General features: G+C 42.0%; 1 protein-coding gene across 3 annotated transcripts; it reads right to left on the bottom strand.

Annotated features, from left to right (window-relative positions):
- Positions 1 to 20,672: 20,672 nt before the first annotated feature.
- Positions 20,673 to 108,450, bottom strand: zhx2a (zinc fingers and homeoboxes 2a). Of its 3 annotated transcripts, XM_068032552.1 has the most exons (5): positions 108,171 to 108,450; positions 44,467 to 44,555; positions 40,935 to 41,008; positions 28,705 to 31,525; positions 20,673 to 21,413 (listed from the first exon to the last, which is right to left on the bottom strand). In XM_068032552.1, exon 4 carries the CDS (start codon positions 31,344 to 31,346, stop codon positions 28,710 to 28,712), a length of 2,637 nt encoding a protein of 878 aa, XP_067888653.1. In that variant the 5' UTR covers positions 31,347 to 31,525; positions 40,935 to 41,008; positions 44,467 to 44,555; positions 108,171 to 108,450; the 3' UTR covers positions 20,673 to 21,413; positions 28,705 to 28,709. The 3 variants fall into 3 exon arrangements, with proteins under 3 accessions (XP_067888653.1, XP_067888654.1, XP_067888655.1); XM_068032553.1 differs by lacking the exon at positions 40,935 to 41,008; XM_068032554.1 differs by lacking the exons at positions 40,935 to 41,008; positions 44,467 to 44,555.
- Between the last annotated feature and the right edge of the window lie 35,729 nt (positions 108,451 to 144,179).

Consider the following 144,179-nt stretch of genomic DNA (forward strand, 5'->3'; position numbering starts at 1 on the left):
CTGGGAAAGAGCAAGTTTAATAGAAGGGTCCAGAAGCTAGGCAAATTGGTGGATGTTTTCGTTAACGACTTGTACAGACTGTTGGAAGGATGTGAGTATGTACCGCATTGTTGTGGGCATTGCTGAAGTGTCTTTGTCAGATCTTTTACAGTCAAAAGACGACCTCACCCTGGAGAAGACGATACAGCTTGTCAGACAAGCAGAGGTCCATAAGCAGAACAGAGCAATCCTAAGAGGGGAAGAGAAACCTTGGATCAGGAAAACTCCGATGACTGTACAGTTCCTGAAGCCCAGGATGGAAAACAATTTCCAGACAAGAAGGTAGACTCGGGAGGGAAGGTGCAAGACGCCATGAAACCCTGTCAGTGCTGCAGCACCAAAAAGACCCACAGGCGTGAACAGCGTCCTGCAAATAAAGCAGAATGCTTTAACTGTAAGAAGGTGGGCTATTACGGAAAAATGTGTCAAAGCAAAACCTCTACTTTCAAATATTCCAAGCAAAAGGTCTTTGTGCAGACAGCTGTCAATGAGGTGGAACAAGCTCCATTGAAAGATAAATCAGGAAATATCCTTGGGGAGATCAATGACCCAAATCAAACATTCTGGAAAGCAGATATTTATGTCAACGGACATATTACTAATTTAAAATTAGACACTGGGGCAAGTGCCACAGTTTTATCAGAGAACAGACCGTGGTTACCAACACATTGCTTGCAACCAACAGACAGTCAGTTGCTCGGTCCAGGAGGGTTTGAACTGAAAGTCAAGGGAAAGCTATAGGGAACACTCCAGTACAAGGGAGAGCAGACATTGGAAATACTGTACGTTCTGCAGAGTCAAGAATATTCTCTTTTGAGCAGAAGAGTGTGTTTCGATCTCCATCTTATCAAAAAAGTAGATAAAACCAAGCAACAAGAATCCAACAGACACTTTCAAGCAAACTTTCCAAAATTATTTTTGGCTCTAGGAAGACTTAAGACCGAATACAGCATTACATTGAGAGAAGATGCTAAACCGGATGTATCTTTACACCAAGGAAGATATCACACCCGTTGATGAAGCAAGTCCAAATTCAGCTGGAAGAGATGACCAGGATGGGAGTCATTTCTCCTGTCACAAAACCAACAGAGTGGTGTTCGAGAATAGTGCCAGATCCGAAACCAAACGGAACTCTTCACAACTTTGTAGACCTAACTCAGTTTAATAAGGCAGTCACAAGGGAATTTCATCCAATGCCCTCAGTAGACAAAAGTTTGGCGAAATTATCCAAAAGTGTTATGTTCATGAAACTCGATGTGAACACTGGCTTTTGGTAAGTTCAATTGGACAAGATGTCAAGATTACTGACAACATTCATCACTTCATTTGTTTTAATCATTTACCATTCGGTATAACATCTGCACATGAAATATTCCAAAGGACTATATCAAACTTCCAAAGGACTATGTCAAACTTCCAAAGGACTATGTCAAACCTTTTACAAGACCTTAAAGAAGTAATATGCCATACGGACGACATCATAGTCCATGGTGAATCCGTTGAAGAACATGACCTGAGGGTTAGAGCAATTTTAAATCGTCTACAAGAAGGCGGCCTGACATTTGATAAGAAGAGTGAATTCTCAAAAATGTCAATTCGGTTCTTAGGTCACATTGTTAGTATCAAGGACATAATGGCAGACCTACAAAAGACAAGAGCCATTAATAAATTCCCAACTCCTACTTCTGGCCAACATCTTCAACGATTCTTGGAATGGTTAATCAGTCAGCAAAATGTTTACCCAATCTAGCGCATGTTACTGATCCACTAAGACAACTCTTAAGAAAAGGTCAAGCATGGTGTTGGAATGCACATCACAACCAAGCATTTCAAAAGATCAAGGAAATGCTGATTTCGCTAGAGATCTTAGCGCATTATAACCCTTCACTACCAACCACAATTGCAACAGACGCCCCATCTCCAGGACTAGAGGCAATCCTTTTTTAAGAACAGCCAGATGGATGTAGAAGACTATTATACATCACAAGCACTGTCTGAGACTGAGACAAGGTACACTGTCATAGAGAGAGAAGCTCTCACAGTTACGTGGGCTTGCGAAATGTTCTCGGATTATATTATTGGCTTAAATGTTGCCATAGAGACAGACCACAAACTCTTAGTTTCCTGACTGGATGAAAATGAACTCGCTAGAATGCCTCTGAGAATTCAGCAATTCCGGTTGATGCTGATGAGATTCACGTATGAGACGGTGTATGTACAAGGCAAGATGCAAACTTCTGCAGATGCTTTATCCAGAGCTACTGTTGACCATCCTACACAACAAGATGTTAACTTTGTTGATGAGGCTCAGTCGTTCTCACACTGCACTACATCGTAATGGCCGGAAAGTTCGCAAAAACTCTTAAGAAATTCATCATGCTCAGAAGTGAGATGAGGAATGCCTCCGAATACACTGATACATGGTTGGCCACAGCAGGGTCCCAGTGGTACAGTGATGAAAATCATCTTCGAACACAGAAAGCACGTCACTATTGTGGATGATTTACTGGTGTATAACAACAGGCTGGTGATTCCGGTCTCACTCCGGACAGATATCTTGGAAAATCATCAGGGCCACATGGGTATCGTGACATGTAGAGCTCGGGCTCAGTCGTCTGTCTGGTGGTCAGGGATATCCAGAGATATAGAACAAATGATCATTCATTGCCAGGTATACATAGTGCACAGACCAGACCAGAGGGAACCCCTTAAATTGACACTATTTCCAACTAGACTGTGGGAACGTCTAGGAATGGATCTGTTTGTGTTTCAGGGGAAATCCTACATGATGATGATTGACTATTTTTCAAGATGGATTGAAGTTAAAAGGTTTTATACAACGACTACCGAATCTGTTATTTGAGTTTTACAGGAGATCTTTGCAATGCATGGCATTCCTGACGAGGTTGTGTCAGATAATGGACCACAATTTACAAACGAATATTCATGCAATTTGTGGGAACATGTGGATTTGTACATCTCACAAGTTCCCCGAGATATCCTCAAACTAATGGTGAAGGTGAAAGAGGAGTCAGAACTATTAAAGCCTTGCTGAAGAAAAACGAAGATGTTCAAACTGCACTCTTAAACTACAGATCTACTCCATTGATCTGTGGATTAGCACCGTCCGAGCTGATGATGGGGAGGAAGCTCAAAACTCAACTTCCTATCTAACCCAAAAATCTACTTGCAGGGCTAGAAGTCCAGGATTATCAGAGATTCAAGACGGAGAGATGGCTTCTAGGAAACAACAAGATCAGAATTACAATTGGAGATATCGTACCAGAAACCTACCCGAGTGATGGAAGGACAAAAGGTATGGATACGAGACCAAGGCAGAGGAGTAAATATCTAGAGAGATGAAAATCATCAGAGATCTTATTTAGTACACACTCCAGAAAAGGTTCTATTAGACAAAATAGGAGAAACCTTATTCCTATTCCTCAAAGATGTCAATCAGTCATATATTTGGATGAACCAGATGTTGATCCTGAAGTTCAGGGAAAACCGGATACTACAAACCTCAGTGAAGGTCGACCAAGTCAACAACCAAGAGTTCAGAGAAAGACTACTGATCTTCCGAGTCTGACAAAAACATGATCTGGGAGAGTGGCGAAGCATCCTGACAGATTGAATCTGTGATGTCAGAGACTTGGGGGGAGATGGTGTAGTAGGTAAAGTAAAAATGAATGTATATATATAAAAAATATATATGGACAATGACTTGGGAGGTGTAGTATGAGGGTCTGAAAGGGTTAATGTTTGGGGCAGTGAAAGTAACACTTCCCACTGTGATGATGATGTAAGAGATCACATGTTCAATAGGCTTGGGAGAAGCAAGAAGCATCACGAGTAGTGAAGCTAGACAGAGTTATGGAAAGTGTATATAGTCCATGTAAATACAATAAATGAGTTACTGTTTAGATTTACGATGACTCTGAGATCTCTGTAAACCAAGCTCAACTGAAATGCTAGCAACAATATACAAGAATGTCCTTGCTCAGTCTAACTGTGGAAGACAATTTGGGAATAAAGCAAACTCACGTTTATATAGGTATGTTGGAGGTGCCATCTCTCAGCTGATGTTAAACTGAGGTCCTGTCTGCTCCCTCAGGTGGACGTAAAAGGTCCCATAGCACTATTTAAAGAAGAGCAGGGGAGTTCTCCCCAGTGTCCTGACCAATATTTATTTCTCAACCAATATCACAAAAACAGATGATCTGGTCATCATCACATTGCTGTTTGTGGAAGCTTGCTGTGTGCAAAATTAAAGGAATGCAGAGATCTCAGAGGGTTGTACATTTGACTAAATTAAAGTTGCTATATAAATACAAGCCGTCATCGTTACTACATTTAAATCCAGTTTTCAAACTAATTGCTGCTTTGGTGCATAGGTTAATCCATGGCTTCACCTGCTTTCTAGAGATACAGATCTGGTCTGTGTAATATGAAAATATAGTTCATACATAATACATTCATTTCAACAAAATCTTTTTGTGATTTTATAGGGCTTGAGGCATGAGCTGATGGGGAATTTGTTTCTGGTAACATTTTTTGCAGATAATTGGAAGTAACAACGAGAGGGAATTTTTTATTTGTTTCATGCGATGTGGGTGTCACTGGCTATGCCAGCATTTATTGCCCATCCCTAATTGCCCTTGAGAAGGTGGTGGTGAGCTGCCTTTTTGAACCACTGCAGTCCATGTGGTGTAGGTATACCCACAGTGCTGTTAGGGAGAGAGTTCCAGGATTTTGACCAGTGGCAGTGAAGGCATGGCGATATAGTTCCAAGTCAGGATGGTGTGGGACTTGGAGGAGAACTTACAGGTAGTGGTGTTCCAATGTACCTGCTGCCCTTGTCCTTCTAGGTGATAAGAGGTCACGGGTTTGGAAGGTGCTGTCGAAGGAACCTTGGTGAGTTGTTGCAGTGCATCTTGTAGATGGTACACACTGCTGTCACTTTGCATTGGTGGTGGAGGGAGTGAATGTTTGTAGATGGGGTGCCAATCAAGCGGGAAGTTTTGTCCTGGATGGTGTCGAGCTTCCTGAGTGTTGTTGGAGCTGCACCCATCCAGGCAAGTGGAGAGTATTCCAGCACACTCCTGCCTTGTAGGTGGTGGACAGGCTTTGGGGAGTCTGACCTGCTCTTGCAGCCACAGTATTCTTGTGCCTGCTGCAGTTTAGTTTCTTGTCAATGGTAACCCCAAGATGTTGATAGTAGGGGATTCAGCGATGATAATGTTATTGAATGTCAAGGGGAGATGGTTAGATTCTCTTTTGTTGGAGATATTCATTGCCAGGCACTTGTATGGTGCGAATGTTACTTGTCACTTATCAGCCCAAGCCTGAATGTTGTCCAGGTCTCGCTGCGTATGGACCTGGACTGTTTTAAGTATCTAAGGAGTTGCAAATGGTACTGAACATCATGTGATCATCAGCAGACATCCCCACTTCCGACCTTACGGTGGAGGGATTCATGAAAGGACTCGAGAACTCCTGTCCATGACTGTCTCAGATTCCAACATGAACTCTCCTTGATAGGACTCAAAATGAACAACAAATGTCATTTGGATCGTACTTAGCCTCCAAATTCATAGAAGTGTATAGAGTTAGATAATGGGCCATAATTTGCTGTCAAAATAACAATATGGCTAATGGCACTCACCATTATTTTTGCACAAATGATAAAGAAAATTCTGGCGAAGGACAAATGTGTGGTTAAAGGTGGAAATCCAAAGTCTGCTGCCCCAGTTGTTCCTCTGCGCCATTTACTTTGCATAAACAGTATCTTGCTGGCTGCCTCACCATTGAAATGCATTGGATAACGTGAAGCTTCTGTATTTGTGCAGTAACTAAACCCGCCACAGGAAATTAAAGCTAGTCTGAAGTGACGTGAGGACCTGTCTCAGAACTATTCGAGGTCCATTCCTACTTAATTAAGCTTGGATTAGCTATCAGAGATTCTTATAACAATGCGCTAAGCGTTAACTACTACCAATGAACATTGCTAACACTGAAAGTTAATTTTTTTGCAAGTGTGGATTCTAATTTGGAGATTTTACAAATGTTAAATTTCATTTTTCCTTTTACTTATCTCTTTTTTTTTCTCTCTCAATCCAATCTTTCTTTCCCTCTCTTTCTGTCCCTGATTTGACATTGAATTCACTCACTAAGTTCCACTTCCTTCTCAGTCCTTACGCTGTTATGCATAGAGGCGCTGAAGAAGGTGCAAAAAAGATTTCCGAGAATGATACCAGAACTGAAAGATTATAACTACCACAAAAGATTGAACAGGCTGGAGCTCTTTTCTCCAGAAAAGAGAAGACTGAGGGGTGGCCGGAGAAAGGCCTTTAAAGTTATGAAGGGGTTTGATAGGGTGGATGTAGAGAAGATGTTTCTACTTGTGGGGAGACCAGAACTAGGGCCCATAAATAGAAGATAGTTACTAATAAATCCAATAAGGAATTCAGGAGAAACCTCTTTACCCAGAGAGTGATGAGAATGTGGAACTCGCTACCACAGGGAGTGGTTGAGGTGAATAACAGATGCATTTAAGGGGAAGTTATGCTGATAAGGTGAGATGAAGAGGGGTGGGAGGAGGCTCGTGTGGATCACGAACACCAGAATGGACTAGTTGGGCCAAATGGCCTGTTTGAGCTGTAAATTCCATACAATGGTATGTCACAAGCCTTCAATCCAATTGGTTGAGATACCCTGTTAGTTCTCCCGTTGACACAGGTCCCAGATGCCCGGTTTCCTTTGCTGCAATGTTGTCAGCTTAGATTTTCACCAACTAGCAGCACAAAGTATTATCATGATTAAACAAGCAAGGTCAAATTTAACTAATGATAGATAGCGTTTGTTGCCCTGCTATAGCAAATTATGGGCCATTGATGTGCCTGGTGGAGCTGTCACAGATTACTGGAGGTAGAGGTGCAGATCCTGATCTGAGGACTTGCATGGTGGATGGATAGCTGCCAACTTTCAATGACCCTACATTGGCTTCCAGTTCAGCAACACCTCGATTATAAAATTCTCTTCCTTGTTTTCAAATCCCTCCATGGCCTCGCCTCTCCCTACCTCTGCAATCTCCTTCAGCCTCACAACCCTCCAAGATCTCTACGCTTCTCCAATTCTGGCCTCTTGCACATTCCCATTTTTCGTCGTTCCACCATTGGCGGTTATGCCTTCAGTTGCCTGGGCCCTAAGCACTGGAACTCCCATCGCTAAACATCTGCGTCTTTCTACTTCTCTCTCTCCTCCTTCAAGATGCTCCTTAAAACCTACCTCATTGCCCAAGCTTTCGGTCACCTGTCCTAATTTCTCCTTATGAGGCTCAACGTTCATGTTTGCTTTATAAAGCTCCTGTGAGGCACATTGGGATATTTTGTTATGTTAAAGGCACTATATAAAAAGTTGTTGTTTTAAAGAAACTTCCTTATTGAGTCCATTAGGTAAAAGCAGAACCCATGTTGTATTTACCTCATACTAACCAGCAGGTTCCGGGTTCAATCCTGTATCAGTTTTGATGCTACAATTTGCTTCAAATGTTTGCGATGGGGCTATCCATTGGGATTTCTGCAGGGGTTTGCATTTGAGCGACCACTGCTGCCCAATGGTTGAGGTGGTTCGGGGCATGGGGAGAACAAAACTGGGGTCAACTGTGATGCTTCCAAAGTTCAACAGCCTGCCCGCATTGCCTAGACTCACACCAAGAATGGCGACTTGGACTCAGTCTAGTGACCGTGGATCAGGGGAGGTGAAAGGGAAAATTAAAAGAAGGAAATCCTGTCTTCCCATCAAAATAGAAATTGTGTTGCTCATCATGACTACATAACTTCATCCAGCTGTAAAGGCTCAGGGAATTTCCAAAGGGGTTCTCCCGCTTGCCTGCTATAAATTTAGCCGAAAATCTGCAGAACCTCAACAAAATGACAGAAACGGAGTGCTCTTGCTGGAGCAGGGCCCCATGAGTAGATTTCTTCCTCTGCCCTCCAGCTCGAATATCATGTTGCTCTGCATCTTGCTGGGAGTGCGAGCTGATAATGAAGTGGTGAGGGCCATGGGATAGGACCAACAGGCTGTCTCCTTAACCAATGAAATTGAGGGAATGAGAAAGACAGAGGAAAGATGGCAAACGAGGGTGAATTAGATTCAAATCAGGCACAGAAAGAGAAACAGAGAGGAAAAGAAAAATTAGATAGAGAAAAAAAAAAGAAATTTTGAAATCGCCCAAGAAAGGCACTATAGAAATGAGAGTCTTTCTCTTTCTACCTGGGACAAACAGAGCAAATCAGCACCAAATAATTTGCTTTGCACAGCTTGGGCTGAATTATGCTTTTGCGCTGACGGGCGAACAAAAAGGTCGCCCGCATACATGGGCTGCACGTTGCCGTTCCGCGGCGATCTTCAGCTCAATCTAACATGCAGGGTGGCCGCCCACCCCATCACGTGGCTGGGGCGGCCTCGGTGATGCAGTCAGCGCACAGGTGCTGGCACAATTTTTAAAGGGCTGTCAGGCCTGCATTGACAGATCAAAGCTGCCCCCCCCCCCCCCCACACAACTGCAATAAAGTTTGCCCCCTCCCCCTCAAATACAACAGAAAAACCCAATTACTCTTTGTCCATTCCAACTGCACTAAGTGCAGAGTTGACCCCTTTTACCCGAACGGTCGGTAAGATTGCTCCGGCTTCCATTTAAATAGCTGATTTGAATATGGAAAGCTGGGTCCCGCCGGAGAATGGCAAATGTGCCGCCACGGAGCTTCCCCACTGCCAGGAAGATCGGGCCCAGCATTCCCGGTGTCAGGCTCCTGCTGTTGCAATCTTCCAGCCCCCGCCGCGGAGCCCAACATCGGGAGCTGAATAAACTCCAGCCCCTTGTGGTGCATTAAAAAAAATGTAACAGTTGCTAAAGAGAAAAAAAAATTGTACTTGCACCTTAATCGGAGCACAATCTACTCAAGCATTGTGCTGGAGGATGAGTGGGTGAAACAGAATCAAATGCAACATCATGTGGAACAAGGGACAAGTCTGACAACACAAGAACACCCTGAGGTGCTGTTAAGCTGACATTTTACATTTAGAACACAGGTTCTGAGACTTTTCTTAGCTGACAGTGAAGCATTAACATATTTAACAGTGTGTTTAACAAAATCAAACAATACACTTAAAAAACGTTTATGTTTTAATTGTCTTAGAAATGTTCAATTGAAGCAACATTTGAGTGTGGACATTTACAGAAAAGCTTGGAATGTGACATGACCATATTTGACCATTTGGATCTGTATGACAGCGGAGAGATGATAGTTTTAAAATGTCCAAAGAACCATTATTTTGGCAGACTATATAGATCAATGCCGATACAGAAACATTTGAAGGAAAAGCATTACTACCAGTGCATCACTATATGCACTAGAACTAAAGGCCATAAGAAAAAAATGGTCAAAAATTGTTCGCGCCATCTTCAAATTGGTTTATAATCATGGAACACTTATTTTCTTGATAAAAAATATATCGAGTGTAACATTGTCCAGGTAAGAAAGGTTTTTTCTGTTTCAACAAAATAGTCTCCCAAATTTTTGATTCGGCTGTTACTTTAAATTGGGCATTTACAAACCAATCATAGTTGCCAAGTGCAAATAGTTTTATAATTGGTGAAAACTATTTTTACAGATTGAACTGAAGATGACCAATAAATTGTACTATTTACACAAGAGTTGAGAGGTGTCTGTGTATATGGGCTTTGGTTTCAGGTGCTGTGAAAATTAGACCCATTATTGAACTGGTCATGACCTATGGTTGACTTCTCTCAAAAAAACATTAACCATTTAGAGTGGATGTTCAGATTAGGGCACAATCAATAAGCCATGTCACTTCTTTGTAACAATTGTAATCAGTAAGGTCGACACTAGCCATTGAGTTAGCAAATAGGATTCAAAAGAAATAATTTGTAGATGCCCTGTAATAGTTTTTATTAGGGGACAATATTTTATTAGACCATTATCACCTGACTTCAGGTAAAGAAATCTATATAGTGCAGAGCAGGAGAATGTCAATGGTGTTCTGGAGCAATTGATATGCTATTACGGTAATAACAATTTTAAAATAAAAGTCCAGATTTGCACCAATCAACAAACATCCAAGGCACAGATTATTAGCCATGAATAAATATATCTTACATCAAGTGACTACAAATAAACACAATGTGCATATGAAAGCGAAATTACTAAGGCTATTGCTGCTTTGGCACATGTCTTAATATAAACATTTAAAGAATGGCTAAGACCTTATCCAGCATTTTCAGAATCAGGGAAATAGGAAACGTTCACAGGTTTCTGCAAGATGTCAACATCAGACCAGTCAGAGAATCAACAAGTTTACACTTGAGTAACAAAAGCATCACTTGCAATATAAACATTGCTTTCAGGTATGTTCCATGGATAGAATTCAATTCAAATATTTACACCAAATCGTCTTAAAAGATCTCTCAGGCAGCTCCCAAACATTTATTCTGCCATTAGCAAAATCTGAGGAAGTGGGGGGGAACCATCGGGAGAGAATGACTAAAATAACAGTTGTGGAAATCACATTTCCATTTTTATTGCAAACAATACTTACAGTAATTTCCAAAAGTTTCCTTCCCCCTCCACCTCATGTTTCATAAATTCATTACAAAAAATTAAAAGCGTTTTCAATAACTTGGCTGTAGTTTCCCTGCACGCACAATGAAGAAGCAAAAGACGACAAAATATTTGGGGGCTCATAAGTGTCATGTACTGTGGCACAAACCTACTGATGGGACGAATTCCCAAATTCTAGTTAATGAGCAGTCAATTGCAATGTTTCATTCAAATTGCAGATTTATTTAGCTGCAACGTGTATTTTAGAATTTCACCTGCAAACTTAAGATACAGAGAATAAGATGCAATGACTTCCTAAAATTCCATGTGAAAGAAAGATGGATTATCACAGGGAATCATGCCAAAGAATTGCTGTAATGAATAACAAGCATCCCATTTTCAGGAAATAGATTTCTGCACTTTGTGAATAATCCTTTTGTGAATGTGAAAAATAAACCCTACTCTTCAACAAGTAGATATCATGAATAGGATCAACCATTTACAAAATACGAATGAAGCATGAAAAAAAAACAGGATTATTAAGGCAGACCAATATAATTTTATTTTATTTACATTTCACATAACTTCAGAATACAGAAGTATTATCTCTTTAGAACATTGATGTGCATTTAGATCCAGTGACAATGAAATGCCACTCAAACTGCACCTTCACCTCAGGAAGGTTTGTGGTTCCCTCACTAGCAGCTAATTATTTGAAAGCTAAGATCTTACATTCAACTCTCAGAGCATTACCACTATAACAAGAGACCTGTCTTCTAATCTATTTCTCCTGGGTTCTGAGAATATCTATTTAAGAGAAAAAACTATTTTTTAATAAAAAGTACGAAGATCTTCAGTTCACATCCCCATGGATGCAAACGCGGGGTCAATTGTAAGATTCTGGCGAGTTTACACTTAACTGTTACAATACCAACATTTTCAGCAGTTGCAGACTAGATGGAATCTTTGAAGCTGCTGAAAAGCATATTCAGAACTAAAATGATGACATTGGCCTGTTTTATATTGCTCACCCAAACTGTCTCTTGACAGATCTCAAGTGAGTTCCCTGGTAGAGTGGTGGATATGATGGCCTCCTCCCCTTAAGGAAAGGGTCAAGGGGAAAATGGGGAAGAAAATGATCCTCTTCCACTTCTCTGCCCACATCACAGAAGCCAAAATGTGGTACATACACGGACCTGAAAAACAGTACCTGGACGTTTGGTCAAGAAATGGTTTATGGTGTGACAAGCTCAAGAACAGATGAAAATTACTTCAAAACTTGGTAATGGAAGGAAAATATTGAATAGGTATATCTGATGTTCATTAGCCAAAATACTCATAACTTTGGGTTAAGATCAAAGAATGGAATACAATAAATGGAAATCTCTCCCCCTACCCTCTCGATCAGAACAAGGACAGACTAGAAAGTTGATGAATTGCTCAAAATTAAATTTCAATCGCTGTGTAGAAGGCAGATGACAAAAGTAGTCCAAATGTTTTGACAGCAGCTGAGGCTTAACATTATTTCATTCACATTTGAAATGGTGATCACAAGGGTAACCTGCAAAAATGACAGAGATGTGCACAAAGTTTCAATCAACTCTATGCCTTCAATATATTTACAATAAAGCATCACATTTACCCAGAACGCTTATACCAGGAAGTATGAAACCGACGTAGAGTAATAAATCCACTGCTATGCTCTTGATTCACGTGTTGCCTGTTTCTCACCAGTGAAAGAAAAAACATTCAGAAAAAGTATTCTGCGATTCAATTTTGAGGCAAAGAATGAGGCACATCTTCCAAGCAGATGTGAAAAACATTTAACCCTTAGTACAAAAATCAACAAATATATTTACAATCTGTTGGAAGAAAACAGAACAAAAAAGTACTGTAATATACGCTTAGTTCAGACTTATTTGTAAATTATTGAATATAATATGACAAAAATAGCAACATGCAGAAAGATTGTAAGCATTTATCATTCACATGCACAAACAATTTTGCTTGGAAATGATGAATGAAATATAAAAGTAAATTTATTTCCTCCTCACAAGCTGGCATATTGAGTAGGATATGTTAAAAAAAAACCTATTCCCAGTAACGATATTTAAGAAAGCTAGACAACAAATCATAACATTCTTGGTCCCAAAATTAATCATTGTAATCATATGAACTCAAAAGGATATTGGATATCAAATTGAGCAAGGAGACTTGTGCAGAATATGTGTGTGCAGCAATAATATGAGGAATTTGTACATTTGAACAACATGCAAATTGTGCACAAGTCACTGCAGCAGTAGTTAGGAAGATCAGAAAAATGACATAGCATGACTAAGCAAAGAAATGTAAGATGCATATGAAAGCAGGCACAAATGAAAAAGTCGAATATACAGCTTACTTAACAAATTGAGTCACTTATTTTCTGCTAAGATCTTACTCAAGTGAGAAATTTCATGTCCCCATAGATCTTCTGTTCTGTTCACATTGTCCATTGAAAACTGGCAAAAATTTAGAAACCAACTCCTTTCTGTTATTTTGAAGTATATAAACTGCAGTTGTTCTTCATTATAATGTCATGAAGTTATCCTGTTTCTTTTGGCTGAGTGTTTGTGCTAAATTAAGATGTGGGAATTAGAATGCTTCCCCCCAACCCCAAAGACCCCCCCCCCCCCACAACACAAAGCCAGCATCAAGTATACAAGATCATGAATAGCACCAGCAACTACAGAATAAAGCACCTACTGCTTTGCAGCAACAATGTGACTGAATATAATGTCATTCATTTAAATAGAGTTCCACCTGAAAAAGTTCCTTCCAAGGTTTAGTATGAACCAAAAAAACAAATAAGGCAGTTAAGTAACTTTTATAGTGATGTGTTCTACTAATGTACGACCCTGAAGATACAACTATTACACTCACGTGAAGTGCAGCGATTGAAAAATACAAGAATCCAAACTGAAGAGTTGCAAGAGAAAGTGCCCTGCTGTGACTTTTCCACTTCAACTTGTGCAGCAGAGGACGGAACATGATCCCCCGTCTCTAGATTAAAGATTCAGGTGCCAGAGAAATCTACAAAACCCAGGCCTGCAACTTTAAAAGAGAACCTGACCTCTGAGAAGATTCAACAGGTTTACCGTAAACCTACCTCATTTCAAACCGCTTACCCTCTTTATCATGTGTGTGTGTGCACATGCGCGCGAATGAATGCATGTGCGGCTGTGACCATTTTGGGAATAAATAGTTAATCTTCTGTTTTAAACCTACAAGAAAACCTGTTGCTGTCTGTTTATTTGACAAATAAAACATAAGGGGTTAAAACCTAGTACCAAAAACACTTGTGGTCCCACCGACACCAATTACCACTTGGCCGAAACAAATTGAAAGCTCGAAGCTGTGATCAGAAACATCAAAGGAGAGAGAGATTTGAAAGCGGGAGGAAGATTGTTTACTTTTCAACAATTTTAGAGGTTAAACAGATTTTATTGTATTCTTCTGTTTTTTCTCTACAGTGCTAGAAAAAAAATGGCCACATTTAATGATAAGGGGTTTGTAGAGCAGGGAGATATATCCCATGATAAGTTAAAGAAATTAAGTATGGAAGATTTAGAAAGCTCAGCTACAGAGGTGGGAATCACTTTCTAACAAAAGGCAAAGAAACCTGAAATGGTGAAGAGTCTAGCTAACCATTTTAAACTTACCCCTGAACCAGAAGAAAGCCAGAGTCTGAAAAGGTAGCTGTAGCTAAAACTCAGTTGAAAAGAGAGGAGATGCAGTTGCAGTTCAAAAAAAGAGGATGTAGTTTCAGAAGGAAAAAGATGAAAGAGAGGCTACGAGCGCAAGTTGAAAATGTCACCAGCCACTCAAACCTTATTCCCAATTCAGAGCAAAACTTTGATGTACTGAGACACTCACAGTTAGTGCCAAAATTTAATGAGGAGGAGGTTGAGTCATATTTTATCTCATTTGAGAAAATAGCTATTAGGCGAAAATGGCGAAAAGAATTTTGAACTCTTCTCTTACAAGGCGAATTCGTGGGTAGGGCGCGTGAGGCTTTTCCTCTGTTAACAGAAGAGAATTCCTGACTATGAACAAACTAAAACAGCAATTCACAACAGCATATGAGTTAGCACCCGAGGCCTATTGACAGCAATTCAGACACTTTAGCAAAAGATTCGCCCAGATTTGCACTGAATTTGAAAGAATTAAGCATATGGCTTTCGATCGCTGGATACAATCCCTCAAACTAAAACTCTCATATGAAAATTTGAGAGAAGTGATGTTGCTTGAAGAGTTTTAAAGTAGCATCCTAGTTGATATAAGAAACCATACTGAAGAGCAACGAGTTATAAGGGTGAGAGAAGCAGCAGAAATGGCCAATGATTATGAGCTAATACACAAAACCCTAACCCAGAATAACCTTAGGTCTAGTAACTCTTACAGGCTAGAGAAAGATAGCAGTGATACAGATGAAGCAGAAATGCGCTCGAGAGAAAAGGAGAGTAGGAAAGTAAAACCAGATCAGTCTCCAACATTTAAAAGGAGCCCAGGTGATAAACCAGTTGGGGCATGCCCAATGTGTTTCCAGTGTGGAAAATCTGGGCATGTCAGGGCAGATTGTCGGTATTCCAAAAACCCCAACAGGGGTTATGCAGTCAAGCCAGTGACCGTAGCTATGAAAGTAGTAAGCGTGTGTTCCAACAGTACTCAAGAAAAGAACACCTACCAGAACATTACAAAGAAAAAAATGACTCCTTTTGTATCCCAGGCACCAGGCAAAGAGATAACCATCCTTAGGTATACTGGTTATTTTCAAACACTACTGGCAGCCAAGTTTACAGAAATGCCACCCAAAAGCAGATTTGTTTTTTCATTATTCATTCGTGGGATACGTGCGTTGTTGACAAGGCCAGCTTTTGTTGCCCATCCCTTGAGGTGGCGGTGGTGAGCTGCCTTCTTGAACCACTGCAGTCCTTGGGGTGTAGGTACACCCACAATGCTGTTAGGAGGGGAGTTCCAGGATTTTGACCCAGCGACAGTGAAGGAATGGTGATATAGTTCCAAGTCAGAATGGTGTGTGGCTTGGAGGTGAACTTGCACTATTGGCAAAACGGCTTACTGGCAAATGCTTTGAAGGTACCCTTAATTAAAGTTTACCTACAGAGTAACTTGCTCACCGGGGTAGTGATGGTTGAGGTCATTCCAAGCTTACCAATGCAGGGAGTTGATCTATTGCTGGGCAATGACGTGGCCGGACACACAGTATTGCATCCAGAGGTCCAGAACAGTCCACAGAGACTGGAGAAACTGAGGGGTACAAACAAAACTCTGTACAGCTGCAGAAGGCTGAGGAAGTCCCAAACATCCCACAGTGGGCGATAGGGCCAGTAAAGATTGAAAAGGCTAAAGAATTTAAAAAGGCCAAAATAGAGCAAGACTTTAAAGGAGCTGAGATAAAAGCAGCAAAGGTTAAAGAAAAGCACCACAGATATGGTTAGCCAAAACTTTCTACAAAGATTTAAATAGGGACTAGAAAAGTTCCCAAACAAGCAAGCCAAGAGTAAGAGAGATGCCTCACCTAGCTAAAGTCCCACAGTGGAGTGTATCGAAAGCTGGACAACCACCTGCGATCAGTAGTGTCCCAGAGGGCATGGGGCAGATTAGGGAAAAACCCATCCCCGAAGGAAAAAGGAAGGTAAAATATCCGAAGGTAAACAACACTTGTGAAAGCCACAAGAAAACTAAAAGTGAGGTCAGTGTGGATGTGCCCACTGAAAAAAATCAAAGGGTCAGGTTCTAAATCTAGAGCTACCCGAACCCAGCCAAACAGATTCAGATATAAAAGCAAAATACTGTGGATGCTGGAAGACCTGCTGAGTATTTCCAGCATTTCTTGTTTTCAAACAGATTTGGAACTTACTAAGGACAAAGTGCAGGAGGGGAACACAGATGCTTCACAGGGACTAACATACAATCACCCATTATCATCCTAGAGATAAGAATTATCAATGTGCCAGAACCTGAACTATTAAACCCATGTGTTGTGGAAACAGCAGTTAAGGGGTTAAAGTCTGTCAACAGTGCAATTTTCAAACAGCCAGGAACAATGCAGTCATGGAAATTTGCATATTACAAGCCTTGGAACAAAAAAAAAGCAGGAAATGGTTGGGGGAAAAAAAAAGCACACCAAACTTGCTAAACAGAAGGTTTCCCTGGGACAAAACTTCAATGCTTAAAAAGGATATTCAATTATAATTGTGCCTCATCCAAAGAAAGTTGTAAAACCCCAACTTGAACAAGAAATGGCTGTTCGAGACAGTACCAGCTGCAGCACTTGCAAAATTGAGGTGTGGATGTCAAGTGTGCAGTGGTGTGACCCCTTATACCTGCTTACTTTCTAAATTAAAAAAAACAAACATAACAATGAAATCCAAGGAATTTCATTTTTTCCCTTTTTGGGGAGGTGTTATGCTTATGTTACATGCAGCGATTGAAAATACAAGAACCCAAACTGAAGAGTTATGAAAATTGACTTTTCCTTTAAAAAGTGTACAATGTACTGAAAGATGGCTGAAGGTCAAACCAGTATAATCAAACTGTCTTGCAAGAACAAAAGGATAAATTACAAGTTAAGAGGTATCAATTACACCCATCCTGAATCCATCAGAAGACATTTTTGAATTAAATAGGATCTTGTGAAACAAAACAAAGTGTGAAGTAGCCACATCCTGGGTTTATTGTAGGTCACCACAGGGATGGAGCTCTTCGTCCCCCCACAGAGGCACCATTTTGACCTTAAAAGGAGAGGGGAGGGGAAAAAAAACCCAGGACAAACATCATGAAAGCCTGTCCAGCCGACAGCTGGGAAAAACCCAGCTTCAAAGGCAAAAGTGCCCTGCTGTGAATTCTACACTTTAACTTGTGCAGCAGAGAACTGAAGGTGATCCCCCATCTCTAGATTGGAGTCCCAGATATCAGAGAAATCTACAAAACCCAGGCCTGCAACTTTAAAAGAGCAACTGACCTCTGAGAAGATTCAACAGGTTTACTGTGAACCCCGAAAATCTAAAATAAAAGCAAAATACTGCGGATGTTGGAAATCTGAAATAAAAACACACTTGCTGCCAGACCTGCTGAGTGGGTCCAGCATTTCTTGTTTTTATTTCAGATTTCCAGCACTCGGAAATCTACCTCACTTCAAATCACTTACCCCTCTTTTCCTCTCTATCTCGTGTGTGTGTGTGTGTGTGTGTGTGTGTGTACGAGCGCGCACGCGCAGTGGTTGTGACCAGTTTAGGAGTGAATATTGCTCAATAAATAATCTTAGGTTTTCTTGTAGGTTTAAAACAGGTCGCTGTCTGTTTACTTGACAAATAAAACACAAAGGGGTTAAAAACTCTAGTAACAAAAATACTTGCTGTTGTCAGTTGGGAGTTGAACAGTGGGAACCACCCACACTCCTTGCCACTTGGCTGTAACACAACACTACAAAGAGCAAACAAACCTATACTCCAGATAACAACTTGCCAAGGCTCCTTCAAAAATACCTCCTGATGCCGCGACCTCGACCACCTAGAAGGACAGGGCAGCAGCTGAATCGGAACATCACCACCTGCAAATTCTCCTCCAAGTCACACACCACCTTGACTTGGAACTATACCACCATCCCTTCATCATCACTGGGCCAAAATCCTGGAACTCCCTCCCTAATGGCGTGGTGGGTGTAGCTACACCACATGAACTGCAGCGGTTCAAGAATGCAGCTCGCCACCACCTTCTCAAGGGCAATGAGGGATGGGAAATAATTGCTGCCGCTGCCAGTGATGCCCACATCCAGTGAATGATTATAAAGAAAAATTAACAGCACTCTCAAGAATCATCGTCTGTGCTTACTTCAACACAGGCTATTTGATGCCAATTATGCTAAATTGCGAGTGGTTTTGTGCTCTGAACATAAACTACAAGGAGCTAGGTTAAGTCTGCTCAAAGAGTTCCACAAAGTGACATGCTTCCAGTTCTGAGGAAGTAGTTAAGTTACTATGGCGTGATTAACAGAAGTGCGTACAAGTGTTTATTCCATCAGTTAATGCTGAGTTTAGTAAACACAAGCTAAACAGAAGTAAAATCAAAGCATTCCAAAGGCAGAGTGGTATTTCAGGACATTAACAAGAAAACATATTTTATTCTTACCTATCACTGAGGTTAATAAAGTGGCATTATTTCTGTAACGACCAACCCATCCCCCAGCTTTCTGCCCCTCCATCCACCCATTTCACCCAATAATTAATTTGTAAATCATTTTTCTGGTTAGCAATTGCCTTGTTAAATGCAATTATTTGATATGAGTCTTAAGTTTAGTTTAAGTTTAGAGATACAGCACTGAAACAGGCCCGTCAGCCCACCGAGTCTGTGCCGATCATCAACCACCCATTTATACTAATCCTACATTAATCCCATATTCCTACCATATCCCCACCTGTCCCTATATTTCCTGACCACCTACCTATACTAGGGGCAATTGCTAATGGCCAATTTACCTACCAACCTGCAAGTCTTTGGTATGTGGGAGGAAACCGGAGCACCCGGAGGAAACCCACGCAGACACAGGGAGAACTTACAAACTCCACACAGGCAGTACCCAGAATTGAACCCGGGTCACTGGAGCTGTGAGGCTGTGGTGCTTTATTTACAATTAAACTTGAATGATTATGAAGTGGATACCATCGAGCTACAGTTTTTGTTTTGGTACAAATTTAACGCAGTAAGTCAGCGCAGTGATTAATCTTCTGCAAAATTCCTTTTTTCGAGCAAAATTATGTTTTAAAACAATGCTTCACAACAGCAAAGTGTCTAGAAAAAGTTCACATACGGTAATTCTGGAAAACAAAATTCGGATGAGAATTTCTAAGACACCTGAAGAGAGTAAAGAGATGATTATTAAACTTTCCAGTGCTGGCTTGGTTTTGCAACTTTTCACTATTGTGATAGTGCGGTACATTTAAATGCTGGAAAAAACTGGATTTTATACCACGAAATATAACCTACCTGGAGAAATAAAAGCGACACATTCACTTCGAAAAATCACAATGTGACATGGAAGCATGCAAAATAGTTAATGAGCACTATTTAAAAATCTGTATGGTACTACAACCTACATGATAAGAGCAGTTTGGGATCCTAGCAATGAGCTGCAATGAAAATGCAACTATATACCCAGCTCTTCGACTCAATGCCATTCATCCGATTTCACCCGATGCCTTTAATAACAAATTTAAAGCTGCATTATCCCTTTTCCAATGATCTGCATTTATTTACCCCGCCAGCCCAATTTTTAATAACAAACCACAATGTGTTTCTTTTGTAGTTCCAATTTTAACACCATTCTCTGAACAAAATAAAACAGAATCTAACCTCGTTCACCAGGGAACCTAGTAACAGGAGGAGGCCATTCAGCCCTTTGAGCCTGTTCCACCATTCAATGAGATCATAGCTGATCTGTGACTTAATTCCATTTACCTGCCTTTGCCTCATATCCCTTAATACCTTTAGTTAACAAAAATCTAATCAATCTCAGATTTAAAATTAGCAATTGATCTAGCATCCTTTACGTGAACAAGTGTCCCCCAATTTCACTTTTGGACAATGGCCCCTGAAACAGATACTTTCTGCAGGGTAAGAATAGATCTCAATTGTGATGATTTTCTCCTCTCAACGTTGGGCCCGATTTTAACTCTCTGCAAGTGGGTGGGTTTTGAATGAGTTAAAATCTCGCCCAATATGTCACTATGGCTTGGGTGAGAACTGGTAAAACCCAGACAGTAATAGAAGCCGAATCTGAAATCTGGGTCTAGATGTGAACTTAGACCCTTTGGAGTCCAGTGCTCCACAACCACAGTTGTCCAGTCACCTAAGCCTATCTGTGGAATTTGACTCAGAAACAGGGCTATAATCTGAACTCTATTCCATTATTTGCTACGTTTTGTAAAATAATTACAAAAGTTCAAACTGGGGACAACACTTTTTATTTTTTTGAATATGTAATCTTGCAAAAGATAGGAGGAAACAAGTTACTGCAACTTCAATTATGTTAGCATACTGACATAAATAAGTCAATATTCCACATCTCTAGCTGACTCTAGGCTGGCTAGAGCAGTTCGCATTACAATACAAAATGTAGCCTCTTACAATGTCAAGCTTCAATAATGTGCTTGTTAAAATATCTTTTCCTGCCATTTTGTACATCAAGACCTAAAGATGTTACTGGACTTGAACATGATTTTCCTTATTCAGTATCTCAGCCCTCTGGCTAGGAGTTCGGATTATTTTTTGTAAAGTAGTGAATGTAAAAGATGTCAAATGAAGAGAGTCTGGTAGTGGTTGCTAAATCTAAAACCAATGGGGACTATAAGGGTACACCCTGATCTGCAAAGTTTAACTCTCACCAATTATAAATGTAATAAAATTCCTAAATTGTACAAATCTGTTCAAAAACAGAAAAAATTATTTACAAAGACCCTTTTGATTGCAGTAGTAAAACTTTGGCACTATGGATATAACTGAATCTCTCGCTCTCGGAAAGATGCTTGCACAGGAAGTCAGTCCTTCATTCTGTCTCCAAGTTTGCTGTCTCACACAATATAGAGTCAGAGCCACAGTTCTCAATTACTTTCTTTGCCGTCGCAGAGAACAGAAATTATAGTTTTCTTTAGACAGATGTTGCTATGTGCATCAGTACTTTTCTCATTTGGTTTCCTATGAAGGCGAAACAAACAAATGTTACGTGCTTAAAAAAGACAAATCGTACAACAAACAGTCATGCTATCTGCAAATCATTAGTGCCAGATAGTTGCAATGAGTTTTCACTCCTCCCCCAGCCCTGGCAGCCCATTTTTCATAGTGTTTCCTGATTTTATCTCAGGTTTGGGGCAAACAAGTCAGAAACCAACGTTTATTATCCTCATCTTAGTCTTTGGCTTGAGGGCAACATTGAGAATCTTGTGCGGAAATGACAAAGTCATGTCGGGGAACGGTGAATGTAGGAATTAAAAAGATGAGCAAAAATGCACTTTTTTTTTTGGAGGGGTGTGAAAGGAGAATCTCCCTCTCAACTGTAATCAATCGTCAGCAATGACAATTTGCATTTGTAGAGTTCCTTTAAACAGAGACTTATCCCATGGTGCTTCACAAAGATGTAAATTAGCAAAAGAAAATCCTCAATGTATAAAACCATTTTGTCTTGCAAACACTAAAGAATGAAGCAACGTCAATGGAATAATGTGATGGCAATGAGATGTTAAAGGGAGCAACATCACTAGAAGGACAGCAGTGGTTGAAAAAGTTGACCTCGCACTGCCATCTCACCAACTAGGGATGGACAATATTTGCATTTCCAAGTGCAAAAGAAAATATCAGTGATAGATGAAACAGGCAATTGAAGTGTTGGCAACTAGTATGTGGAGGATAGCACAATTTGTCCTCCCTTCTGTTTGCTACTTTGCCCCATTTTCTTCTTCCTCCTTTTGAAGATGCTTACTTCTGCAGAGGGTATGGTTCCATAGGCGATACTAGCCTTTGACTGCCTCACACAAATGGCCATTTCTGAACCTGTACACTGAGTGCCAGGAGGCTCTTGGACCCTCAAGATCGGGGCATCACAACAAAGCACAACCCTGTCCTTGCCTGCCATCCTTACACATGCACTTTCCAGGTAAAGTTAACTGAAAGCATTCATGAACAGGAACCAGTCCCCACCAAAGCTGGAAGCACAAAGCTCTTAGACGCATTTAAGGGGAAGCTAGACAAATACTAGAGAGAGAAAGGAATAGAAGGTTATATTGATAGGGCGAGATGAAATAGGGTGGGAGAAGGATTGTGTGGGGCATGAACAACACAAACCTGTTGGGCTCAATGGTATGTTTCTGTGCTGTAATTTCTATGTAATTGTTCGCCGCAAGAACAGAACCATTCCAAGAATCATCACTCTTCAAAGGAGACATTCCTTTGTGTGACAGGATTGCACCTTTCCACTATTAATATCTATCCAAGAGTTTTACATAAGAGGGTGGACTGCTTTTATTGTGTGTTTGGAACAGCAACACAATATTAAAAATTAAACATTTAAAACTGCCACTCATAGACTTGAAAGGTACAAAAGGGTCCAAGATCATCACTGAGCTGTACTGTGTCATATCAGATAAACTTTAAGGCCTTGAATTTTAAAGATCCCCCTCCATCCAAGAAACCAATACCACAACACAACTTATACATGGGAGGAAAGTCTGAGAGAAAAGTTGCAGCTGGTGTTATTTTTCTGTTCTTAATTCCTTTTCTCACCAATTCTTGAGAAAGAGCATTGTATGTATGGGGAGGTCCTACCCAAGGAGGAAATATGGAAAGCCAAGGAGTACCTGTGAAGGAGGGGAGAAAGTACCTAAACAAAAAGACTTGCATTTATATAGCACCTTTCATGACCACAGGACATTCCAAAGCACTTTACAGACAATGAGGCACTTTCTGAAGTGTATTCTCTATTGTAATGTAGGACAAACAACAGCCAATTTGTTTGCATATGGCAAGCTCCTACTAACAGCAATATGATAATGACCAGATAATCTGATTTTGTGATGCTGATTGAGGAATAAATATTGGCCAGGACACACTGGGGGAGAACTCCGCTGTTCCTCTTCAAAATAGTGCCATCCACCTGAGAGGGAAGATGGGGCCTCAGTTTAACATCTCATCTGAAAGCACTCGTTAGCCCACAACTTGAGTATTGCATCCAGTTCTGGTCACCACACTTTAGGAAGGATGTGAGGGTCCTTGAGGGGTTGTAGAGATTTACCAGAATGGTTCTAGGGACGAGGGATTTTATCTACATGGTTAGGCTGAAGAAGCTGGGGTTGTTCTCCTTGAAGCAAAGGAGATTGAGGGGAGATTTGATAGAGGTCAACAAAATTATGACAGGCTCATATAAGGTAGACAAGAACCGTTCCCATTAGCTGATGGCACAAGGACTAGGCGATACAGACTTAAGGTTTTGGGCAAGAGATACAGGGGGGATATGAGGAAGAACATTTTTATGCAGCAAGTGGTAATGATATGGAACCTGCTGCCTACGAGGGTGGTGGAAGCAAAGGCAATTGATGATTTCAAAAGGAAATTGGATGGGTACTTGAAGGAAATAAATTTGTAGGGCTACGGGAATAGAGCGGGGAATGGGACTTATTGGATTCGCTAGGGACAGCTGGCATAGACTCAATGGGCTGAATGGCCTTCTTCTGTCCTGTAGATGACTCTGATTCTGACAGTGCAGCACCCTCTCAGTACTGCACTGGAGTGCCAACCTAGACATTTGTTCACCCAGAGGGTGGTTGGAATCTGGAACACATTGCCTAAAGAGGTGGTAGAGACAGGAACCCTCACAACATTTAAGAAGTATTTAGATGAGCACTTGAAACGCCATAGCATACAAGGCTAAGGGCCAAGTGCTGGAAAATGGGATTAGAATAGTTAGGTGCTTGATGGCCAGCATGGAGACGATGGGTCGAAGGGCCTGTTTCTGTGCTGTATAACACTATGACTCTATTTGTGCTCAAGTCTCTGGAGCAGGTCTTGAACCCTCAACCTCCTGACTCAGATGCGAGTGATACCCACGAAGCCAAGGCTGACACTTGGTTTCCTGCCGTACAATGAACAATCATTTTCAAACAGAATGCTCAGGACACGAACACTGTTGCAAGGTTTACACAAGTGGACACAAATAAAGTGTCATATCATAAGACAGAAAATGTAAAATGTATTTATGCAGCACAATGCCAAGAGCCTAAATGGTTTTTAAAGGCATAACAATACTATCGTGGAGTCTTAGGAAGATATCACTGGCACAAAACAGGGCAAAGCACTGATCAATCTGAAGCTATATTGACAGTTAGCACAGAATAACAGCAAACTAAAATAATGGAGAGCAATCTGCTCTAGAGCAATGTCTGTGCGTGGAGTGCAGGCAGGACAATGATGCATGGAATCTGGTCTTGCAAGCCAACGCCACATTCATCACAAACTCATCAGTCAAAGAAAATGCTTGACGATGTTGAAGGCATTATTCTGTGATAACAGAAAAATAATTGAATTTTTGTCCTTAAAGAGAGAATCATTGCAAGGTCCATAGCCCATTTTCCAACAGAACAACTCATTCAACATGAGCACTTAATTTTCTGTCTTTTTCATAAGTGGCTTGATGGCAATTTGTTTTCTGGTAACACTCCTCAGAAGTGGCTTCGGACATATGTTAAAGGTGCTATATAAGTGCAAATTGTTGTTTTTGAGTTGAGGTATGCCAGAAATTATCAGCACAGATCATGAATATGTGATTACACTTAAAAAAAAACTTCAGATTGCATGCATTGGAGAAACGTGCTCCATTCAGCATCATTACGAGACTGCCAAAATACATCATCTTGAGGTGTCGTTCAGCCTGCAAAGTGAGGAGACCTTCAACCTCAGTCTTGCATGGATCTAACCCACTGCGGCATGTCTTAATCTGTTTAGTAAACAAAGTGTTTGCCTTTTTCTTCAGCAACTCATGTTTAAGGAATACTCTTCTGATTTTAAAGATGATATTGGAGATTTGTAACAGACTAAAACAGATTACAATCTGTTTCTCTCCACCGGTAGGAAGGTCTATAACCAGAGGACGCAGATTTAAGGTGATTGGCAAAAGAAACAGAAGCAACATGGGGAAACTGGAAGAGTATAGAAAGTGCAGGGGTGAAGTAAAAAAGGAAATTAGGAAAGCAAAGAGAGGACATGAAAAATTATTGGCAGGTAAAATCAAGGAAAACCCAAAGATGTTTTATCAGTACATTAACAGCAAGAGGATAACTAAGGAAAGGGTAGGGCCCATCACAGATGTACAAGGGAACTTAGACGTGGATGCAGAAGATGCGGACAGGGTTAAGTTTTTTGTCTCGGTCTTCACAAAGAAGAGGGATGATGCAGACATTGTAGTAATAGAGGAGTGTGAAATATTAGATACAATAAGCATAATGAAAGAGGAAGTTCTAGAGGATCGGACATCCTTGAAAGTGGATAAAGTGCCAGGGCCGTATGGATTGTATCCCAGGTTGTTAAAGGAAATCAAGGAGGAAATGGCAGATGCTCTGAGGATCATCTTCAAATCCTCACTAGATACGGGCGAGGTACCAGAGGATTGGAGGTCTGTGAATGTTGTACCATTGTTTAAAAAGGGTGCAAGGGATAGACCAAATAATTATAGGCCAGTCAGTCTACCCTCAGTGGTGGGTAAATTATTAGAATCAATTCTGACACACAGAATAAACTGCCACTTAGAAAGGCACGGATTAATCAGGGATCGTCAGCATGGATTTGTAAAGGGAAGGTCGTGTCTTACTAACTTGATTGCATTTTTTGAGGAAGTAACAGGAGGATTGATGAAAGTAGTGCAGTGGATGTGGTCTACATGGATTTTAGTAAAGCATTTGACAAGGTTCCACATGGCAGACTGGTCAGAAAAATAAAAGCCCATGAGATACAGGGGAACGTGGCAAGTCGGATCCAGAATTGGCTCGGGGACAGGAAACAAAGGGTAGTGGTCGACGGATGTTTTTGTGAATGGAAAGCTGTTTCCAGTGGTGTTCCACAGGGGTCAGTGTTGGGACCCTTGCTGTTTGTGGTATATATTAATGATTTGGACTTAAATGTGGGAGGCATCATTGGGAAATTTACAGATGACACAAAAATTGGCCGTGTAGTTGATAGTGAAGAGGATAGCTGTAGACTCCAGAATGATATCAATTGTTTGGTTGAGTGAGCAGAAAAGTGGCAAATGGAGAAGTGTGAGGTAATACATTTTGAGAAGACAAACAAAGCGAGGGAACACACAATAAACAGGAGGATATTGAGAGGGGTAGAAGAAGTGAGAGAGCTTGGAGTGCATGTCCACAGGTCCCTGAAGGTGGCAGGACAGGTAGATAGAGTAGTGAAGAAGGCATATGGAATGCTTTCCTTTATTGGCCGGGATACTGAATACAAAAGCAGGGATGTAATGCTGGAACTGTACAAAATGTTGGTTAGGCCACAGCTAGAGTACTGCTTACAGTTCTGGTCACCACATTACAGAAAGGACACAATTGCGGCAGAGAGAATACAGACAAGATTTACAAGAATGTTGCCAGTGCTTGAAAGTTGCAGCTATGAGGAAAGATTGGATCAGCTAGGATTGTTTTCCTTAGAACAGAGGAGGCTGAGGGGTGACTTAATTGAGGTGTACAAAATTATGAGGGGCCCAGATAGAGTAGACAGGAAGGACCTGTTTCCCCTGGCAGAGAGGTCAATTACCAGGGGGCACAGATTTAAGGTTATTTAAGGATCAAAGGGGACATGAAGAAAAAGTTTTTCACCCAGAGGGTGGTGGGTGTCTGGAATTCACTGCCCGGATCAGTGGCGGAGGCAGAAACCCTCAACTCATTTAAAAGGTACCTAGACATGCACCTGAAGTGCTGTAACCTGCGAGGCTATGGACCAGGTGCTGGAAGGTGGGATTAGATTGCGCGGCTAGTTTTTTCAGTCAGCGCAGACACAATGGGCTGAATGGCCTCCTTTCTGTACTGTAACCTTTCTATGGTTCTAAACACAGCGGGTTATGATGACCCGAATTGTGCTGCCTGAAAAGGCGGTGGAAGTAGATTCAATAGTAACTTTCAACAGGGAATTGGATAAATACATGAAGGTAGAATTTTACAGGGCTATGGGGGAAAAGAGGAGGAGTGGGACAAATTGGATAGATCTCCCAAAGAGCTGTTGCAGGCACGATGGGCTGAATGGCCTTCTTTTGAGCTGTATGATTGCGATATTGATTATTTTGGTAATATATGCCAGTGCAGCGCTGAAGAGTTAAAAAGATCAGCCAAGGCATACATACCATTTATTTCAATAGTGCTTTATGAAGGTCTACTATCTACAATGCCGGAGCATCAAACCCTCGACCACAGAATGTCACTCTACCAAAAGATTCTGTTTTTAGTTTTAACTGATATTCATACACTGGCTTCACTCTGCCAAATCAAGGGAAAATGCTGAAAAAAAACTGAGCTGGACCCTTTCCTAGGTCACCAAAATACGCTGTCTGGTAAAAAGCAAATAGTATGTAAGCCTTTATTAAAAAGGGATTGGAGTATAAGAGTAATAAAGTCTGACTACAATTATATTGGTTTTGGTGAGTCCACACCTGGAGTACTGTGTCCAAACTTTGGTCTTTATACCTCGGGAAGGACATACTTGTCTTAGAGGGAGTGTGACAAAGGTTCACTAGACTGATGCCTGGGATGAGGAGTTTGTCCTACAAGGAGAGATTGAGTGAAATGGGCCTACATTCCTTAGAGTTTAGAAGAATGAGAGGTGATCACATGAATCATAAAATATTCTTAAGGGGCTTGACAGGGTTGATGCTGGATATTTCCCCTGACTGGATAGTCTAAAACTAGGGGTCACAGTCAACATACCCCTCTAGTGCGTGGATGATTTGTTTAAGTGTGTGAGCCCTTTAAATTTTTTTGCATGGCCGCACATGCTGTTCAATTAACGGGGTCGACTTGTGCGTGGCTAGCGGAGGGAACTTGAGTTGCTGTGCAGTTTCGAGGGAACACTGTCACAGTCTCAGAATAAGGAGTCTGCCATTTAGGATTGAGATGAGGACAAATGTCTTCACTCAAAGGGTTGTGAACCTTTGGAATTCTCTAGATGCTGTGGATGCTCAGTCGCTGAGTATATTCAAGAAAAAGAGCAATAGATTCCTGGGCACTAAGGGAAATGGGGATTGTGTGGGAAAATGAAGTTGAGTTGGAAGATCAACCATGATCATATTGAATGGTGAAGCAGGTTCGTAGGGCCAAACAGCCTATTCCAACTCCTATTCCTTATGTTACTCACAGCAGCTTTCGCACACGTATAGTCTCAACACACAATTCTAATGAAGAAATTAAATACACTTGAGTGGTGGCAGATGGGAAATAATGAAGTCCTTTACCTTAGCTATATTGTGGAATTTTCAGCAGACATACTTTCAGAATCCAGTTCATTAAACTCAGTTGAGCCACATTGTGATGTGTGTGCCCAGTTGCCTGTGAATTCAGAGACGACATATTCATCTCTCTCACTGATGTCCTCTACCTCACCCCACTCCTCATCCTCGTCGCTATATTGGCCGTCTCTGCTATTGCTCTCTGATGTGTCCATGGCATCTTCCGTTTGCTTTTCTGCAAACCAGTCCCTGACCTGTTCATAGCTCATGTTGGACTTTGAAACCAATTCATCTAGGTCTTCCTCCCTTAGCTGTCTGTGCCGTAAATAATACTGTAATAGGACAGTTTTACCAGCCCGGCTGTGTGTGGAATGCCCGATTCCACTCCAAACGCTGGCTGCTTTATGTCCTCTGCTGCTTCCTCTTCGCTCATTGCCATTGAGGTTATTCTGGCCGTTGTGACTTTCCGTATTTGCTCTTTGGTACTGGTCAAGCCATTTTAAGTTGCCATTTTTAATTGCATATCTGTTGTCACCAAACCAACGTACAATGTCATTTCTCGGCAGTCCACTTTGCACTGCTAAACTGTCATATTGCTCTACTGTTGGCCACTGCGTGCGCACAAATGCACTCTTTAGGATGTGCAGCTGTTCCTGACTTTTCTTATGAGTCTTGTCAATTGGACTGGTAGTTTTAATATGCTGCATTCCTGTGTTTGGTGGAGGGGTTCCAGGCTTGGCTGGATAATTTGGACCTGAATGGGAGGTTTTTGTGTGGCTATTGTCAGCTATTTCTTGCACTTCTAATTTTATATTTTCTGGTTTCACATCTGGATTCAGTGGCAATTTCCTTGTTTCTAGAATCCCTCCTTCTAGCGAGTCTCTCAGTTTTCTCCGCTCAGAGAACCAGGCATCAATCTCCCTCCTGGTTAGCTTGGACTCTGCCCGTAGTCTTTCTTTCTCCTCGTCTGTTGGAAAGGAACTATACTGGAAGCTCTCCTCGAGCACCTTCAGCTGGTCCATACTTTTCTCTTTGAATTTCTGTGGTGCAAGATCAGAAAAATTATTCCATCCAGATTTCCGATTTGCGTGGCCTCCTAAAGGAGGATCCTGGGGGATAGTGACCACGATTTCAGTTGAAGCATGACTGGAATGGCCCTTTTGTGTTCGATAACGGTTATCACTGAACCACTTCTTAATTTCTGCCCTGGACAGTTTAGTGACCTGCATGAGCCGGAAAACTTCTTCATCATCGGGGAACTGGCTGATGGCAAAGCTGGCTTTCAGTTCTGCCATTTGCTCCTTTGTCTTCTTACGACTCGTGTTTACATCGGTGGCCCCCGGAGAAAACACAACTGAATTCCCCTGTGATGCAAGCTGGCAAACCTGGACAACATTTGCACGTTTTGGCTCTGCAGCTACTTGCGAGGGTGGCAAACTCCGCTTCTGAGACTGGGCTTGACTTGCAGTAGCAGCTACAGTCAACGTGATGGGGGAACAAGACACCGTTGACCCATTTGTAACTTGTGTCCATACGATACCTGTCTGACCAACTAACTGGCATGGCACTCCCGTCTGGATAACCTGCTGTGTAGTGCCTTTTGAAGACGGCATCTGCGCTGGTACAACAGTGATTGTTGGCGTCTGAATGGTGCCATTAAACATCATTTTCCTGGCCTCTTCCACTTCCTCAGGAGCCCAACTGATGCCATGTTTAAGTCGCTGCGTTGAGAACCACATTTTAATTTGTTCTTCCGGATGCTTTGAGACAGCTGTCAACCAAGATAGTTCTGCTTGTGTAGGGTAGGGGAATTTATTAAATGAACCTATTAGGCTTTTGTTAACATCCATAGCAGCGTTATATTTAGAGCCATGCATGGGAATCATGACTTTGGGTATGAGATTGATGTTTGGTGGTGGCTGTATAGATGGCATCACGTGAGGTACTCCATCCTTAATCACAGTTTCTGGAATAAGCAACCCACCATTGGCATTGTGGATAAGGTCACCGCTGTTCCCTTCTGTCTTGCTTTCTTGTGTAGTATTATATTCATCTTTCACTCGTGGCAATACATTTATTCTTTTACCATCTACTTTGCTTTTGATCATTTTCATGATTGGAGTTTTACTTATTGAGATTCCCGCTGGAGGAGTTTCCTCTCTATCTGCAATCCCACTGTTAGTGGGATCATCAATAGTTTGTTCAAGGATAGTCTGATTATTGCGCTTTATCAACTTCAACTTGAAGTTGTTTTCTCCTTGATGATGTCGGCTATTATGATCAGTAAAGGTGTCATACCTTTTTGTTGTAAAGTTACAAACCGCACAGACATAAAATGGATTGAGGATAACATTTGGATGTATCGTATCAACATGTTCTGTAAACTCATTCAAGTCCTGTGATTCAAAGGTGCAGTATTTACATTCATAGCCTCCTTCTAGTTTCTTGGTCTGTTGATTGTCTAAGGCAGTTTTCTCTAAAACCTGATCTCCCTCACTTATCCCATTACCTGCTGGCCAGCTTTCATCAGACAACTGGTGCGGAGACCCGTCGCCCAAATTTCCATCCATCTCCAAATCTGGGTCCTGCTCCAAGACATCTGTGGCACGTACCATGCAAGGAGTTGTTGACTTCCGTTTGCTAGCCATGAGTGGTTTGATTATTGGAGCAGCAGTTGGCTAAGGGCCTTCTTGAAACCTTAGTGGACCAGTTGCCTCTTTAGGGAAGTGTGCCCAATACTACTTCAAATTGCAGCAACTCAGATTTTACTGATTACCATCAGCTCCAGCTAGCAGCTTTCTTGGCCCACATCACCAGAGAATTTTACCTGTAATACAGAATAGGCGATTGAGTGTTTTTTTCTAAAAATTAAACAAAATACCTGTACAGTACTGAAAAATAGATTAGAAAGGCCCTATTAATATGCCTAGTGACACCAGTCCTAGTGAGTGAAAAGTTACTTGTTTATTAGGACCATCCGAATTCCTCAAGACATAACGTAGGCAGTAACCTTGATTCGCTTCATTCTACTTCTGGTGAATTTGTATTCATTAAACTGAAGGTCAGCGTTGAGGAATGGAACACATACTGCCACATGGCTATATTAAGCAGTCACGGGATACAGTGGGAGATAGGTGCAGAGTTATGAATCCTGTACACTTAACCTGCTGTTACAGAGAGGAGATGATAGGGATGGTTTCCTCTTTTTCGCCTCTCAACTGACCGAAGATAGCAGGTTTTAACCCGAGCATTTTAATGGCCGACAAATGGACAAATGCCATGTTTTCTCATAAGTTTAAAAGATAAATGTTTATTATACAACACCCGAAAATATATGTAACTTCACCCATTCTCTCACACATACAGATACAGGCACACAAGAAAAAATAGAGATTAAACGATAACATGCGTTAGGTCTGATTATTTTAAAAAGAAAGAGTTTGCTGTAAAACTTGCTTTATCCCCCAGGACGAAGACTTGAAACGGTGCAGGCCTGTAATCTTTCCCCTTGTTAACTGAAGACAGACTTTGGAGGTTCAACAGGACAGATGCACTGTTGCAGACTTTTGTTTCATCTCAGTCACAGTTCAACGGTTCGATTTCTCAGGTGGGGAGTTAAAGGCCAACTCCAGTTTCTGCCGACATATAGTTTAAAGATGGTGATCTTAGGCAGGCTCCTTCCTCTTTGCTGGAATAGATGGAATTATCGCTTTTGAGCTACTAACTGAATTAAAACCAACAGTGATTCTGCTCCGATTGTTTCAGAGCTTGTGCTCCTGCCACCGTCGCCAGCCACAATCCTTTCTCCTGATTGGTCAGTTTGAATCCGAGCTGCTTTGACACACCTCAAGTTTTGTTTCATAAGTTCATTATATAGTTCATTTTTCCTTGCACGAGAGTGACATCTCCCCGTAAAAGAGAAAAAATGAAATTCCTTGGTATTTAATTTTTTTTTTTTTTAGAAAGAAGGAAAGTAAGAACACACGATAGCAGACATCTTCATGCATTCATTCACTTGCATTCCTCAGGGTCACTGTCGCTAGACTTTACAGGTTACTGGTGGCACGTTGTCTGTTTAAGTTCTGGACAGAGCGTCCACAATGACATTGTTCTTCCCAGTTATGTGTGTGATTTTTAAGTTAAACGGCTGGAGAAGTAAACTCCATCTGAACAGCCTGATGTTAACTTTGAATCTAGGAAAGTTAGTGGGTTGTGGTCAGTGTATATTAAAATTTCCCTGTGTTCAATATTAACACAGGGCTCAAAATTGTGAAGGGCTAACAGACGTCCTAAAGCTTCCTTTTCTATGGCGGAATATTTCCGCTGATGTTTAATTAATGTTTTGGAAAAATTGTCAATCAGTGTCTCAATACTCGAGTCACTTTCCTGGCGTAAGACAGCTCCTACTCCCACATCGCTCGTGTCAATAGCCACCTTAAAGAATCTGTTAAAGTTTGGTGCTGCTAATACTGGTTCATTTGTTAGAACAGCCTTCGATTTCCCGAAAGCCACCTGGCATAGTTCTTTAATAGATCAGTCAATGGTGCAGCTGGTGTGCTGAAATTAGGAAGACATTTTCTATAGAAACCGCATATCCCCAGGAATTGCATCATCTCTCTCTTGGCCTTGGGAACGGGGAAATCCATCAGGGCTTGTACTTTTGCTGCCCTTGGCAGCACCCGACCTTGGCCTACATGTCCCAAGGAGGTCACTTTGGCCTTAGCGAACTTGCTTTTAGCTAAATTTGCCATTAGGTTAGCATTTCGTAGACCTTGGAATAATGCCCTTAAATGGTTTAGGTGGTCTACCCGGGTGTCACTGTCCACCAGGAGGTCATAAAAGGTAGATGATACAATTGCCTAAGCCAGCCACAACTTAATTCATCAATCTTTGAAAGGTTGCTGGGGCGTTCTTTAAACCGAATGGCATGACTTTGCATCGGAATAGACCATCTGGCATTACAAAAGCTGAGATTTCCTTAGCTTGGGTGGTCATGGGAACTTAGGAGCAAGAGGAGGCCATTCAGCCCATCAAGCCTGCTCCGCCATTCAATACGATCATCGCTGATCATCCACTTCAATGCCTTTTTCCCACACTATCCCCATATCCCCTTATGTCATTTGTATTTAGAAATCTGTCAATCTCTGCTTTAAACATACTCAATGACTGAGCTTCCACAGCCCTCTGGGATAGAGAATTGCAAGATTCACAACCCTCTGAGTAAAGAAATTTCTCCTCATCTCAGTCCTAAGTGGCTTCCCCCTTATTTTGAAATTCTGTCCCCTGGTTCTAGACTCCCCACCAGAGGAAGCATCTTAGCTGCATCTACCCTGTCTAACCCTATAAGTATTTTGTAGGTTTCAATGAGATCGCCTCTCATTCTTCGAAACTCTAGAGAATACAGGCCCAGTTTCTCCAATCTCTCTTCATAGGACTGTCCCACCATCCTAGGAACAAGTCTGGTGAACCCTCGTTGCACTCCCTCTATAATATCCTTCCTAAGGTAAGGGGACCAGAACTGCACACAGTACTCCAGGTGCGGTCTAACCAAGGTTCTATACAATTGAAGCAAGACTTCACTGCTCTTGTACTCAAATCCTCTTGCAATAAGTATAACATACCATTAGCCTTCCTAATTGCTTGCAGCACCTGCATGTTAGCTTTCAGTGACTTATTGACAAGGACACCCAGGTCCCTTTGTACATCTACACTTTCTAATCGCTTACCATTTAAGAAATACTCTGTACGTCTGTTCCTCCTACCAAAACGGATAACCTTATTTTTCCACATTATTTTCCATCTGCCACGTTCTTGCCCACTCACTAAGTCTGTCCACATCCCCTTGAAACCGCTTTGCATCTTCCTCACAACACACATTCCTTAGTTTTGTGTCATCTGCAAGCTTGGAAATATTACATTTGGTCCCCACATCCAAATCTTTGATATATATTATGAACAGCAGAGGCCCAAGTACTGATCCTTGCGGTACCCCACTAGTCACAGCCTGTCAACGCGAGAATGACCCGTTTATTCCTACACTCCATTTTCTGCCCGTTAACCAATCCTTAATCCATGCCAGTATATCACCTTCTATCCCATGTGCTTTAAATTTTGTTAACCAACCTCCTGTGGGAGACTGTCAAAAGCCTTCTGAAAATCCAAGTATACTATGTCCCCTTTATCAGTTCCGTTAGTAACATCCTCAAAAAACTTCAACAGGTTCGTCAAACATGATTTTCCATTCATAAATCCATGTTGACTATGTACAATCAGATTATTATCCAAGTGTCCATTTATCACATCCTTTAGAATAGATTCTAACATTTTCCTTACTACTGATGTAAGTCTAACAGGTCTCGCTCCCTCCCTTCTTAAACAGTGGGGTGACATTTGCTACCTTCCAATCTGTAGGAATCTACAGAATTTTGGAAGATGATTACCAATGCATCCACTATCTCCACAGCTAGCTCTTTCAACACTCTGGGATATAGAATATCAGGTCTTGGGGACTTATCAACCTTCAGCCCCATTAATTTCTCCAATACAACCTTAATATTAATTTCCTTCAATTCCTCATTCTCCCTAGTCCCTTGGATCTCTAATTCTGGGAGTTTTCTTGTATCTTCCTCAGTGAAGGCAGGCACAAAGTAATCATTTAGTCTGTCTGCCATTTCTCTGTTCCCCATTATAAGTTCTCCTGACACTGCCTGTAATGGATCCACATTTGTCAGCCAAACGTTTCCTTTTTACCTACCTATAGAAACTTTTACAGTCCATTTTTATGTTTTTTGCTAGTTTACATTCATATTCTATTCTCCCTTTATCAGTTTCTTCGTTCTCCTTTGTTGTATTCTAAAATCCTCCCAATCCTCAGCTTTATTACTATTTCTGGCATCTCTATAGGCCTTTTCTTTTAATCTTATACAATCCTTAACTTTCTTTGTTATCCACAGTTGACTGCCTTTACTTTTGGGGTTTTTGTGCCTTGAAGAAATGTATAGTTGCTGTAAACTATGTAATAATTCTTTGAAGACTATCCATTGCCTATGCACCATCATACCTTTTAATGTATTGTCCCAATCCACCTCAGCCAATTTGCCCCTCATATCTTCATAATTTCCTTTGTTCAAATTTAACACCCTGGCTTCAGATTGAACGATCTCACTTTCAAACATAATGTAAAATTCTATCAGATTATGGTCACGCATCCCTAAAGGTCCTTTTACAACAAGATAAATTAGTCCTCTCTCATTATATAATACAAGATCTAAAATAGCCTGTTCTCTAGTCGGTTCCTCAACATACTGCTCTAGAAAACCATCCCTAACACATTCCAGAAACTCGCCCTCCACAACATTAGTGCTCACTAGGTTTACCCAGTATATGTGCAGATTGAAGTCACCCATAATTACTGCATTACCTATGCTATATGCTACATGCTTCTCTAATCTCCTGATTAATACCATGCCCCACACAACCACGACTGTTTGGTGGCCTTTAAACAACTTCTACCAATGTTTGCTGCCCCTTGCTGTTTCTTAGTTCCACCCAAACAGATTCCACATTTTGTTCTTCCGATCGGAGATCCTCCCTTACTAATGTGTTGATCCCGTCCCTTAATATCAGCGCAACACCACGTCCTTTTCCTTTTTTCCTCTCCTTCCTAAATGTCAAAATATCCTTGAATATTCAGTTCCCAGTCTTGGTCACTCTATAACCACGTTTCCGTAATGGCAATTGGGTCATACCCATTTACCTCTATTTCTGCCTTTAAATCATCCATCTTGTTGCGAGTGCTGCATGCATTCAGGTAGAATGCCCTTAACCTTGTCGTCTTGACATTATTCTGCATTCTAAGCCTAGTTGATGCTCGCCTTTCTTTTGGCTGTCTTCTAATGCAGCTTGCTACTTTTCTACCTCCTGTTACCAGCTTTAGTTCCTTCCAATTTGAGCTACACCTCAGGTTCCCACCCCCTGACAAGCTAGTTTAAAGCTTCCCCAACAGCACTAGCAAATCTCCCTGCGAGGAGGTTAGTTCCGGTCCTGTTAAGGTGTAGCTCATCCATCTTGTACAGCTCCCACCTGCCCCAGAACTGGTCTCAATGCCTCAGAAATCTGATGCCCTCCCTCCTACACCAATTCTCCAGCCATGTGTTCAATCGATCAATCCTCCTATTCCTATACTCACTAGCCCTTGGCACTGGGAGTAATCCTAAGATTACTGCTCTGGAGGTCCTGCTTTTTAATTTCCTTCCTAACTCCCTAAAATCTGCTTTCAGGACCTCATCCCTCTTCCTACCTATGTGATGGTACCAATGTGGACCATGGCCTCTGGCTGTTCACCCTCCCCCAGAAGGATGTCCTGCTGCCGCTCTATGACATCTTGCACCAGGAAGGCAACATACCATCCTAGAATCACGTTTACTGCTGCAGAAACGCCCGTCTTATCCCTTGACTGTCGAATCCCCCACCACTGTTGCTCTTCCACGCTTCTTCCTCCCCTCCTGTGCTGCTGAGCGACCAGCGGTGCTACTGACTTTGCTCTGGCTGCACTCCCCTGAGGAACCAACGCCCTCATCAGTATCAAAAATGGAAAAGCCAGTTAGTAAGCAAGATAGACTTAGGGGACTCCTGCACTGCCTGCCTGGCAGTCACCCATTCCCTCTCCGCCTGCATGTTCCTAACCTGCGGTGTGATTACCTCCCTGAACATGCTATCCACGTAGTCCTCTGCCTCATGGATTCACAACAGTGACTCCAGCCGCCTTGACAGTACCCTTTTAATAAATCGATTTGACTAATGTAAGCCGAGTTACCTACTCAGTCAATATATGCAGGGTATCGGGTGTAAATCTGAGGATTTTAGCTGTTCAATGCTGAGGCTATGCATAAGCTCCTGGAATACCCGATCCTTGATCTGATCAGATCTCTTTAGGCAGTCCATAGTGGGTGAAAAATTGGGTCAGCTCCTTGACCATGCCTTTTACTGTGATTTTTCTTGGGGTATGGCCTCTGGGAATCGGGTGGCCATATCCATGATTGTTAAGAGATATTGAAAAATGGTCCTAGTTTGAGGTAAAGATTCCAATCTACCAGAACCCTGCTAAGGACTCTTCGAAAGCATGTATGGGTATTAGTGGAGTGGGCTTGATTGCAGGCTGTGGTTTCTCAACAACCTGGCAGGTATGGCAGGTCCTAGAAAACTTAACCACACCTTGGTGGAGATGAGGCCAATAAAGTGCTGGCTTATCTGGGCCTGGATCTTTCGGATATCCACATGCCCAACCACTGGGATTTCGTGAACAATCCTCAAGATTTCCCTATGATATTTGGTGGTTGGGCGGGGGTGTGGGTGGGAGGGAATTAAAATTTGGTGGAACACTGTCCACTCCTCCTCTGTAGTTCACTGAGGAGGTCTCCACTTTTTTTTTAAGTAATTGCATTCGGGAACCTCTTCTGCCTCAGCCTCAGAACAGGCAGTCTGCACTATTCTCGAGTCAGGGACTGCCTGCTGAGCCTCAATCAAGGAGGATCTGCTGAACACCTCCTTCTCCTCTTCTAAATCTCTGATAAAGGTTTCAGCCAGCCAGACCTCTGAGTCATCTGTCCGAATTACTGGCTCAGCTCTCTAGCAGAGCTTGCTTAGCCATAGACCTGGTCACTGCAGAGTCAGGGAATATCCCAGGAACTTTCTCCTGTAACTGTTCTGTCTCCCTGGCCTCATTTGGCTTGTCTAAGACTACTGGGAGAGGCTATCACTCTAACCCCAGCCAAATCATTGCCAAACAGCAAATCTACTCCAGGCACAGGCAGACGAGGGGCAATCCCTACCGTAACTGGTCCAGAGACTAGGTTACACCGTAAGTGGACCCAATATAGGGGTATGGACATGTACAAGGTTCTAACTTCAGAGATCTCATCCAGCAATCGAAAGCCATATGTTTAACTCGCTCAAACTCCAGGAAGGTTTGAGCAGGCCTTTTTCAAGTATCTCTGAATTTTTGTCAGTATGCCTCAAGGCTAGCATGTAGGCGTTTAAAATAGCAGTTTTAATTTGCTCATAATCTAAAGAGCTTTCCTCTGATAACAAGTTTCACAGGCTCTTTCCACTAATTTGCCTTGTAAAAGGAGGGTCCAAAACCCTTTTGGCCACTTTAACCCGACAGCAATTTTCTAAAAAGAGATAAAGTCTGATTCCATTCATTAAATTTTGTCATGAATCGTGAGTGTCTCTTAAAATCAAAGCTTTGCTCCGAATTGGGTTGTTATTTGAATTGCTTGTGGCACCCCACTTTGCAATTTCAGTCTTTCCTTCTTTAACTCAAACTGCCTTGCCTCACTCTCCCTTTGCATTTGAAACTCGAATTCCATATTTTGCATTGTAATTTCTGTCTCCATTTGAATTCTAGCCAAGGCTACTTTGTCAGTCTCAGGTTCCATGCCTGTTTCTTCTGATTCTGAGTCCATGCCAAAAATAATTAGCTCGAGTTTTGAGGAGCTTGGGCTTTCTTGCTTTTGGCCTTAAAGTTACTCCCACCTGGTCAACTACAGCTTTTAGTTCCTCAACATTTAATGCATCCCAATATAACTCTTTCTGTTCTACAACCACTTTAGTGTGGAATGTGGCCATACCTTAAGTGTTTTAGCACAGTAAAAAAAAACCTGAGAAAACCTGATTTTATTTTTACCATTTTATGATCAATATACCTCCCGTGACCAATTCACTCATTTGATCTAATGTTTCAGATCTCGAACGACAAGTCACCTATCTGTTAAGGACAGATGGGAGATGATAGGGATGGTTTCCCCTTTTTCACCTTTCAACTGACCAAAGACAGCGTGTTTTAAAAAGTATTTTAACACCCGAGTATTTTTTAAACGGTCAACAAATAGACAAATGACAGGTTTTCTCCCAAGTTCAAAAGAATGATAAATGTGCATTATACCGCACCCAAAAACATACGCAACTTCACCCTCTCTCATATGCATACAGATACGCACAAACACAAGAAAAGATAGGGATTAAAAGATAACATGCATTTAGGTCTGATGATTTTAAAAAGAGTATGTTGTAAAACTTGCTTTTACTGCGGGGCCAAGAATTGAAACAGCGAAGGCCTGTAATCTTTTCCCTTGTTCACTGAAGACAATCTTGGGAGGTTCAGGAGGACAGATGCATTGTTGCAGATTGCTCAGTCACAGTTTAATGGCGAAAACTTGGTTCGATTTCTCAGGTAAGGAGTTCAAGCTCAACTCCAGTCTCTGCCTAAATGTAGTTTAAAGATGGTGATCTTAGGCAGGCTCCTTCCTCTTCGCTGGAAGAGATGGTACTCTCACTTTTGAACTACTAACTGAATTAAAACTGACACTGATTCCACTCCGATTGTTCCTGAACATGTTGCTGCTTCACTCGCACGCCGCCGGTCACAATCCTTTCTCCTCATTGGTCAGTTTGAAACTGGGCTGCTTTGGCGCGCCTCAAGTTTTGTTTCATAAGTTCATTATATAGTTCATAATTTCTCCTTGTGTGAGCCGAACACTGCCTTAACCTTGATTTTCAAAACAGCAGCCCATCTCCACTAGTGCGATATTTGAATTTATCAGCTGTTATATTTGTTATCTTGAGGAAAAGCTGCTCATTTTAAATCAAATTATGAATAATGTGTGCGATTTGGATTCATGCCCAATACATTGCTTGATATGGTCCAAATATATTAAAAGTTGATGTTTGATTCACTCTTTAACAATGGTGAGTGCTGATAGTCTCGCTGTACCATGACGTCTGGGTCAATATCTTTGCTTAGATTCCCAAGAGTCTCTACAGGTCTATATTATGTTCTCAGAACAGGTATTAATCTATTGCTAACAAATTTATTCTAATTAAAGTATGATTTATGTAAATATCTCTTCTGAATTTCCAATACTTGTTAAAAGACAAAGCTAAATTTATCCACAATGCATCTCATTGTGCTTTGTTTTTTTAAAAAATAATGATTTCTTCCATTTGCCAAGGCTGAAATTTAGAATCCATTAAACAAACTATGGAAATACAACTATGATCCTGTTTAACAGACACTAATTAGCCCCCTGACCTTTAAAGGCTGGGATACAGCATAAAACAAAGATCTACAGGGTCAAGTTTAATTGTAAGTTGGCTTATAAATGTCCTGCTTCATGCTCAATTATTGTGGAAGGGCAGCAAATCAATTCTAAAACATTATTCATTAGACCTTTTACCTTCGAACGAGTAGAAAGTAATCTTTATTCTTCAAGTAGTCACTTCACCTTTTATTTTAATTTTCTTGTAACAACTGAAAAACATAAGCACTGAGAAATGATGTTTACCTCGAGTATGCTTCTGATTAAAGGCAGAATCAACTGATGCCTTTATTAGAACTAACTTGGATTTTTATTTTATTTGTTTGCTGTTAGATTACATTTTATTTCCTGGAAAAGTAGGTTTTCATTTTTAAAAAGGGGAAAAAATACATTTATATAGGTCTCGAGTTTGCAGTGGATCAGCTGGGAAACAGCACTGCCCTGAAGCCAGCAGTCAAATCCTATACCAGATGCAGACAGCTTGTGCCAAATTGTAAAGGATCACCAATCACACATGTGGAGGGGGCTGCCACTTTACATTTTCATTTTCACTGAGCACGTCACAGAAAATAATCTTAACCTAGCGAAGCACAGCTCTAGCAAAATAAGATAAAGGTTTTCCAAACTGCCTGAATACATCAGAACCACATGGATAAATAAAGAGTGTTCAGCAAAAACAGACCACGGAGCCGACTACAATAAAGAAATAAACTCCCACTAAGTGGGGAAGGGTTTACAAGTTATGAATAGTGAATTACATGCTCAGAACCAGTAATGACATAAAATCAGTCACTGACTGGCAGGTATAAATGTTCAAGTGGCCAAGCCATGGGTAGTTTATTTTTTTTTTTGTAAAGTACTGGTAACTGGCAAGCGAGATGTAACAGCTACACTATCAGACTTATTTTGCATAAACTGTCAGCCTCAATAAATGTCTTTAAGCTTTTATTGAAGAGTGACAAAGAAATAAGAGTGCATCACTTGAGTCTGTCAGGAGGCAAAATAATCCGTTTCAGGATGGTGTTTGAGCAGCAATGTTATGGAGAAGGTTAATCCAGAACACACACTCAGGTTAAGAAAATAAAGAACTTGCATTTATTTGCCACCTTTTGTGACTTCAGGAAGTCCCAACATTCTTAAGTACCATGGGATGTTTTACTACTTTAAAGGGGCTATATAAATGCAAACTGCTGGTGTTTACAGCCAATTAAATACTTCAAGTGTAGTCACTGTTGTAATGTAGGAAACGTGGAAGCCAATCTGCACACAGCGAGCTCCGACAAACAGCAATGTGGAAGTGATCAGATAATCTGTTTAGAAATGTTGGTTGAGAAATAAACATTGACCAGGACGTTAGGAGAACTTCTTCAAATACTGCTGAGAGATCTTTTATGTCCACATCATCCCAAAGACAGCACCGCTGACAGTGCAGCACTCCCTCAATACTACACTGGGAGCGTCAGCCTAGATTTTGTCTCTGGAGTGTGACTCAAACCCAGGAGCCTGATTCAGAGATGGATACTGTGATAAGAGAGCAAGGAGACAGGTTCAAGCAGGTGAAAGACAAATCTTGGAGATGTCATGTCAGCAGCCTCTTCACACAATATCCAGGTAGGATCGTGGATGTAAAGGCCTGGGAATCATTTATTTGGGGGTGACTGGGGGAAAACTACAGGTCTTTTCTAGATGGATGATCTGAAGTGGGCTGAACGGCCTTCCTCCTCTCTATCTATCTGGCGATCTGGATCTTGTGGTTGGGACTTATTATGAGGATAGATTGTGCATGCTGGGTGGGTTAGGGTTGTTAACGTCCTTGAAGCACATCAAATCATTTTTCTTCTGACACCTGTTGCATTGAGATGTTACCAGGGGTAAACCCTTCACCCCTGCGCTCTTTGACCTACATTGGCTCCCGGTCCAGCGATGCCTCAATTTTAAAATTCTCATTCTTGGGCTTCAAATCCCTCCATGGTCTCAGCTCCCCTCTCTATCTCTACAATCACCTCCAGCCCCACAATCCTCCCAAGATATCTGCGCTCCTCCAATTCTGGCCTCTTGAGCATCCCAGATTGTAATTGCTCTGCCAAGGCCCTCAGTTTGAATTTTTTTTGTTCAGTTCAACCCAAGTTGATTTCACCAGACTGAACTCAGACCAGATGTGAACAATGGAAATCTCTGTGCCAAAGACAACAGCGCAAGGTGATAGCCGGCTCTGTGCTATCACCAGCTTTAGATTTCTTCAGAAAACTGAAACCATGTCTTGTTTTTAAAAAAAGCAGCAATATGGCGGATTGAAACCTAGTTTCGACTTAACCTGATAAGATTATTTTAGATGTACCTGGCTCAGTTCAGCATTGCACCATATTTAACACTGTACTCTGTGTAACCCTTCTCTAGAACTTAATAGTGAATGTTGAGTCTTTTCTGCTCTCCAATTCTAGATTTTCCAACTCTGTATTTTATAATATGCTCATTGTTCCCTGTAACTGGAGAATGTTTTTACTATCCCTGTTCTCCATTTAAGTTTCAAAGGTGCATTCCCAATCTTGAGCAAAGAATCTATTCTGGCGATTACCGTAGCTCTTAAATTTATCCCAGACCTTCACAAAATCCTCCAAATTGTTGAAAATGGCAGAGGGAAACTAGCAGACCTTGTTTGAATGGTAAGCAAATACTCAAATGTCATCGATACTACACCTCCACAGTAGTTATACTAAATTCCTTATGTAGGAAAATAAATGGCTCACAATAACTATATAATGATTTTCTAAACAGCTTTATGTATACATGTGTAGTCGTTACTTTAATAGTAACTATGGGAGTGCCAGGTTAACTAATTCTTATCAGAGGTTCTCTTCAGAGTCTCCAGTATAGCTTGAAGCTAGTTGGTATCACTGAAACTTCAGGGAATTAGTATCACTGTCTCCTAATTTCAAAACCAGTTGCCAATTAGGCACATATCTGAACCAGTCATGTAGCGAGTTTATGTCTAGATTGTGTGGCTTGGTTCTTCCCTCAAGTAAATTCTGTTCACCAGCAGCAGCACGAGACAAGTCATTTCTTCCACTGTTTTTAAATCCAGCCAATCACGCTCCGGGTTATTTTTGATAATAAAGTCCTTTATTTTATATGGATGGGTCATCAGCCTGACTCAAAACCACCCAGCAGTAAAACCAGCCAGGTATGATGGGGGAAAAAAGGGGAGGGGAGAGAGTGGCCACTTCACTTCAATTGGGCGCGTTGCTTACCCCACTGGACGTTAACCCAGTTTTCAGGAGGTCAGTTTTCCGGTCAGCAGGGCCTCAAACAAATTAGACCAGCGATAACCGACAAAATGACAAATGTGTGTGGGTTTAGGTTGGGAGGCGGTTCCTGTGAATGCAGCTGTTTATCTCAACTCTGACATGATACCACTGAATTAAATGAAGCCACTACGAAGGAGAAAACTAAAAAAAAAAAGGCTTCAGTTTTGTCATAGTTGCATCATTATAAAACATATGGTCAGAAAAGTCCCCACGCTTGATTCAACGTATGCACTCCTCACTCTTTGCTATTATATGTTCGATTTCAAACTGTGACAGTGCTTCAAACAAAAGGAAATAATTCACGCTGAAAAAGTTCTTTTGCCAATTAGATGCTGTGTAAAAAAAAAAAATTGAAAAAATCTTACCTATTCATAGCCTTAATCTGTTCTTCTCCCCAAATATGCCACGAAACGACTTCACTGTTATCAGCAACAGATGACTGGAATCATGATTGCTAAGAGAAAGGATCCCAATTAATTTGAGGGGGAACTTACACAGAAGATATGACTTTATATACGTGAAATCAAAATGAATTTCCAAAATGCATTTCTATTCTTGAATCACAGTATTCATATGAGACAACATTTACATGATCTTACTGAGGATTACTGTACTCTTCTGAAAGTTACAAAGAAAGATATCTATTCACATACTGGTGTCTTCCAAGTCACTGCTTCCCCCCCCTCCCCCCGTTTCCAGCTTTACAACTGCTGGTTAGAGGCAGACATTTTGTAGACAACTTTACTTGATGTAAAGTACTCTTCCTGTGATATCATGAATGAGAACAATGGGATGGTTGCATTACTTCACACTGATATTGTCACTGGAGCAGAACTTTGCACAAGGGAAAGTTCTACTCAGAATGTCTGTTCACTCTTTTAAAGGAAACTCATTGATGGATGTTCCTGTAACGTTGCTGTGGAGTTCAAAGCCCCTAGACTTGCTCAGCCTATTGGCTAAAACAGTGCCGCACAGTAATGTTCTAGTGAGCTCTCATCATTGTAGAATCATTCAGCACAGCAGGCGGCCATTCGGCTCATTGTGCTAGCTCTTTGAAAGAGCTATTCCATTTTCCTTACTCTTCCTGCTACTTACCCACAGCCCTGTAATTTTTTTCCTTTAAGTTCATATCCAATTCCCTTATTATTGAATCTGAAAAGCAGGGTGTTGTATCATTTGATTAGCTTAACAGGGATATTTGGGGTTTATGGGCTGATTCACAGAGATAGCATAGGCTCCTGTAACCTATAACATTGAAAGTTTTACACCCATCACTTCAATCAGTGAGGTTCCAGAATTGGCAAGCAATGTTCCTTTAGTCACCTGATCCTAACAGGGAACACTAGCATAGTGGTCATATTCAGAGACACGAGTTCAAATCCCACCACAGCAGCTGGGAAATTTAATTTGAGTTAATTAAATAAATCTGGGAATAAAAGACTTGTATCAGTAATGGTGACCATGAAACCACTGGATTATGTAAGAACCCATCTGGTTTATTAATGTCCTTTAGGAAAGGAAATCTACTGTCCTAAACCAGTCTGGCCTATATATGACTTCTGAAATGACCTAACAACCCACTCACTTAAGGACAATAAGGAATGGGCAACAAAACAACCACCAGTAGATCAACTTTTCTGCTGAAGGGCTTTCTCTGAGCTGCAGAAATGTTTTCCTGGTTGCGTTTGATATCGTCATACATAAACTAACACAGTGCGCTCTCAATTGCCATCCCCAAGTATGATTCCACTGTATTGAGACATAAAATACCTGAGAAAATGTTCCATTACTCTTATCTTTACCTGCCTAATGCCCCAACCAAATGCAGTTCTGCTTTTGCTTCACAACAGCTACAATTATTGACACTACTGTTAAATGCAACAGAATGCAGCTGCAAAGTGCCAGTATTAGTGGTGACAATCTAGCGGGAAACAAATTAATCAAGCAACATGCTTTTGTCCTTTACATATGTTTGCTGGATGGTGGACAATGAGAGTAGCAGTATTGCAGGCAAAAACTTATGTGGAGCTGTTTTTGCTCTCAGTTTTATAGCCATCAATGCATTTATGATTTCATGGAAGGGAACTGTTAGTAATGCATTGACTATATGGTAACATGTATGCTTGTGTTTTCAGCCAAGTTGTGTAAAATGAGTGTCTTCAGACTGGATGCATGAAAGTTACAGTCCACTGCCTCTTTATTCAAAGTTGTTTACTCAAATTATATTAAATGGGATCGTCGAGCAATAAATTCCCACTTTGCTGTGTCATCTATGTTGCTTAATTTAACAGATATTTCATTTTTGTTTTTAAAGTGCAGAAAAAGACTAACTTATCAGGACTAGATTGTACCAGCAATTCTTTAAAATGTATAATCAAAAAGCTGAATCTCTCAAAACTCAATTTGTAGAAAATTCAGATTTCCAACAGAATGCTTTTCATAAGTATCATTTTGCCCTTGTGGCTTTGCCTCTATAATAGAAAATATTTAAAAAATATTTTAAGAATTATTCTACCCCAGACCAAGGGCAGCAGAACTGATTCAGGGTCTGAATTTGCAGAATTTAACCAGGAGATAAAATGTGTCACTACAATTGTACTCAAATACCTCTAGGGCAAAGAAATAGGGAAAGAGTAAGGAATCGCGTGGGCTAAGAACAGAAGAAATAGGAGCAGGACTTGGCCATTCTCCGCCGTTCAAGATCATGGCTGATTTTCTACCTCGGCTCCACCTGCCTGCCTGATCCCCTTGATTCCCTTAGCGTCCAAAAATTTATCGTTCTCATTCTTGAATATACTCAACGACTGAGCATCTACATCCACAGCCCTCTGGGTAGAGAATTCCGGCCATTTGACTCAATCTCTCATGTGACAATCCCTTCATGCCAGGAACCAGTCTAACAGACTTTCATTGCCCTCCTTCTAAGGCAAATATATCCTTCCCTGGGTAAGACGACCAAAACTGTACACAGTGAAGTTCTTAATCCTAATTGCTCATTGGTGACTTCCACTATGAAAGTGCACCTGTGTGGAGACTAGGTGAGGATTGGATTAGCTCAGCTTTCTGTGGTGGAAAACCCTGCCAAACACACTTGCTGGTTGGGTTCACATGGGCAGGATATCAGAGGTTTCAGTGAACCTGAGCTCCAGCAAGAGTCAGGAGAGGGCAAAAAAAAAAAACTTCTTTATTTGAATAATGAACAAAAGTGAGAAATGGACTTAACAACGCTACTAGTTAGTTGTTGCTCTCTGATAGCGGCTGCACGATGAGCGATTTTATGATGCATCTCAACAACAATGGAAAATAACGCCATGAAAATTGCCATCATTTCTCTGACTACAGCTTAGAGGGGAAATTTTTTTCATTTGTGCCACCTGATTTGTGATTATAATTATAAAGGGGGTACCTGAGATATGAGGCTATTTCCACTGAACACAGAAGGAAAGGAGAAGACTTAATACAAGCTTTTTAAATTACAAAGGGTTTTGATAGAGTAAGGAAAGCTTATTTCTTCTAGTTGGGGATTCAGTGATGAGAGATCATCAATATAAAATGGTCATTAAGTGTGTGGATAGGGATTAGGAAAAATTTCAGGGTTTTTGGTAAATGGAACCTTTATTTTTTTTTACCTAGAATATACAGCACAGGAAAAGGCCGTTCAGCTCAACCAGCCTATGCAGCTGTTCATACTTTTTTTTATTCTATCATGGGCGTCACCTGCAATGCCAGCATTTGTTGCCCATCCCGAAATAACCTTGACAACTGAGTGGACTGCGGTGTCATTTCAGAGGGCAGTTAAGAGATAACCACATTGCTGTGGGTCAGGAGTCAAATGTAGGCCAGAGCAGGTAAGCATGGCAGATTTCCTTCTCTAAGGGACATTAGTGAACCAGATGGATTTTTACGACAATGGTAGTTTCATGGCACCATTACTAAGACTAGCTTTCAATTCCAGATTTTTTCAATTAGGTAATGGATTTTATTAATTACCATGATGGGATTTGAACTCATGTCCCCAGGGCATTAGCCTGGGCATCTAGATTACTAGTCCAGTGACATTACCACTATGCCCCCATCTGCCCCTCTTCTCTATGTCTACCCTTTCAATGCTTTCATAATCTTCAAGACCTCTATTAGGTCATCCTCAGTCTTCTGTGTACAGAAAGCAGACCCAGTCTGTGCAATGTTTCTGGACAAGTAAAACATCTCAGTTCTGGTATCATCCTAGTAAATTTATTTGCACCTTCACCAGTGTTTCTATATTCTTTTTTTAATAACATGGAGAGCAGAACTGTTCACAGAGTGTAGTCTAACCACCATTCAAATACAAGCTACACTACTTCTCTGCTTATCAGTTCTATCTCTGTGGAACTTTTAGCAATTTGTCTAAATGTAGCCCAAGTCACTCTGCTCCTCCACCCTATTTATTTTCCAAACAGTATGTGGCCTCCTTATTCTTCCTACCAAAATGTACTCTCTCACATTTATCTATATTGAAGTTCAATGATATGATCACCTCCATATATCCAACATAGGGGTTATTTCACCAGCGATTATGATTTTCACCTCCACTAACCCAACGTATGTCAGCCAAGAGCGACGTCTCAATTCATTCCATCTTCGCTGCCTCCGGAGAATCCTTGGCATCAGGTGGCAGGACCGTATCTCCAACACAGAAGTCCTCGAGGCAGCCAACATCCCCAGCATATACACACTACTGAGCCAGTGGTGCTTCAGATGGCTTGGCCATGTGAGCCGCATGGAAGATGGCAGGATCCCCAAGGACACATTTTACAGCGAGCTCATCACTGGTATCAGACCCACCGGCCGTCCATGTCTCCGCTTTAAAGACGTCTGCAAACGCGACATGAAGTCCTGTGACATTGCTCACAAGTCGTGGGAGTCAGTTGCCAGCGATCGCCAGAGCTGGCGGGCAGCCATAAAGGCGGGGCTAAAGCGTGGCGAGTCGAAGAGACTTAGCAGTTCGCAGGAAAAAAGACAGAAGCGCAAGGGGAGAGCCAACTGTGTAACAGCCCCATCAACCAATCTTATCTGTAGCACCTGTGGAAGAGTCTGTCACTCTAGAATTGGCCTTTATAGCCACTCAAGGTGCTGCTGCACAAACCACTGACCACCTCCAGGCGCTTACCCATTGTTTCCCAAGACACGGAAGCCAAAGAAGAAGAAGAACTCCCAAATCTTAACAAGAACAAATTTTCTTCTCCCAAGCTACTTGAAGGCAACTATTTAAACGCTTACGTGGATGACTCCCGGTTAATCAATTTCAACTCTAAGTTTTCACTCTTTTGAAATGAAATCCACATACTGGATTTTCTCACAACCCACCACATTGTTTGAAAATAAACCTAGGCCAATTGTTTGCATGCATGCACATTTGCATTCTGTCCCTCTCTCTTTAGACTCTTAAGGATCATATACCTGGCTGGGGCTGGAAACTGCTCAGAGTCCTTTTGATTTGAGTGGAGGATAAATTTTGGATCAATTTGCAAACAAGGTTTTAGTGCAGGTAACTAGTTCGTTCCGGATCAGAACTGGCAGACTGTAAAGAAACAGCAAAGGAAAAAAGAACACGCTACCATACTGGTATTAGATTTTACACATCCATCAACTACCTGCCAGGTCGAAGCTTGACAAAGACACGCTTAAACCTTCCGAACACAGCAAATGATTATCAAGACACATTCAGCCATTGTGCTGGGAAAACTGAAGGCTCCAAACCTTCAAAGCAACAACAGGCAAAATGATCTTTTTTTCAAAAAACTAACGTCACGCCATTTTACATCAAGTCAGGTTTCTCTCCCCATGACGATTCAGTATGAGTTAACAGACCCACAGGAAAGATGCAAGTTAGAGTACTTTAATACTACAGTCAATCAGCACAGGGTGTCGTCACGCGACATGGCTTTTATTTGTCCATTACCCTCTGCACAACGATATTGCAGATTCCAGCAGGGCTCCGAAGAAGAGTCACTGACCCAAAATGTTAACTCTGCTTCTCTTTCCACAGATGCTGCCAGACCTGCTGAGTGGTTCCAGCATTTCTTGTTTTTATTTCAGATTTCCAGCATCCGCAGTATTTTGCTTTCATTGCAGATTCCAGCTGTTGGGCGGAGCCGTCAAGCAATGCCCCCAGAGCTCCCTCAGAGGGGACAATGGAAAGAACATAGAGATACAGTCATTTTGGGTTGCTGATGCTGCAGACCTCCTGCTTTCAGGCTGGTTTCAGACCAGCAGTGACAAAGCTCTCGGAGAAAGCCATTCATTGAGCTGGGGAGCATGGGTCACTTTGGAAGATTTAAGAAGTGGGTGGGGAAGGGAGAATATATCTCACAAATAGAGGCTAAACTTCATACACCAAAAGAAAATCTATAGCACAGAAGATCAGAACCTGAAATGCAAGCTCAACCAACAGAGTCGCCTTGATACAAAATACATGGTGGAGAACCACCAGTTATTACTTGCACTCCACTTATTGTAACCAATTGCACGAGGGGAGATGAGGGGAATTTTTCTTCTAAGCAGCGAGCTGTTGTAATCTGGAATGTGCTGCCTGAAGGGGCGGTGGAAGTAGATTCAATAGTAAACTTTCAAAAGGGAATTAGATAAATACTTGAAGGGGAACAATTTGCAGGCCTAAGGGGGGAAAAGAGCAGGGGGAGTGGGTCTAACTGAATAGCTCTCAGCAGGCACAAGAACTGATGAGCTGAATGGCCCCCCTTCATTGCTGCATCATTCTATTATTTATTTCTGTTAATCACCCAAAATGCTTGAAAAATTGCCACATAACATTTTCAGGAAAGGATTTAAAAAATGAAAATCTGTAAAAGCACTTTGCAACTTTAGAATACAGGATAAATTCTATACGGAGGCTAACCTGTCCCTGAATTTACTGACACAGGTATTATGCTGAAATATATGCGGGTTTCTACACTGATCTTGTTAATAGGAAATTACGCTCAAATTTCTCACAGGTTGCATTAGCAAACCAGAGCGTTAAATACTGGTTTTAAGCATGCAGATATCACCATAAGCATTTGGGCTCCGAGGAAAGTGCAAATTATACAGTATCTTTATTCTTTAAGCCCCCCTTCACCTTATTGGTGTTATGAAAGTTGATGTTTAGAGCCACCAAAACCATTTATGCACATTAAGCATCGAAAGTTTAAGAAAAGGCAACTGTGGAAGTTTTTCTCAGCCAATTACTCCCCATCATTCATAGCAACGATGGAAGGAACCATCAGCAGTGCCATCAAGTGATACCTCTCACCAACAGCCTGCCCACTGACACTCAGTTTGGGTTGTGCCAGAACCACATGGCTCCGAACTTCATCACAGTCTTAATCCAGACGTGAAAGGCAAAATCTGAATGCCAGAGGAGCGGTGAGAGGCGATCCAGTGTAGAGCTGAGGAGCCACAGCAAAACTGAAGTCAATGGGAATCAGGGAGAAACCCTTCCAAGAGCTGGAGTCATACCTGGACCACTGGAGAATGGTTGTGGTTGTTGGAGATCATCGACAGTCCTTAGATGTAACTGCATAGGTACCAAAGTGCAATATACTCAGACCGAACATCTCTAGCTGCTTCAATGATCTTTCCTCGGTCATAAGATTCAGAGCGGGGTTGTTTGTTGAAGTCTCTACAATGTTCGTTTATACGTACAACTCCTTCGATAATGAAGCTGCACATGGCAGCCTTCAGCTGGACCTGGATAACATCCAGCTTGGTCTGGGTGGTGACGAGTAACATTCAGTCCACAGAAGTGCTGGTTAATAGCTATCTGCAACAAGAAAAGTCCTAACCCCCTCAACCACCCTCCAACCTTTGTTCTATTCTGGAAAGCCGGTTGGTGAAGGATGATACTGGAGCCAATCTTTACTCAGTCTTACATTTATTGTGACTCTATGATTCTATTTACAGAGTGAAACATTACAAGCGTACACCTCCAAACTCAACCACCCAGGGTTTCAGTAAGTGTCTCTTTGTACGTGCTTAAGTGAAACCCCAATTAATGCACTCCAACTGCATATAAACAAACACAACTGATATTCAATTAACAATCTTCAGCGACACCATCAGCAAGACTCACACACGATCAATATCCTGGAGGACACCACTGAGTAGAAGCTTAACCATATCACCATAGTGACTATAAAAGCAGAACAGAGGCTGGATACCATGGATAGAATCCCCTTCACTACCAAGGCTCATCAGATAAGTGAAAATCATTCATGGGATGTGCGCGCTGCTGGCAAGGCCAGCATTATCGCCCATCCATATTTGCCCTCGAGAAGTTGGTGATGAGCCACCTTCTTGATAATTGAGTGGCTTGCTAGTCCATTTCAGAGGGCCAATAAAAGTCAGCCACATTGCTGTGGGTCCAGAGTCACATAGTCCAGAACTGGTAAGGTTGGCAGATTTCCTTACCTAAAAGTTGGCATCCTTCCATCTACAAAAGATGATGGACACACAGCAAACACTCCATTTAGGTGGGGTGTTTTCTCTTGGTGCACCTTTGCTGATGGCTGTGAAGGCCAATGCTTGAGAGGCAGGTTCTGCCACAAGTGCTGCACAAGAAGCTGCCAAGTGACGCTGTGAGTTGTTGTTTCTGACGTTGGTGCCTGTTGCCAAGCTGCTGTAGCAACTGCTCATCGTGATAGTGCACGCCAGTCCACAGGATGTGTCGCCATTTCCCTTGTTCACCAGATGCGATAGTCAACATTTAGGGCCTTCATGCCACACTTGCAAGCATCCTTGAAGCAGAGCTTTGGGCACCCCAGTGGTCGTCTGGCCCTGGCTACATCACCATACAGAAGGTCCTTGGGCATGTGACCATCTTCTTTCCTGTGGATGTGTCTGACCCACTGAAGCCACCTCTGTTTGATTAGTGCCAACATGTTTGGGAGCTCTGCCTTTGAGAGGACTGCTACATTTGTGATTTTGTTCTGCCAGGAAACACCCATAATGCGCTGCAGACAGTGAAGATGGAAATTATTGAGCTTCTTTTCCTGGTAGCTGTGAGTCACCCATGTTTCACAGCCATACAGCAAGGTGCGGAGAACACAGGCCTTATAAACCATCAGCTTGGTCCTAAGGGTCAGCTTGGTGCTATTCCATGTGCGTTTCACAAGTTGGCCAAAGGTGGTAGCTGCTTTCCCTATGTGTGTATCAAGCTCTGCATCAAGGGACAGATTGTCACTGTGGACCCAAGGCAGCAGAATTTACTAACCACTTCCAGTGAAGTATTATTTAGTGTGATCCCTAAAGGGCATTCACTAAAGAAAATTCCCTGAAGGACATTAGTGAACCAGACATTCGGGTAGTTGCATGGTCACTATTATTGATGCTAGCTTTTTATTCCAGCTTTATTTAATTAATTGAATTTAAATTCCCTAGATGTGGGATTTGACTCTTGTCTCTGGGTCATTAGTCTAAGCCTCTGGACTATTAGTTCAGTAAAAAGAGGATTGACGAGGGCAGGGCGATGGACGTTGTCCACATGGACTTTAGCAAGGCCTTTGACAAGGTCCCACATGGTAGACTGGTCCAGAAGGTTCGAACACATGGGATCCAGGGTGAGCTAGCAAATTGCATACAAAACTGGCTTGGTGATAGGAGGCAGAGGGTAGTAGTGGAGGGTTGTTTTTCAGATTGGAGGCCGGTGACCGATTGGTATGCCGCAGGGATTGGTGCTGGGCCCTCTGTTGTTTGTCATATATATTAATGACCTGGATGTGAATGTAAGGGGCATGATTGGTAAGTTTGCAGATGACACCAAAATTGGTGGTATAGTGGACAGTGAAAAAGGTTGTCTAAGGTTACAACATGATATAGATCAACTGCGAAAGTGGGCAAGGGATTGGCAAATGGAATTTAACACAGACAAGTGCGAAGTGATGCATTTTGGGAAGTTAAACCAGGGCAGGACATATACAGTGAATGACAGGGCCCTGGGGAGTGTTGTTGAGCAGAGAGACCTTGGGGTACAAGTACATTGTTCCCTGAAAGTGGCAATACAGGTAGACAGGGTGGTGAAGGCGGCATATGGCATGCTTGCCTTCATCAGCTGAGGCAACTGAGTACAAGAGTTGGGACGTCATGTTACAGTTGTACATAACGTTGGTTAGGCCGCATTTGGAGTACTGTGTGCAGTTCTGGTCGCCGCACTACAGGAAAGATGTGATTAAGCTAGAGAGGTGCAGAAAAGATTCACAAGGATGTTGCCTGGTTTGGAGGGCTTGAGTTATAAAGAGAGATTGGATAGGCTGCGTCTGTTTTTCCTGGAGCGAAGGAGGCTGAGAGGGGACATGTTAGAGGTATATAAAATTATGATAGGATAGATAGCCAGAGTCTGTTTCCCATGGTAGGGGTGACTAAAACTAGAGGGCATAGATTTAAGGTGAGAGGGAAGCGGGTTAAAGGGGATCAAAGGGGTAAATTTTTCACACAAAGAATACAAAGGTATCTGGAATGAGCTGCCTGAGGAGGTGGTGGAGGCAGGAACAGTAGCAACATTTAAGAGGCATCTGGACAGGTACTTGAATGAGCAAGGCATAGAGGGATATGGAATTAATGCAGGCAGGTGGGATTAGTATAGATAGGCATTATGGTCGGCATGGACGCCGAAGGGCCCGTTTCTATGCTGTACGACTCGATGACTCTATAACATAAACCCTATGCTACCATTCCTGATTAAATAATCACCACTCACTTGGTTGGGTGCAGTTGTAACACTCAAGAACAGAACAGTGCACTTAATATTCACACAGCCCGCTGGACTCCTATCCTGACCACTTCACCACCAGCGCACCATGGTTGCAGTATGTGCTGGCTACAGGATGGACTGCAGCAAGTCACCAAACTTACTTTGACAGCACCTCCCAGCCCTGTTAACTTTATCACCTACCAAAAAGGACAAGATCATGAGAATACCATCACCTCCAACTTCCCTGAAGTCACACACCATCCTGACTTGGAAGATCACGGCCATTCCTTCACCATTGTTGGATTGGAATTCTGGCATTCCCAAGCTAACATCATGGGAGCACGCTCATCACCAGGACTGCAGCAGTTCAAGGAGAAGGTCTCTATATCACCTCCATCTCAGTGTAGCTAAGGATGGACAATAAATATGGCTTTTCCAGTATCACCCACATCCAGAAAACAATTATTTTTTAATGTTTATACCATCTTCTGTTTGAACGTTTCTCATTGCATCCCCATTACCCTGTCTACCATGCTGCCTGTTCTCCTGCAGATTTATCTGGTCAAGTTCCCTATTTAGCTCACTGAAATGTTCTTTTCCAGTCAAACACCTACATCCTTAACTGTTCCCTCTCCTTTTCTATTTTTATTTCAAGCCTAATCATCTTTGTTTCCTCGATGTTCCCCTACCCTTACAATACCTAATTGCCTCATTTTATTTCCCAGAAGATTTGGCACTGCCTATTTCCTTATTGGACAGGTAACAAACTGATCTAAAAAACACATTGTAGAAATAAAATGCTCTCCTCCTTTGCCATTAACAATTCTTTCACCCAAGTCTATCTTTGATGAATTAAAGTCAATCATTAATATGCCTACATTTTGCATATTCTAATGCCATTCATTATATGCACCCAATAGATTAATAGGTCTCTTGATAGTCCTCAACTCTAACCAAACAGAACCCTTTATAAAAAATATCCCCTAGCAAGCCCTACATTCTGTAACTGAATTCCACCCTCCACCTTTTTTGTCGTCCTCTATCCTTCCTTAATATATTGTAACCAGAAATGTTTAGCCCCCAGTTCTGCCCTAGTGGAAGTCATCTCAATTAAATGTGTTGGCTGGATTTTGTGGTAGAAAATAACAGTGAGGCTCACTGTCATTAAGCAGTAAATCGCACAGCAACTTCTGGTGTCTGTACATGTGCAATTAAAAGTGGAAATCAGGAAATTGCTGTTCGAGTTGTCTAGTTTCACAAACAAACTGCGCTGCACTGGTACCTCACCGAGGGACCCTGGATTCAAACAAATGCAACAGTGCGAAGAACTCACTAGTTACCCACTAAAAACGGTCGAAAATGTTAGGGCTGGTCCATTCAAGGACAAGCGAATATTTGACTGTGAGATAAGTCTCAATTACTCTGGGATCGAAAATAAACTTATACAAGCATGGAGGCTCATTCCATCACATTTTAATTATTGCTAGGAATTTTAAAAATTAATTTTTAAAAACTTTTTCTTTGTCTCTCAATCTCATATTTCTTTCCTTCTCTTTATTTTGATTTCTGTGCATAGTTGCACATTAAATTAATTATAATTTACAGTTCCTGGTTTAGACTCTGCGTGGCTTAGTAAGAATTCTTCAGTAAGCTGGGTTAAGGAGACATACAGTTGTTTACCCTGTTCACAGAGTCCCAGATCCCCTGTCAAGGGCGACACACTGTTTTGGATTTCTAATAACTGCAAGTTCAGAGCAAAACCCAACAGAAAGTCTGTAGGAACATTCAAATGTAAAGGATGGCTGGCATCGTCCATTCGCCACAAACCCAAAATATCATATTCCGTGGCTTGTAATGCTCTGTGGAACTGCCTCATGAGTTACTGCTGCTCAATTTTTAAACATGTGCGTGCTAGTATTTCATCTGGTGCTTGATGTTTTAATCATCTGAAACAGCAGCATTCATCAGTTGGCAGACAAGTGAAGATCCAATAATGTACAGAAATTTTAAACTTTCCATTTTTTCACCATCAGCCTTTGCAGTAATATTGCAAATACAGGTCACTTAATATTTGATTGCAGTCAGGAGGAGGCACCAGGCGCTATGTAATGTGTTGCGAAGAAAGCAAATTGCTTGAAATAACCAAAATATGATGACCTAGCACAAATTCCTGGTGTTTTATCGCTTCCAATCTGAGTTGTTGTATTGTTGAATGCACATGTTCTTCGAAGGAAGATCTTAAATCATGTTATCATTCTTTTGATACCTTGACTGTAAGACATGTAGGATCTGACAGCTCTGAATGAATGCTAACAACGCAAGTTTTTTTTTGTAAAGCCATGGAGTTATTTTTAAACATCTTCAAATCTGTACTACCCACGTTGCTAGGCTTGAAGCAATTCTGTGAAATATACATTTTAGGGCATATTGATTAATCCAAACAAGTGAACCATCTGTGTCTGTAAATTGTCACTAACGCCCAAAAGGTGGAAAATGATATGGTTAGACCACACTGCATTAGGAACAACTGCAAATTAGCAACTGCCTTTAAAATATCACAGCTGCCTTACTCAACAAAAGCAAAAGTGTGAGTCTCATTTACCCTGTAATTCAGCTCGACTTCTTTATGCATTTCTAAATTTTAAAATACCATAAGGCAGCAATTGTTTATGATGTAATTGAAAGGGAGTGGAGGGAGGTAAGGGCTGCCCAATAGAAAATGAATCTTTGCCTTTAGTGCTCACACCCACCTTCAAAAATGCTCCAAATCTGTCATTTCTGCAAAAAAGTCATTTTTCCCCTTTCAATACAAATGATAGAATGTTAAGCATCAATTGAGCAGTGTCCCACTGCAGTCAGTTTAACTATTTGTTTTCATTTTAAAAAACTGCATTTGTATAGCTCCTTTCATGACCACAGGATACACCAAAGTGTTTTAGAGACAATGAAGTACATTTGAAGTGCAGTCACTGTTGTAATATAGAAAACGTGGCAGTCAGTTTGCACACAGCAAGATCCCATGAACAGCAATGTGACAATGACCAGATAATCTATTTCATGTAATGTTGATTGAAGGATAAATATTGGTCAGGACACTGGGGATAACTCCCCTGCTCCTTTTTAAAATAGTGCCACGGAATCTTTTACATCCAGGGGACAGACAGGGCTTTGATTTAATGGCTCATCCAGAAGATGGCACCTCCGATAACGCAGCACTCCTTCAGTACTGCACTGCAATGTCAGCTTTGATTTTTGTGGTCAAGACCTGGAGTGGGACTTGAACCCACAGCTTTCTGATTTAGAGGTGAGAATGCTACCAATTGTGCTACGGTTGACACCTGTGACCTATAGTCAGGGCTATTTTTGGGTGTCTAGCTTTTGTGAAACTGTTGGCCAAATTTCGGATGAGAATTATATAGAGGATCAACTCCATTCTGACGTCCCAGCACAGGCATATCATCTTGTAGCTCAGCGATGCCAAAATTTCACCCCCTCATTAAGGAGAAGAGTAGTCATTTGACAACTGCAAAAGAAAGTGCCCCTAGCAGCATGGGTAGACTGATTTAAGTGATTGGCAAAAGAGCCAATGGCGATATGAGGATTTTTTTTTTTACACAACATAGTTAAGATTTGAAATGCACTGCCTGAAAGGGTGGCGGAAGCAGATTCAACAGTAACTTTCAAGAGGGAGTTGGATAAATAATTGTGGAGAACAAATTGCAGGGGAGTGGGATTAACTCGATTGCTCTTTGAAAGAGCTACACAGACTCAGTGGGCCTCCTTCGGTGCTGTACTGTTCTATGATACTATGAAACACAGAATAGAGTCTTTGCTAGAGACATAGCATGAGCCACAAACTCTTCTTAACTGGTCTGGTAAGCAGCTGACAACATTCTGGTCTGACAACATTCCGCCAATAGTACTGAAGACTTGTGCTCCAGAACTAGCTGCGACCCTTGCCAAGCTGTTCCGGTCCAGCTACAAGACTGGCATTGAGCCGGCAATGTGGAAAATTGCCCAGGTATGTCCCGTACACAAAAAGCAGGACAAATCTAACCCAGCCAATTACCGCCCCATCAGTCTACTCTCGATCATCAGTAAAGTGATGGAAGGTATCGTCGACAGTGCTACCAAGCAGCACTTGCTCAGCAATAACCTGCTCAGTGACGCTCAGTTTGGGTTCCAACAGGGCCACTCAGCTCCTCACCTCATCAGAGCCTTGGTTTAAACATGGACAAAAGAGCTGAACTCAAGAGGTGAGGCAAGAGTGACTGCCCTTGACATCAAGGCAGCATTTGACCAAGTATGGCATCAAGGAGCCCTAGCAAAACTGGAGACAATGGGAATCAGGGGGAAAACTCTCCGCTGGCTGGAGTCATACCTAGCACAAAGGAAGATGGTTGTGGTTGTTGGAGGACAATCATCTGAGCTCCAGGACATCTCTGCAGGAGTTCCTCAGGGTAGTATCCTCGGCCCAACCATCTTCAGCTGCTTCATCAATGACCTTCCTTCAACCATAAAGGTCAGAAGTGGGGATGTTCGCTGATGATTGCACAATGTTCAGCACCATTTGCGACTCCTCAGATACTGAAGCAGTCTGTGTAGAAATGCAGCAAGACCTGGACAATATCCAGGCTTGGGCTGATAAGTGACAAGTAACACTTGTGCCACACAAGTGCCAGGCAATGAATATCTCAAACAAGAGAGAATCTAACCATCTCCCCATGATATTCAATGGCATTACCATCACTGAATCCCCCACTATCAACATCCTGGGGGTTACCGATGACCAGAAACTGAACTGGAGTAGCCATATAAATACCATGGCTACAAGAGCAGGTCAGAGGCTAGGAATCCTGTGGCGAGTAACTCACCTCCTGACTCCCCAAAGCCTGTCCACCATCTACAAGGCACAAGTCAGGAGTGTGATGGAATACTCTCCACATGCCTGGATGGGTGCAGCTCCAACAACACTCTAGAAGCTCGACACCATCCAGGACAAAGCAGCCCGCTTGAGTGACATCCATTCACAAACATTCACTCCATCCACCCCCGACGCAGTGGCAGCAGTGTATCATCTACAAGATGCACTGCAGCAAAACACCAAGGCTCCTTCGACAGCACCTTCCAAACCCTCGACCTCTACCACCGAGAAGGACAAGGGCAGCAGATGCATGGGAACATCACCACCTGCAAGTTCCCCTCCAAGCCATACACCATCCTGACTTGGAACTATATCACTCTTACTTCACTGACGCTGGGTCAAAATCCTGGAGCTCCCTTCCTAATAGCACTGTGGGTGTACCTGCCCCACATGGACTGCAGCGGTTCAAGAAGGCAGTTCACCACCACCTCCTCGAGGGCAATAAATGCAGGCCCAGCCAGCGATGCCGGGAACCCATAAACGAATTTAAAAAAAAGCACAGCTCAATGAATTATCTGTTAAAATATCAATGGCACCATGCTCTTGGCCAAAGCCTGGAGGCACATGATTTACCATCAAACTTTGGTTCCACCAGTATAATATTTAGACTATTCACAGCAATTGGTTGCTTCCAATTAAAGGAATCAAAAAATTCTGGATAGCCAAAAGGTGTGTTTATATACCAATCCCCAAATAATGCTTCCAGCAGCTGTTGCTCCAAGCATCAGAGTGTCTTCAGTAGCTATAGGACAGATATCAGCCTTCAAAATGTTAAATTTTTATCCTTCTTTCGAATTTCTCCATGGCCTCACCCCTCCCTATCTCTGTAGCTATTTCCAGTCCGACAGACTTTGAGATCCTCCAGTTCTGGCCTCGTGTATCCCGATACTAATCACTCCACTATTGGTGGCCATGCCTTCAGCTACATTGGCCCTAAATAACAGAGAATTCCCTCTCTAAACTTCTTTGGCTCTATGCCCCTCTATCCTCCTTTAAGACACTCCTTAAAACCTACCGTTTTTACCAAGCTTTTTGTCATTTATTCTAATATCTCCCTTTGCGTTGCAGGTCAAATTGTGTTGATGACATTTCTGTGAAACACCTTGGGGCGTTTCATTATATTAAAGGTGCTACAGAAATGAAGGGTGTTGTTGCTCCCTCACTGCAACTATTTTTTATAGGTGCTTCCATTATAATGTGCAAACCCAGATGTTCAGCACATTCAGGTGCAATGCCTCGTCCCAGGCTTATTCATTCATACAAAGTCCTCATGTAAAGGGTTTTGGTAAAGGGAGGCATCTATACTGAGGCTGATTTCTACTCCAGGGTGTTGAACTACAGACTCTGCCACAAACTGACCCCTCAGCTTGGTTGTTGAAATAGGCCAAGGGAAACTTTCCTGTTACATTCTTAGAAGCAAATGGTGGGGACCAAGATTTACAATGATGGAGAACACATAAATGACTAGATTATTATACATGTTACACATCTCGCTATTCTCAGCAGGGCTGGTCAAGTCTGCTCACTTGCAGCAAGCAATAATTTACTTTCAGATTTGACATGTTGAAAAACAAAGTTACTCTAGAGTTTGCAAGTAGTATGAAAGTGCTTTTTTATATTCTTTCATGGGACGTGAGCATCGCTGGCTAGGCCAGCGTGTATTTCCCATTCCTAATTGCCCTAGAGAAGATGGTGGAGAGAGCTTGCTTGAACCGCTGCAGTCCATGTGGGGTAGGTACACCCACAGTGCTGTTAGGAAGGGAGTTCCAGGATTTTGACCCAGCGACAGTGAAGGAACGGCGATATAGTTCCAAAGTCAGGATGGTGTGTGGCTTGGAGGGGAACGTGCAGGTGGTGGTGTTCTCATGCATCTGCTGCCCTTGTTCTTCTAGGTGGTAAAAGTCGAGGGTTTGGAAGGTGCTGTCTAAGGAGTCTTGGTGAGTTGCTGCAGCGCATCTTGTAGATGGTGCACACTGCTGCCACTGTGCATCAGTGGTGGAGAGAGTGAATGTTGAAGGTGGTGGATGGGGTGAATGTTTGTAGATGGGGTGCCAATCAAATGGGCTGCTTTGTCCTGGATGGTGTCAAGCTTCTTGAGTGTTGTTGGAGCTACACCCATCCAGGCAAGTGGAGAGTATTCCATCGCACTCCTGACGTGCCTTGTAGATGGTGTTCAGGCTTTGGGTAGTCAGGAGGTGAGTTACTCACTACAAGAGCGGGTCAGAGGCTGGGAATTCTGCAGCCACCACATTTATGTGGTAGGTCCAGTTCAGTTTCTGGACAATCTTGACCCCAGGATGTTGATAGTGGGGGTTCAGCGAGTGGTAATGCCATTGAATGTCAAGGGGAGATGGTTAGATTCCATTTTGTTTGAAGTGGTCATTGTCTGGCATTTGTGTGGCGTGAATGTTACTTGTCACTTATCAGCCCAAGCCTGGATATTGTCCCGGTCTTGCTGCATCTGGACACGGGCTGCTTCAGTATCTGAGGACTCATGAATGGTGTTCAACATTGTGCAGTGAACATTCCCACTTCTGACCTTATGAAGGAGGGAAGATCAGTGATGAAGCAGCTGAAGATGGTTGGGCCTAGGACACTACCCTGAAGAACTCCTGGATGTGGCATGACTGCAGAGCTGAGATCTGATCGGTTGGTTGTGGGATCACTTAGCCCCGTTTATCGCATGCTGCTTCCACTGTTTGGCATGCAAGTAGTTCGGTGTTGTAGCTTCACCAGGCTGACACCTCATTTTGAGGTATGCCTGGTGCTGCTCCTAACATGCCCTCTTGCACCTTCATTGAATGAGGGTTGTCCCCAGCTTGATGGTAATGGTAGAGTGTAGGAAATGCCAGGCCATGAGGTTGCAGATTGTAGTTGAGTACAATTCTGCTGCTGCTGATGGCCCACAGCATCTCATGGATGCCCAGTTTTGAGTTGCTAGATCTGTTTGAAATCTATCCCATTTAGCACAGTGGTAGTGCCACACAGCATGATGGTGGGCACTCTCAATGTGAAGACAGGACTTTGTCTCCACAAGGATTGTGCAGTGGTCACTCCTACTAATATGGTCATGGACAGATGCATCTGCGACAGGTAGACTGGTGAGGACGAGGTCAAGTAGGTTTCTCCTACTTTCTCCCTCTTGTTGGTTCCCTCACTACCCGCTGCAGACCCAGTCTAGCAGCTATGCCCTTTAGGACTCGGACAGCTCGGTCAGTAGTGGTGCAAGCGAGCCACTCTTGGTGATGGACACTGAAGTCTCCCACCCAGAGTACATTCTGTGCCTTTGCTACCCTCAGTGTTTCTTCCAATTTGTGTTCAACACATGCCTCCAGCATTAATCTTTCTGGTTTTGTTTGCCAGATCCCGACTTAATGACGAGCTCCTGTCCATCAATTTCAGAAGGGTTTCTGTCCTTTAAGATACTGGTGTTGATTAAAAGTTCCAACTGGAGAATTTGGTGAGTAATTTGTTATTTAGATTGAACTGTCCTTCTTTCACCTTCCTCGCTCAAGACAATACTGTCCAATCTGCAGTCACTGGGATCTCCTTCCACAGGATGGATTGAGAGGAAGATGATGGGCTGGCAAATGGTTTTAGCAAGTTGGTTCCTACCTGCAACCTTTAGGGTATTGACTCCAGCATATATCTCAGTGCTGGCCATTATCAGCTCCAAGCAAACTGACTATAGTATCTATAGAATTACAGATCGGACAGCATTGTTCACAGCTCAGGGAGAAAACAAAAGTTTTACTCACTGGAGTACTAAGCCTTTATGCATTGTGCAATGAGGGTCAGTGTCACCCAACAGCAATTTGTACCAGTGTAGAAAATGTCACTGGGAGCACCGCCAGCATGCGCTTTCTCCAGAATGTTGTTCATGCCTCTTTCACACACAAACACACTTGGAAGGTTGCGCACATTCCCAGATAACTTTAGCAAGGCTCGTTATACGAATTTTAATAACGTACACTTGAATTTGAAATATCAAGCTGCTCAATTTGAGTGAGTCTAGCCACCGATTTATCAAAACTTCAGCTCCTCTTATCTGGCCCCCAGCTATCATATCTCGGGATTAGAGTCACTGGCTGGTGCAATCATCAGCAACACCACAATTATGACCCATTGGCTTGGTGATGAATGGAGGCAGAATTTCTATGGCATTTTTTCCTAAAAAAACATTTTTCTCATGGTGTCTCTGAACCATTAGTTAAATCGCTAACCCATTGTTCCTTTCACGCCAAGAGCAATGTTTTTTGGCTTTCTGTGTAATCTGTAGTCATGAGGGAGCTTTGAATGAGCATAAATTGCTTAAGACTTCCATTAGCCAACTGTAGTGCCTTTGGTAAATTAGGTCAACGATGGCAACTTTACTTTCAGTGCAAAATTGATCTACAGAGAAAAATAAAGTTTCTCACTTACTGCGCCTGTTTTGTTCTTTTCTATTTTGTTACTGTCTTTCTCTCTCTCCCCAACATTCTATATGGGTTTCTTGTGATTCTCATTGGAGTGTCTGTACCTTGGCTTGTCTCTCATCATTACTGAGAGTCTCTCTGCTGTTTCTTCCCTTTCCCGCAAGTCCTCCAATCTCTCTGCATGAGTTCCCTTATCAATGTTTTGACCTATTTCCTTTTGTAAAGACCAGGATTCATGCCGCAAGATAGTAGCTATCTTGGGTTGGGTGTAAGTATCACAATCATGACAGGGAGAGGTGTCTTGAAAACCAAAACTACGGGCCATGTATAAGATAGTCACGAATAAATCCAATCAGAACTCCAGAAACGTTTCTTTACCCAGAGAATGGTTAGAATGTGGAAAATGCTACCACAAGAAGTTGTTGAGTTGAATATTATAGATGCATTTAAAGGGAAGATAAACACACGAGGTGTCATTCTTCAGATGAAACTATAACAGAGGCCTCGACTGCCCTCTCAGACAGACATAAAAGATTCACTGGCACTATAACAGCAGAGCAGGTTTTCCAATACGTAACCCTCAGCCAACATCGCCAAAACAGATGATCTGGTCATGACCACATAGCCGTTTGTGGGAGCTTGCTGTGAGAAAATTGGCTGCCGCGTTTCCTACATTACAACAGTGGCGACACTTTAAAAAGTATTTAATTGGCTGTAAATTGCTTTGGGACATCCTGTGGTCATGAAAAGTGTCATACAAGTCTTTCTTTTCCAACTTTATAACATTTAAGAAGTGTGGTGGTGGTCAGAAATAGCAATAATCAATGAAATTGCATTCCTTCACCTCTGCGAGTGAAGAATTTACATTGCGCTGTATAGACGCAACAGAAAGCAAAATTGTAGCAATGTCTCATACAAAGTTTCCACCAATGCTCCATAAATGTTACAAGGTTCAACTCTGACTCTAGGAGTTACACAAAAGAGGTCACAGGGAATCTAAACACACATCAGACTTTGATCCACCATCAGTTACCAGACTTCTGTCCTTGCTGACTTGCATACTGCTGTAAACTGATACTAATTTTTTTCCCCCGCGACATTAAACACAGTTGGCCTTTGATTATCTGACACACGTCTTTTAGAGGTTAGGACAGGAGAGTCCCCAGGGCTGTGCCACTACTTGCACTGGACATATCGCAGAGAAAAGTTTAAAATCCATGCTGTAAGAAAATTCATGCATACTTCCATGTTAAAAAACTTTTGCATGAATAATGGCCACGTAAGCACCAGAGATCAACAGGAGCCCATAAAATGAGCAAGGAATGGCCTGCATTTTACTGTCTGTTCTTTTGTAAAATATGTATTAAGGACTTATATTTGAATTATGGACACTGATTCATCTGGAATCTTGAACAGATGGCTAAACTTTGTGTATTTTTTTTAAAAAAAAGAAGTTACCAGAAGGTTTGGACTGAGTTTGAACTGTAAACAGTTACTGGGAGGCACCTGTTTTCAAATAACCCAGCAGGGGTTGCTTTTGACTTGGAGAGATGTTTACAAAGAAGTGACAAGCCAAGAATTATGGTTGTCAAGAGGCTTGCTTCTGGAAAGCTTTAGTTTCATTTTGAACTGTTAAAAAGCCAGTTAGTGTTTCTGCCTGCCAGAAGGAGGACAAAGACAGCTCATCTCTCTCTCTCGAAAAGAAACCCTGTATTTCCAATATGTCAGATTCCTATTTCCTCCTATATTTGAAGAAACCCTGCATGTCTTGAAGGAATCTTGAAAATGTATGGCACTGAAACCTTGTTGCTGCCTTCCTGCTGTAAGACTTATTTGGAGCCTTCTATAGCTGCATCTCTTGGAACGCCTACCCAAACTGATCTTCAACATTGCCTGGAAGGAACTGTTCTGGGAAGATCCTAGTGACAGCCGCCTATTTGCATTTGGGACACATAACCAACACAAAGGACATCATTGCATACCTTCCTTTCAGTCTAAGTGTTTTTTTCTAATTCCTTCTATTTCTTTAACAGCTGTAAACAAAAATCCATTTTATTTTTTTCCCCAGTGAACCGGTTGTGTGTTTTACTTCATTACTGGTTAAAATCTGGTTTATAATAAACTGATAATTTTGTTATTTACTAAAGAAACTTGATTGGCGTGCTTTATTCTGGGAAAAACAGAGTATATGATTGACTGTATCGGTAAGTGAGAAAACATTAAATACACGTCGTGACCTGTGGAGAAGTGGAAGTAGAATAAACAATGCACTCCTCCCACCTCAGTCAAAACATGTGGCAATGATAGTGAATGCTGACAGTTTCACTATCAGTATTCCACTGAAACGGACAGCACCTTCAGTAGTCTGATATGCACAGAACAATGGGGAAATTTAAAAGTTGCGGTCAATGATTTAACACTCCTCCAGAAGGTGTGCTGCTTAGGTCCCCACATAGCGTGATCCCTACACAATCAGTGAACTCACGAGAACTTCCACTCTTATTCCGTTAGTCTCGCTGTAAGAACCCTTGAAAAAGCTACACCTTGTTGAATGGTGTATGACTGGGTTTTTAAACTGTGTACTACCTTCATAATTACTGCTAAACTGGCCCTGAAAAACTAAGTTTATATTTATGGAATGTCAAATTTCTCCATTATGAATAAAAATAGAGTTTTAAAATAATTTATTTTTTAAAGTTTGATATCTTAGCTTCTATCTTTAATCCAATCATAATCATTTATTTTGCTACCTAAAAATTTAAAATTAAAAGTGAAGTATAATCAGTGCTTTTAACTTCCTGGTTTGTTGTCTGAGATAATACTTCAATGTGATTGGCTGCTTACCCCACATGATGACATCACTGCTGCTGGATGTCTGGAGATCCTCTGGACTTGGTGTCAGATTCAAACTGATGTCGGGAAAGGGAAAGTCCATGCCACAGAGATTGCTAAATCTTTGTGGGAAGTTTTTTTTTTTGAGGTCAGCGGCAAGCCCTGTCACTTTGCCACTGAGCACGAAATCCAGCCCAATGTCTTCAAGACTGGACAAGGAGGAGGAGAAGAGGAAAAACTGGTGAGGAGAAAGATCTATGCTGCAGCTCCCTTGATGGCTTCACTAGGCAAATATGGGCCATAAAGACAGACCAAAAAGGTCCCAAGTTTATCCTTTTACTGTGCTGAGTTAACCAAATGAATGGCAGAATCAGTGCTACAATTTGCCTCAGCCATTCTAGGCTTTGGATGGGAAAAAATAATCAGCTGGGTTTCCACTTCAGCTGGCTGCCCAGTAATCTTTGTACTTAAGTGTTCATGAGAGAAGAGAAGGTTGAAAGAAGATTTCATAGAGGTGTTCAAAATCATGAAGGGTCTGGACAGAGTAGATATCGAGAGAAACTGTTCCCATTGGTGGGTCGAGAACCAGAGGACACTGATTTAAGTTGAGTGGCAAAAGAATCAAATATGACATGAGGAAAAACTTTTTTTTTAAATGCAGCGAGTGGTTAGAATCTGGAATGTACTACCTGACAGTGTGGTGGAGGCAGATTCAATCATGGCTTTCAAAAGAGAATTGGATAATTATCTGAAGAGAAAAAATTTGCAGTGCTATGGGAAAAGGTGGAGGGGGGGGGGGGTGTGGGTGGGTGGGACTAGGTGAGTTGCTCTTGCGGAGAGCTGGCACAGACACAATGGGTCAAATAGCCTCCTTCTGTGCTATAAGCAGTCTATGATTCGATAAATGTACCCCAGCATGGGGTCAATACCTTCAGGTAAAGGAGGGACAAAAGTGGTTGGAAAGGGAGACTTAAAAAGGATGGTTGGCAGGATAAGATAAGCTGTTATCTTCATTTGTCAATATCAATAAAAAGACTCTCCCCCACATCAGACACAAAACTACAAACAGCTGAATCTTATAGCCAGTATACCCCCTGCTCCAAGTTAATTAAAGTGTCACCTAGAAGTAGCAGGAGGGAAACCGATAATAGGTTCACGAATATGATTTGCGTGGAGAGAATTGAAAATTTTTTAAAAAAATCAATGGATAATGTGAGCATGTGTGAAGGGAGGGAGAAAAAGTACCACAGACAGGATGAGAACAAAGTTATCAAAAAGACTTGCATTTCTCTTGTTCCTTTCACGACTTCATGACATCCCAAAGCACTTTGTAGCCAATTAAGTACCTCTGAAGTGTCATCACTGTTGTAATATAGGATATGCAGCAGCCAATATTCTGCATAGCAAGATCCCACAAGCAGCAATGTGATAATGACCAGATAATCTGATTTTAGGTGATGTTGATTGAGGGATAAAGATTGGCCAGGACACCCGGGATAACTCCTCCTACTCTTCTTCGAAATAGCGGCTGTGGCCTCTTTTACGTCCACCTGGGAGAGCAGTTGAGGCCTCGGTTTAATGCCTCAGTGCTGCACTGGAGTGTCAGACTAGATTTTTATGCCCAAGTCCTGAACTGAACCCACAACCTTCTGACTCTGAGGCAAGAAAGTGTAACCTCGCCCAGCCCCACAATCCTCCGAGCTCTCTGCACTCCTCCAATTCTGGCCTCTTGAGCATCCCCCGATTTTAATCACCTCACCATTGGTGGCTGTACCTTCAGCTGCCTGGGCCCTAAGCTCTGGAATTCCCTCCCTAAACCTCTCCTCCTCACTTTCCTCCTTTAAGACAGCCCTTAAAACCAACCACTTTAAAAAGCTTTCAGCCTTCTGCTCTAATACTGCCTTATGAGGCTCAGTGTCCTTTTTTCTTTAAACACCCCTGTGAAGCACCTTGAGACATGTCATATGAAAGGTGCTATATAAATGCAGGTTGCTGTAGTTGTTGTGTTCTTGGTAACTGGTAAATAAGATTCCCAGTGTAATTTTAAGTAGGCAGATATTTTTGAAGATTAAAGCAACTACAGTACATAGTTGTTTCGTAAGCAGTTACCAAAACATCCATTATTCCTAAGAATCACCAACCACTAAATCATGTACATCAGTTGCGATGAAAAAAAAATGCATTTTGGTTTTGTAAGTTTCTTCACTGAGGCATGTGCGGGCATGTAACTCACATCTCTTTACATGAAAATTTATTTGCATCATTTAGAAAAAAAATCAGCAATCAAACTTGGGTGTCAAAATGTTCATTTCCAAGGAGCAGCATGAATATAAAAAGCAAAATTTAAACAAACATGATCACATCATAGTCAAACTTTGTACAAACTGTACTTAGTTACAGTTCACTTCACACAGCTTCCTCAAGATGACAAACCATACCAATCATTTAACTAATAATTTTTGAGTTAACATGCATCACAATACCAAACAACTAGAAGTTCCATTTCTCAAAATTAAGGAAATTCATATTTAGAAATATTGCTATAAAACAAAAGTATCAAACATTGGCCATTAAAAATTCAAATAAGTTTACTGACATGCTTACTTGCAACTAGCTCAGATTCTGTACCATTAGTTTGAACTTCTGCCCAACGCTGGTTTTCAAGTACATCTTAATCCTTTATTAGCTCATTATTTAGTTCTTCAAGGACCCGTTAATTCCTAAGCTTCAAAGTGGAATGAAGTCTAAATATAAGAGAACAAAACCCAGCTTTACCTGCTGGAGTGGAGTACTCTGGACAAGAATGGTAAGATTAGATAAACTATACAGCCAGGCTTGCAGACAAAGCTAATGAACCATGAGAAAATCCACAAGTCAGGGCAAGGCTTGAAAAGATGACTCTTAAATGACAAATACTGACACTGATTGACAACAGAAAGCCTTAAGGCCGTTTCCCTGGCTTGCTATGGATGCTATTGTGAATGGTAAAGACCCACACAAAACCAATCATTTTTAAAGCAAAATTCTAACTCAGTAAAGACACTGTACTGTTGCAAATCAAAAGATAGGTTACTTGTGAACTCTGCTCAAAAGACTAAACTATTCTTTCACTTTTCAGTCCTGTAATAAAGGTAGGGAATCCTCAAAACATTGTGCTTTTTGTACTGAATCCATACATAGTTCCATTTATATGGCAGAAATGGTGCAGTTGAACTAAAATTTATTCATAGAATAGTACAGCACCAAAGGAGCCCATTCGTCCCACCAAGTCTTTCCTGGCTCGTTCACAGAGCAATCCAGATAGTCCCACTCCCCTTGCTTTTTTTCCACATCACTGCAACTTTTTCTCCTTCAAGTATTTATCCAATTTCCTTTTGAAGGTTACTACTGAATCTGTTTCTACCACCATCAGGCAGTGTGTTCCAAATTCAAACAGTAATTAAAGAAGTGTTTCCTCATATAATAAAAGCAAAATACTGCGGATGCTGGAAATCTTAAATAAAAACCAGAAATGCTGGAAACACTCAGCAGGTCTGGCAGCATCTGTGGAGACAGAAGCAGAGTTAACGTTTCAGGTCAGTGACCCTTCTTCAGAACTGGCAAATATTAGAAATGCAAAAGGTTATAAGTAAAGCGGGGGTGGGGCAAGAGATAACAAAGGAGAAGGTGTAGATAGGACAAGGTCACAGAATAGCTGACCAGAAGGTCGTGGAGCAAAGGCAAACAATAATATGTTAACATATTGTTTGCATTAACATATTATTTAATTTTGCTCCAGGACATTCTGGTCAGCTATTCTGTGACCTTGTCCTATCTACACCTCTTTTGTTATCTCTTGCCCCACCCCCGCTTTACTTGCTCATAACCTTTTACATTTCTAATATTTGCCCGTTCTGAAGAAGGGTCATTGACCTGAAACATTAACTCCGCTTCTCTCTCCACAGATGCTGCCAGACTTGCTGAGTATTTCCAGCATTTCAAGTTTTTCCTCATGCTGCCTCTGGTTCTTTTACCAATCACCTTAAATCTGTGCCTTCTGGTTACCGACCTTCAGCCATTGGAAACAGTTTTTCCTTATTTACTCTATTTAAACCCTTCATGCTTTTAAACACCTCTATCAAATCTTCTTTTCGCCTTCTGTTCTAAAGCGAACAATCCCAGCTTCTCCAGTCTCTCCACAACTCTAATCCCTTCATCCCCGGAATCATTCTAGTAAATCTCTTCTGTATCCTCTCCAGTGCTTTCACCGCCATCCTAAAGTGTGCTGCCCAGAATTGGTCACAATACTCCAGCTGAATCCAAACCAGTGATTCATAAAGGTTCATCATTACTTCCTTGGCTTCTGTACTCTCTGCCTCTATTTATAAAGCCCAGGATCCAATATGATTTATTAACTGCTTTGATAATTTGTCCTGCCACCTTTAAAGATTTGTGCACAAACACCCCGAGGTCTCTCCATTTTTACACCCCCTTTAACATTGCACCATTTAGATTGTATCAGTTTAGCTTCTGTTGAGTTTGTCTACTAACCTGCACAAGAAAAGAGCAAAGATTCAGTGGAGACCTGGAACTCCACCAGCAGTACAATGGGCAACAAGTTTTGTTTGCATAGATTCATAATCTTCAGAGGATCTACTTATTCTAATCTCAGCCTAGACTGATACTCAAATTCACTTACTTCAAGGAAAGCAGATTACACCAGTTTGGTAGCCAGATAGTGTTCCTCACACCAACCAATTCCACCCAACTTAGTACAGGGGAGCGCAGGGCAGGGGGGAGGTGGGGGGAGGGTGTCATTTGGTCAATCGTGTCAATGCCCCCTCTTCATTAGAACAATCCAAAACTAATCTCCAAATCTTTCTTCACTTCAAATATTTATCCAATTTTCCCTTCAAAGTAATGACCTCATCCTCAATCACTCAATGTAGCAAGGCATTACATGGATTGAGGGATGATCCGAAGTGCGATTCTGGCCATGAATCCCAGACCATGGAACACACCATATCCACCTGCCCACTAAGATCTGGGGAGGGACACATTTCATTTCTCCACTCAGCATCTCAGGAGGCCATTGAATGGATAGCCAAACTAGACATCCCATCAGAAGCTTATCCCGTCATACAAAAGTAGTAATATTACACGCGCCGACAACCCCTTGTGTGAAGAAATTTCTACTAACCTCTCTCCACACTCTGTGATAAACTTAAACTAATGAGCAACTCCCCCCCCACCCCTCCCCTCCCAAAACTGACTATAGTACTAGAGGAAACACAGATTCTCCCTTTACTCTAAAACTCTTCATAGTTTCAAAGACCCTCTGATGAATCTCCTCTGTGCCAGTGGCAATAGTCCCAATACCGCATGTCTCTCCTCGTAACCAGTTTTCCATTCCTGGCATCATCCTCATGAATATAGACCATACATTCTCCATGACTTTAACACTCTTTCTATAGCAGATGCTCAAAAAATGCACCTAGTTCTCTAACTGTGGCCCAACCCATGTTTTGTATAAATTCATCATTGCTTCTTTACTCATGTACTCCAAGCCCTTACTGAGAAACCACAGGATTCTACTATTAAAAAAATGTTTTTAATCTACCACGCGCACTTTCAGAAAATTATCTATTTGATTGCTAGGTGTCTCTATTCATCCACATCCTTCAGGATCTTTCCATTAACCTTATACTCCCATTTCCAGTTTCATCTGTCAAAAATGTGTAAATCACACGAATCCGCACTAAAAGACATCTGCCACCTTTCTATGCTTCCTTGAAGTCTGGTCATTGTTCTATAATATATATTCATGTGTGTCATAAGACCATCATCACTGTACTTGAAACCAGTTGGTGCAATAGCATCATTTCATGTTTCAATCATTGAGAGTTTGCTGATGATCTGGGTCTGCAGCCAACATGTTTTCCCATGTTTGATGCTTAACATTTCTGTGATGACACCAACCAACCAGTAAATGGAAAAACGCCTCGGCACAAATACAAATTACTGTTTTGTAACATATTTCAAGGTGCGGCAAGAAACGCACCTCTCGACTCTCCAAATCCTGTCCACTATCTACAAGGTACAAGTCAGAAGTGTGATGGAATACTCTCTACTTGCCTGGTTGGGTGCAGCTCCAACAATACTCAAGAAGCTCGTCACCATCCAGAAGAAAGCAAGCCGCTTGACTGGCACCCCATCCACCACCTTAAACATTCACTTGTTCCATTCCCGATGCACAGTGCCAGCAGTGTGTACCATATATAAAGTGCATGGCAGCAACTCACCAAGGTTTCTTTAATAGCATCTTCCAAACCTGTGACCTCGATCACCTAGAAGAGGACAGCAGGCACATTGGAACACTATCATCTGCAAGTTTTCCTCCAAGCCACACACCATCCTGACTTGGAACTATAACCGCTGTTCCTTCACTGTCGCTGGGTCAAAATCCTGAAACTTCCTTCCTAACAGCACTGTGGGTACACCGACACCACAAGCAATTAGGGATGGACAATAAATGCTGATTTTGCCAGTAACACCCCTAGCCCATTATCAAGAAAACCCCTAATGCCAAATGAGAAATATTAATTTCATTGGTTGGAAACTTACATTAGACTTTTAATGCAGAAAATCTTGCAGTTAATTAAAAAAAAAACTAGCAGCCAAGATGGCCACTGCAATTTGCATCTGAAATACCAAGAGATTGAACTAGCGACAAAAGTCGAACAAGAAGCCCAGCCAGAACAATGATTTGGCTAACTGAGTAGATAATGCAGATCATCCTCATTAGTGGGACAGGCAAAATTATCGAGGCAGTCATAAGTGGCGATGTCGCTGAAGAGAGGTTTTGGGGTTTAGACTTTGGATATCATTAAAAACAAAGGGGATTGAGAGAACCATGTGACCATCTGCCCATCTCTGAAAAAACTGGGAGTTTTGTTACACTCACTGAAGACAAGCAGTAACTGAGTGTGTAGCAGCAGAGAAGGCTGCGTGCTTCACTTTCTCTCTCTCTCCAGAAAACATCAAGTTTGAAAACTGTCTGTGACTGTGGACCCTCCAAGCCTACATGCTGCTACAGCCAGAGACCAGGGGAAACAGAGCCAACTACAACTCTGCCTTCAAGAAAACCCTGAGCAAAGCAGGCCAACCACAAACTGCACTTCAAACAACCAAGGATTTCAAGAGTACAACTCCAGCCAGACAACCACCAAATCATCCAACCTCAAACTGTGTATTTAGCTTTTATTTATTCACTCTGGACTTTAATTCAACCAAAAACCTACTTTCCATTTTGTAATCTATTTGTGCGTATGTGATTCTCGTCTGAATGTGTAGCATATTTTTTATTATTTTAAAATCTGTGTTATTGTGCTAAGTATAATAAACTTATTCTTGTTTAAACTCAAGAAAACCTGTCCAATTGGTTCTTTCACAACCACACTAAAGGAAAAAGGTAAAACACTCACAGAGGTGGTAAGCACAATGACTGTTTAAAAAGAAATAACCCTGTTGCAGTCAAATAAGAGGAAGGGTAAGAGGGGCGACTGTGACCCCCTCCTCACTTGACCGTAACACCATGAATGAATAAAAAACCTATGGCATATCCAACATACGTCAATATTCAACCAAAATGCAATACATCCTCTTTGTAGCGGTTTGATACAACGGAGTGGCTTGCTAGACCATCTCAGAGGGCATTAAGGGTCAACCACATTGCTGGGAGTCTGGTGTCACATGTAGGCCAGACCAGGTAAGGATAGATTTCCTTCCCTAAAGGACACTAGTGTTAGTGAACCAGATGGGTTTTTACAACAATCGACAATGGTTTCATGGCCATTGTTAGACTAGCTTTTTAATTCCAGATGTATTAATTGAATTCAAATTCCACCTTCTGCTGTGGTGGGATTCGAACCCATGTCCCCAGAGCAATACCCTGGGTCTCTGGGTTACTAGTCCAGTGACAATACCAGTATGTCTCCACTTCCCCTGTTCCTTCACTGTCGCTGGGTCAAAATCCTGGAACTCTCTTCCTAACAGTACTGTGGGTGTACCTACACCTCAAGGACAATCAGGGATGGCAATGAATGCTGTTCTGCCCACATCCCACGAATGAATACATTTTTTAAAATCCTCATTTATTTAAACTGTGGCCTCAGATTCAGACAAACTTGTCTTGTGATGTGAAAAGTTTTCTTCCTTCCCCCTCAAATATCCATTCACACAAAAATTAGATAAACTTTAAGCCTTGAGCCCCATGGTTTGCAACTCTGAGTCCATTTTTTTTCAGCAAACATTAAACTACTATGACCCAAATTTTGCAGTCGTAATGATGGTGAAACTGTCAGCATTCACCATCATTACTGCTTTGAAACTGACAGCAACTTCTGCAGTCCACACATGCAGTTCAACATGGAAATCCAGAATTTGCTGACAATGACACTTCTACATAGGACGTGCTGTCAAAGTCTCCCCCAGACTGCAATCAAGTAGAAATCACTGAACTGATGAGAACTTGCTCTTTTAAACTGTTAGCCTCACTGCAAAATCCCTTGAAAAAGTTAAACCTTGTTGAATAAGGGGTAACAGTTTTTAAATGGTGTACTAAATTATTATTGTTGAATACCCTCATGACCCTTTTATTGTGGAATGTCAAATTTCTCCATTATGGTAAAAAAAAATTACATTTTTAAAATATATATATTTTTAAGGTTTATGACATTCAGTTTCTACGATAATCCCATGTATATGGCCCAATCATTTTTTCACTTTCTGATTAAATTAAAACTTAAAGTGAAGGATAATCAGTGCATCTTACTTCCTGGTTTGCTGACTGTAAGAACATTTCCAATGTGATTGGCTGCTTACCCCACTTGATGACATCATTGCTGCTGGACGCCTAGAGATCCCTTTGATGTGGCGCCAGATTTAAACTGATGTTGGGAAAGGGGAAGTCCATGCCACAGATGATTGCTAAATCTTTGTGGGCAGCTTTCTTCGAGGTCAGCAGTTTGTGCTGTCACTTTGCCACTGACCACGAAACCCAGGCTATAGTTTAATACTCTTGATATTCTGCGAGTATTGCTTTTGAACAGTATTTCTGCCTAATATAGTGTTGAAAAGCGATTGGGCCCAAATCTGATCCAAGGTGTTACATCACACTTTTAATGAAGGAAAGAAAAAAATATGTTGAATCTTATACCTGACTTTCTCTATTGAAATATACTCATATTTGACAATTTTAAAAAGCAGAATGGTGACAAAATACAAAAAAAATGTTGTGGTTAGCTACAGAGGATGATTTTCATAGCTTAACCGTAAAGATTCACCACAAGAATCATGGCAAATATGCAGAAAGCTTTGTGAATAATGACTAGTCATGCAAAACCCGTCTAGACACTACTACCCATACATGATTTCTTTCTAAATAAAAGGTGATTGCTTAAATGGTTATTGATTTTAAAAAAAATTAAGTTTGTGTAAAAGCCTCAAAAAAAAACACTGCACTTTGTCCTCTGCCACTGCAGGACTGGAATATAGTCAAGAATAGGAATAACATTATTATTTTAAGTGTTATAACTTTCCTTTGGTTTTGTGATCAAGTTCTTTATTAGTTCTGCCCCTTAAAAAAGGGGCACTTTGCTTTTCGATTAACAACCCAGTCTCTTCATGGTTTATTTTAGAAGAGAAAAACATTGTACTTTTCTGATCAAGTAATGGTCTTGGGGGACAAAAGAGGGCTCTGTGTAAATGAGGCCTGGTGCAAATTGCCGCATAGCTCCTTGGGGATCACAAGAGATTGCTCACGGCCAATTGTGCGCTGAACTCCAAGACCAATTTCAAACCATGAGTGCTTCACCCCAAGGCCAAATTTCAAACCTTAGGTATGGTGGCTTCCAGTGACTGTCACATTGAAGGGGAGTCAAACCACAAGAACCATTGTCCCTGCACATATATCTTGTAAATTAGGACCTCATACATTTTCTAAAAACTATAAACATGCCAAGTTTAGAAATAACCTATTTAAAGCCTCATCTTTTATGTACCATGCCAGGGGCCATGAAATAAGACAGCAGTCTTCTTCAGGGATATGTGCAAAGTTTGTATTGGTGGGGGGCGCAAGAATGAAAAAAATAACCAGTGGGATCAGTTTTATTTTGAGTAAAAGGGATTTACAGAAATGTGGCCCCTCACTCACTCACACACCAAGCTGCAAACCTACACAGCTTCTTTTGGATGGTTACTTCATCTTGATGGTTAGGGGACAGTGCCTCCCCCCCCCACCTCCATTGGTGCTGCAAACCTCTCCAACCTCCCTCGAATCCCTGCAATTAACACCCAATATCGCTATCCCAAACAACTTCATCCAACCCAACTCCCTCCAACCAACCTACCTCCCCCATCTATCCCTCAGCCTCCCTCCAACAATCCAACCAAGCTTCCCAACTGCATCCTCCAACCTTTTCCCAACCTTCAAATCTTAACCTTCCTACACTCCAATTTCCCCAACCCCAAATCCCCCTTCCAACCATCCTTATGTAAAAGTGAAAGGACAGTGTCTTGACCCTGCCATCAAGTTGTATTTTTGTTTTCTCCGTCTGTCACAAATTGATAAAATATGGAGATACAGGCCTTTGCAATGGAAATAATCAACAATGTTAAAAATAGTAATGTAGCCAGTAGAATCTTCCTGATTTCCATAGATACTTTGCACTATTGTCACATATAGTCATTTGGTAGTACAGAACTTGAGCATTGCTGAAAACAGAGACATGTTGTTGAAGCTTTTCACCTTGCATTCATCAGGACAACCCGCAAGAATACCAATGTAAGGGAAAACAACTTTATACAGTATGAGGAGTGTGCTGATTGGTTAACACGTGAACTCTAATTGGTAGAGGTGTTGTCATGGAGAATGCACCAGTTTATGGTGACTGACAGTTAACTGCCATACTTTGTTTGAAATTTAAACCAGGCAGCTTGACTCTGATTGGTCAAGGCATTGCCCTGAGGAATGAACCAGCGAATGGCTGTCAATTATTTCGTTTAGCTGAAACAGGCACAATGTTTTTACATGTTCTTTCTGTCTGCAAAGAACAGGGCCCTGTGTATTAATATATGTAGCTTCCAGTATGCGCAAATGGCTATACTGCGAGCCCTACTGACAATCGTAAATTGGTTGTCAGCGTAATTCATAGCACACTGAGGATTATTTAGCAAATGCTGTCCAATCACGGAATCACATCTAATGTTGGACATTGTGTTTTGAATTTTGCAAGCACAGACTGGTGGGTACGACCTGTATCTTGCCTGTTGCGAACAGTGGAGGGGACATGTTGTTTGATATGATCCGCCAGTCTTTGGGATGTATGACCTATATATCCAGCATCACACTGGCACTGAAATTCATATATCACATTACCCATTTGTGATAGGCAGGGTGTCTTTTTGGCTTGGCGGCAGCATCCTGCTAATGGAGATAACCACACGTGTTGCTACTGCATAGTAGAAGCGTGAAACTGCTAGCTTCACCTGTTGCTTAAATTTTTGGGATACATTACCCTTCCAGGGTAATCTGAGGTAGACTGGGCACTTTTCAGAGCTGAAAGTGACAGCTTTAGGCCTGTTCACAAGTTTGCACGATATACAGCAAGAAATGATCAGATCAGGGTAGCCATTGTCACGCTGGATGCCTTTGATTCACCCTATTTCAGCATCAAGCTTGCATGGTGAGCAAATGGCTCGGGCCCTATTTACGAGGTTGCCGATAAGGCCAATAGGAATTCCAGAGCGTAGAGCCCAAGTAACTGAAGGCGTGGCCACCAATGGAAGCAATTAAAATCGGGGATGCTGAAGAGGCCAGAATTAGATGAATGCAGATATCTCAGACGGTTGTGGGACTGGAGGTGATTATAGAGATAGGGAGGGATTTGAAAACAAGGATGAGAATTTTAAAATCAAGATGTTGCTTCACTAGGAGCCAACGTAGGTCAGTGAGCACAGATAGATGAACAGGACTTGATGCGACTTAAGACATGGGCAGCAGAGTTTTGGATGCCGTCAAGTTTACAGAGGGTAGAATGTGGGAGACCAATAAGGAGCGTGTTGGAACAGTCAAGTATAGAGGTAACAAGGGCATGAATGAGGGTTTCAGCAGCAGATAAGCTCAGGCAGGGGTGAAGTTGGGCAATGTTACAGAGGTGGAAATAGGCACAATAATTCAGATCCTCCCTGTTAAAGGCATTAATTTGATTATATTGATGTATAACAGTCATCAAATGTTAATCTGGCAAAGGGTTCAATAAGGCTTTTCAGTTCAATTTTAGCTTAGCTTGAGGCTTTATACATTCTCTTGTGCAAGCATCCAAAGACAGCAGGAATTGGAGCCAGAGCTGAAGCTTTGTAGTTGACATGTGATCACTGAAGCCAAGTTGAACAAATGGAACTTCAAAGCACTCAAACCTCCATTACAGCTCTATTCATTCATCCTTTAAAACCCAAACCCATATATAATAGTCAATGAAGGTTGACTATTAGTCATGGATAAAAACTATTAACAATAATTGCACAATTTAGCAAAGGAAGGCTCATTTACACTGATTGCAATTTTTTTTTTATATCCCCAGTCAGTGCGCCAATTGTAAACTGTGAAAAATTATTTTAGTATAAAAAGTTTTATAATCTTGTCTATGAAGCTGATTATTCAGTTGCAGTTATAATATTCAATTTGCCAAATAAATGTTATGCTTGGATCTGAATGACTATGAAACAGGAATGAATTGTTAGAATTCCAAGCTTGCATCAGATTATCTAGATTCCATTCAATAAATATTAGAATACAACCGTTTGCCTTTAAAACTGTTTTTTTTTAAGTTTACCATCTACAATAGGAGCCTGAAGCAACAAAGTCATTTGACTGTTAGACAAAGTGTTAAAAGCATAATTTACTCATTTTTAGCAGATGTGGGCAAGAGCCCAAAATAATAAAAAAAAGTAATGCTATTGACCTACAGTAGAGAGAGACCTCAAAGAATGTGTTTAAAAGTTTGTTTTCGCCTATATTTCTCGCTTAGATTGACTGTGCCTCCCGCCACTATTCCTCTTGCTTTCCTCAGGAAGATAGAAGTGGTGCGAATTGCGGACTTTTCACAATCACCATCCATGCTGTTGTACGATTGCAACCACAGAGATGGGCCTAGTCCTGCCAGCTTTCTCTCTCTCCATCCTCCTTGCTCCAACCCAGGGAATTGAACAGTTTCCTGCAATAAGAAGTTCCATCTAAATTATCCCACTGAGACCTGGCAAAAGACTGTCTTTTTGTGGGGATGTCAGTGAAGGCTAGAATTTGACCTCTGGTACTATGGCTGAGAGTCCAGAAACATTATCATTAAGGCTGCTAGGCTGCCCAACACAATACTTCATTTGAAAATAGGTTTGTTTGACCTTTTCCACGTAGCATGGTTCAGACAACAAATGCTGCTGCCTTAATAAGTTTGCCGTCATGTGGGAACCAACCAATTTGACGAAGGCTTGAATTTAATTATATAAACTGCATGAAGACCACCAATGAATGAGGAATATTGATAATATGTACAGGCAAAGGATTGAGCATTTTCATAAATGAGACATTTTTTCCCCCATTTTCGCAAACATCCATAGTGGTTAGGTTACTGAACTAGTAATCCAGAGGCCTGGACTAATGATCTGGAGAAATGAGTACAAATCCCACCACAGCTGCTGGAGAATTTAAATTCAGCTCATTAAATAAATCTGGAATAAAAAGCTAGTGTCAGCATCGCTAACCATGCAATTACTGCATTGTCGTAAAACTCATCTGGTTCACTCATGTCGTTTAGGGTCGGAAATCTGCCATCTGTGTCCAGTCTGGTGACTCCAGGTCCCCAGCAATGTGGTTGACTCTCAACTGTCCTCTGAAATGGCTCAGCAAGACACACTGTTGTATTTAACTGCTACAAAAATCTACAACAACTCCCTACCTAACAGCACTGTGGGGGCACATACACCACACAGACTGCAGCGGTTCAAGGTGACTCACCACCACCTTCTCAAGGGCAATTAGGGATGTCCACATCCCATGAATGAATTAAAAAAAATGTAGCTAGCCTGGAAGTTTGAGGAGCTTCATTTTGTGATTGAAACTCAGTTTCCAATATTTGAATAGGGGTATGAGGGAAAAGAAAGCTTAGAACAAAAATGGTACAGAGTATAGGCTGGTACATGACTTCAAGAAAAGATTCAAACAGTAAGTATATGTGCAGAGGAAACAATGAGAGGGAAACATGGGAAAATCATTAGAAAAAAGAAGGCTGAGTGCAACCTAACAAGAGGTCTAAAATTATGAAGGGATTTTATAGTGCAGGCAGAGAGATGTTTCCACTTGTGGGGGAGACCAAAACTAGAAGTCTTAAATACAAAGATAGTCACTAATAATCCAATAGGGAATTCAGGAGAAACTTTGTTATCCAGATTGGAGAGAATGCGGAACTTGATACTCCAGGGAGTAGTTGAGGCAAATAGTATAGATACATTTAAGGGGAGTTTAGATCAGTAGATGAAGGAGAAAGGAATGGAAGGATAGACTGATTGGGTTCGATTAAAAAAGGTAGGAGGAGGCTCATGTGGTGCATAAACACTGGCATGGAGCAGTTGGGCCGAATGGCCTTTTTCTGTGCTGTAAATTCTATGTTAAAAACAAGATGAACTAAAACTGCAGATGCTATGCTTGGGTAGATAAGTCACCTGGTCCAGATGGCTTGCATCCCAGGCTGCGAAAGGAAGTGGGGATGGAGATAGTGGAAGGGCTTACCATAATCTTCCAATCTTTCCTGGATAAGGGGGAGGTGCCAGAGGATTGGAGAGTGGCAAATATGACACCCTTATTCAAGAACGGGTGTAAGGAAAGTCCTAGTAATTACAGGTCAGTTACTTTAATATCAGTGGCGGGTAAGGTTACAGAAACAATAATCGTGGAAAAATATCAATGGACACTTGGAAAGGTTTGAGTTAATTAAGGATAGCCAGCATGGATTTTTAAAAGGGAGATCATGCTTGACTAATCTAATTGAATTTTTTGATGAAGTAATAGAGAAGGTTGATGAAGGGAATGTGGTGGATATTGTCTATATGGATTTGAAGAAAGCGTTTGATAAGGTACCACATAAAAGGCTGGTTAAAAAAAAAATTGAGGCTCATGGAATAGGAGGGTCAGTGCCCAATTGGATTAAAAAAATGACTTGAGGACAGAAAACAGCGAGTCGTAGTAAATGGTTGTTTTTCAGACTGGAGGATGGTAGCCAGTGGTGTTCCCCAAGGGTCAATGCTGAGACCACTGCCTTTTTTTGCTATATACAAATGACTTGAATCTTGGAATACAGAACAGAATCTCAAAATTTGCTGAATCCAAACTCGGAAGATTGGCAAACGGTGAGGATGATATAAACCGTCTGCAACAGGCCATAGATAGGCCAGCAGAATGGGCAGAGAGGTAGCAGATGGAATTTAATACCAACAAGTGTGAGGTGATGCATTTTGCAGAAGGGATAGGGAGAGGCAATATATACTTAATGGCAAGAAATGCTGGAACCACTCAGCAGGTCTGGCAGCATCTGTGAAAAGAGAAGCAGAGTTAACGTTTCGGGTCAGTGACCCTTCTTCGGAACTGTTCCGGAGTTCCGAAGAAGGGTCACTGACCCGAAACGTTAACTCTGCTTCTCTTTTCACAGATGCTGCCAGACCTGCTGAGTGGTTCCAGTATTTCTTGTTTTTATTTCATATTTCCAGCATCCGCAGTATTTTGCTTTTATATACTTAATGGCATAGTTCTAAAGAGTGTGCAGGAACAGAGGGACCTGGGGGTGCATGTGGATTGATCTTTGAAGATGGCAGGACATATTGACAGAGTGGTTAGTAAAGCATATGGGATCTTGGGCTTCATAAATAGAGGCATTGAGTAGAAAAGCAGGAGGTTATGCTGAATCTTTATAAAGCTCTGGTTAGGCTTCAACTAGAGTATTGTGTCCAGTTCTGGTCACTACACTTTAGGAAGGATGTAAGGGTCCTTGTGAGGGTGCACAAGAGATTTACCAGAATAGGTCCATGGACAGGGGATTTTGGTTACAAAGTTAGGTAGGAAAAGCTGGGGTTGTTCCCCCTGGAGTAAAGGAGATTGAGGGAGATTTGATAGAGGTGCACAAGATTATGACAGGTTTAGATAAATTGGACTGGGAAAAACTGTCCCCATTAACAGATGGTACAAGAGCTAGGGGACACGGACTAAAGGCTTTGGATAATGTGAGGAAGAGCATTTTTTTTTTTAAAAAAACACAGCGAGTGGTAATAACCTGGAACTTGCTGCCCACGAGGGTGGTGGAAGTGGAGACAATCAATGACTTTAAAGGGAAGGTGGATAGGAATTTGAAGGAAATAAACTTGCAGGGCTACAGGGATCAAGCAGGGGAGTGGGACTGACTGGATTGCTGTGGAGAGCCAGAATGGACTCAATAGGCCGAGTGGCCTCCTTGTGTGCCGCAAATGACTGTTATTAAAGAATCTCAGGGAACAGTTTCTCCTTATTTACTCTTATTAAAATCATTCAAGATTTTAAACACCTATATTAAACCTCCTCCTGACCTTCTCTGCTCTAAGGAGAACAATTACAGCTTCCCCAGTCTCTCCACGTAACTGAAACCCCTCACCCAGTACCATTCAAGTAAATCTCCTCTGCACCCTCTCCAAGGCCTTGACATCCTTCCTAAATTGTGGTGCCCAGAATTGAACATAATACTCCAGCTGAGGCCTAACCAATGTTTCAAAGGTTTGACATAACCTCCTTGCTTTTGTACGCTATTCCTCTAATTATAAAGCCAATGTGCCATCAGCATTTTTAAAAAAAACTGCCTTCTTAACGTGTCCTGCCACATTCGAAGATCTGTGTACAAACACCCCCAGGTCTCTTTCTTCCCCCTTTAAAATTGTACCATGTAGTTATATTGCCTCTCTTCGTTCTTCCAACCAAAATGCATCACTTCACACTCCTCTGCATTAAATTTTATTTGCCACGTGTCTGCACATTTCACCAGCCATTCTGAAGTCTGTTTCTCTCGTCCTCATTGTTTACCACATTTCCAAGTTTCGTATTATCCGCAAAGTTTGAAATTATGCCAAGTACCCAAATCTAGGTTATTAATATATATCAAAAATAGCAGTGGTCCTAATCCTGATCCCTGGGGAACACGACTATATACCACCCTCCAGTCTGAAAGAACAACCATTCACTACTATTCTCTACTTTCCGTCACTTAGCCATTTTTGTATTCAAGCAGCAACTGTCCCTTTACGTTCATGAGCTTTAATTTTGCCAACAAATCTAATACATGGCACTTTGTCAAATGCCTTTTCGAAGTCCATATATACATCATCAACCTGCTCCATTACTGCATTGAAAAACACGATCATGTTAGACAAACACGAGTTGCCTTTAACAAATCTGTGCTGACTTTCACTTACTTGCTCATGCTTTTCCAAATGTCAATTAATTTTCTCTTGGATTATTACCCCAGTTTCGCCACCACTGATGTTATTAGGTTAATTGAGTCAAAATGGCAGACTAGAATTAGCAGAAGGCATATTAACAACTTAAGCAACAGAGAGGACGGACTATCTGATGAATCCATTATGGAGCTTGGCCCAAAAGCCAGTTTTGGTGATACGTCGGCCATTTCCTTGAATCTATTGGCAGGGTGGAACATTTTAAGCGCATTAATTCGATTTGCAACTGGACAAGGTCGTCAAAAATGCTCATTCGGAAAAAAAAAGTTTGAAATTATCCATATTTTGCAGGAACAGCAACGGGTGAATTATTCTATTGGGCATTGTTACAGCGAGATAAAGAATCACTTTACAGCAGGAATTGCTTTACCAGTGATATATCCTTTGGGTTGTCTTGTGCCACACAGTTTATCTTAATATCTTCTGAAGCTTAAAAGTTTCAGACATAGCATAGGTTCTGCCAAAATCAAAGTTTTGAGAATCAGATGCTATCAGCAGCAGGGAGGATAATGGCATCTTTAGCTTTTACAATGAATATTGTGATCTGGTTATAGTCCGTTATCCTCTCACGAAGCATATTTGCTGCAAGCTTTAAAAGTACGCTGAAATATCCTGCATTAGATTCATTTTATTCCCCTCCTAATTGCAGGTTCGACATGTTTGCCTGAAAATATGGGTACATTTCACAAGTATCTATTTTTACCAGTTAAGAAGTCCAAGTCCAGCTATAAAAAGTTCACACTTAACATAGGACATGATTATGGTGCAAGCTTCATTTCTTGATCCCCCTTGAATACCTTCTCTCTTCTTACCCCTCACAGCAGCCAGATTTGTAGCTATTTCTGTAACTATAAAGTACAACCTCGAATGTTCTTAGCGTTTAGAGCAATGAAAGCCTACAAACTTTTTTTTTGTTTAGAGTTCTCAATTTAATGAAGAAATTACAGATTTTTGTAAAGGTGCTATTTAGGAACAGTAGGGCCATCAGAGAGTCGCCTAGCTCAGGAAGCTCATCCTACAGTTGGTTTAAATAAGAAACTACACTTCTCTTCCCTATAAGTATTTCTGTCCTACTTACTTATTCCCAAAAGATAGGCAACAAAAGGAACATCTGTTTTACACAGCAACTGGTTAGGATCTGGAATGCACTGCCTGTGAGTATGATGGAGGCAGATTCAGTTGTCGCATTCAAAAGGGAACTGGATAAGCACCTGGAAAGAAACACTTGCAGGGCTATGGGGAAAGGGCAGGGAGGGGGGCAGGGAAATGGGGTAGTGGGACTACCTAATTGCTCTTGCAGACAGCCAGCCTGGACATGATAAGCCGAATGATCTCCTTCCATGATGTAACTATTCTATGAATCTATCTACTGGTAATCTGGATTCCAAAATAATACATCAATTTACGTTTTTCCTGGTTGGGGTCATGGTAAGAAAACAGTTTTGAACTGAAGTTGTCAAAATTAAGGATGTGTTCCCATGTAGCATGGGGCTACAGTAGCATAATGTAAATGTTATTGGACTAGTAATTTAGAGGCCTGTTCTACCGCTCCAGAGATAAGAGTTCAAATCCCATCACGGCAGCTTGGGGAATTTAAAAATTCAATTAATTAATAATTCTGGAATAAAATGCTCGATTCATTATTAATGATCATGAAACTGCCAGATTGTCTGGTAAAACCTATCTGGTTCGCAAATGTCCTTCAGGGGAGGAAATCTGCTGTCCTTACCCGGTCTGGCCTACATGTGACTCCAGACCCATGCCGATGTGGTTGACTCTTAAACCACCTTCTGAAATGGCCTAGTAAGCCACTCAGCTGCAGGCAGTTCACCACCATCTGCTCAAGGTCAATTAGGGATGAGCACTAAATGCTGGCCTTGCCAGCGGGACTCACTCACATCCCAAGAATGAATATTAAAAAAAAGCCCCCTTACAGTGGTTTCTTAATGTTGGCTACGCTGGAGTCTTGGAAACGTTAACCCTTAACCACCTATTTTAAAACATACACCTTCATATTTCTGTACACTGCATTGGTGCAAAGCTCTTTAGTGGTACCCTGAGTTTTTCTGGTCAAGACTCAAAGATCAGTCAGGGACAGGATGGTGCAGTTGGCTAGACACCGTTTCAACCACTGGGACTAGAACCAACATCCACTTCATACTGATGGGATAAAAAAAGTTTCTTCTGTTGCTGTCTCCACAGATCCTGTGTGGAATTAATTTTGGCAAGCTCAGTCCAGTTCCTAGCAGACTCGGGCACATGTAACTGCCGTCACGGGTGCTGAAAATGGTAAAAAAAAGCACACTGGTACAACTTATGGGGTGCTCTGTGTTAGTCAGGATTGAAGCACATCATTAGCAGAGTACAATGATTTTTACTGTAAATCTAATTGCACCCTACCCAGGAATATGTAATTTCTCACAAAAATTATTTTAAATCTTCAAAGAGTAATGGAGCTATTTTACACAAAATTTCAGACCTCTCACATAGATTACGTAGAAAACAAAACATGGTCTTTGGAAGGTGGCTTTCCCCGTCTACCTACCCAACTAATGATTTCAGTACTCCAGTGGTAAAGAATGTGTTTTATTTAGTGAAGTTAGCTCCACAGCAGGACCTCACAGCAGTGTTTCCAAGTTGCACATAGTGCACAGACTTCATAGCCAAGCTTTTTTGTGTAAAGCTTGTCTTGGAGGGCTTCCAGGGAACAACAATTTAACCCTTAAAAACTCCTCCTACGGAGTGAAAATGTAGCTTTTGCTCAAATCAAATTTAGGACCAAAAACAAAACACTAATCCCAGCAAAAATAACCATGGCCATACTTCTCTCTCTCAACCAACATACACAATGCAAATTGAGCTGTCAAAAATGTCTGAATTCAGGGCCTGCAGTTGAGAACAGACTGACCTGAACTCATTGCAGTGTTCAGCCATCTCATTTGCAATGTTTAATAAGTAACTATCTTTTGTTTCTATAAAAGCTCCTCTCAAAAGAACTGGTTCCGAAGAAGCGTCACTGACCCGAAACGTTAACTCTGCTTCTCTTTCCACAGATGCTGCCAGACCTGCTGAGTGATTCCAGCATTTCTTGTTTTTGTTTCAGATTTGCAGCATCCGCAGTATTTTGCTTTTACAAAATTTGCCATAATGATTATTAAAAAATCTTCCATTTTGTACAGTTTTTGGAACTTCGCATTCCGATTAGCGAGTTACCTGATTAATTAAAGCAATGTCCATACAGTTCCAAAGCACAAGGATTGATATTTGGAATGGTTAAGGGCACCTTTTGTTTAGCAATAGCTATGACTTCCAATCTGGCCTCCTCATTCCTGTTAAACACAGCATTAGATTTGATGGAATGGCACAGAGCAGAGGTCAGTGCAATGTATAAACCAATGAATGTTCCAGCATCATTACAAAAATCTGTGTGTGGAAAAATGGATTATGTCTGATGCGTATTTTTACGGGCGGGGGGGGGGGAGGGTAGTGCGCTAGTTTACTATTTACAGACATCATTTAAAGAAAAAATTGCATTTGTGGCGCAAGGCAGCTTTAGTTTGATTGAATTAGTTGAATAAATTGATAGATTTAATCAACTGATCAAGAGAGCATTTGATCAAATATAAACACCAGTCCAAGCAAAACCTGGCCAATAAAGATCAAAGGGAAAGATCTCATACTTGCCACGAAGCAAGATGTTTGTGGTTTCTGGATACCACTCATCACAGCCCAACACTTCAGCTGTTCCGCAGGGAAGTGCCCTCGGATAACCATCTTCAACTGCTTCGTCAATGACTGTTCCTCTGCCATGAGGTCAAAAGTGGGGCATCTAGACTTGCCCTGACAAGTGGCAGCTGGCATTTAAGTCACACAAGTGTCAGGTAATGGCCATTTCTAACAAAAGAAAGTCCATCAATCTCCTCGACCTTGAACAATGCCACTTTGGCTAAATCTCCCACCACCTACATCCTGGGGTCACTGCTGGAAGAAGTTGAACTGGCCCAGCCATATAGACAGTGTGGCTACAAAAGCAGGACAAAGCCTAGGTACTCTGAACAGTGGAGCACCTACTGACTCCTCAAAGCTCCCCCACTATCTACAAGGTTCAAGTCAGGAATGCGATTAAATACTCACCACTTGCCTGAAAGGGTGCAGTGCAACAACACTCAAATGCCGGACACCATCCGAGACAGAACAGTTTCCCCGATTGGTGCCTCTGCCACTCAACTTAATATCCATCCTTGCCACAATAACACACTATTGCTGTAGTACGGACGATCTACACAATGCACTGCAGGAACTCACCAAGGTTACTTCAACAAAATTTCCATCCCTTATGATTTCTAACACCAGGAAGGACAAAAGCAGCAATGTTGTGCGGACTCCATCACTTTCAATTTCATCCACACCATCCTGATTTAGACATATATCTGTGCCCCTTCATTGTCAGTGGGTCAAAATGCTGGCATTCCCACCCTATCATTGTTGCGGGAGCACCAGCATCACAAGAACTGCAGTGGTTCAAATGGAAGGCCCGCCACCAGCTTCTCGGCAACTAAGACTAGCTGACAAATCTGGCTGTGCCAGTATAACCCACATCCGGAGAAAGTCAAAAAATATTTCTACTGTAGAACCAACCCATTAAGCACATGACAATACTGCATTCCTGACATTTGGTCTGGATATGTGTTTTTCAATGTGTATCTCAGGTGCCACCAGGATAGTGAAACAACAGATGTCGTCACTAATAGACATCTAATAAAATTATTGACAGATCATGGGAGAAGACAGCGACTAACCTGAATATTTCCTTAACTTACTGAGATTAAATGCAAATACAAGAAGGAACGTGTCATCGTAGATCATTACAAGAGGCACCAGTTAACGGTGTCTGAATACGCTAAACATTTTTTTTTATTACAAAAGGTTGTGGGAATTTAAACCAGTATTTTGGGGACTGAATTCCACAATTCCATCCATGTGGAAACTGTAAATCAGTAAGCAGCCTTGAATATTATTACTATCAATGGCTTAAATCCTGACAATTTCCGAATGGCTACCCATCTGCAGCAAATTGCCCGGCCAGTTTAATTACTTTTTAAAAAAATGTGTAATAGAAAACTGATTTAGAGCCATGACTCAATAATTTCACCACAGTCAGACACATTCTGCCAAGGGTGAAGGCAGGGTTTGTGGGGGCGGGGGGGGGGGGGGGGGAAATGGGGGGGAAAGAATGTCAGGGTGGGTGGCTGTTCATAAACACGGAACAAAATTAAAACCTTTTGCTGCTTTGAAGTGTACGTGGGGTACGCAGACGAAACCAGTGATATCGCCAAATAGTTACACAGGTCTTGGCACTAAGGTTAACTGCTTTACTTTGGAGTCACTTCCATTTCCTGCTCTGCTCCAAAAGTATTCCATCAGCTGGTGGGAGCTTGTATGGATTATTGATCTGTGCTGTATTTATCTTGCAGAGGCTGGCCAAGCACGTTTATCCTAACGATCAGAGCAGAGATTGAAACTTGCATCTGGAGTGAGAGTGTACTGGTTCTCCTTTCCTTCCCACAGACCCCTCTACAGAAGGATGAATGAAGCCCAAAAAGACCATTTTCCAGATGCAGCTAAACTGCACCAACACACACCGAGGAGATTCACTATGAAGAGTTTTTAAGCGAAATACAAAAGAAAAATGGGAGGACAGGTTGTAACTGATAAGGCACATCACCTGTAGCAGTTCTAAGAATTCATGTTTGAATAACCAATGGTCTGTGTCACCTGTAATATCGTGCAAGACTTTCATGGGATCTCATTCCTCACAGTTTGTTCTGCATCTAATCTGAGCCTGGCACTATGGTGCTTTGTTGCACAATAATTATGAACAGGCTAATCCAGCCATATTCCAAACACTGGCACAGATAGTGTTGAAGACAGATATGGTTAATCAAGCTAATCCAGTATGTGGTTGAGTCATAAAGCCCAGGAGGGTTCCTGTTCACGTTCAGTCTGTTTTGACTTAACTGATCTCTCCATAGGTTGCATTCAGCCTCAACACCTGAGTCAGGGAGGGGATAAAGCAGTTTGGGTCTCCACTCTCATTTAGCCACCCTGATGAGGTGCAGGGGACAAGGTTTCTACTGATTAGCCTCCTAACGCTCTACGTCAAGGTTCACAATGAATGAGGGCAAACTGCACGAGCTATTGGAAAATGACTGGACCTGTGGAACTGAACCCCAGCTAGCGTTCAACACTTTCAGAAGGGGAAGGGAGGCGAGAACATTGGTGGGAACTTGTCTTTTAAAAAAAGAAAATCCTTTTCTGATTAGCTTTATTGCAAAGAAATCTGAGTCACTCACTGAGTGGTCTAGGTGCACACAACGAAAACCTACGTAGGAGCTTAGCTACAGGAGGAGGCCATTCAGCCCCTCCAGCCTGCTCTGCCATTCAATGACATCACACCTGATGTATGATCTAACTCCATATACCCGCCTTTGCCCCATATCCCTTAATACCTTTGGCTAACAAAAACATTATCAATCTCAGATTAAAAATTAACTATTGATCTGGCATCAAATGTCATTTGCAGTTGAGAGTTCCAAACTTCTACCACCTTTGGTACGAAGATGTGTTTCCTAATTTCACTCCTGCAAGGTCTGGCTCTTAAGGCCTCGACACCCCAACCTGCGGAAATAATTTCTCCCAATCTTCTCTATGAATTCTCCTTAATAGTTTGAAACGTTTGATAAAATCAACTCTTAATCTTCTAAATTCCAGGGAATATAACCCTTGTTTGTGTAATCTCACCTTGTAATTTAACCCTTAGAGTCCAGGCATCACTCTGGTAAGTCTACACTGCACTCCCTCCAAGACCAAGACCTAAGGTGTGGTGCTCAGAACTGCTGGCAGTACTCCAGGTGTGAGCTAACCAGGATTGTCTATAGCTGAAGCGTGACTTTAAACCCCTTGTATTCTAGTACTCTAGATATAAAGGCCAGCATTCCATTAACTTTTTTGATTATTTTCTGTACCTGTTCATGACGTTTTAATGATCTATGTACTTAGAACCCCCAAGTATTTTTTGAAACTGACTGTGATAGAACACAAACAGACCTCAACCCCCAACCTACAGGCATCTTAAATTGCTCTGCAACTGGTCTAAACATTACAGATGGGAAAATCTGACAATTTTAAAAAGTGAGATGAAGTCTCATTAAAAGAGAATATTTTAGCTGGAATGTTGCAAACATTTCAAAAATGGCTTAAATTAATATTTCTTCAAAAATAGCAACCTTGCATTTGAGATGATGCTTTGGTGTTTGATAACAGTGGGTTTACAATATTACTGGGTTTAGGATGGGCTGAGAAAACAATTAGCCAAGATCCAATTTTGTGGGTTAAACATTACCAACAGCAGGTCAGGCACTGATCTGAATCAAGGTTGCTAATAGCTAATAGGCAAATGAAACTGAACTACAGCAGTTAACTATTCAAGAAATGACAATTATGATATTGTAAATAGTTAAGAATATTTGGCTTTGCAAGATTTACAAGTGCAACAAAGATGAGTACTTTGACAGTTTGTCCTCAAGGGTCACGTCCATTTTGCGTGCAATCGCATTGATCAGTCGAAGAAAACAGACAGAACTAAAACTGGCTTGTCAACTGAAATTTAAATTGCGTAATAAATTGTTTAGTCAGTTTCTACCTAGTAACCATTTTCATTCATGACAGTTTCAATAAAGCCACCAATTAAAGAGCTCACGTTCCCACAAGGGAACAGACGGTTCATTACTGTACAGTTTCAGCTTCATCTCATCAGCAGCTGCTCAACATTAACAACCTCAACCCAATGTTTCGCAGCTATTTTTATTTGCGCTGTTTAAAAAAAAAGTGATACTGCAGTTAACAAACGTTAAAAGAGGAAATAAATTATTCCACCCACAAAAAAGGCATACACAAAAGGAAAGAAAACTTGTCAGACCTATAATTAATGCAACGGTGACTAACAGCCACTGTGGCATGTTTCAGAGGTTTACTTTACATTTTGAATACTGAAAAGGACTTCAAGTTCCTACCCATTCCAGAAATATCAAAGAACACTGGTACTGCTTATATGAAAAGCATTATTTCAGACAGAACTTCACCAGGAGGTTGCAAATTATAAACAACTTGAATTTATATAGCACCTTTAACATCATAAAACATCACAAGATGCTTCACAGGAGCATTATAAAGCAATATTTGATACCGAGCAACATAAGGAGATGTTAGGGCAGATGACCAAAAGCTTGGTCAAAAGATGTAAGTTTTAAGGAGTGCCTTTGGAGGAGAGAGAGGTAGAGTTTGGGGAGATTTAGGGAGGGAATTCCAGATCTTAGGACCCAGGCAGCTGAAAGCACGACCACCAATGGTGAAGCAATTAAGATAGGGGGGTGCTCGAGAGGCCGAAATTAGAGGAGCACAGATATCTTGGAGGATTGTGGGGGTTGGAAGAGATTACAGAGAAGGAGGTGGGGGTTGGGCCATGGAGGGATTGGAAAACAAGGATGAGAGTTTTAAAAATCAAGGCACTGTTTAACTGGGAGCCAGTGTAGATCAGCGAGCACAGGGGTGATGAGTGAGCAGAACCTGGTGCAAGTTAGTACACAGGCAGCAAAGTTTACAGAGGGTAGAATACAGGAGGCTGGCCAGCAATGTGTTAGAATAGTCAAGTTTGGAGGTAATAAAGGCATGGATGAGGGTTTCAGCAGCAGAAGAGCTGAGGCAGAAGCAGAGACGGGCGACGTTATGGAGGTGGAAATGCGTCAAAATATGAAATTTGACGAGATTATTGTATACCATAACCTGAACAGAAAAACATTCAGCAAGCTCAAACTTATTTCCTGTATTGTAGCATCACTGGTATGTTTTTAGTTACTGATTGATCCCTGACAATTAGCATCACAGAACAGAGCAGTCCCTCTTGTTGAAAGTATGCATATGTCTGTAAATTATTATAAAAAGCATCACTGTAGCAGACACAGAACATAATGTTACTATGTAAAAGGTTGTGTATGACAAAGTATTCTTTTTATTGACATGGCACTCTGTCCCTGAAACGGTTATGGTTGAAGGAAAAGGGATTATAAAATTCACACTTACACTGGTGGGTTCCCCCCCCACCCCCCAACCACCCGAAGTGTACTTTTAATCTGTTTCCTCTCACTTGTACACCCCAGTCTATGGGTGAGAACACAAGCAGGAAACTTCAGGCATAAGAAAAGCAGGCCATTCTGCCCTTGAGGCTATTGAGCCATTCTATCAGATCACTGTTGATCTGTACCTCCTCTCCGTTCACCACCATTGGTGCGTACTGTTTGATACCCTTACCTATCAACTTCAGTCTTGAAAATTTCAATTGACACAGGCATCCACAGTTGTTTGGGGCGGGGAAATGAGAATTCCCAGATTTCCACTGCCTTGTAGGATTTCTGCTTTCACTCCTGAATGGCCGAGCTCGAATTTTAAAATTATGCTACTTTGTTCTGGATTCTCCACCGAAACAGTAGCTTCTCTGTATACATCCCATCAAGCTCGTTTGTCATTTTAAACACTTTGGTTAAATCATCTTTCAAACCTTTTGAACTAAAGGGAGTACAAGCCAAGTTTACAGAACATGTCCTCAAAGTTTAACCCTTTAAGCCCCAGTACCATTCTGGTGGATCTGCGCTGCACCCCGTCTACGCCCACTACGTCCTTGCTGAGGTGCGGTGTCCAGAACTGAATGCAGTTACTCCCAGATGGGGTCATGATCGAGACTCTGTACAACTGAAGTATCACTTCCTTCTCCTTTGTATTCCAATCCCCTTGAGATAAAGGCCAACGTCCCTTAGCCTTTTGATTACTTGTATTGCCTGTGCACTAGCTTTTAGTGATCTATGTCCATGAACACCCAAATCTCTCTGCTCCTCCACAATTCCTAATTTATCATTAAGAAAATATTCTGACGTTTTCCTTCGCTCCAAGTGGAAGACCTCACATTTTGCCACAGAACTCCATCTGCCAGTTTTGCCCACCCCCTTAATCTGCCTATGTCACTTTGTAATTTCCTGCTCCCATCTGCACAACTTTAATGTGCTTCCTAACCTAATGTCACCTGCAAACTTGGATGTACAACTCTATAAAATTTCCAGCATTCTCTATATCAGTGACTTGAAGGAATATCTTGAAAAGCTGAGATCCCAGTACAGATCCCTGGGAGTACCACTTGTCGCATTCCCTCAGTCAGTATGTTCTCTTTATCCCTACTCATTGTCTCCTACTTCGCAACCCCTGTCACAAGGGTGCATCTAATTCCATATGCTTTCATCTTTGCTAATAAACTTTTGTGCAGAACCTTATCTATATGGACTGGTCAAGGCATTTGATCCTATGTTAGTGACCAATCCATGTTCCAGATATTGGAGACATCTCCATACTCTCTGACCACTGTGCTTTGGAGTTCCTTCCCTTTGTTATTTTCCCCTTTGACCTGATGTACCCAACTGAAACAGTTAACAGCACCTAGATGAAATCTGAGGTTAATATTTATTTATTTTTATTTATTTATTTAGAGATACAGCGCTGAAACAGGCCCTTCGGCCCACCGAGTCTGTGCCGACCAACAACCACCCATTTATACTAACCCTACAGTAATCCCATATTCCCCATCACCTACCTACACTAGGGGCAATTTACAACTGCCAATTTACCTATCACCTGCAAGTCTTTGGCTGTGGGAGGAAACCGGAGCACCCGGGGAAAACCCACGCAGACACAGGGAGAACTTGCAAACTCCACACAGGCAGTACCCAGAATCGAACCCGGGTCCCTGAAGCTGTGAGGCTGCGGTGCTAACCACTGAGCCACTGTGCCGCCCAAATAGTCAAGATTTATACCCAGGCCTCATTATACTAACAGACTGCACCCTCTGCCTTAGCCGCCCCATACCATTTGACGTAATAAATATTTTATTTTCTCCTGAAACTTAAGGAGTTTATTTCCCTACACACCTATGTACGTGTTCAGAGAAACATAACCTTCCAACATTAATTCTTGAAAATGTGACGAGCAAGAATTAGCATGACAGGATTGAGGTCCCTGAAATATTTGTTTCTACAAAGTACTTGAACTCTTTCAGTTACCTGCACTCTCCAAAAGGGGTAAAATGCTTATGCATTGGATCTTTTTGTGAACGATACCAATCTCTTAAACTGGCCACCAGTTTCCACCTCTGTAACATTGCCCGACTCCACCCCTTCAACTCAACTCATCGGCTACTGAAACCCTCATTCATGCCTTTGTTACCTCTAGACTTGACTATTCCAATGCACTCCTGGTTTCCACATTCTACCCTCCGTAAACTTGAGGACATCCAAAATTCTGCTGCCTGTGATGTAATTCACATGGACTCTCATTCAACCATCACCCTTGCGTTTGCTGAACTACGTCGGCTCCCAGTCAAGCAATGTCTTGACTTTAAAAATCCCATCCTTGTTTTCAAATCCCTCCATTGCCCCACTCTGCAATCTGTCCAGCTCTCCAAGATATTTGTGCTTATCCAATTCTGGCCTTGAGCATCCCGGATTTTAATCGCTCCACCACTGGTGGCCGTGCCTTCAACTGCTCTCAAGTTCCCTCCATAAATCTGTCTCTTGACCTCACTTTGCTCCTTTAACAAACTCCTTAAAACCTACTCTTTGGCCAAGCTTTTGGTCATCTATCCTAATATCTCCTTATGTGGCTCAGTATGAAATTTTGTTATATTATGTTCCTATGAAGCACCTTGGGATGTTTTACTACCTTAAAGGCGCTATATAAATACAAGTTGCGTTGTTATAGATTTGAGTGTAACAAAATGGGACGAATCAGTGTCTCCCTTTTCCACTGCCACCCACCTTCACCGACTGATCAAGGCAAACAAACTCACTCCTCTTTGTGCATCACTGAGAAAGCTGAACATTGATGTAATCTACAAGTGTAACTCAGAATTGGGTCTCTGTAAACACTAGCACTGCAACTACTAACTGCTCAGTAGACATGCAACCACAGTCAGAAAGTACTTTGTCATGGCAAACTACATTGTACTGTAAATACAAACATACGAATTAGGAACAGGAGTAGGCCACTCGGCCCTTCAAGCCTGCTCCGCCATTCAATAAGTTCATGGCTGAACTGATTACTCTGCATTTCCACCAGCCCCAATATCCTTCCACCTCCTCATCAAGAATCTATCTACCTCTGCCTTAAAAATATTCAAAGGCTCGGCTTCCATCACCTTTTCAGGAAGAGAAGGGGCGGCAGTGGCGCAGTGGTTAGCACCGCAGCCTCACAGCTCCAGCGACCCGGGTTCAATTCTGGGTACTGCCTGTGTGGAGTTTGCAAGTTCTCCCCGTGTCTACGTGGGTTTCCTCCGGGTGCTCCGGTTTCCTCCCACATGCCAAAGACATGCAGGTTGATAGGTAAATTGGCCATTATAAATTGCCCCTAGTATAAGTAGGTGGTAGGGAAATATAGGGACAGGTGGGAATGTGGTAGGAATATCGAATTAGTGTAGGATTAGTATAAATGGGTGGTTGATGGTCGGCACAGACTCGGTGGGCCGAAGGGCCTGTTTCAGTGCTGTATCTCTAAAAACTAAAACCAAAAATAAACTAATTCCAAAGACTAACGATTCTCAGAGAAAAAATTTCTCCTCATCTCTGTCTTAAATGGGCAACCCCTAGTTCGAGATTCTCCCACAAGAGGAAACATCCTTTTCACATCCACCCTGTCAAGATCCCTCAGAATCTTATATGCTTCAATCAAGTCGCCTCTTACTCTTCTAAACTCCAGCGGATGCAAGCCTAGCCTGTCCAACCTTTCTTCTTAAAACAGCCCGCCCATTCCACTAAATCTTTCCACTACTCCTTCCAGTCAACTGGACATGTACTAATATCGAAACTACGAAATTCAAATGCAGCTTTCCATTCCCTTGCTTGCCTTTTGCTTTCCTGTCCATTGATGATTTATTGTAATTTTCGTTTGATGGTTGAAAGTCAATACAAAGTAAATACAAAAAATTGATTTAAAAAGAACAGATCTAATCCATCTATTGTGATTTTCTAAACATCTTTATAGTGTTTAAACTAATCCAGTACAATCATATTTTCCATCATGACAGTTTCCTATAGAGAGAGAAAAATAGTTGAAGGATGATTTTGTGACACAAAGCACTTTGGAAAAGTGCAGGGAAGAGAGATAAAAAGACTCCATACCAAAAGAAGATCAAGGGGGAAAAACATACTGGGGAGACAGCATTGCCTTCTGCCCAGTGGCATTAGAGTGAAGGCAGTTGGACAGATTTTTGATCTACAAGGGGGGTTACGAGGGAGCCGGCAAGAAACTGGGAGTTAAGGCCACAATCAGATCAGCCATGATCTTACTGAATGGTGGAGCAGGCTCGAGGGACCAAATAGCCAATTCCTGCTTCTATTTCTTATGGACTTAAAAAAAAAGGAACTTAAAAATTGGTGCGGCCTGTTGAAGTTGGAGTTTCTCTCTCTCAAATCAAAAGTTTTAAGTAGCAGTCGTTATGTACTTCAGCTGATTGAGGTTTGGCTGCAAGTGTCATTTTTTAAAGTGACTAATAAATCAACGTAAAACAGATGACACTATTTAACGATAGACAAGATACAACAACTCTTTTTTAAAAACAAGAGACATTGGTGGACTACTTAAGATGTGAGGTGGGCAAACATAGAAGGAGCACTGTCCTCTTAATAGCATAATTTATAACATATTACATAAATATATTTTTGATTTTCTGATTAAATCAATTTTCTCTTTAATGCATTTATATTGAAAAAATTATTTCCGCAATCATAGTTATAAACACCTGACAACTTGGACATATTAATAAGCTATTTACATCCAATTATACAATCGTAACCTGAAAGATGTTTAACACAGAACCAGACAGAAAATAAGCTAATTTAGTTATTTTTAAAAAGGGATGTCATGTTGCCAAGCTGCCTGATGTTCAAGTGATGGAGTGAGAAGATACTGGTGCAATGCAATAGGAACTGGTTTACTTCTGACTCCTCTAAATCAGACTGCTCGGTAGAATGTTGCCTTTTATCATTGTTCTTAGAACATGAGTGTCGCTGGCAAGTGTCTGTTTTATTGCCCATCCCTAGTTGCCTTGAGAAGGTGGTCAGCAGTCATGTGATGATAGTGCATTTACAATGGTGTTAGGAAGGAAACAGAAGGATATTGAGTCACTAATGGCATAACAGCAAGTTATGCCCAAGTCAGGATGTTGTGAGACTTAAAGGGGAATCTGGAGGGATCACAGGAGAGGAAGGTTATGTTGATGTAATCTTGGTGCGTTCTTGTAGTGCACCCTGTAGATCGTACACACCACAGCTACATTGTACTAATGGTAGAAGGGATGGATACCGAGTCCAGTGGCATTGAGGTCACTGTCCTGGATGGTGGAGAGCTAACGTGTTGTCGCAATTCCCATCCATGTGACTGGTGAGAATTTCAACACACTCCAGACAGGCTTTATAGATGGCAATGAGGGGGAAAGGGGTGAATTATTCAGGGTACTCAGCCTCTGCCCTAATCATAGCCACAGTGCTGATATGACTTGTCCAAATAAACTTTTGATCAGTGGTGACACCCAAATGGTTGATGCTGGGTACTCGGCGATGACTGTACTGTTGACAATCGGGGGAGAAAGCTGGGCTTTTTCTTGAAGATGGTCACTACCTGGGCACTTGGGTGGAATGAACATTATCTGGCACTTCTCAGCCCAAGCCTGGATGTTATCCAGGTCCTGCTAGAGACCTTCGTAGACTGTTTCATTATCTGTTGAATTATAAATGGATCGGAACAATGGTATTGTCAGCAAAGAATCCTGCTTTTAGTGAAGATGGTTACGCCAAAGATGTTTCCCAAATTAATCCAAAGCCATCAGGATAGTGTCCTAGGCCCAACCATCTTCAGCTGCTTCAATGACCTTCCCTCCAACAGAACGTCAGAAGTGGGGATGTTTGCTTATGATTGCACAGTGTTTAGTATCACTCACAACTCCTTAGATACTGAAGCCGTCGATTCTCCCATGCAACAAGACGTGGACAACATCCAGGCTTGGGCCGATTACGTAACAAGTAACATTTGCGCCACACAAGTGCCAGGCAATGGCCAACTCCAACAAGAGTGTCTAACCATCTCCCCTTGACATTCAATGGCATTACCATCACCACATCCCCCACCATCAACATCCTGGATGTTGCTATTGACCAGAAACTGAACTGGACCAGCCATGTAAATACTGTGGCTACAAGAGCAGGCCAGAGGATGGGAATTCTATGGTGAGTAACTCAGCTGCTGACTCCCCTATGCTTGTCCACCATCTACAAGGCACATGTCAGGAGTATGATGGAAAGCTCTCCACTTGCCTGGATGAGCAGAGTTCCAACAACACTCAAGACGCTCGACAGCATCCAGGACAAAACAGCCCGCTAGATCAGCACCCCATCCAGCACCAGTCTCCCCACCATTGGCACACAGTTGCTGCAGTGTGTACCATCTACAAGATGCACTGCAGCAACTCACCAAGGCTCCTTCGACAGCACCTTCCCAACCTGGGACCTCTACCACCTGGAAGGACAAGGGCAGCAGACCCATGGGAACACCACCACCTGCAAGTTTCTACCCTCCCCAAAGCCACACACCATCCTGACTTGAAACTATATCACTGCTCCTTCACTGTCGCTGGGTCAAAATCCTGGAACTCCCTTCCTAACAGCACTGTGGGTGTACCTAGACCCCAAGGACTGCAATGGTTCAAGAAGGCGTAGGTACACCCACAACGACATTATGGAGGAAGTTCCTGGATTTTGTTCCAGCGACAGTGAAGCAACAATCTTTTTCTTTCCAAAATAAAGAGGAAGCCAGCAGCTTCCTGCTTTTTTTGACCTTGGGGGAAGAGATGGCGATTTACAAGCAGTTGCCATGCTATAGAAAAACAACTACCCTCTAATCGATCTCAGGATATATCCAAGAGGACTTATGTTCGAATGCACCTCAGGCTGTGCCTATTTACAACAATTCGACCATGTGATCCTACGAAAAGGACAGGAAAAGTTCCTCCTTAGCAGGAGCAAAAGAAAAATACATTATTCATGAAATGGTATAATGTTCAAGTCATTATACTATGAGCAATGCCCAGAAGGAGAGCCACTTACTAAATAAATTCAGTGATGTAGGTGAATTAAAGCTATCACTTGTATTTAACCATTATTCTCAACATTGCTCTTATATAACCAAGTCCTGAATACAAACTCATTAAAGATATACTAAGACATAGACCCATCAGAATTAAATTGGTTTCTAAATGCCACGATAAGGTTTGTGAGTAGTTGTTTAATTGATTTGACAGATTCGTGCTTACACCATTTCTGCAGAAAAAAAGTATCTCTGTTCTACATCTCTCCCTGCCTCAGCACAAAGGAATTAGACCTTGGATTTCTGTTACAGGAGATCCATATGAACCCTGACAGTAAAAGGGCACAAAACTGCAAAAATAAATTTGAAATATCAAGAGATAAAAAGGCAAGCCACTGGATAGTTCACTAACACAATGCCATCTTCCAAGAACTAAACTACAACAAACCTTTACAGCGCATCAAATTATTGAGCTCGGAAATAATGAAACAAGAGAGTTCAGCTTGGGCCATACTTGTCCAATATTACAAACACAGAACATTGAGCTAAAGTAATACTAAACATAAGCAGTTAGCAAATTGTCCAAAAAGCATTATTTAGGCAATCTGAGAGTAACATTCTGCGCAATGTTTTATTAGGAAAATAAGAGGACTAGGAGAGAAGCTTTAGAGTGACTGTTGTCAAGGCAACAGGAGATGTACAGTAATTTGAAACTATCTAAACTCTCACAACCTCACAGACATGATCCACTTTCCATTCATCAGCCTTCTTAGAACTCATAACTGAGCAGCAAACCTGAATGCTCATTTGGATCTCTGCCCCGCCGAGAACTTTTAAACAGCTGACGATAGATGTCAGATCAAATGAATTTTTTTTTTTTACTGGGGAGGCTTAGGCTTCTGTTAAATCTACAGTTATATTTTTGTACATTATATGGTAAATGTTTCCACACAAAGCATGCATCTTTGAGCATTAATGGAACTTGACAGTTCTTACTGGTACAAATTAAAATGTAAAAAAAAGTGTTGCCTGTAGTCTGACCAGTTGCTGGATACAGGCAGGTGACTGGAGACAGAAACTGTGTTATAGAAGCACAGAATTATTTTTGAAGTCTATGTAAACATAAAGCTGTGAAACCCATGAGCAGATTAGCTGAAACTGAAGCTATGAAAAGTGACCTTTCTTCAAAAAAAAAATACATTCGCATTATGCGAGCATCACTGGCAAGCCCAGCACTTATTGCCCATCCCTAATTGCCCTTGAGAAGGTGGTGGTGAGCTGCCTTCTTGAACTGCTGCAGTCCATGTGGTGTAGGAACACCCACTGTGCTGTTAGGGAGAGAGTTCAAGGAATTTGACCCAGCGACAGTGAAGGAACAGCGATATAGTTCCAAGTCAGGATGAGAGAGACTCGGAGGGAACTTGCAGCTGGTAGTGTTCCCATGCGTCTGCTGCCCTTGTCCTTCGAGGTGGTAGAGCTCACAGGATTGGAAGGTGCTGTCAAAGGAGCCTTGGTGAGATAAAAACAAGAAATGCTGGAAACACTCAGCAGCTCTGGCAGCATCTGTGGACAGAGAAACAGAGTTAACGTTTCAGGTCAGTGACCCTTCTTCAGAACTCTAGGAGAGAAATAGAAAGCAATGAAGGTGAACAAGGTAAAAGAGACAAACGAAAATCCCTTCGGTGAGAAGAGCAGAACTTCTTCAGGGTAGGCATTCCTGGAAGAGAAGTGGCAGTGAATTAAACATTAAATAAAAAGCAAAATACCGCGGATGCTGGAAACATTCAGCAGGTCTGGCAGCATCTGTGGAGAGAGAAGCAGAGTTAACGTTTCAGGTCAGCGACCCTTCTTCAGAACCTTGGTGAGTTGCTGCAGTGCATCGTGTAGATGGCACACATTGCTGTTACTGTGGGTTGGTAGTGGAGGGAGTGAATGTTGAAGGTGGTGGATGGGGTGCCGATCAAGTGGGCTGCTTTGTCCTGGATGGTGTCGAGCGTCCCGAGTGTTGTTGGAGCTGCACCCATCCAGGCAAGTGGAGAGTATTCCATCACACCTCTGACCTGTGGCTCATAGGTGGTGGACAAGCACTGGGGAGTCAGCAGGTGAGTCACTTATAGCAGAATATCAAGCCACTGATCTGCTCTTGTAGCCACAATATTTGTGTGACTGGTCCAGTTAAGTATCAGATCAATGATGACCCCGCGGATATCGCCAACGCTGTTGATCGTCATCGGAAGTTTAGTTTTCCATCTTTGTGACGGCTTTTGAGCTACTGAAAAACATGACAACGTGCCTGATGCACCCGAGATGGGTTTAGTCAGTTATTGCTCCTGAGAAATAAAAAGGGTTAGTTGAGATGCAGTGGGTGCAGTGAAACAAATAGCTAAACTGGGCAGGCCGGAAAGACAGAGAAAGTAAATAAACCCTTTTTTAAAAACCACTGAAGGGCCGGAAACCCTTTTCAGTTTTAAAAATAAAACCACAAGCTTTTCCACCATCACGCAACCTCTGCAAAAGAACTATTTGGATGTTTCTTACACTGGTTTATATAAAGTAGAAAGAAAGACACCAAAATTATTTTGTACCCTGACAAAATAAAATAAAATTAATTTAAATGCAATAATGTCACTACTGTAGTTAAAAGAAATGTCTTTACTAATTGACATGCTTTCAATAAGGACACTGCGAGTACATTCAGATCATCATATCTAGTCATTCTCAGTTACCCATTATTAGTGTTTTGGAGTGTTACATATCATAAAAACATTGCTGACAAATATTTCAGAATGACCAAATAGAGACAGCAACAGCCCAGCAAGCATTTTAAAAAGTAGACGATGGGAGGGGAGGGGAAGAGTGACATTGTCTCAGGACTCCCCTGATACTGAATACTAAAACAAAATCTACAAACTGAGACTCAAATGTGTGTGTGCGTTGCAGAGAGCAGAAGCAGAGAATAAGCTCATTAAAAAGCGGTTGGAGAATTAACTCGAAGTCTTACCCTATTTTGTCCAAAGATGAACAGCTGAGAACGTGTTTACAATGTTGTGTGGAATGGCTACAATTTTGTTTTCAATTTCTTTAGAACTCTGGTTTCCAGGTTTTGCAAAAGCAATAACATGAGCACCCTGACCGCTTTTCAGGTATACTAAATTCACGCAAGTCACCCCATTTCAGCAGGAAGGGTTAGTCATCAAGCAGCATGAAGATGATGAAACAAAAGTAGCAGCCTTCTTCAGAAAACAGGGACACGTTTCAAAAGTTGGAAGGTGCCACGTTCATTAAGAAACAAAATTACTTTTGCGAGTGTAGTTAATCAAAGAGAAAAAGGATGCTCTCACAACCTTGTATCTTACTTTGGTTTCATTCCATCTGCCACTCAAAACCCCCCAACCAGATATCAACACATACAAAAACTGCTCAAAATCTTTGACTGTCACTAAAAAAAATCAGATACTGTTAAAGATATCTGAACAGTAAACAGAGATCATAGATTATAAAAAGTGCCAAATATTAACAAGATGTCTTGCAGTTGCTCTCAACCAGAAAGCTAGACATTTGTTCGAGCCAGAACTTGAACGAAGCCCCCAATTCATATCTCACAGTGACACATTCATCTTTTGAATGCACAACTAATTTGTAAAATTCTTAGTGTAAACATTGACAGCGATTTAAAAAAAAGAATATAATGCTGATAAAACCAAGATAGATAACTTATACAAATTTAATCCATTTTTAAAAAATGCCGAGGAAAGCACTGCACAAGTTTAATTGGTAATCTAATGCCACCTGGCACACAAATTGATTCAGGAACTGCAAACGGTGTAAACACTAGATGGGCACATTAAGCGCGGATCACCCTAATCAGTAATGAATGCATGCTTGTAATATGGAGATAGTTACTTGCAACACACCAGAAATTCCCAAATGACATAATATTCACATACATTTGCTTACAACTAGACATTTGAGCAGCAAAAGTGATACTTTTAAAATGACAAAAATTAAATAAATTTTGCATGCCTTTTAATAATTAGAACACTTCAGCTCACTGTCACAAAATGTGCATTCTGTCCAGATATAAAAGTATATTTTAGTTACATTTGTGCCAATTGCGAACAGCATAATTTTATTTCTACTGAACACCAGATGCTGTCATTCCACCATTAAAAACAAGACGAGAAAGAGAATATTTAAAACTTGCATCAGATTTAAGTAAACTTTTCCCTCCAGTTTAGAACGCCCCAAATCACCTCATCACCTATTGGTTTGCTCACCTTTCACTGCAGACAATGGGAATAGCATATCAGCATGTCCAGGTTCTTTGCATGAATCTTAACATTGGCTGGAATTTTACGCCACCCCAGCGGGTCAGATGGTGGCGTGGGGGCGGCGTAAAATTGAGCAGCAGGCTCCAGGAGCCTACACGCCCCGATTTCGCCTCCAGACAGGTTTATGGAGGTCAGGAGGGGGGTGAGAAACAACCCGCCGGCCCGAGACCAACCAAAACCCTTAAGTGTCCACTTAACAGCCACTTAAGGGCCCTCGCCTGCCTCCATGGGTATTTTACCTGTCGCAAGCGGGTGTGCTGGGGACGTGAAAGGCCGCCCAGCGATAGCTGCCGGCCTTTCCGTGCCCTGGAGGTGGGGGTAATGGCAGTCAGGCACAGGGTGCCCGATTGAGTGCCACCCCCGCCTTCCAACCCAACCCAGGACCCAAGACACTCCCCCTCCCCCCAAAGGGCGACTCCAGCCTCACCTGGGAAGGGCCAATCCCCCTGGTGAGGCATGCCCCTACTTACCTTCCCTCCTCGATCCATGGCGTCAGCTGGGTTGCAGTCCCAGCAGCAGCCACCGGTCCTGCCGGCGCTGCTGGGACTAAGGGCTGCCGGCCCGCTGATTGGCCGGCAGCTCACTGAGGCAGGACCTCCTCCCTCAAGTGGGTGGAAGTCCCGCCTCGGGCCACTTAAAGCCTGGGGATCCGTAAAATATGGGACGGATCCCCAGGCTGGGCGGAAGCGGGTTCACCACCAACTTTCACGTCGGAGTCTGGCTCCCATCCATCCACCCATCGTAAAACTCCGGCTGTTATGTCTGTCCTCATCTGTCACTTATTTGAAACCTTAATAATTTCTATTAATATCCTTCATTCAGTCTCTTAGAAAAGGAATCTAGTCAAATCGTATGCATATTCAATAAAGGATCCTCACCTTCAACATCAACACCAAATTCTTGCTTTTTAAAAAAAAAAGTTTAATTTAATACAGCTGAAAATAGCCATCCCATCAGCCTTTGTGCTCATCCATTTAAAGATAGCATGGTCATCAGTATATTTCCTCCATCCCTGTGTAACAAGAGTAACTGAGGTTGGGGAAGTGTGCAACTGTTGCTTCACATGCTGGTTGAGTTCCAAGGTGACAGGCCTCTTGCAAACTCAACCAAGGATCACAACATACTTTTTTAATTATTTTTTTTGTAAAGTAACATGTAGTTTCCCCCCCCCCCCCCCCCCCCCCTAAAAACAGAATATAATTTTGGCAGAACTGCATCTTAAAATGCCAAGAAAACACTGTAAATTCATCATTAATATTTACACTCTATGCACCCTGCATTTGGGAGTTACAATGCATTGCCAAAACACAGGGTGGAAGGGAAGCTCTATACGGAGCTGCTTTGCAGATGGGGGCAGTGATCTGGTACAAGTTTTTGTTCTGCACAATCTTAATTTATAATAATTTTGTTCTGGTCCACTGTTCATTAGTTTTTATGTTTTGTGTAACTATTGTTCTATAACATAATTTTGGGTTATTAAAAGCTTGTGACTAAGCAAGCAGGATAAAGCAATACTTCTATAGTGTTACAGGGCTCATATGATTTGGAAATGATTTTTTTTTACATATTTAGGAAAATCTGCACATAACCAGACTAACCAAGGCTCCTGGTTTCCAGCAAGACCCATTGTTTTCCTGAAGGACTCAGTATTTTTATAACTCTTTGTGAGCCCACTCTTGGGGAAAGAAAACAATCTTTCTCTCTGTGTCAGTGTTCTCTAAGACCAGTCTTGTAAAACACCGATATTGGCATCTGAACACTGTTCTTTTCTGAGCACAACCATGCCAAAAAGCCCAACAACTACCTTTAAAGACACCAGATCTCATGTTCAGTAACTCTTACATACTTGTACATTTTAGGAATTCAACAGCAATGACTTCAAACCAATTCAGAAAAGCATAGAGATGACTGACGATTCCAAACACATATGGGCCAGAAAAGATAGCATAATTAACAATCAGCTCTTTAAAGCATGGGAATTATTCTCATTTACTGAACTCAACCGACTCGCTCTTTATAGTAACACCAAGATGAATAAATGAGTATTAAAGTACTGGTTTTGATTTTGGGGGAGGAGGGAAAGATAGGGTTTGTTTAGATGCCACCCAGTGTAGTTAGAGGGAAGAGGCGCTGTCTCATTAAACTGAAGTTTGGGAAATTTAAATCCCACACACACACAAAGCCAAACAAAAGCCAGATCCTCCAGCACACCTTTCCAAGTTTCAAACCCAAGGTGGTACTTTGTCGAACAAAAAAAATGACTGAACAAGGCAACTCCTATATCTGGCTGATCGAGGCCTGTGATTACAGATTAGATTAGAATTATTTCTTTAAAAAGCCCAAAAAGGAGAATAGAAGATCTCAGCATACGGCCTCCGTCTCCACAACATCTCTTCCCTCCTACCCCCCGCCCCGCCACCTCACCATCATCAGCCCGCCAAATCCCTCCCCCCCCCCCCCCGGATCTCCGCCAGTTCTTATCTCCCCGCCCCCGCCAAATTCCTCCTCCCACCAATCTACCGCCAGTAACCTCCCCCCGCCCGAATCTCCGCCAAAACCCCGCCAGTCCCTCCGGCCGGATCTCCGCCAGTTCTCTCCTTCTCCCCACCCCCACCGGATCGCGCATATTCCTGCACCCCAAACTCGGCGACATCATTCCCAAAGCAACCACCAGCCCCCACCCCCCCGACCCCTCCAAAAAAAAAATACACTCTTCAATAACCTTCCACTTTTTTTTTTTGCCTTTGTTGTTGAAAAAAAATAATAAATAAAACGCCGGCTGACAGACCCTTTGCAGAAACAAAACAAAAACAACCGAGATGAGGGGAGGGGGGACAAACCCAGGAGAGAAAAAAAACCACTTTTAAAAAAAACAACAGCTGACAGGAGATGGGGGGGAGCCGTGGCCGCCATGTTTCGCTCTACTTACGACATGGGAGACATGTTTAAGTTGCATTTTATTCCTGTGTGTGTGTGTGCGGTGCAGCCTGGTGTGGAGGTGGTGGGATGTGTGTATGTGTGGATGGAAGGGAGGGGGTTAAAAGCTCCTTACCTGCCTCTGCTGCTCTGTGTGTGTGAAGGGATCCTGAGAGCTGAGCCGCCGCTACTCTGTAACTCTTTCTTGGCTACAATGAATCCAAGAGTAAAATGTAGCAAAGAGGCAGAGGGAAGCCTCGGCCGGGGCAGATACGCCGGAGCACATGATCGCAAACGTCAGCAAGCACTATTTGCATACGATACGAGAAGCACTTTCCCCCCTGTTTGTGTGTGTGTGTGTCTCTGAGTGAATTCTTCCTTCTCTCCTGTGTGCAAGTTTCTGACCAAACCTCAGCTCTCTCCTCCCCACTTTCCTGATGCGAGCACCACGTGTGCTACACCCGCCTGCCTGCCTGCTGTTGACAACAACTAAGTGAAGTAGTCACCAGCTTCCAACCATCCCCAACCCCAGTGACCATCAAAACGCTTGGCTGCTGTTTCAATGAATTCACTGCCCATTGGGACATCAAACCCTGTGCAGCATTGTTTATATAAAAGGCTTCGCATTTATACAGAGCCTCCCCCCAACCAAGCCCTTCACTGGAGTGTGGCTACTCCTTGTCAAGTAGGAAACACAGCATTCCGATTTGCACCCGGATCCCACCGACAGCAATGTCATAATGATCAGTTTTTTGTGATGTCGATTGAGAGGTAAATATTGGGCCGGGACACCCGGGGAGAACTCCCCTGTTCTTCTTCAAGATTTTTTTTTATATCCACCTGAGAGGGCAGACAGGGTCTCAGTTTAACATCTCGCCTGAGAAGCAGCACCTCCAACACTGCAACACTCCCTCAGTTCGTCACTGGAGTTTCCCAACTGGAATTTTATGCTCAAGTCCTGGAGTGGGACCTGAATCCACCACCTTCTGAGGTGGAGGTCAGCATGCGAATGACGAAGCCACAGCTACCTTCTCTACTCCCATACATTTCATTCTCAGAGGGATGGCTTGAAATAATATCATGTAACAATACTGCCATCTTTGCATTTAATTTGACTGTAATCCAATCATCCATCTCACATCTCCACATCAGATTTAGTGTGTAATGCAACACTCGAGTGTATTGCTGCAGTTACAGCTTTAAGGCAACTACATTTGTTAATCCAAACTATACCCCAAAGTGTGGTTCCCCATTCCTCGCCCTCTCCCAGGTTTTGTGATAGCATTTGTAGTGTGACAGTAACATTTAAGATGCAGGTGAATTGAGAAAAAGTAACCATTTGACATTTATGATAGGTCCAGTTTCTGTGTGATTTAAGACATAGTAATGGGACCATTAAGATTTATTTGCCTTGCATGTGACAGCCTCATGTACTCCAACATAAATAATAAAATAAAAAGACAGCTGAAGATGTCCTAAGATTCCCTGCAGAATTGTAGTGACTAATTTCTGCCCGGTGGGTGAACTTACCAGCTCACTGAACTCCAAAAGCCAAGTGGCCTTTTATTCCTGCAGCTCTTCCTCACGTGCTCATTCAATCTGACATCAAGGCTTTCTGATGAAAGATTGGAGTGAGATCTACGGCCGGGGAAAGCCCTGTAGTTAGAGAAACACACGCACACAGGGGATTTCATCTGACGGAGAGGAAATGACTAATCAGCAACTCCTAACAGCAAGCATGCTGTCCCAAATGGCTTTACACTGACACCCACTGATCTTCTATATCTGGTCAAGAAGGTGACACAATTAAAAAATTTAAAGGGACATGATCTTTATTTTATTAATCCAGGCAATGTTAGAAATGTGCCATTAGAAACTCCTAAACATAAACACCGTTCAGCACGTCAACAAGGTAGCATAATCTTTGCAGATTTTTTGGTTGTGAGTCAAAACTATGAGAGAGACTGGCATTTATATCGCACCTTTCATCACCTCAGGATACCCCAAAGTGCTTTACAACCAATGAAGTACTTTTGAAGTGCAGTCACTGTTGTAATGTAGAAAACATGGCAGCCAATTTGCACACAGCAAGATCCCACAAACAGCAATGTGATAACCAGATCACCTGTTTTTGTGATGTTGATTGAGGAATAAATCTTGGCCAGGACACCAACAAGAACTCCCTTGCTCTTGTTCGATAGAGTGCTATGGGATCTTTTGCATTGACCTGAGAGAGCAGATCCAGCCTTGGTTTAACTTCTAATCTGGAAGACAGCTCCTCCAACACTCCCTCACTATTACATTGGGACTGTCAATGTTGATTTTATGCTAAAGTCTCTAGAGTGGGACCTGCACCCCAAAAACCTTCTGAGTTAGAGATAAGAGCACTAACTACTGAGCCACAGCTAACACTAAGCCACAGCTCTGTGGAAATGTTTTACCACATTCAATGAATACCCCAAAGGAGGGGCAAAAGTTCAAACATGGACAAAAGAGCTGAACTCAAGAGGTGAGATGAGAGTGACTGCCCTTGACATCAAGGCAGCATTTGACTGAGTATGGCATCAAGGAGCCCTAGCAAAACTGAGGTCAATGGGAATCAGGGGGAAAACCCTCCGCTGGCTGGAGTCATACCTAGCGCAAAGGAAGATGGTTGTGGTTGTTGGAGGTCAATCATCTGAGCTCCAGGACATCACTGCAGGAGTTCCTCAGGGTAGTGTCCGAGGCCCAACCATCTTCAGCTGCTTCATTAATGACCTTCCTTCAATCATAAGTGGGGATGTTCGCTGATGATTGCACAATGTTCAGCACCATTCGTGACTCCTCAGATACTGAAGCAGTCTGTGTAGAAATGCAGCAAGACCTGGACAATATCCAGGCTTGGGCTGATAAGTGGCAAGTAACATTCACGCCACACAAGTGCCAGGCAATGACCATCTCCAACAAGAGAGAATCTAACCATCTCCCCTTGACATTCAACGGCATTACCATCGCTGAATCCCCCACTATCAACATCTTAGGGGCTACCATTGACCAGAAACTCAACTGGAGTAGCCATATAAATACTGTGGCTACAAGAGCAGGTCAGAGGCTAGGAATCCTGAGGTGAGTAACTCACCTCCTGACTCCCCAAAGCCTGTCCACCATCTACAAAGTACAAGTCAGGAGTGTGATGGAATACTCTCCACTTGCCTGGATGGGTGCAGCTCCAACAACAAGAAGCTTGACACCATCCAGGACAAAGCAGCCCGCTTGATTGGCACCCCATCTACAAACATTCAGTCCCTCCACCTCTGAAGCACAGTGACAGCAGTGTGTACCATCTACAGGATGCACTGCAGCAATGCACCAAGGCTCCTCAGACAGCACCTTCCAAACCCGCGACCTCTACCAACTAGAAGGACAAGGGCAACCAATGCATGGGAACACCACCACCTGCAAGTTCCCCTCCAAGTCACACACCATCCTGACTTGGAACTATATTGCTGTTCCTTCACTGTCGCTGGGTCAAAATCCTGGAACTCCCTTCCTAACAGCACTGTGGGTGTACCTACCCCACATGGACTGCAGCGGTTCAAGAAGGCAGCTCACCACCACCTTCTCAAGGGTAATTAGGGATGGGCAATAAATGCTGGCCTGGCCAGCGACGCCCGTATCCCATGAATGAATAAAAAAAAAATATGTATGATGTGAAAAACATTTTATGAGAAAAACGACAGTGATAATGTAGCCTAATTTTCATAAATCAGATGAACCTTTTGCCAAAAGATTAGAGTTTATTTCTGCATCCTTTTATCCTGCAATTTAGCCTTCTTTAAATTCTTTGATGTGATGTGGCCATCGCTGGGAAGGTCAGCATTTGTTGCCCATCACAACTGAATGTCTTGCTTGGCCATTTCAGAGGGCAGTTAAGAGTCGTGGATCTGGAGTCTCATATAGGCCAGACGGGTTAAGGATGGCAGATTTCCTTCCCTAAAGGACATCAGTGAAACAGAAGAGTTTTTATGACAATTGATGATAGTTTCATTGCACCCTTACTGAGACTAGCTTTAAATTCCAGATTTTCTTTTACTGATAAATTGAATTTAAATTCCACCAGCTGCCATGGTGGGGTTTGAACTCTGGATTATTAGTTTAATCACATTACCACTATGCCACTGCATTGCTGTCACTGACCACTGTGCTGGGGTCTATTCCACTGGTGTTTGTTATTCCCTAGCTGTCCAAGCTATCATTTTTGACAGACTATTTTATCATGGGGGAGTGGGGAAAAGACAGCATGGCAGCCCATCACAATCAACAACTTGCATTTATGAAGTGCTTTTTATGTAGTAAAATGTCAAAAGACACTTTACCAGTGGGTTATCAAACGAAGGTTGGCAATAAGCTACATAAAGAGATTTATATTCGTATAGCATTAGTCACACAGTAGAACATTTCAGACCATTTTACAGGAGAAGAAGTGGATTCTGATCAGGAAAATGAGAAGTTTGAGACATGGGAAACAAAGGCACAGTTGAAGGGACGCTGTTTAAGGGGATTTTGAAGGCAGAGCGTAAGCAGTTAAAATTGCACCATTACAGAAAAGATTCGTGAGAATGGTTCCAGGGACGAGGAATTTCAATTATGAAGCTAGATTGGAGGAGTTAGGACTGCTTTACTTGAGAAAGGGAAGGCTGAGAGGTGATTTGATAGAGGTATTCAAAATCATGAGGGGTCTGAACAGAGTAGATAGAGAGAAACTGTTCCCACTCGTGAAAGGATCAAGAGCGAGAGGGCACAGATTTAAAGTATTTGGTAAGAGAAGCAAAAGTGACATGAGGAAAAACTTATTCACGCAGAGAATGGTTAAGGTCTGGAATGCACTGCTTGAGGATCTGGTGGAGGCAGGTTCAATTGAAGCCTTCAAAAGGGAATTAGACAGTTTTATGAAAAGGAAGAATGTGTAGGGTTATGGGGAGAAGGCTGGGGAATGGAACTGAGGGAGTTGCTCTTTCAGAGAGATGGTGCGGACGTGATGGGCTGAATGGCCTCCTTCTGCGCTGTAACAATTCTGTGATTCTGTGATCTGCGACTCATGGCCACAATTGCACTTTGGGTCATCCCTCGATATGTGTAATGCCTTGCTACGTTGAGTGATTGAGGATGAGGTCATTACTTTGAAAGGAATATTGGATAAATATTTGAAGTGAAGAAAGATACCGGGCGAGGAGATTAGTTTTGGATTGTTCTAATGAAGAGGGGGCATTGACATGATTGACCAAATGACACCCTCCCCCCCACTCCCGCCCTGCCCCCGCGCTCCCCTGTACTATGTTGGGTGGAATTGGTTGGTGTGAGCAACACTATCTGGCTACCAAACTGGTGTAATTTACTTCAAGGAAAGCAGGTGAATTTGAGTATCAGTCTAGGCTGAGATTAGAATAAGTAGATCCTCTGAAGATTATGAATCTATGCAAACAAAACTTGTTACCTATTGTACTGCTGGTGGAGTTCCAGGTCTCCACTGAATCTTTGCTCTTTTCTTGTGCAGGTTAGTAGACAAACTCAACAGAAGCTAAACTGATACAATCTAAATTGTGCAATGTTAAAGGGGGTGTAAGAATGGAGAGACCTCGGGGTGTTTGTGCACAAATCTTTAAAGGTGGCAGGACAAATTATCAAAGCAGTTAATAAATCATATTGGATCCTGGGCTTTATAAATAGAGGCAGAGAGTACAGAAGCCAAGGAAGTAATGATGAACCTTTATGAATCACTGGTTTGGATTCAGCTGGAGTATTGTGACCAATTCTGGGCAGCACACTTTAGGATGGCGGTGAAAGCACTGGAGAGGATACAGAAGAGATTTACTAGAATTTATTCATTTTTGGTGTACAGGGCACAAATTCAAAATTTACAGATGATATGAAACTTGGAAGCATTGTGAACTGTGAGGAGGATAGTGTAGAACTTCAAATAGACATAGGCAAATTGGTGGAATGGGCAGGTGGGTGGCAGATGAAGTTCAATGTGGAGAAATATGAAGTGATACAATTTGATGGGAAGAACATAGAGAGACAGTATAAATTAAAGGGTCCATTCTAAAGGGAGTGCAGGAGCAGAGAGACCTGGCTGTATATGTACATAAGTCATTGAAGGTGGCATGACAGGTTGAGAGAGCGGTTAACAAAGCATACAGTATCCTGGGCTTTATTAATAGGGGCCTAGAGTACAAAAGCAAGGAAGTTATGTTGAATTAATATAAGATACTTGTTCAGCCTCAGCTGGAGTATTGTGACCAGTTCTTGGCGTCAACTTTAGGGAAAGACTTGAGGGTATTGAAGTGAGTACAGAAAAGATTCACGAGAATGGTTCCAGGGATGAGGAATTTCAGTTATGAAGATAGATTGGAGAAGTTAGGACTGTTTTCCTTGGAGAAGAGAAGGCTGAGAGGTGATTTGATAGAGGTATTCAAAATAATGAGGGTTCTGGACAGAGTAGATAGAGAGAAACTGTTCCCACTCATGAAAGGATTGAGAGCGAGAGGGCACAGATTTAAAGTGATTGGTAAGAGAAGCAAAAGTGACCTGAGGAAAAACCTTTCCATGCAGCTTAAGGTCTGGAATGCACTGCCTGAGAACATGGTGGAGGCAGGTTCAATTAAAGCATTCAAAAGGGAATTAGACAGTTACATGAAAAGGAAGAATGTACAGGGTTACGGGGAGAAGACAGGGAGTGGCACCAAGTGAATTGCTCATTCAGAGAGCTGGTGCAGACATGATGGGCTGAATGGCCTCCTTCTGCACTGTAACAATTCTGTGATTCTGTGATTTGTTTTTAGTTAGTGCTTTTTTAATTCATTCATGGGATGTGGACATCACTGGCAAGCCCAACATTTGTTGCCCATCCATAATTGCCCTTGAGAGGGTGGTGGTGAGCTGCCTTGTTGAACCGCTGCAGTTTGTGTGGTGTAGGTACACTCACAGTGCTGTTAGGAAGAGAGTTCCAGGAGTTTGACCCAGCGACAGTGAAGGAACGGTGATATAGTTCCAAGTCAGGATGGTGAGTGGCTTGGAGGGGAACTTGCAGGTGGTGGTGTTCCCATCTTTTACGCATGGACTTGCAGATTGTTTTAAATTTCCTGTCTTTGCTTTCCTGGAGAATAGGTAACCTCTCTTCTGCTATGTATGTTGCCTCCCTCCTAGGATATGGTTCCATGGGTGATGGCAATCCTCTAGCACCTCAGCCAAATGGGCATTGTCCAAAGTACAGTTTTGACAGTGAGTGTTGGCAGGCAGTTAAATGCAGGGGGGGGGGGGGGCATCATAGACAAGCCTGATCCCATCTTTACCTGACATCCACTCATGTGCAAATCCAAAATAGGTTTCTGTCTGATCAGGAATGGGAGCCATAGCTGAAACTTTCCTTCCTAAACCAGGGTTCCAAGGCCAGTGTTATGGGGGCTGAGGTCACATTCCTCAGCACAGACTCCAGATTGAACCAACGATTTTCCCGATCTCCATGGCTGACATTATCACTAGAAAAACTTGCTGAGGCATTTCGGGTGAGTTTAAGTCTCCCAATTAAGTTTCTTCGTCATCCTCCTTCAGAAGTAAACCGATACCATCTTGAAAATCTGCTAAACAAATTGTATTTATTAATGAGATGACCTGGGAATTTAAGATGTTAAAATTCCCTAGTCACCTCATTATTGAATGTGGCTTTCTTCAGCAGTGAGTCATGCAGCTAGCATAATAGTCTGGTTCATGACTTGATATAAACACATTCAAAATAATTAAATATCCATTGAAATTCACTGTATGTCGTGGCACTGAAGTAAAATCAGTGCCAGACAACAGCCTGCAAGACAAGCAGCTACTTTGATAAATCTACTGTGTTCTATGTTCTTTTGATCGCAGTAACAAAGCATTTTATGACAGGGAATAGATAAACTAAGTTACAAAACCCGATGATGAATTTAACAGAAATTGATCTTTTTAAAACAAAAATGTATTAAATCGATCAGTGGAGCAAAAAAGATTCGTATTAAACTCCTGGCCCACTTGTAAACTAAGCTACATTAGTACCAAGATGGTCCAGTGAATTGAATAATGAATCCTGATTTAGGAGATTTAGGACTGGATTTTTCTCCTGGTTGTGTATTTGCAGTTGGGAGAGTCTCAAAATCTGACAATGTGAAACTGCTGCAGTCTGCTTACTAGATATCCTTCATTTTTAATTTATTTTAGGTTTCACTATACCAGTGGTTCTCAAACATTTTTGGTTGAAGAACTCATTTTCAAATGGATTAGTAATCATGGACACCCCCCACATCTAAATTATAATACTATATAATATTAATAATATGAAATTGCTGCATGTAAAGTGTTTTTAAGAGAATGGTATTTTCTTTCCTGCCACTCTCAGTGTTCCACCATGTGCACTCTCCCGCATGAGGTGAGACAGCCTGCCCACCCTGTGCTGCACTTGTGGCGAAATGCAATCTGCTCCCACCTCCCAACTCGCACTTTCCCATTATTTCACAGACCCCCGGCAAGCCTCTATGGACCCCCAGTTTGGGAACCACTGCTCTATATCATGTACCTTTCAATGTCCAATGGGCTGGGAAAGCAACCAGTTACTTGAACCATGTGACAGGAAGAGGAGGCAGATATGAGCTCATTGGTTAGGACAGTGGATCTGGGTTTGAATTCAGCTAAGACTGATAATGATAAGAGTCTTCTTTCCACTGGCTAAATAGAATCATTGAATCATGCAGCCCAGAGGATGGCCATTCAGCCCATTGTGCCTGTGCCGGCTCTGAAAGAGCTATCAAATTTGTCCCATCCCATTGCTCTTTTCTCATAACCCTGAAAATTTGTCCTTTTCAAGTATTTATCCAATTCCCATTTGAAAGTTACTATTGAATCTGCTTCCACCGCCCTTTCAGGCAGAGCATTGCAGATCACAACAACTCACTGCGTAAAAAATATTCTCTTCATTTCCCCTCTAGTTCTTTTACCAATTATCTTAGATCTGTGCTCTCTGGTTACTGACCCTCCTGCCAGTAGAAAGAGTTTCCCTCAACGTACTCTACCAAACCCCTCATGATTTTGAACACCTCTATTAAATTTCCCCTTAACTTTCACTGCTGTAGGGAGAACACCCTTAGAATAGTGCTGCATAAAATGATTTTGGACCCATAATATACAGCTGACATAATGTGCCATTACATGGCAATGTTGCTCAGTGAGACCATAATGACTGCTGGTATGAGATGTTGCAATATCACATTTTTTTATTCATTGACAGGATGTGTGTGTCGTTGGTAAGGCCAGCATTTATTGTCCTTGAGAATGTGGTGGTAAGCCACCTTCGTGAATTCAACAAGTAGCTTACTAGGCCATTTCAGAGGACAGTTGAGTGTTAACCATATTGCTATGGGTCTGGAGTCACATATAGGCCAGACCAGGTATGGAAGCAGATTTCCTTCCACATAGAACCTTAGTTAACCAGATGGGTTTTTACAACAATCTGTTAGTTATATGGTCACTATTATGGATACTAGCTTTTGAATTCCAGATTTAGCTAACTAACTGAATTTACATTCCCCAGCTTCCATGGTGGGATTTGAACTCATATCTCCAGATTATTAGTTGTTGCCTCTGGATTACTTATCAATTAACCTAACCACGATGCTATCATGCCCCAAATATCACATTGGTGCTGTAGGAGCTGCTGTACTCAGATTGGGGTCAAGCCTCATTGGTGGGGCAATGAGGGCGCACTTTACTGTGCTCAATGATGCCACTGGATACAAAAATAAAAAAATGTATTTCCGAGACTTCCTTCAGCATGTTCAATATAAAGAGGGAAAAATTGGTCTTGGGTGGTGGAGTGAATCAGGCTGTATTGAATTGCCTGTTCATAATATGCCCTGTTCGATTTTCAGTTCTATATTGAGCAGGGCATATTAGAAAGCAGCCCACTTGATTGGCACCCCATTCACCACTTTAAACATTCACTCCCTCCATCACCAGTGCATGGTGGCAACAGTGTGTACCATCTACAAGATGCACTGCAGCAACGCATCAAGGCTCCTTAGACAGCACCTTTTAAATCTGCAACCTCTACCGCCTAGAAGGACAAGGGCAGCAGACACATGGGAACATCACCTCCTGCAAGTTCCCCTCCAAGTCATACACCATCCTGACTTTGAAATATATCACCATTCCTATACTGTCGCTGGGTCAAAATCCTGGAACTCCCTTCCTAACAGCACTGTGGGTGTACCTACCCCACATGGACTGCAGTGGTTCAAGAAGGCAGCTCACCACCACCTTCTCAAGGGTAATTAGGGATGGGCAATAAATGCTGGCCTAGCCAACGACGCCCACATCCCATGAATGAATAAGAAAAATATGTATGGTGTGAAAATCATTTTATGAGAAAAACGACAGTGATAATGTCGCCTAATTTTCATAAATCAGATGAACCTTTTGCCAAAGGATTAGAGTTTATTTCTGCATCCTTTTATCCTGCAATTTAGCCTTCTTTAAATTCTTTGATGTGATGTGGCCATCGCTGGGAAGGTCAGCATTTGTTGCCCATCACAACTGAATGTCTTGCTTGGCCATTTCAGAGGGCAGTTAAGAGTTGTGGATCTGGGGTCTCATATAGGCCAGACGGGTTAAGGATGGCAGATTTCCTTCCCTAAAGGACATCAGTGAACCAGAAGAGTTTGTATGACAATTGATGATAGTTTCATTAATGAATGCTGGCCTAGCCAGTGACGTCCACATCCCATAAATGAATTAAAAAACAAAGACAACTGATGCAATACTACCTGTCTCTCGCTATTGCCTGAGGCAAATTTCTACCCCAGAGAATGAAACAGCAAATAGAGAACATGAGAAGTGCACATGGTAACTCTTCCTTTGATTTTCTTTCCCACCCTGTAGAGCAGAATTTGACTTATACTTTGTGCCTTCCTCTGACAGCAGGGGTGAAATTGTATTGTGTAGGGAATTAGGGACCTATGCCATGGCAACAAGCTTTGGAGCAATTAACTCATTGCTCATGCTAAATTCTGTGAACATTGAAATCACTAACTCTGTATAGAAGAACAGATGTCCAAGGGTAAATTTAATTATAGCCTCCTGACTTGGTGTGTAATACATCAGTAAATGCATAAATGGTGCTGGATAATTCGGGCTTAAGTACCATGTTGTGCAAGTATGGGCAAAATTTCCTGAGACTGGTGGCCTCTGATAAAGTTTCCTTTAAACCCAATGTTACCTCTAGACTTGACTATTCCAATGCTCTCCTGGCTGGCCTCCCACGTTGCACCTGCATAAACTTGAGCTGATCCAAAACTCTGCTGCCTGTATCCTAACTCGCACCAAGTCCCGTTCACCCATCACCCACGGGCTCCAAACCAGCATTGGCTCCCGGTACAGCAGTGCCTTAATTTTAAAATTATCATCCTTAGTTTCAAATGCTTCCCTGCCACTTGTCCGTCCCTATTTCTGTAACCTCTTTCAGTCCCACAACTCTCTGCAATGTCTGGATTCTTCCAGTTGTGGCCCCTTGTACATCACCCATTTTAATTGCTCCACTGTTGGCTGTGACTTCAGTTGCCTGCACACTAAGCTCTGGAATTCCCTTCCTAAGGCTCTCTGCCTCCCTGCATAATAGTTCTTGTATCATTTGGACATTGAAAATATGATGGTATGGAAGGCTAGGATGAACTTTTTTATTTATTCACAGGATGTGGTTGTCACTGGTAACATTTGTTGTCCATCCCTAATGGACCTTGAGAAGGTGGCTAGGCCAAGTCTTAACCACATGGCTCTGTGGCTGGAGTCACATATTGGCCAGACTGGGTAAGGATGACAGATTTCCTCCCACAGAGGACATTAGTAAACCAGATGGGTTTTTACAACAATCTGGTAGTTTCATGGTCATCATTACTGACGCTAGCTTTTTAATTGCAGATTTTTTAATTTCCACAGCATATGTAACTCCCTCAAAGAACTCCAATAAATTGGTTAAACATTTAATTTTAATTTATCACCTGCCATGGTGGGATTTGAACACCTGTCTCTGAGATCATTAGTCCGGACCGCAAGATTACTAGTTCAGTAGCAGAACCACAATACCATCATACCCCTAATTGTAAGTTGTGATAGGTATTCTGGAGAAGTGTCTTCTTTCAGGGCAGGAGGAAACTTTGCGAAATGTTTCCTCAGGAAATTGAATATTTTGGGCCTGCGGAAATTGACTGCTTCAAGGAAAAAAATGGCCTGGGTATTGTTCCAGACATGAAATTTTGAAAGTCTTCCCTCATCAAGCCAGGTAAACCCCTCTACACTCCTACACGCTCTTGCCATGACAGGGAAATTGAAACAACCTCCAGCACTGTTTACTATGGTACGGCAAACAGGAATTGACGGAAAACAGGAATAATTCAGAATTTCAGCCAAACTCCTGCATCGTTCAGTACAAGCTGGTTTGATTAAGGTCAATTTTACTAGAAATCTACACAGGTAAGAGTTCTATAGGTTTTGTGCAATTCAAGATAGTTACATCGTTGCAGAATCTATTGAAGTTTAAAAGGTTCCAAGCTTTCAGGAAAGAAAACCGTAAAAAATTGATTTATTTTGAAGCCATGTCTTAGTATGGTTCCATTATTTTGCCCAGCCCAAATATAAAATAACCGAGTGATTATTGGCTAGTTGCATCATGTCACACTGAATTTTGGTCTCATCGAACAAGAATTTCTGTTAGAAAGGTTCACAATGCCCCAATCAATATGGACAATAATTTTGTTGTTGTCACTCTGTAGCATTCAGAATGCCGGGCATCAGGAAATAACAGATGGAGTTGCCAACACAATGAAACCCTGCCATACCACAGGATTATACTTCAGACACCCAGAAGGATGAATAAACATTTCTCTTTCAAGAGATTAAATTGCTGTACCGAATGAACCAATGAACCTGATAGTTTATGAAGTTAATGTTTGTTCAAAAGAAATTCATCTCCTCTAGAACTGTCTGATCGAGGTAACCTTATTGTCACAAAGGAGTTGGGCTCCTTAGTGAGTCTCACAGCAGCCAACGTAAAGGAAAGACAGAAAAGGTGTCCAAAAACATACATGCTGTAAAATAAGAACATAAGGAATACCTCAGCTACACCTTCCTGCCCTATCCCCATATACCTTGATTCCCTTAGTGTCCAAATGACAGTATAATAGACTACAGACATCTAATTGTATCAAATGTGATGGTGGCCGAAGGAATTATTCAGCAAACTGTAGACAGAGAGGGAGATTCCAACAAAGATCTCAGCTCAACTGGCTCTATCCATGAACCATTCAGGATGCTCAAGCTTTTATCAGCCATAGCAGTTCAAGTTTACAATTTGTTAACCATGGGCTGATTATGCGATTGGAGGCGTCTAAAGTGCAGCTGTAATTTGGGTAGAGGGTCCAGGAACTGGGAGGTGACAACACCTGAGACCTACGCAGTGCTCAATGTGCACAGCGCACAACAATGCAGGCTGCAAGTAATTTGAGTGTATTGGACATGAGCATCAAATGTGCATAAGATGCAATAAAGCTCTCTTTTCTAGATAAATGAAGGGAGATTGTTACAGTGTAGCTGTATTCATTCCCCACTTCAAATGGGCTGTACAAAATTTGACCTTTTTTCCCTGAGTGATGTCTCTTCGATAGAGGGCATTCATTATATTACTTTCAGTGGGCGATCTATCAATGGGGTTGTTGTGTGCCAGACCATTTTCCTCCCCAGAATTTGCCATAGTTTTAATGACAGCTAGAAGCCCTTCAATAGCAATTGGTGTCCAACAATCTGGCTACCCATAACACGCCCAGTAAATGTAAGAAATTCCACGGTACCAGTCGAAGTAGCACATGGGAGTTCTCCCTGGTGCCCTGACCAATACTTATCCCTCAACCAGCATCACTAAAAACAGATTATCAGATCATTATGACATTGCTGTTTGTGGGATCTTCCTGTGCACAACTTGGCTGCTGCATTTCCTACATTACAACAGTGACTACACTTCAAAAAGTACTTCTTAGGCTGTAAAGCGCTTTGGGACGTCCTAAGGTTGTAAAAGCATCTATAAAAGTGCTAGTACTTTTTAAAAATCCTTTATCATGTACTAAATGCTGGGAGAAACTAAAACTAAAACTAAAAAAACTAAGAAACACAAAAATATGTGAATAAGCTCAACATATATTAAAGTGTGTGGTTAGCCTCTTGCTTCCAATGCATGTGTTGTGACTGATGCAAGGCCATTCCAGTGCTGCTATGCTGGGACTGTGTTGACTGCCCTTATATATGAGTTATTTAATTTCAATCATTTTAATATTGACAAAAACTGGATAGATAGGCAAAAAACTGCCATTTACAATGCACATGCAAGAATGTAATTGAAAAGCACTATTATTTGTATTTTGAATTTCAAAATATGGCTACTCATTGGACTAGAAATGGGGCTCGAAAAATGTTATTGATACATATTCCAGTGTCTCCATTAGTAATCCTGTATTTTCCATTGAGACTGCTTCCTTTCATGTTCTTTCTCGTACAGTCTCTGAAGTGTCCACCACGAGTGTGCAGCTCTCTCAGCTTTCCCAAACTCTGCCAAACCCAGTTATTCTGTGCCATTTAGCAAGTGGTTAGAACCAATCACACTGGATTTCCTTCAGCAATTCATGGTACAGGGGGATTCAGAGGACACCTCAATAACAGAAAACAACATTTGTGACCTTACGGTGCCATTTGCAGAATAATTCCTTTAAAAAGATCAAATCAGTCTTGTACGATTATTCTTCAGTGGATCAAAATTTGCCAAACATCTTTCTGTCATTGTTACATGCGAACAAAACTGTTCTGTAATTTATTACCTGTGGCAGAGAATGTTTTTTCTATTAACTGTTTATGGTTCCAGTTTTGCTGCATTAATAAAGCTCATGCATCTGTTAACAATACCAGCAGGAAGCTTATGAAATGAGCCCAAACATATACAATGCTGCAAATTAGCACCATATGATCGTCCTATTTAACTCTTTTCAAAGCAGCCATTGCATTGATAATTTATTTAGTAAGATCTTTTCACATCCAACTTTCATCCTAACCTTTCATTTCCATTAAATTAATACTTTAAAGTCAAAAGCAGGAATATGTATTTCGTAACCTGTAGTTAGCCTTTATGCGACCCTGCTTTCACCATCTATCAGAATTTGATCCAGTCCTCCCTTTTCTACACAAACCATGGCTGAACCGATGAACAAACCCAATTTCTTGACATGCTTTAGCTTCTCCTTGCTGGGACTGCCTACTTAGGCCAATTAGAGACAAACAAGTTACATTTAGGTAGCACATTTAATGTAGTAAAATGCCCCAAGGGGAGCGATATCAATAAAAAATATTGACGTATTTGACACCAGGTCACAGAAGGAGACATCAGGATAGGTGAATCAAAGCTTGCTCAAAGAGGTAGGTTTTAAGGAGTGTCTCAAAGAAGGAGAGAGATGTGGAGAGGTTTAGGGAGGAAATTCCAGAGCTTAGGGCCCAGGTAACCGAAGGCACAGCCACCAATGGTGGAACGATTGAAATCAGGGATGCTCAAGAGGCCAGAATTAGAGGAGGGTTGTGGGGCTGGAGGAGGTTACAGAGATAGACAGGAGTGAGGCCAGAGAAGGATTTGAAAATGAGGATTTTAATATTAAGGTGTTGCCGGACAGGGAGCCAGTGAAGGTCGGCAAGCACAGGGGTGATGGGTGAATGAGATTTGGAGTGAGTTAAGTACAGGCAACAGAGGTTTAAATGAGTTTACAGGAGAAGCTATAGAGATATGATTGGACCCTATTGATCTGGTGCAAGACCTAGACAGTAAGATTTTTCAAAACATCTCAAGCACCTGGTTCACACAGTAATGACAGTGTCCTGTGAGCAAATTTGGACCTGAGTTAGTGGGACTTATAAATGGACTCATAGCCAGGATAGATTTTCAGTTCTTTCAGGATCATTGCTAGTCTTGCTTTCAAAAAACACCTTCTTGCTCTGCTTCACTTGGTCCAGTAGCACTTCCGCTGCTGCCTCAAAGAACCTGGCTCTCCTACAGAACTAACAGGCATTTTTCAATAGGATCTCTTCAGCCTCTGCTCCCAAATCAACCTGGCCCTTTAAGCTGCCTAAGTGTTTAAAGCCTGAAGGTGCCCCTCAAATGGAAACAGTCCCAATTGAAAGGTTTCTACAATGGGTGAATCCATGAATGTTGTGATAGTATTGATAAAGGTGAGGTATCCAAGTGGAGTATACTCAGTTTGGTTTCGGTGTAGAAACCAAAGTCTCAGGGTGTCTTATCCATCAGGAGTGAAAAGCAGCACTGATGTCTAATTCCCTCGGGTAACCTAATATAGCTTCAGCCAAACCTATAGCTGGATGCCTGCTAGGAGTGGGATTCTTCTCAGAGATGTTTATTCATACTCTCGAACTACATTGCTGACAGTTTGAGGATCTCAGAGCCAAATGCAACACACAATCCACCTAGTGTTCTTTTGCTTGTCCAGCTAAGAAGTTGAAAGTTTCCATCTTGCCCAGATTTGTTATTGTTTTCTTAACTTTGGCTGAGTTGAGTGCGTTTGCCATCTCGGCCTGGATAATAAGCTATGGCATTGCTGCCTTTACTGTTTCATCCCTCCTTGTGATTACTAATAGAATTTACAAGGGGAAATTGTGGTTAAGAGAAAAGCAGATTCATCCAAGTAGGACCATTAGTGGCACAAAACAACAAATAGTTGTTCAAGAATTTGAAACTTGGATCAGGCATACGCTGAAAACCCTGAAGACATTTTGGATTTAAAAATTGTGCCTGGCTCACGAGCCAGAAAAGCAAAGCAGCACAATGAGGGTTTAATATGTAGTGGATTGATTGCAGTGGGTGATCAAGGGTACAATTTTAAATGGCGTGCAGGAACAAAGAAACCTGGGTTGGTTTGGGGGAGGGGGCTTCCCCTCATACACAAAATGTTTGAAGGTGGCAGGACAAGTGATTAAAACTGTTAAAAAAGCATTTGGGAATACAAAAGCAAGGAAATTATGCTAAACCTTTATAAAATCACTGGTTAGGCTTCAGCTGGAGAATTGTGTCCAATTCTGGATGCCACACTTTAGAAAGGATGTCAAGGCCTTCGAGAGGGTGCAGAGGAGATTTACTAGAATGTTTCCAGGGATAAGGGACTTAGTTATGTGGGGGGATTGGAGAGGCTGGGATTGTTCTGCTTAGAGCAGAGAAAAAATAGAGGAGATTTAATAGAGGCATTCAAAATTATGAAGGGTTTTGATAGAGTAAATAAGGAAAAAATGTTTCCACTGGCAGCAGCGTTGGTAATCAGAGATTTAAGATAATTGGCAAAAGAACCAAAGGGGGAGATGAGCAGAAATGTTTTTATATAGCTAGTTATTTTGATCTGGAATGCGCTGCCTGAAAGGACGGTGCAAGCAGATTCAATAGACGCCTTCAAAAGGGAAATGGATAAATACTTGAAAAGAAAAAATGTGCAGGGCTGTGGGGAAAGAGCAGGGGGGAATTAATTGGATTGACCTACAAAATGAGCTGGCTCGGGCATGATGGGCTGAATAGCCTCCTGCTGTGCTTAGTTTTAGTTTTAGAGATACAGCGCTGAAACAGGCCCTTCGGCCCACAGAGTCCGCACCGACCAACAACCACCCATCCATAGTAATCCTACATCAATCTCATATTCCCTACCACATACCCACCATTCTCATACCACCTACCTACACCAAGGGCAATCTACAATGGCCAAATGGTGCTATTTGATTCCATGATAACAGGAGAAAAAAACTCAAGATGCACACTGAGGGAAAGGCTTTAAACATCTTCTTCACTGTAATATGGTCATACGGAGTTAAAAAACTGATGATTAACTGGACAGTCAATGGTGCTTTAAATCTGCAAATCAATTCAAATGCCCAGACCTTTAATCCCTCCTTATGCCCACTTTTATTAATAAATTGGGTTACTTAGTCTGTATTAGGAGATGGTGATTACTTGGAACTTATAAAAGTTCGTTTAGGATGGTGTCCAGAGAGGATGATATTGGCTATTACACCAGCAGGATGATTACTCAAATGGAGTGTCATAAATCATAGTGGCAGGTCTTGGGACGAACATTTCTGTCTACTGCATTCTCATAGGTGAATACTTGCAGTTTATACTGGTGAACATAGTTAATACACAAAGAATTCTAAAGGGAAAAATTATTGTTCGTATATAAAGAGTTACTTAAATATTGATTTTAAAGCATTTATCTAACTCCCAAGTGCAGACATGGGGTAAGTATTACCTTGACAGACCCTGCATGTCCATGACATTGAGGGAATAGATTCTTCTGAATGGAAACAGGATTCAACAGTCCAAGCTCATGCACAGTCTGTCTTTTGCTGTTCACTTTTTCTAATTGATTTAAAATAACTGGTTGAAAGGGTGGAACACTTGAACACACAGCCCATATTCTAAAGCGTTTAAAGTAGGACTGCGATAGAACTACAGATCAAATTAGGATACTATAAGTAATGATTACCTATTGGATACTGTTCTGCAATCAAATACTCGCAGACTGTGAAAGCTCAAAAGCTTCCAGAAACTGTTTTCGAGTTTAGAATAATAGCAAAACAGTCTTTGAAATTTAGTGAATACAGGTAGTGGCTGGGAGCCTTACCTGCAAGACATGAGTTTTGGGAAATCGCAGGCTTGCTGATGTTAATTGTAGATTAATTGAGTGTTTAATTGTATGCAGGTGGTGGACATTCACTGGGGATTCACTTGTGCTCCTCTATATAAGAGCAGACTGAAACTGTGGTGGTTGGGTTTGCAGGTGCATGTTTGTAATGTGCATCGCTGTAATAAAAACTTATAAAGTGTGTAAAGATTAGGCTCTAGCTCTATCCTTCACCAACTGGCTTTCTAAAATAGAATGCTGACATGCTTGCAAAATCCATGAAAGCTAATGACTGCCCACAATTACTTCCGATGGTACTGTTTGTTGGCCCTACATATAGATATTTTATTTGGAAATTAGGAACAGTTATCAGTGCGTGGAGAGCTAATTAGGCTTGATCATGGCTCCAGTGTGCAACTGATCCACTGAAAGTTGGCAAGTAGAATCATCAGAGAAATTGGTTGGCTACATTAAAAAAAAGGATTGCAAATATCTGAGATAATTTATTTGCAGAGGTGTAAGTATTTCCAGATCATGCTTTGCTCCTGCTGCATCAGCAACATAATTTCTCCCCTTGAGACTCCCGGGCTAGACTTTAGGACAACATTGAAGAAGTTTTGGTTCCCTAACGTTCTGGGCAGCATTATAATCTGAACACTCTGCAGGCCTGTAGATGCTGCTCTTTGAAACATAATGAAGGCCTTGACTGCCTTATGGTGGAATCACTGTAAATGAGGAAATCATAGCCCAAAATATGGAAGAATCCGCTTTTTGTATATCACCACATGGCCTCAGAATTTCCCAAAGTGCTTCACAACAAATGAATCACTCTTATTTTGAAGCACTCTTGTTGTTGTGTACATTAACTTTACTAATTCAGTAAAGAATGAATAAAATACAAAAAATCAGTTCTAATGAATTGCCTATTATTGTTAAAGCTGCAGTATCCCTCTGTGTAAAACTTATGAAGTGTAAAACACAGCCAACCATTTCTAATGGGTCTGATTAAATGTCAGTGAACTCCGCCCTAAGTACAGGGCTAATTTCTGGATGGGTGATTTTGAATTTCTCATATTTCACTAAACAAGCATTATTCTCGGAAACTTCCGGCTTATAAAGCATAAAGTTTTGCAGCTAGATTAGAGTATGAACAATGCTGAGAAGGGAAAAAAATGTCACAGATAGTTTTGGAAAGGTACTATTTCATCACCGATACAACTTGCAAAAACACTTTCAGTGTAAAACTACACCAGATTCCAACACTGCAGGTTTTCACAACTGTCTTTAAAGAGAACTTCAACTTACAATGGAGAGATTAGCAATTTACAACACAATCTCATGTGTGAAACAAATGGGATATTTTTATAATCAGTTTTTCCTGTACGTTAGACTATATACCATAGACTTTTATCTGCTATATTGTTCTTCTCAGCCTTCTTTTCAAACACTGATCCTGCAGCCTAGAGATAATATTTTGAAATGATCATGCTTAAACTTTAAAACTAAAACCTTTGTTCTGATTTCCATCTAGTGGCAGGCAATGGTGCTACACTTTAGTAGGAAGCCAGACCCTGGAGCAGATTTGGACATGTGGAGCACATTAAGTTGTTGGAAATTTCACTACTTAACATTGAAAATATGTTTGATAACCTGCAGGCGAATTCCAAAGGTGCGCTTTTGTCGTGAGTTTACTCCCCAGTTTCAGATTCCTCCCAATCTGCTGGCACAATTTGTTACAAATTACAGCCACCAAATCAACCCAATTAAATGCTTCCAAAAACATAACTTAACCAGTCCCACCCAGAATACAAAACTGCTTCTTTTTCAATTTAATTCAGTAAATACATGTCACATTGCCCTCTTTGCTGCATTCATTCTGGCACACCACAGAAACAGCTCTAACTGTTCTTGAACCAAAGCCCAACAAAGAAGAAGTTTGGCATTTATGTAACACCTTATCAGACCCCTGAAAAATATCTTTAAATGCTTTAGGTGCAATGAAATTTTGTGAGTCGTTTGTTTTATATCTGTAAACACCGGAGCCATTTTGCCCGTAACAAGATCCCAAAATCAGCACTCAGATGAATGACCAGTTAATTTGTTTTGGTAGTGTTAGTTAAAGGAAGAAACTAGTGGCCTGAACACTAAGGATATCTGAGCCTCTGTTGGGAGCACACCTGCTTCAAAATCACAAAACTCACAAGATTCTGGTTTTAAATTGAACACAAAGCTCAAAGCTGACACTCCAGTGCAGTTCTGAGGGACTGCTGCACTGTTGGAGGGGCTGTCTTTCAGATGAGGTATTCAACGGAGGCCCCATCTGCTTGCTCAGGTGGAGGTATTTTGAAGAAGAGCAGGGCGGTACCAATATTTATCCCTCAATCAACATCACAAAAAACAGATTAAATGGTCATTATTACATTATTGTTTGTGGGATCTTGCTGTGCACAAATTGGCTGTTGCATTTCCTACATTAGAACAGTGACTACACTTCAAAAAGTACTTCATTGGCTGTAAAGCACTTTGAGGTGTCCAGTCGTGAAAGGTGCTATTTAAATGTAAGTCTTCCTTTTCTTTCTCTTCTTCAAATAGTGCCATGGGATCTTACAATAAAACAGTAACAAGCAGACAGGTCTTCAGTTGAAGGTGTAATCTGAAGGGCAGCACCTCTGACAATGCAGCACTCACTCAGCGCTAGATGAGTCTCGACCTTGCCTGGATTAGATTTTCCCGTGAATCAGCACTCATTTTGGGACAGATTTGATTTGGTAAAAAGAGAAAATTGCAATTTTGAAAGTGACTCGGGCACAAAAAAGACTACCTGAATTCCTCTCCCAAGAACTGCCAGTTCCGTTTCAGGCCCACCAGAAGGCATATTTAAATGAGGTAAAGGAATGTGACTAAACAATTACTTTGTGTCTGTCATCATGGAGAAAGACACAGAAAATCTCTCAGAAATACTAGGGCACCAAAGGACTTGTAATAATGAGGAACTGAGAGTAATTCGTATCAATAAAGAGGTAGTACTCGAAAAATTAATTGGACTGAAAGTTGATAAATCCCCTGGACCAGATCAGCCACATTCCCAGAGTGTTGAAGGAGGTGGCTGTAGAGATAGTGGATGTATTGGCGGTTATCTTTCAAAATTCTTTAGATTCTGGAAGGGTTCCTGCAGACTGGAAAGTAGCAAATGTAACCCCATAATTTAAGAAGGGATTGAGAGAAAACTGAGAACTACAGACCTGTTATTTTGATATCAGTAGTAGGGAAAATGTTAGAATCTATTATAAAGGATGCGATAACTGGACACTTGGAAAATAATATGATTGGGCAGAGACAACATGGATTTGTGAAAGGGAAATCATGTTTGACAAACCTGCTGGAGTTTTTTGAGGATGTTACTTGCAGCATAGATAAAGGAGAACCAGTGGATGTGGTGTATTTGGATTTATAGAAGGCTTTTGATAAGGTCCCACACATGAGGTTAATAAACAAAATTACAGAGCATGGGATTGGAGGTAATATACTGTATGGATTGAGAAATGGTTAACAGACAGAAAGCAAACAGTAGGAATAAATGGGTCATTCTCAGGATGGCAGTCTATTACTAGTGGAGTATTGCAAAGATCAGTGCTTGGGCCACAGCTGTTTACAATCTATATAAATGATTTGGATATGGGGACCAATTGTAATATTTCCAAATTTGCAGATGACACAAAAGTAGGAGGAAGTGTAAGTTATAAGAAGGATTAAGAAGGCAAATGGTATGTTGGCCTTCATTGTAAGGGGATTTGAGTACAGGAGTAAAGATGTATTGCTTCAATTGTATAAAGCATTGGTGTGACTGCACCTGGAGTATTGTGTACAGTTTTGGTCTCCTTATCTAAGAAAGGAAAGACTAGCCATAGAGGGACTGCAACAGAGGTTTCACCAGACTAATCCCTGGGATGGCGGGATTTTCTTATGAGGAGAGATTGCGGAAACTGGGCCTGTATTCTCTAGAGTTTCGAAGAATGAGAGGTGATCTCATTGAAACTTACAAAATTTTTACAGGCGTGACAGGGTGGATGTAGATAAGATGTTTCCTCTGGCTGGTGAATCGAGAACAAAGGGACACAGTCTCAGAATAAGGGGCAGGCCATTTAAGACTGAGATGAGGAGGAATTTCTTTACTCAGAGGGTGGTGAACCTTTAGAATTCTCTACCCCAGAGGGCAGTGGAAGCTCAATTGTTGAGCATGTTCAAGACAGAAGTTGATAGATTTCTGAATACTAACGACATCAAGAGATATAGGGATAGTGGGTGAAAATGGCGTAGAGGTAGATGATTAGCCATGATCTGTTTTAATGGCGGAGCAGGCTCAATGGCCTACTCCTGCTCCTATTTCCTATGATCCTAAAATTCCACTCTTATTACTATCGCTGTTATATTAGTGGTGGTAAGAGCTTTTGCAAGATATCACAGAAGCAGCTACCATACCAAGAAAACCGTTTGGTGTGTCTCAAGCCACTCCTATCTCCTTGACCAAACTTTTTGTCATCTGTCGCAATAGCTTCTCTTGTGTCTCGCTGTCATATTTTGTCTGATTTCACTCCTGCCAAACACCTTGGGATGTTTTATTATTTTAAAGTTGCTATATTAATGCAGGCTGTTGTTGTTGCCGTTGCGGAAAGTTGTTGTTTCCGTGCCTGATTTTTAGTACTCTCGGGGTTGAGTCCATTACTTTGATTCAGCTTTGCTCAAAGTAATTGCTTTGTGTTCAAAACATGGATCATGAACAGGGATACTGTCATGCAGGCCCCCACCTGCCAAGAATGAGGCATATTAATGTTGTCATATGAACATTGATTTTTAACTTGTTGGGAAGAAGTGAAGGCCTATTACAAGGGCTGCCAGACACTTTTATGAAAAACATTTGCATACTAACAGACAGTGCTTGTGGGGACAAAAGGACCATTCCCTGCCACATTTAACCCACAATGGATTTTGATCACCAGACATTGAAGGTGTAGGGAACAGCATTCCAGAGATTGCTAAGGTGATACAATCCACAAAAGCCAGGACTGGTTAAACCAGCTGGTCTCATGACTACCTGGCTGGTCCAGGATTATTTTTAACTAGCCACAGAGTTTTTGAAAAGAAAGACTGTTTGCTCCTGGAGTGAGAAGACCTCTCCTGTCTTCTCCCATCCCTTTCTCACAAGCCTCTGGATCCACGGAGGACGCATGAACTTCAAGAGAGAAAAGTCTCCTACATCAAACAAGGTTTAAGAAGAATACTGGGCCCCAACGAAAAGCAAGACCAACCTACAATCAAGGGCTTTACAGTGAGCTTTCAGAACAGTAACCAAAACCATCTTCAGATATTGCCTCAAACTTTTTCACTTTATTTCTTCTGCTCTTTTCTGTCTCTATTTGCATTTGTGTATCGTGTATGCATGCTAATGTGGACGTGTCGCATATCTGTAGGCGTTAACGGAATTAGAGTTTAAGTTTAATAAAGTTCAACCTTTTTTCTTTAACCCTAAGAAAACCTGTTTGGCTAGTTTCTTTGTCTTATAATTAGAAGTTAGTGAACAAGGATTCACTAAGGGGGAGCTAAAAAAACAGTGTGTTTAAAATTAAACCCTATTACGGTAAGACTAGGTGAAGTCTGAGAGGGAACTCTAGACCACTTTCTCACTTGGTCATAACAGTAATTTGGGGGCTGCTCTCCTGGATTTGACCCACAGACAAATGAGAGAAATTGGAAGTGGGAAGCCAAATTGTTCCCAATCAAAAAAGAGCAAGATTTCAGTACAGGTTTTCTTGTGGTTGTGTGTGCTAGAATACTAACATGTCTGTGACTGAAGCTAGTAGCTCTCCAAGCCAGGGTGAAGTAACTTGGGATAAGTTAAAAGCACTGTCTATGGAGGAGTTGAGGAAAATGGCTGCGCAGTGTGGGAACACTGTCCGTGACAAGGCTAGAAAGTCTGAACTCCTAAGACTAGTGGCCAACTATTTTTCCCTTGAATCTGAAGAAGCAGAAGCAGGGTTAGAAGTAGACCCGGACAGGGTACTGCTGGCAAAGATACAATTGGAACAGAGGAAACTTGAATTACAGGAGAAAGAAAGAGAGAGACAGGAGAGAGAGAAAGAAAGAGCCAGAAGGAATGTGAAGAAAATGAAAGGCAGGAGAGGGGGAGAGAAAGAACATTCTGGAAGGAATGTGAAGAAAGAGAGCTGAGACAAATTGAGTTAACTAGTTGGGTTGGGGGTGGACAATGTAACACCAGTGAAAGCATGACCAATATGGAGGAGCGTAATTCAGGGCTGGGTGCAGAATTGTTAAAACTATCTCAACTAATCCCAAAATTCAATGACGAAGATGTGGGAAGAGTTTTTGTGCCCTTTGAGAAACTGGCAAGGCAGCTAAAATGGCCAGCTGAGCCTGGCCTCTTTTATTACAAAGCAAGCTAACCAGAAAAGCCCATGAGGTTTATTCCCTGTTGCCAGATGAGAGTTCATCAAATTATGAACTGACAAAGAATGTTATCCTTGGGGCATATGAATTGGTACCCAAAGGCTATCATCAAAAATTTAGAATCCTCAAGAAACAAGCTAATCAAACTTATCTGGAGTTTGAAAGAAGTAAGCAGCTGGCTTTTGACCAGTGGCTGAGGACTCTTAAAGTACAGCTCAGCTATGAGAATCTGAGAGAAGTAATTCTGTTACAGGAATTTAAGCACTCTCTCCCACTCTCCATAAAGACCCATGTAGAGGAGCAGCAGGTCCAGAGAGCCCGGCAAGCAGTTGTTCTGGCCGATTAGTTTGCTTTAATTTATAAGTCGGTTTCCCAGGGGAGAACCTTTCCTAGTCAACCCCACAAATCCAAAAAGGACAAAGGGTGGGAAGGTGACAGGAGCCCAAGCAGTCCTGGGAGAGAAAGGAAAGTAGGAGACACAGGGGACCCTCCTCTAGCCAAACGGGAAGGTTCTGTAAGTAGGAGTGAGACCCAGAGACCTGTGTGCTTCCATTGTAATAAGGCAGGTCATCTAAAAGCTGACTGCTGGAAACTAAAGGGAAAACCTGAAGGATTAATCAGGGCACACCTGTTCAGGAAACTTACTACTGCAAGTGCAGGAAAATTTAATAGGATTCCTGAAGGTTATCGGGGTTTTGTGTTTGACGGGAAAGTAATCTCATACCCCTCGAGTGGGACAAGCAAGCCCAAAGTAATCCTCAAGGACACAGATCCCTTTTACCGGGAAAAGGCCTGACCTTTCCCCCAGAGAGTGTAGTGAACACCAGAATGGTGGTGAATGGTATTGGAGAGCAGTGTATGCCTGTACCTGTACACCGGGTGCACCTGGAGTGCGACCTAGTTTCAGGACCAGTGACTGTAAAGATTGTCCCTAGTTTGCCTGTGGACGGGGTTGATCTGCTCCTAGGTAATGATCTGGCGGGGGCGAAGGTGGTAGCCGCCGCCCCACCCTGTAGTGAAAGAAAGACCACAGGAGGTCAGAGAGACAGGGCAATGCCAGGAGACAGTCCCCTGCAGTTTCCCTGAATGTGTAGTGGATCAGGCCGTGATCAAATCAGCTCCCTCAGAGGAGAGTGAATTATCACTGCAGGCAGATGACCATGAGGTCTGCCTGTCTGAGACTTTCATTGGAAAGTTAGGAGACCCAGGGAATGAATTAAATAAATTTTCCCTAGCTGAGGCTCAGCGAGCCGACCCAGTATTGCAAGAGTTTGCACAGGCTGCCCAGTCTGACAGTGAAGGAGAGGGAGTCCCTGATTGCTACTATTTAAAGAATGAGGTACTGATGAGGAAATGGAGTTCTCCTCACAGACCTGCGAGCGAGGAGTGGACAGTAGTTCAGCAGTTAGTGGTGCCGCAGAGGTACTGGAAAGAACTATTAAGAATGGCCCACGAGACGGCAGTGGCTGTACATGCCAGTATACGAAAGACCAAAGCCTGCATAAGATAACAGTTTGACTGGCAAAAACTCCACAAAGATGTGGTGGAGTACTGCAGGAGTTACCACATGTGCTAGGTTGAGGGGAAACCGCACCTACAGTGGAACCTGCAGGCCTAAGTCCTAAGTGTTAGGAGGACCCTCCAGCAGAGGGCTGGTGAACTGTAAGAGACCCCCACCGAGAACAAAAGGGGACAGGCAGGCATCAGGCTGGCAAAAGGTTAGAAAGGAAAGGGGAACAAGCGACCAAGAGGGTAGGTTAAAGGAAGTCCGGGAGGAACCCTGGTTAAAAACTACTGTCCGGTCAGCCAACTCCGACAAATTTGAAAAGTTAGACTTCACATCCTGCTATGTAAATGCAGACACTAGAGGCTCCCCACCAGAGTTGCTAACAGTATTTACAGGAAGCTGCAGAAACAAAGAAAGACCCCTAGGGGGCAGAGATACCATGAGGGTGATGCCTCACCCAGTTGAAGTGCCACAGGGGCATGCAGTAGAGTCTGCAGAAATACCTGCAGGCAGGAGTGCCCCAGAGGACAAAAGGGAGATTAGCAAAGAATCCCACCCCACAGTCCCAAAAAAAGAGAACCACCCATCCCCTGAAGTCAAAAGCCTTTGCATGACTCAACAAAGCACTGAAAGTGAGTTCTGGATAGACCTGTCCACTACAGACTCTCCTGAAAAAAAAAATTTCAACTCACGGCTAATTAAACGTAACCAACTCAAAGACACTTTAGACAGTCGTGGAAATGGGCAAACTGAAGAAAAACTTCCCCAAAGAACCACAGGTTTATTGGGATGCCAAAAAGGGCAGATTAAAGTGTTACAACTGACCGCTCCTATCAAAGCCCTCAATCAAAATATACGATTCTTATTGTGGTGGGATCAACGCACTGTTAATTCAATCCCGTCGTTCCACAGATCGGCTAACATATCATTTAAAACTTTCCAAATTCAAGAAAGACCCACCAAATTGTACCATCTATTAACCCCCCGAATGCGGCTAACCAAACCAGGTGTCTTTAAATCAACAAATTAACTCTTTAATTAAAAAAACTATATTCTTAAACACTATGAACACTTAAACGTAGAAAAATTAGAGTCCTTGCAAATTTACAGTCCAATGTTGTTTGAGGTTCTCGCAGAATGTTGTTAGAAGTCCAGCCAATTTCAACAATTGCAAACACTTTCAACAGAATCAATCTGACTTTAGAGTTTTTGAGGAATAAAAGATTGTCACCGTCTAACTTTCCTTTCTCCAATTTAAATTACCAGAGATATTTGTCTTGGCTTGACTTTTTAGAATTTTGAGAGATAATAATTAAACAGACTAAAATCCTCTTCAGTTTAAATGGTTGAGAGCTCTTTTTCAGGTGTGCTCATCACAGCTGTGTCCTCTGTGTCTCCTGTCTGTGTGTTCAAACTGTCTTACTAACTGCCAGTTCAAAACTGAATTGAAACAAATGTATTGTAACAGGCTCACTCCCAGTGGCTGTTTCCATGGTATCGAGAATGCATCCTTTGAATCGCAATCTCCAAATGGCTGTTTCTAAGGCAACGAAAATGCACCTTCCTATAACTCCTAAGGCTTGCCGGCTCTTAAAGCAATACTGATCCCTTGAAAGCCTTAAAGGTAAACTGCATATTCTGAAAAAAAACTACAGGACCATGACAAAAGCAACACTGCTACTGAGAAAAGACAGGCTATAATAAGTATTAGGATTTATGAATGAATGTGAATGACTGAGCAAGAGAGACGCATGCTTTTTCCTGTATCTTATATTTTCTCTCTCGACCCTTTTTAATGAAATGCGCATTTTTCAAATCACATTTCATTCCACTCAGTGTGGAGGTGTCATGCAGGCCCCCACCTGCCAAGAATAAGGCATATTAATTTTGTCATATGAACATTGATTTTAAACTTGTTGGGAAGAAGAGAAGGTCTGTTACAAGGGCTGCCAGACACTTAGCTGAAAAACATTTGCATACTAACAGACAGTGCTTGTGGAGACAAAAGGACCATTCCATGACACATTCAACCCACAATGGATTTTGATACCAGACATTGAAGGTGTAAGGAAGAGCATTCCAGAGATTGCTAAGGTGATACAATCCACAAAAGCCAGGACTGGTTAAACCAGCTGGTCACATGACTAACTGGCTGGTCCAGGGCTTTTTTTTGAACTAGCTACAGAGTTTTTGAAAAGAAAATGAAAGAAGACCTCTCCTGTCTGCTCCCATCTCTTTCTCACAAGCCTCTGGACCCACGAAGGACACATGAACTTCAAGAGAGAAAGGTCGCCGACATCGAACAAGGTTTAAGAAGAATAGTGGCTCTCAACGAAAAGCAAGACCTACCTACAATCAAGGACTTTAAAGCGAGCTTGAAGAACAGTAACCAAAGCCACTTTTAGATGTTGCCTCAAACTTTTCCACTTATTTCTTCTGCTCTTTTCTGTCTCTATCTGCATGTGTGTATCGCGTGTGCATACTAGAGTGGGTACATCGTGTATCTGTTGGCGTTAACCGTTTTAGAGTTTAAGTTTAATAAAGTTCAACCTTTCTTTTTTAAACCTAAGAAAACCTGTTTGGCTAGTTTCTTTGTCTTATAATTGGAAGTTAGTGAACAAGGATTCACCAAGGGGGAGATAAAAAAACGGTGTGTTTAAAATTTAACCCTGTTAAGGCAAGACCAGGTGAAGGCTGAGAGGGAACCTCAGACCCCTTTCTCACCTGGTCGTAACAATACATTTATTTTGATGCTACAAAGAGCAGTAAGTGGGGCCTAATTTTTGCATTTAAATAAGGTCCCTGCTGCCTTTTAGCAATGTCCTCCTCCCCTGCTCAAAAACATTGTAACTCAACGCAGGGTAGCAAGATCAGAAGGTGATAAGTGGCTCAGGCCATTTTAACTGCCAAGTGAAACTGGGTGGGCAGGATTAAAATCAGCCCTTTAATATCAGAATCATCAAGGATACCATTACTTTACACAGACACACTCACTCACTAGACTCCACAGACCTAGAAGGCCAGACTTTGTCATTTCTGCTGCACAGGAAGGAGAGATATTGAAACAGAAATGACAACAGACAACCGTCAGAGCCAAGTAAAGAAAAACTTTATGTAGGTCCTTTCACGACCACCAGATGCACCAAAGCACTTTGCAACCCGTGAAGTACTTTTTGAACTGTCGTCTCTGTTGCAGGAAATGTGGCAGCCAACGTAATAATGACCAGATAATCTGTTTTTGTGATGTTCATTGAGGGATAAATATTGACCAGGACACCAGGGAGAACTCCCCTACTCTCCTTCAAAATAGTGCCATGGGAATTTTTATATCCACCTGAGAGGGAAGACAGGGCCTTAATTTAACACCTCATCCAAAGAAGGACATGTCCAACAGTACGGTACTACCTCAGAACTGTACTGCAGTGTCAGCCTAGATTGTTGTGCTAAGACTTGAGCCCACAGCTTTCTGACATAGAAGCAATAGTGCTGCCCACTGAGCCACAGCAATTACCTTTTGTACTTAATAATTTACTTACTCTAGTTTTCATTTTACTAATACAAAATACTCCCTGAGTGACATCAGGTTGAGCAGTGGGTGGTTTCCTGAAGTGACTCTTGTCTCAGGGTAGCTATTGTACCTGGGGAATCAACATTCGAAACATCCCTGCCCATTTCTTACACCCACTGGTGCTGGGTACAGGCTCAGAGATGCCAATGTTCAGTGTCATCACAGGTCTAATAGTCCCAAAGAGGGCTTGGAAGACATTTGAACGTGTTCTGTTCCAAGCATCTATTGAAACATTGGGAGCTGCTACTCTGCAGGTCACCTAATGTCTTTAGAAGTTCTTTCTGGCTAATTGATGCTCCAGCTCCCTCCTGAGCTGTCAGATTCCCAGGAATGTGCCTTTAAGCTGTCAGAAACTTCCTGCAACATGCTGCAGATGCGGCAAGTGGGCTGATGCCACCTATGCACTATCTCAACCTTGTGCATTGAGATAATGCCTGCACATGAGATCAAGATTTCTGAATCGTAGCTTTTTTGAAGACTGGGCCCCTGAGATTTGGGTCCCTTGGTCCCTCAGTAAATATGGTTGTTTCTCCCTCTTTCATGGAGGAACATCACTCCAAATTGTTCGACACCCAGGTCCTCATTCTTACTAGCGCTCAGTGACTCATCCATTAAAAACCCTTCTGACTATCTAATGCATTCCCCATGAGTAAGTGTCTCCATGGTGATTGCACAGGTAAGATGCCAGGATGGAATTGGTGAAGTCTGGAAGTGCTTGGATGGTGATTGGTGATAGCCTTATACACATTGACATTTGCTCTTGAAGAAATACTGGGTGAGTGTAATGACATTCCAATACTTTAAGAGTGTATTACGGGAAGCGAGGGAAGAGATTGCTGCGCCTTTGGCGATGATCTTTGCTTCCTCACTGTCCACTGGAGTAGTACCAGATGATTGGAGGGTGGCAAATGTTATTCCCTTGTTCAAGAAAGGGAATAGGGATAACCCTGGGAATTACAGACCAGTCAGTCTTACGTCGGTAGTGGGCAAATTATTGGAGAGGATTCTGAGAGACAGGATTTGATTATTTGGAAAAGCATAGTTTAATTAGAAACAAAAACAAGAAATGCTGGATTCACTCAGCAGGTCTGGCAGCATCTGTGGAAAGAGAAGCAGAGTTAACGTTTCGGGTCAGTGACCCTTCTTCGGAACTGACAAATATTAGAAAAGTCACAGATTATAAACAAGTGAGGTGGGGGTTGGGCAAGAGATAACAAAGGAGAAGGTGCAGATTGGACCAGGCCACATAGCTGACCAAAAGGTCACGGAGCAAAGGCAAACAATATGTTAATGGTGTGTTGAAAGACAAAGCATTAGTACAGATTAGGTGTGAATATACTGAATATTGAACATCAGCAAGTGCAAACCTGAAGAAAAACAACCTGAAAAAAACAGTGGGTAAGCAAACTGAACAAACTAAGATGAAATGAAATAAATGCAAAAAAAGATTGTAAAAAATGTAAAAAGGAATGCAAAAAAAAAGGAAGAAAAAATAACTAAAAATGACTAAAAATGAAAGTAAAGTGGGGGGCTGTCATGCTCTGAAATTATTGAACTCAATGTTCAGTCCGGCAGGCTGTAGTGTGCCTAATCGGTAGATGAGATGCTGTTCCTCGAGCTTGCGTTGATGTTCACTGGAACACTGCAGCAATCCCAGGACAGAGATGTGAGCATGAGAGCAGGGGGGAGTGTTGAAATGGCAAGCAACCGGAAGCTCAGGGTCCTGCTTGCGGACTGAGCGGAGATGTTCCGCAAAGCGGTCACCCAGTCTGCGCTTGGTCTCCCCAATGTAGAGGAGACCACATAGTTTAATTAGAGATGGTCAGCATAGCTTTGTGAGGGGAAGGTCATGCCTCACAAGCCTTATTGAATTCTTTGAGGATGTGACAAAACACATTGATGAAGGAAGAGCAGTGGATGTGGTGTATATGGATTTTAGCAAGGCGTTTGATAAGGTTCCCCATGGTAGGCTCATTCAGAAAGTAAGGAGGCATGGGATACAGGGAAATTTGGCTGTCTGGATACAGAATTGGCTGGCCCATAGAAGACAGAGGGTGGTAGTAGATGGAAAGTATTCAGCATGGAGCTCGGTGACCAGTGGTGTTCCACAAGGATCTGTTCTGGGACCTCTGCTCTTTGTGATTTTTATAAATGACTTGGATGAGGAAGTGGAAGGCTGGGTTAGTAAGTTTGCCGATGACACAAAGGTTGCTGGAGTTGTGGATAGTGTGGAGGGCTGTTGTAGGTTGCAACGGGACATTGACAGGATGCAGAGCTGGGCTGAGAAGTGGCAGATGGAGTTCAACCTGGAAAAGTGTGAAGTGATTCATTTTGGAAGGTCGCATTTGAATGCAGAATACAGGCTTAAAGACAGGATTCTTGGCAGTGTGGAGCAACAGAGGGATCTTGGGGTCCATGTCCATAGATCGCTCAAAGTTGCCACCCAAGTTGATAGCGTTGTTAAGAAGGCGTATGGTGTGTTGTCTTTCATTAACAGGGGGATTGAGTTTAAGAGCCGGGAGGTTATGCTGCAGCTCTATAAAGCCCTGGTTAGACCACACTTGGAATATTGTGTTCAGTTCTGGTCGCCTCATTATAGGAAGGATGTGGAAGGTTTAGAGAGGGTGCAAAGGAGATTTATCAGGATGCTGCCTGGACTGGAGGGCATGTCTTATGAAGAAATGTTGAGGGAGCTCGGGCTTTTCTCATTGGAGCGAAGAAGGATGAGAGGTGACTTGATAGAGGTGTACAAGATGATGAGAGGCATAGATAGAGTGGATAGCCAGAGACTTTTTCCCAGGGCGGAAAGGGCTATCACCAGGGGGCATAATTTTAAGGTGATTGGAGGAAGGTTTAGGGGAGATGTCAGAGGTAGGTTCTTTATACAGAGAGTGGTGGGTGCATGGAATGAACTGCCAGCGGTGGTAGTAGAAGCAGATACATTAGGGACATTTAAGCGACTCTTGGATAGGTACATGGATGATAGTAGAATGAAGGGTATGTAGGTCGTAAGATCTTAGAGTAGGTTAAAGGGTTGGCACAACATCGTGGGCCGAAGGGCCTGTACTGTGCTGTACTGTTCTATGTTCTATGTTCTATGTACAAGAAGCTGAGACTACATACCAGGGGTCGGCAATGTGCCCGTACAGTGGCACCAGTGTCTGTGGTAAAACATTTTGAGATCCGTGACTGGTAATTTCAGGAATGAGGAATTTCCCATTGGCATCTTCTTTCCGACCTGACTGGCTTTAAAGAAAATTGCAACTACAAGTTTCACAGCTGATAGGTGCTGAGAGCAGGAACAGTGGTTTCCGAACTTTGGTTTTCGGCAGGTTCCAATTTTTTTCAAAAGCCTGCTGGAAAACCACAAAGCTGTCCAAAGTTCAGAAACCGCTGTTCCTATCCTCAGCAACAGTCGGGTGGCCGGGGTACTGAGAGAGAGGGGACAGAGAGAGAGAGAGGGGAACAAAGGAAGGGGAGGAGTGAGAAACGGAGATAGATAAAGGGTACAGAGACCGAGAGGGGGACAGGGAGAGAGGGGGCATTGTGAGAGGAAAGAGAGAGAGGGGGACAGAGAGAGAGATGGGGACAGGTAGAGAGAGTGAAAGGGGACAGGGAGAGAGACAGAGGTGGGGGGACAGAGAGAGGCAGAGAGAGAGGGGGACAGAAAGAGAATGGACTGGGGGGGGGGCAAAAAGAGAGGAGAGAAAGGGGCCAGAGAGAGAGAGAGGGGCAGAGAGAGAAAGGGGGCAGAGAGAGGGAGGCACAGAGAGAGAGAGGCAGAAAAAGAGGGAAGACAGAGAGACGGAGAGAGGGAGATCAGAGAGAGAGAGTGGGGGGACAGATAGAGAGAGAGAGCAGGGGACAAAGAGAGAGGTGGGAGAGAGAGAAAGGTGGGACAGACAGAGATAGATAGAGAGAGAGAGAGAGAGAGAGGAGGCAGAAAGAGAGAGAAAGGGACGCAGAGAGAAGAGGCAGAGAGAGAGGGGCAGACAGGGGGATAGAGAGAGGGGGACAGAGAAATAGAGAGGGGGCAGACGGAGACGGGGATCAGAGGGATAGAGAGAGGGGGCACAGAGAGAGAGGGGGCAGAGATAAAGAGAAGGGCATGTCATGAGTTTCTTTGTGTTATCTTAAGTAACACAATGAGGTATGTGAATTCTGGTTCGTTGAAGATCGCTAGAGGGTTTATTAACAGCTAAATTAGTATGTACACTACAGAACAAACTATATACAGAACCTTTGTCTAGGGTGTTACAGTTGCAGAGTGACTATGGCTTCTAGTCACATGACTACGTCCTGGTACTTAGCTCATTAACATACTGAGTTCTTAAAGGGACATCATTTTAAGGCGATCATACAACATCACCTTTCTTTCCAAAGATAAGTCTTGTATACTACAAGTAAAAACACATAAAATTGGATAATATCAAAATTAGTTATACAGGATAGAGCTTATAAAATTTATAGGCATAAGGATAGGGATTGTAAAATTTACGAGTGCAGAAACTTAAGAGTCCATATATCGTTTCGGTGGTTTGACAACTCTTCCAGATCTTGTTGTGGTATAACCTTCTGGGGATGTGGATTTCACTCTTGGCTGTTTTTGGTGTGCAGACGTGTTGTCAATGTATTGGTTGTTGGCCTGTTGTTCCATTACACCCTCATCGTCGGAGTGTGTTCTTTCAAGTCCTCTGTGCGCAATTGGAGTATTGCACACTTCTCTGAATTGGCATCGGTTCCTCCTCAACACTGCTCCATTAGATGTTGTAATCTTGTAAGACCTAGGCTCACTGCATGCTTTTGATACCTCTGCGGGTATTTTTCATTGTGAGGTGTATGACCCTGACCTTTTGTCGAATACGTAGCTGAGGTAGTTCCGCCCCTACCTGTCAGTCATCCTCCATATCCATATATATGACTGCCCATATCCATAGGTGTAGCTCTGAGGTGGAGCATGGCAACACGAAAATCTTGTTTCGTTGTCCTACACTTCAGGATAAGTGCTTTGACTGTGCGAACCATTTGCTCAGTGAGACATTAGATCTAGGGTAATGTGGTGAGGATGTCACATGGTTGATGGCCCATTTTGCGCACATATCCCTGAAAGCTTTGCCCGTATATTGTGGTGCATTGTCAGAAATGATTTCTTCAGGTGCATCGAATAGCCTGACTATGGCACTCAATGTATCTGAGATGACAACGCTTGAAGTGTCTTTTACCTGTCTGACAATTGGAAATTTGGAAAAATAATCGGTGATTAAGATAAAGTCATCTCGTCCGCTCTATGCCCATACGACTTTGGTGAAGTTGTGACAAGATGTCCTGTTGGAGCGCTTTGGGCACAATCGCTTGTTTTCCTTTGACGGTGACGTGTTTATCTCTATAAAGCCAAAAGCATCTGAGGGTTTCTGGCACCTCTTTTACTGTGTCAGGCCATCCTGCTATGACGACTCTCCACAGTGCCGTCAGTTGTGGGTTATTGGCTGTTTCTGATTGTCATAGAGTCATAGAGTCATACAGCACAGAAACAGGCTCTTTGGCCCACCGTGTCTGTGCCGGCCATCAAGCACCTAACTACACTAATCCCATTTTCCAGCACTTGGCCCATAGCCTTGTATGCTATGGCGTTTCAAGTGCTCATCCAAATACTGCTTAAATGTTGTGAGGGTTCCTGCCTCTATCATCTCTTCAGGCAGTGTGTTCCAGATTCCAACCACCCTCTGGGTGAATTTTTTTTTTCCTCAAAGCCCCTCTAAACCTCCTACCCGTTACCTTAAATCTATGCCCCCTGGTTATTGACCCTTCTGCGAAGGGAAAAAGTTTCTTCCTGTCTAACCTATCAATTCC

Source organism: Heterodontus francisci, chromosome 5 (assembly GCF_036365525.1).
Source record: "Heterodontus francisci isolate sHetFra1 chromosome 5, sHetFra1.hap1, whole genome shotgun sequence".
Lineage (NCBI taxonomy): Eukaryota > Metazoa > Chordata > Chondrichthyes > Heterodontiformes > Heterodontidae > Heterodontus > Heterodontus francisci.

Bases quoted from the DNA above. Each gene is read 5' to 3' on its own strand.
- zhx2a (XM_068032554.1), bottom strand. From the start codon at position 31,346: ATGGCTAGCAAACGGAAGTCAACAACTCCTTGCATGGTACGTGCCACA.